Source organism: Ochlerotatus camptorhynchus, unplaced genomic scaffold (genome assembly GCF_037179485.1).
Source record: "Ochlerotatus camptorhynchus isolate MF236.1 unplaced genomic scaffold, CSIRO-AGI_Acam_v1.1 ptg000330l, whole genome shotgun sequence".
NCBI lineage: Eukaryota > Metazoa > Arthropoda > Insecta > Diptera > Culicidae > Ochlerotatus > Ochlerotatus camptorhynchus.
The window spans coordinates 1,986,535-2,130,713 of NW_027040818.1; the positions used below are offsets into that span (position 1 = coordinate 1,986,535).

At 39.1% G+C, this 144,179-nt stretch overlaps 4 protein-coding genes across 6 annotated transcripts; 1 reads left to right on the forward strand and 3 right to left on the reverse strand.

Annotated features, from left to right (window-relative positions):
* Positions 1 to 3,456: 3,456 nt before the first annotated feature.
* LOC135708567 (uncharacterized) lies at positions 3,457 to 4,128 on the reverse strand. The gene has a single exon (XM_065230668.1). It carries the CDS (start codon positions 4,054 to 4,056, stop codon positions 3,457 to 3,459), a length of 600 nt encoding a protein of 199 aa, XP_065086740.1. The 5' UTR covers positions 4,057 to 4,128.
* Positions 4,129 to 16,256: 12,128 nt separating this feature from the next.
* On the reverse strand, positions 16,257 to 62,142 carry LOC135708350 (retinoblastoma-like protein 1). Of its 2 annotated transcripts, none has more exons than XM_065230404.1 (9): positions 61,637 to 62,142; positions 36,962 to 37,101; positions 35,554 to 36,883; positions 35,308 to 35,491; positions 35,034 to 35,240; positions 34,597 to 34,733; positions 17,461 to 17,967; positions 17,229 to 17,399; positions 16,257 to 17,177 (listed from the first exon to the last, which is right to left on the reverse strand). In XM_065230404.1, the coding sequence occupies exons 1-9, from the start codon at positions 61,769 to 61,771 to the stop codon at positions 17,001 to 17,003; spliced, it is 2,988 nt and encodes a 995-aa protein (XP_065086476.1). In that variant the 5' UTR covers positions 61,772 to 62,142; the 3' UTR covers positions 16,257 to 17,000. The 2 variants fall into 2 exon arrangements, with proteins under 2 accessions (XP_065086476.1, XP_065086477.1); XM_065230405.1 differs by having other exon boundaries at positions 16,258 to 17,165; positions 61,637 to 62,141.
* A 17,595-nt stretch (positions 62,143 to 79,737) lies between these two features.
* On the forward strand, positions 79,738 to 80,745 carry B9d1. The gene has a single exon (XM_065230575.1). It carries the CDS (start codon positions 79,825 to 79,827, stop codon positions 80,614 to 80,616), a length of 792 nt encoding a protein of 263 aa, XP_065086647.1. The 5' UTR covers positions 79,738 to 79,824; the 3' UTR covers positions 80,617 to 80,745.
* Positions 80,612 to 106,086, reverse strand: Mocs1 (Molybdenum cofactor synthesis 1). Of its 2 annotated transcripts, XM_065230510.1 has the most exons (4): positions 105,846 to 106,086; positions 82,688 to 83,240; positions 82,128 to 82,562; positions 81,932 to 82,052 (listed from the first exon to the last, which is right to left on the reverse strand). In XM_065230510.1, the coding sequence occupies exons 1-4, from the start codon at positions 106,044 to 106,046 to the stop codon at positions 81,997 to 81,999; spliced, it is 1,245 nt and encodes a 414-aa protein (XP_065086582.1). In that variant the 5' UTR covers positions 106,047 to 106,086; the 3' UTR covers positions 81,932 to 81,996. The 2 variants fall into 2 exon arrangements, with proteins under 2 accessions (XP_065086581.1, XP_065086582.1); XM_065230509.1 differs by lacking the exons at positions 81,932 to 82,052; positions 82,128 to 82,562 and adding an exon at positions 80,612 to 81,416 and having other exon boundaries at positions 105,846 to 106,081.
* Positions 106,087 to 144,179: the final 38,093 nt, after the last annotated feature.

Sequence of the window (144,179 nt, forward strand, 5' to 3'; positions counted from 1 at the left end):
TTTGTTTCTTTTGCCTAAATCTGAAAACCGCGTTTTGTGTTTTTGTTGTCTTGCCCATCCGAAAATCTCTTCACAGCGTTCACGATTCAGTTTATCTGTCATAATTTTACAACATTAAAATGTAATAATATAGTGTCCGATGTACTTTGAAATATTTTAAACCGGTTTGTTATATGAAATGCATTTAAAAAAACGAATTTTCACTCCGGTAAATAAACATTGTTTAGTAGGTACGTGAAATTTGGTTGTGCATGTTTGGAACCTAATTTTGAATGGGATAGGAACTGAATTTTGAAATATAAAAATTGAATTCAATATCCTTATTGAATGTCCCCTAATTTCAATACTTTGAATTTAATGTTTGTTTATTTTAGAATAAAATGGACGAATCAATAATTTTGTAATTATGAATTAAAATATTAAGCACAAAACGATCTCGTTGTCCTACATCGATAGTGCGGTTGTGCTTGGGACACAACCCGTAATTGTTTTTCTGACATGGAGTGGGAGTTGTTCCGCCGACGACTCGACGAGACAGCTCATCGAAACTGCATTCAAATTCAAATCCCTGTTCAACAATTTCCCGGGATGATGAAGTTTTTCAAACTTTCCTGGTGTTCTCTTTTTTTTTTATTAATTACTTTATTTGTACAGGCTCAATCGAATAAACTTTACAGAGCCGAGTTATCATTTTTGTTATACATTATTGATTTCTTATATTTAAAGTTAAAGGAGCTGGACCGGATACTCGCGGTTGTCTCGAGGTTAGTGGAGATTTACAATTTATTTTGGATGGGAAAAGGGAGAGGGACGTTTGAAATGTGGTTTACGATACAAATATTTAATTAATCCTAAAACATGAACTAATTTCTATTCATCTTGAAAACAAACATAAAAAAAACCCACACGTACAAAATACAAACTAAACACAAGGTTAATCAAACTTACAATCTAAGGTTAATATTCTTAAAGTAAACATATATGAGTTTCATAAACTCCAGATCGCGTCTAGCCAAAATATCCCGAACTGGAACATTAGGTTGTCTACCTCGAGCCCGAAGGGAATCGTACAGTTCAGATCTGACTCCGCGATGCTCAGCACAAGACCAAATAATGTGATCTGCGTCCTGGTAACCTTGTCCACATTCACAGAGATTGCTGTCCTTCAGCCCAACACGGAACAAGTGAGCGTTTAACGAATAGTGATTGGACATGAGGCGAGACATCATACGAATGAAGTCTCGACCCACATCCAACCCCTTGAACCAAGAACTCTTCGACACCTTAGGGATGATCGAATATAGCCATCGTCCCAAACTCCCTTCACTCCACTTATTCTGCCAGCTGACGAGTGACTGTTGACGATAAATGAAGAAAAATTCATCGTAGGCGATAATGGTGTTCTCTGACTGCCTTGAAATTCGCAGAACGTTACTGAATTTAGCAATTTTTTCCTGAAATTCGCAGATATTTGCTAACGTCACAACTTTCCACAATTTACCCAACAGGGTCATGAAAGTCGACAGAAATTTGACTTGGGTCCAGGTCAAGACGAAAACAAGCAGGGAAATCTTTCGCGATAGCCCTAAGCACACCTGGTGGTAGTGCCCCAGGATACATGAGCGAGTGAGTGGACAACACACGAGAGTCAATAAGAATACAATTCGAGATAATTAAGTGGATAAGTGTGAATGGATTATATTATTCGAGCAGTTCACAATGATGTTTCCTGCCACTTGAACTTTACCGCGGAGCAATTTTATCAGATTTTATTGCCTCTAAGAAAATAGTCTCCACACTGCTCGGCGATATAATTCTAGATAGAGCTGGAATTAGGGCGTAACAGCTTTTGTAAACAATGACTTCTATCGACGATTTCTAGAAACTCAAGGCATGCCCACTAGACTGATGCAAAATTTTCGCTCCACAGTGTTCAAACGGTTTCAAATCGGGTCGTGATTAGTCTCCGAAAGTTTAAACTCTTTTGATAAGAAACTGACTTGGCACAAACCATTTGAAGTTTATATGGAAATTACTATGAGAAAACAAAACTTTTTGTTCATTGTCTTCTAGCCTTTTTACATATTGTACTGTTAACAAATTCTATTGCTATTCTTATGGGAATTTTTATCAACTATAACTTTGCAGAAAATCGTTTTTCAGCCAAACGTCAAATTAAATAGTTATAAATTGTTTAAGAGATTGATAATCTTACGGCACGATTAAGCAACTGTATTGTGGGCAACACTGTATTCTGCAGTGTGACATTGTAGCCATGTTTTTTGTCCTTTATTCTAAGCGCCAGAAACAGCAATGTTGCCTGCTGAACAGTTGATTGAGCATAATCATAAGACATCAGTGACTTGAATCATTAATAATTTGTGTTCCTTACATTTGATCGAAAAGTGGTCTTGAACAAAGTTGTAGCTGAGAAAACTTTCAACAAGCTCAGCTATCATTTTCTAAAGTAGAGTGAACTGGTGAATTTTGATTTTGATATGAACCGAAATTATGGTTTCTCCATAGTAATTCCCATATAAACTTCAAATTTTGGGAGGCTAATCAGGGCCCAATTTGGAACCGTTTGAGCACTGTGGAGCGGAAATTTCAAATTTTGCATCAGTCTAATGCCCACGCAAACCAACATAACCGTTCGGTAGGGGAAGTCTTCATCTACCCGATAGTGTTGTTGAGTTGCGTTGGCAAGCCTTAACTTTCTATAAATCATTGTTTACAAAAGCTGTTACGCCCTAATTCCAGCTCTATCTAGAATTAATTAGAAATGCTATTTCCGGACTGATTTGAGATTTTGGCGTAACTTTTTTTTACTAAACAATGACTTCAATTACTGATTTCTCGCGAATAAAAGCTGAATCTCGCAAACTAACAACACAATCAGGCAGGGGAGTGATTCCTCTAACAGTAAGCATAGTTTGTTTGCGAAATCGAGCATTTATTCGCGAGAAATTGGTGATTGAAGTCATCGTTTACAAAAACAGTTACGCTCAAATCAGTTTGTTTTTGTACACACACTTAGATTATTTTACCGAAATCTGTGAAATTTTACCGAAATATCAACAGCAGAACATTCGGTAAACTGTTCGGTGATTTAACACAGATTTCCTGTAATGTTTCACACATATTCGGAGAAAAATTACAGGAAATCTGTTAAAAATCACCGAACTGTTTACCGAAACTTCAGCTGTTGAGATTTCGGTAAAATAATCTTAATGTGCACATTTGTATGATTTTAGAAACTGGTCGCAAACTAGGATTTCTTAACAAATTTTGAATTCAAAGAAACACGAATACAAACCACTCACCGTAATCGAGTCGCCGTCCATATTTTTTCCTGTATTTTTTATGGCAAATAATCACTCGAAAATATGCGTATATTTATTCCAACACAATTTTTTTTAAAGACAAAACTTATCTGTCACTATCACCCACAGCCCACTAGGATTCCTTCGTCTTTCTCGGGCGTGAATTCAGCTGTAGGATGAAACACAACACCATGCGATCGCCAATCTTCCCCGAAGATCGCACCTCCCAGTAGGTACTCCCGGACCCCGGCAGAAATCGTGCCACATCGTCCTCTACCAGCTGATCCTTCAGTATGTAGCTTCCCTTTTTGAACGGACACTGTGGCTTCGGGACCATTTTGTCAAAATATCTCGTGTACATAGCATCCGATGCAGCCAACAAAGTGCACACATCCGTATTGGCAATGTTGTTCAAAAATGGACGACAGTTTGCCGCTGCGCTGAAATCGTCGCACCTTTTCACCGTCGCCGAGCCGGTCCATCCGTTCGGGAAATCCTCCTTGAAGATGACCTCCCCGTTGACGACGTAGTTGGTTGCATTGTATTGCGAAACTTTAAAGTCCGTAAAATAGATGGGCAGGTTCTTGTGGCCGGGACACTGTCCGATCCGGTTGACGACCAAGCGCTTTTTTGCGCCACCGAAGCCATCACCTTTTAAAACATCCAAAAAGTCGGCTGCCAACGTTAGATGCAGGAGTAGCCATAGCCACAGGAAGGTTAGTTGAAGCTCCATCACACTGAACTGAATACTGAATGATGGGGTTCGGCGGTATTTAAAAGGCTTGGTATTGCGTTGCGTGTGCGAAAGTGCTCTGCGGGGCTACCGCGAATAATTTGTCACAATTAGAATAGAGATACAGACTTTTTGATGCAATCGCTTCAGCTTATGTGCTACTATTAACTCCCAAAAATTAAGCAAGATACAGTAAATGGATGTGCGTATTAGTGGTATTTGGTCTTCACAAGCATTTCTTCCCAATCGTAAACGCTCAACTCCATGCTCAAGCAGTATATCATGTGACCTTGATGTACCGCAGTGATCACTACTCGCCAATCGTTTGAAACGTGAGGTGCCAAATACCTGCGGAACAATTCAGAATTGATCATGCTTCACCATCATGGCGGCACAGATTTTCACTTACCTAAACACCATGTTGTCCATTATGATATCTTCGAACCGATAAACCCCCACCCGGAAAGGGCATTCAAACACTGGAGTAATTCGTTGTTTGATGAAAATCAAAGCTGGATCTATGGCTTTCAAGAACCCACAAACATCATCGAAGGGAATGGATCTGGTGAACGGTTGACAGTGCCCCGTGGCATTGCATTGATCAACCCTAACTGCGCCACTAATGTTGCCTTCATAAGGTTTGCGAAATATGAGATTCCCACTGAGCACATAGTGAGTGGTGTTCACTTGAGCGATTCTGCAATCATGTAAGAAAATTGGAACCTGTTCGAATCCTTTACACTGGCCGAGACGATTCATAAAGAGCGTATTGCGCCGGTCGTCTCCAATTCCGGATTGGATTCCGTACAGCCGCGCGGCAGTGGTGGAACGAGCTTGCAGAGAGATCACCACTGTAAAGATAATCAGTTCCGGCTTCATGGCTGGTTGAGGATCGACTGATTGTGGTTCGGTGTTGCTGACTGAGTAATTTTTTTTGTCAGAATAGTGCACTGCCGTTCTACGCATATCTGTCCCATGTTGCTCATAAAACAGAACTTTTTTTAGTTGAATTTTCAAATGAAAACAGAAAACATGTTATTTGTTCTGGGCTAATCGTCCCATGTTGACTGTTCCACAAAGTTTTTCTTTACTGCATCTATCATTAACGAATCGATAAGAGTGCACGAAAGATTGAAACAGGATTTAGATGAACCAAAGAGCCGGTATGTGCCATTTCGGGAAATATAAGTTATATTTTATGTTTAAAAATATTAAGAGATATGGAAATTCGTATTAAAACATCAGGTCAGAGTTCTAATTTCAAACAATAATGCATTATTAGACGCTTCCACTCGCCACCATAACACTCCCCCAATAGTGTCTACGTGTTTTATGAAAGCCCCTAATTTAATCTAATAATACCTAGTATAAAGGTCAACGCCGTACGGAAGATATCCTTACTTACTGTACATGGTAACTTTTCCAAAGTATTTCTTGAAATCATCGAAGTCCTCGAGTCGCCATAAATCTATGGTCGCACTCAAAATGATTAAGTACAATCTCTTTTAGACCCTACGTTCGTATCCCAACATTATTGTCTGTATAAGCTTATCTTCAGCTAAAATTGTTAGTTGGGATGCTCATATTGTTCTACACAGAGCAATCATCATTAGTTTCTCGAGATGCTCATACTTTAAATGGCTTTATAGAAGTAGCAAACGACGATTGCATCAATGTCAACACACTTATTATTGGTATCAATTATTCAAGATGCAAACTATCCAGGAGCTTCCAAAACTTCGCGGAGGACGCAAGCACAGACGGTAAAAAAACATCATGTTCATGTAAAGTGATTTACTGTTGAATTTGCACTACTAGCCGAACATTGCAATTCGATGTGCAAATCCTTTGGAAGACATCATATCGAAGCACGATGAAATCAACAGCAAATCACTTTATTTTAGATTGTATTGCACATCGTTGTTGATGTGCTGTGCTTTGAACTCGAAATGTCAAGCATACTGTTATAAGAAACATGAAGAACAAACTCCAATTTTGTATCAGTGTATCTTTGAACCACTTTGAATTGAACGTTTTTTTTTTTGACTCTACTGTAATGACAAGTCCATAAGAGAATCAATTCAAGGAAGTAAGGTTAGCCAACAACACAAAACAAATTTTCAGAATTAATTACGCATTCGTGCGGATAACACGCGTTTCGTTAAAACGGCAAATAAAAATCAAATTACAGTCCATTGTTCTTTTCTCCGCTAACTATCTGAGGACATGTTTGGTCCATCAAGCCGGATAAAGTAGCGTGAAAAGTAGTACCGATTCTTCTTTTCGTGCGCGGATCGAAGAAAGTTGACGCGTTTCGGTCGTTCGATGTGGTTCGGGACGCTAGTAAAAAGTGATCTGGTCTGAAAAGTCAGCCAGAAAGTGATTGACCACGGTCAAATATAGAGTGAATTCGTTGGCTTTTTTGGCAATAGATATTGATTCCGGAAAGCTTTGTCTTTGGAACTGCAAAAGAAATTGCGGAAGGAATAGCAAGTGTTTGTTATGTATTTGCGCTCTGGAAAGGTAAAAAAAGTGCTTTTTTCTCCGTTCGGATCGCCGCCATATTTAACGCCTCGTGGCAAAACGCCGATTCCAAGCGTTCGTGAACAAAAAGAAGATCAAGGAAATCGGCAGATAAAAATCAAGATGGCCGAATCAGTGGAAGCACTTAGCTTGTGTTGTGAGACCACCAGAGCAAAAGTGGAAAGAATTAAAAAGGCGATCGATGTCTCTAATATGGATCATCAAAAATTCAGTGTACATGCACTAAGGTTGTATTTGAAGAATGTGGATGCAGCATATGACGAATACAATAGTTTTCAAAACCGTATCTATCTAATGGATCCGTCAAAAAAGAATGAATACGAACCGCGGTTCATTGATTTCGAAGAACTGTACGAGTTCGTACGAATCGCGTTGTGTCAATTGCTGCAGATGTACGATGATGATCAGAAAGCAGCTGATGCTGTACGTGAACAAGAAGAGAGAGAAAAGCAACTTCTCGCAATCAAAGGGCAACCGGGTGTAAGTGGTGTTCCCACAGGTGCTAGGGCCTCTCCGTCGCTCGTGTTGCAGCAGACGCCCCTTCCGACGTTCGATGGGCACTTTGAACATTGGTTCAAGTTTAGGGCCAGATTTCGTGATATCGTCGACAAGTGTGTTCACGACTCCCCAGCCACGAAGCTCCATTTTTTGGATAAAGCCTTAGTCGGTGATGCGAAGGGTGTGATAGACGAGCAGACTCTCAACGACAATAATTATGAAGGCGCATGGAAGATTTTAACCGATCATTTCGAAAATCTTCCGATTGTGATCCACGGACACGCTATGAAGTTGCTGAACTTGAAGCCGATGGTGAAAGAATCATCTCAGGAGTTGAAGATGTTGATCGACGATTGCACGAAAAGAGTTGAGTCGCTCGAATTTCACGACCTGAAAATGGATAAGATGGCGGAAGCAATAATCATCCCATTGTTGACGTCAAAGTTAGACCCGGCTACAAGAAAAGTTTGGGAGCTGTCAATTGAACATGGTAAACTTCCGGTGTATAAGGACACAATGGCCTTTCTACGGAACCATTGCCGTGCCTTGGAACGTTTGGAGCAAAAGACAAATCCATGCAAGACAAAACCGATATATTCCACTCAGAAGAGTCCATCGTCTACTACGATGAACAAGACACACACTGTAACAGTACAGAAAGCAGATGACAGCTGTCCGGTGTGTGAAGCCAAACATCAAGTTGCTGAATGTGAGGTGTTCAAGAAGCTAACTATAGATGCACGCTACAGAAAGGTGAAGCAACTAGGATTGTGCTACGGCTGTCTAAAAAGGGGTCATCGTACAGGTACGTGCAAACGCAACCAGTTCTGTTCAGTATGTTCGAGAAGGCATTACGATTTGCTTCATCAGGAGGAGAGGAAGTTTGTTGAAACTGCTACGTCAAATGCAGCTGCTGATGCTAAAGAAGGCGACCGCAATGCACCACTAACTGCAGCTGAGTGTTCCGTACAGTTCCATCAAGAATTGAAGCAAATTTTGTTGGCAACTGCCGTTGTGAAGGTGTTCGACCAAGCCGGTGAAGCACACCACTGTCGCGTTCTGCTAGACTCCGGGGCTATGGCCGATTTTATGTCCGAGAGTACGGCGGATCTCCTGGGTCTTTGCAGACGACAAGCTGACGTACCTGTTGCTGGTGTGAATGGAATGCAAACTACAGTTAAGTTTAAAGTGAATGCGAGAGCGGCATCTAGATCAACGGGATACGAGTTCACGTTGGATTATCTCGTCGTTCCGAAGGTCACCGGTGCACTACCGGCGATGAAGATTTATTCAAAGGACTGGCCAATACCGGATTCGGTAGTGTTGGCTGATCCGAGATTCCATGACCCTGGACGCATCGACATGCTTGTTGGTGCTGAAGTGTTTTTCGGACTGCTGCTATCAGGTAAGATTCTTATGTCCTCAAACTTACCTGTGTTGCAAGGAGACGCACAAGATATCAAGTGATGCTGCCATTCAGGAAGAATGTGGGAGAACTTGGTGAATCACTAAATCAAGCAATAAAGTGATTCGAATCTCTGGAACGAAGACTTGACAGATGTCCAGATCTAAAGGAGATGTATGCAAATTTCATCAATGAGTATATATCACTAGGACACGCTCGAATTCTGAGTGATGCAGAAGTTGAAAAGATGGATAAGTTATACTTTCTTCCCCACCATTGTGTATTGAAACCTGACAGCTCGACCACCAAGTTAAGAGTGGTTTTTGATCAAGGGGGGGAGGTGGCTGTCAAATACGAACAATCGTCGCCTACCTCGCATAACTGGTTCCAAACGTAAACAAGCCATAAGAGACCTACAGCGTTTGTTTACGTTTGGAACCAGTTTCATACAAGATGATCAGTAGGCTGATTTGACAGCACGTCCCTCCCCAGTTTTTGATGCTTCAGCGAAGAGTAGCACAGACCTGTCATTGAATGATGTGTTGATGATAGGACCGACAGTGCAAGACCCGATCTTTGATATTTTGCTGAGATTTCGCTTGTTCAAATACGCGTTTTCTGCAGATGTGCCAAAGATGTACCGGCAGGTGATGCTTCACGAAGCACACTGGTAATATCAGCTGATTGTATGGCGTACAAACAAAGAGGATCCATTAAAGATAATACAACTAAAAACTGTCACGTACGGTACCGCAGCTGCACCGTATTTGGCAACGCGATCAATTGTACAGCTGGCCCAAGATGAAAGAAGTGATTTCCCAGCGGCAAGCGAGGCGGTCCTCAAATCTTTTTACATCGATGACGTACTTGACGGTGCAGTTGCAGCAAGATCTTGTCACACTGATGACTCGAGGTGGATTTGAGCTCCACAAATGGTGTGCAAACGATGAAAGGCTGCTGCAGAACATTCCGGAAGAGCTACGAGAGATCAGCTGAAGTCAGATTGATTTGCGGTAAGTCAAGGGTGGCTCCTCTGAAGGAGCTCCAACGTGAAGAGAAATCGGATTCAGGAGAAGCTGAAATGACAATACCAAGACTAGAGTTTTGTGCAGCAGTACTTATGGCAGAACAGATGAAAAAAGTGCGCGAAGCCTTAACACTTAACACCGACCAGGTGGTGCTTTGGTCTGATTCGAAAGTGGTGATGTATTGGATAAAGAAAAATAAACCGTCACTTCCAGTGTTTGTGAAGAATAGAGTGACGAAGATCAGACAACTTTTTCCGAACATTGACTGGCAGTATGTGTCGACGAAATGTAATCCTGCGGACTTAGTGTCACGCGGTTTATTTCCGAACGATTTGATAAACAATGAACTGTGGTGGTTTGGCCCAAAATTTCTGCGAACGAACGAAGTGATTTTTCTTGAAGACTATAGTGGAACAATAGTGGAAGAAGAACGAAATTTGAGTCAAACCGTTACTGTAGTGGTTCCTGAAAATCGATTGTATGATGTTATCATGACGCATAGCAACTTCCGCAAGCTTCAGCACATTTTTGCGTGCATTACTCGATTTGTCACCAATTGTCGGGCAAGGCAGGTAGGCGAAGATCGTAGGATTGGAAGAATGACCAATAAGGATTACGGTGACGCAGCAGTGGCAATGGTTATCGTTGTCCAGCAAGTAGTATTCCGTGAAGAAATCGACAATATCCTGAAGGAGAAACCAATCAAGGGTAAGCTAAGGAATCTGAACCCAACATACGACAGAGATGAAAGATTGCTACGAGTTGGAAGACGCCTTCGGAATGCGAATGTTTCGAAGAATCAAAAACATCCCATGATTTTACCCGAGAAGAATCACTTTACGGACATATTGGTAGAAACTCTTCATCGAGAGCATCTCCATGTGGGTCTGTATGGTCTTTTGGCTGCCCTGCGTCAGAATTTCTGGCCAGTGAACGCAAAGAGAACAATCCATCGTATTTTGCGAAAGTGCATCGTCTGTTTCAAGGCTAAACCCATCGAGGTTCAACAATTCATGGGTGACCTACCAACTTGCCGTGTCACGGAGGCTCAACCATTTGCAAGAACCGGTGTTGACTATGCTGGACCTTTTTTCTTAAAGGTTGGCCGGGCAAAGTCTAAGATCAAGGCTTATGTATGGCCACGAAGGCCATTCACTTAGAACTGGTGACGTCATTGACCACGGAAGGATTTTTGGCAGCACTTCACCGATTTGCAGGCCGCCGCAGAAACCCGTCAGAAATGTTTTCTGATAACGGGACGAATTTTCGTGGTGCTAACCGCGAGTTGTCTGAATTGAAGGAGATACTACAGTCCCAAGTCTTCGAGGAGCGAGTTTCCAATTTCTGTCAACCGCGCGGGATATCCTGGAATTTCAATCCCCCGAAGGCGCCACATCAAGGTGGAATTTGGGAAGCGAATATCAAATGTATGAAGAACCATCTTCGTAAGGTGTTGAACGAAAGCTATCTAACCTACGAAGAGATGAACACGCTTTTGATCCAGATAGAGGCGATACTGAACTCAAGGCCTCTAGTTCAGATATCCGACGATCCAGTGGACTATGCAGCTTTAAGCCCCGGACATTTTTTGGTTGGTCGGGAATTGACGGCGATAGCAGAGCCACTGTACGAAGATCTAAAGGAAACTACGTTATCTCGATATCAACTAGTTCAAAAACGGAAGCAAAGTTTCTGGAACAGGTGGTCGTTGGAATACATTTCCAGTCTGCAGAAAAGAAGCAAATGGTATAAAAACCCCACGCTGCTGAAGAATGGGTTATTAGTGATCGTGAAAGAGGACAACATGCCTCCACAGATGTGGAAACTAGGACGCATAATCGACCTGCATCCTGGTAAGGACGGTGTCACACGCGTTGTCACGATCCGGACGGCGCAAGGCGTTTATCGCAGACCGACGACGCAGATTGCAGTACTCCCGATAGATGATGAAGTCACTCCATGAATGATGATGTTTGAGGCACCCACCCAGTGTATGCCTCACCTGGGGGAGGATGTTATAAGAAACATGAAGAACAAACTCCAATTTTGTATCAGTGTATCTTTGAACCACTTTGAATTGAACGTTTACTTTGACTCTACTGTAATGACAAGTCCATAAGAGAATCAATTCAAGGAAGTAAGGTTAGCCAACAACACAAAACAAATTTTCAGAATTAATTACGCATTCGTGCGGATAACACGCGTTTCGTTAAAACGGCAAATAAAAATCAAATTACAGTCCATTGTTCTTTTCTCCGCTAACTATCTGAGGACACATACTGATATTAACAATCTATTACTTTAAGGGGGTATTCCCAATCTTTTGCCTTTTTTTGGCCTGTTTTTCAATTAATTTTTTTTCAAGGAAAATGAATAGCAATGCGCCTAACTCTTTGGGATTCTTGTTTATTGAACATTAAATTTTACAAATAAATTTTTTTCGACATAAAAAAAAGACATTATTGACGTCACAAAATGGCGGCAAACAGACCCCTGTTCGCCGCAAACGACTGGACAGGCGAAGACTTTTCTCTGGAACGGCTTCATCTGAAACAGATTTCGTGATGAAATTAATAATCTGCATAAGATTCTCTGGAGCTTCTCCCGTTGGCTGCAAAAAATCTTGCAAATTAACAAAATGGCGGCCATATGAAAAAACAGGCGATTTTTAGCCCGCTTTTTTGCAGCTTTAAGGTGCTTCAAACAATGGTAAATGTCAATATTTTTGGCTGAAAGTGGGAGAAGCTCCAAACAATTCAATAAGGAACAAAATGCGCAAAGATTCAAGTCAATATCTCTTATAGTTTCTGAGAAAAATCTTCGCCCGATAAAAAAATGTGGTTTCGAGAAAAACGCGTTTAAAGTTTTGACTTTAGTTAAAACCATTTTGGGGGTTCTTACCATTAGTCAGCTATGCCTGGACACCGAATTCGCTGATCGGAAAACGGCTTGGGGGGATGAAAGTATATAGTCTAAAGTACAAAAAAACGTGAAAAAAAAATTTGATTTTTTGAAAAAAAAAGATCGGGAATACCCCCTTAAGTTAAAATAATTTATCCTTGGATTTAATTTTTGCTGAAAATGGGATTTGATAAATATATAGCCTTGTTCATTCTGCAAGCCTTGTTATATATTATTCAGAATATGACCATATCATATTATAACCATAGAGGTAACTCTCAGACTAGTAGCAACAATCAATTCGAAACTAACGATTTTAAATTGGCTCACTACTTGACTAGCCTATTGGTCCCAAGCAAATCGACTAACGTACCCCATTCTAGTATAAATTCCAGTACTACACTATGTTTGTTTTGATTCGCTATGAAAGTTTGACAGATAAAATGAGGAGTTAGTGGATTTTCCCGAGGGGGGTGACACATCTAAATCTCAATTCTAGATGCTCAAAAAATCTCACACTAGCGAATCAATCTTCGAAAAATCATCTTTCATTTCTCGCATCTACTTGCATCGTGCTTCATCTTTTTGCAGGAAATCTTCAAAATCGACATAAATCTTCCTTCTATCTACTCAGCGTGCGTGCAGCTAGCCACAGCAAAACACAATCTTTTCTGCATCGTAGATAGAGTCGTCCCCCTCGGATTTTCCTATGTTTCGAGGGGTGCATCGATTAGCTTGGGACCGAAGATAGTACCAGAGCTTAGCCAAAAAGTTGAGCTAGTTTCTTCTGGACCTTCTGGTCTTAAATTTACCTCCCAGACAACCAGAAGTCGTATAACAATGTGCAGACAGTATCGTAAATTGCTACAGTTTAAGTCAAAATCGCATATAGGAATGACATGCATCGCATTATGTTTAAGTGAAATCGTATAGAATGCAAATTTCCGACCTATATGCGATGATTCATTTTTTCGTCGTACTGTAAAACAAATCAAATTGGATTACATCGTATGACTTTTCAAAGTGAATTTGTTATTACAGATTAAATCCTATATGACGTTAAATCAACCCGTTTGAAATTTAATTAAAAATTTACACGTGTATGGCCTCCACTTCTATACGTATAAGCCATTTCTTTGCATTCTATACGATTTGTTTGTTTGTATATATGTTTGTACATCACGAAAACAACTTTGAATATACGTGCATTCTGGTTGTCTGGGCTCTATGCTAGTAGGTCCCGAAGAAACGTGCTCAACTTTTTGACTCAGCTCTGGTACTATCTTCGGTCCCAAGCTAGTCGATTCACCCCTCGAAACATAGGAAAATCCAATAACCCCTCATTTTATCTGTCAAAATTTCATAGCGAATCAAAACAAACATTGTGTAGTACTAGAATGTCGACTAGAATGGGGTACGTTAATCGATTTGGTTGGGACCAATAGGCTAGTCAAGTAGTGAGCCAATTTAAAATCGTTAGTTTCGTATTGATTGTTGTTACTACCTAGATCACATGTTTCCAAGTGATATTGAACAACATCGCCAGGCTTTTAGTAGAACAACGAGACATTGAGCAATATATTTGATAAGTTTGACACTGTTTTGTAATCGAATTTATCTGAGTTGCTAATACAGTATTATTCACCCATATATTCTTGTTTTCGTTCGAACCGTATTTTCCATACAAAAAAAAAAGTTTTTTGTATGGAAAATACAGTTCGAACGAAAACAAGAATATGGGTGATTGACTACAGCAAAAATTTCGTATTACTCACGCTCTAGAACGCAAATTTGTTGTTGACTTGCCATCTTCGCGAGTAATGTTTGTCATGTGCGTTTTTGACATTTGCTTCCAAAAGCAAAACTAATCAAATTCAATGGATGAAAACAGTGGTGCCAATTCAAATGGTAATCATTTTGATTGAAAGGGGTTATATAATACATATTTTTCAACGACAAATAACTTTGTTTCAAAACGCAAATAACTTGAAAATCAATGATAAATCACTTCGATTCGTAGTGCCGCATAATAGACTGAGTCAAGTGCAAGAGCATTTGGATTAGATGTGACAACTTTTTACCGTGCACAAGAGTAAAGACGCCAAACGCAACTTGGCCATCAAAGCAACACGGAAAGTAACTGTTCCTAGTGGGACTGACGTGCGTAACATTTCCTACTTCATTGGCGTTTACGAGAGCTCTGTAACTCTTTACTCCTATGGAGAAATCTCATATGTAACTGTCAGTCTATGTGTGAAACATGGCTTCATCTCCTACATAATTAAATCGAACTCTATTTCGAAAATGTTATGAATCAACACACCACTGAATTCAAAATATTAAAACTGTGTACGGTGCGAGACCGAAATCCGTTCACCTAAGAAATGAATCGAAATCCGTACATACCATATAAAACGCCTTCTTTTTGCATGAGGTGCACGGACTTAGATCCTGCACGGATTTCGGTCCCGCACGGTACTGCTGTCTGTGCAATACAAGTTAGTTGGTACAACGCTCTTAATTGGCCATAACATATTAAATAGACAATGAATCCCAAAGTGGACGTACCAAAACCGAAAATCCCACAAACCTTAAGAATGTCGCACCCCAGAGCCCCCCACGGTGCACACTCAGTGAAGACACTTAAGTTGGTTGATACAGTATACACAAATCAAATGCTCTAAATTGGCCATATGGGAATATTGAACACTATAAAGAAGCAGACCGCTATAAAGGACATTCCTACAACGCAAAACTACCACTACTAATCCATCTGAACCAGAACACAATAAGAAACCACTAACCGTATTATGCTTCCTCTAAGCGTAGAACCAATCCCTAAACCTATTCTAATCCACCTGAAATGACTAACGAATGGAGGACTTTGACTACCCAGCCATGCAATAGTCTCATTCCGTGCCTTATGGCAACTTGATGAGTCTATTGAGCTAATCTTCTGGCATCACCCAGGGGAGACTTGGTCCTGTACCCAAATGTTTAACTTATCTCCTTTCCACTCAGCTACTCGCAATTTCTTGTGATATATTGGGCGGAATATTATTATATGAGACAATTTAATGCAGACGTCTTTCCAAATTTGGCAGATCGACAGGTAATCGGTGAGTTACAACGATGGTTGCTAATCAACAACTCGACAACATCTCATCGTAAACGCCTGCTATGAGAATTTCCCATTCCAAACAATAACGAAATGACGTCATCGAACTATCGATCAACTACCCTGTTTACCACCTGGTACCTTATACAGGTATACCTCGATATAACGTAACTGTCACTTATGACTTCCATCGTCGCTTTCTCGTAAATTATCATTCAAACAAGCAAAGTAATATCACCATCGGACAGATGAGATAATTCCCCATTTATTGGTCATATTAATTTGTATGATTCAATTGTTATTAGCGAGACATAGACGATGGAAGTTAAAAGTGACAGTTTCGTTATATCGAATAATCGATGAGCAACCTCTCCGAACCCCGACGGTGCAAAACCTTATTACCGATAAAGGTGTAATTTGAGAAGGGCACAAAGCATCTGGGAGTTTGCATTGCTGTCATTTTCAACATAGGCAATCAAACTTGAAGTTCTTTTTCATTATTCACTGTTTTCACCATATTTCTAAATAATTACTCACTACACCACTGTGCGACTGTCAGAATTTCTTTCTATCTAATCGTACCACCAGTATGTCCGTATGTCGAAGCAAAGCAGTTCGAATATGATTTTCAGGAGAAGAAAAATACAACTTCAGGTTACATCTTTATTTATTTTAATATTGTTGAAAATATAGCGATACAATCTGATTATTCAATAGTGGTAATAATATATTAACTAGCATTATGTGCCTTCCAAATTAAGCCAATCACGATCAAGCAGGTAATTACAATTTTCAAATGTTTGCACCCTATCCGCATTCGATACCGAGTACTATGGGAGTTCAATTTCGCGTTTGGTGAAAAAATGTTTCAAATTGTTTTGTTTTTTTTTACGAATAGTTTATGCTTCAACGGAGAAAATGTGGGAAAAGTGTGCAGGTCCGCTCGGGAATATTTCAAATAGGTAGGTTCCAGGTATAATGGTAGACGGAATCTCAACCTTGGACACGGTGTACCGTGGTCGGGCGGGTGTGTTACAAACGAGTTTTCTTTGCACGATAATACGATTAAAATTTTTAACTAACAAACAAATTCGTCTGAGTTTAAATAAATAAATATAGCTAAAGGTTATTAAATATGAAACAACCCGATTTTGAGATCAATTAGCCTTGTAACGATTGGTTGAGTTTTTTTTTTGTTGTTGATTCGGTTCCCGCTATCGAATGCGAATTTGTGCAGCAACATGCTGCGGTATTTCTGTTGTCCAATTAATCGAACGAAATTTTAAGCTTTAAGTTTCAAATCTATTCCACTATGGGATAAAACAGTAATGAATATTTGTGTTTATATAAAATTGTGGTTAAAATGTGCAATTGGTGAAAATTAAAAACTTGAAAACGTGATTCTTCCGCACTGCTCCGTCTACTTTAAGCGCCTAAGAGTAGCTAACTTCTACTTGGCATTGCCATTGTTTTCTTGCTGCTGGCGGTCTGAGATGAGCCGGTCCCATTTTTTGGTTTTCATCGTACGCTGTTGGTACGAGTCCGGATTGCTGAGGCTACGTTTGCAGGAGTTCACCGGGGCACTGCTCACGATACGGTTGATTTCCTGTAGATCCTGAGGAGGAAACTGAAATGGTTATTTTGGGAATCCTGACTGACAGAGAAGCCGGAGGCCTACCTTTGCCGGACTGCGATCGAAATGGAACGTGCGCGCATTGGGCGACTCCTTCAGGTCATTGGTTTTGTCCATCGGAGTGACGTACAGCGAAATTCGCCCATCCACCTGTTTCGGTGACAACAGTACGCTTCGATTGGTTGCTCTCGGAATTGGAGACAGGATCAAGGAACGCTGTAGAGAGAAGCAATCGTTTGAGAGCAACCTTGGCAAAGAATATTACAGGAAAACTTACCTCATCCTCATTTCCAAACTGAATCGCTATATTTTGCATCACTTTGATGTACACCGTATTGTAGAACTGGATGATGTCGCCCCGTTCTTCGCCGCCATGCTGCACGGAAACACCGGCCATGTCACCCGGCTGCACTCGACGGGTATCTTCACCCCCTTCTCTATTGCCATGCCCATATTGCGATTGTTGTTGCTGCTGCTGCTGTTGTTGTTGATCCGCTGTTAGACGGGAAATGAATACGCTCCGGTACACGTGACTGTACGACTGCGGTAGGGTGCGGTACACCTTCATGATTTCGGCGAATTTGTGGTTTATTTTTTTTATTCTGGCAAACAGATAGATCGAACACATCACCATCTGATCTAGGTGGCGATCGCGCATCAGTTCCTTCGTACAGTTGACGATCGAGTACTCGAAGATGGTCCAGATCTGCTTGATTATGTCCGCCGACAGTAGGTTCAGGTGTGTGCACAGGTGGTTCATGCGTAGCGCCGCCGTCGAGTAGTACTGCAAAAAGGGGAAAGTGATGGAAGGACTCAGTAAATGGATAGAATTTTTTGGAAACATTTTTTGTATCATTCAAACATAGACCCGTCGTCGATGGTTTCCTAATGGAAATTGTACTTCTCAGGTAAAATCCAAGGAACTTTTGCAATAGGGAAATGGATGTAATGTCGGCCTAAATGCCCCTAATTTGGGCCCCTACATAAATTCAGCAATCGACTAAATTTTCAATAGCGACCAGAAATATCCATTAGTACCGTCCCAATGACGCGTTCATCTAGATAAAATTGATAAATAGCAGATTTTTAGCGATGGGCCCAATCTTAGATCCATAGGCCAACATTAGAGCCATTTCCCCTAGCAGGTATTTTCTAAATTCTAATTTAGGCATACCAAGAGATTTCTGATGAATATTTCAAGGGAGTTTTATGCAAAGCAAACTATGTTTGTGGGGGAGGTCGCTCATCGATTCTTCCGGTCCGCCTCCTAGTATCGTGCTATAAGGTACCAGATGGTAACCAGGGTAGTTGATCGATAGCTCGATGACGTCATTGAGTTAGCGTCTGCAATGGAAAATTCTCATAGCAGGCGTTGACGATGAGACGCTGTCGAGTTGTTGATTAGCAACCATCGTGGTAACTCACCGATTACCTGTCGATCTGCTAAATTAGGAAATACGTCTGCATTGAATTATCTCATATAATAATATTGCGCCCACTCTGGTTTAAGGTCCGTTCAGACTATCTGATTTCATGGCCTGATTTTGGCTCCCACCATTATGAAAAATCTGCTCGAATTTACTTTCGACACACTTTGTTGAACCCCCCTGTTTGCTGGTGTTCACGGTGCTTGCACATGTCGAAACAAAACTGTATCAGGAATCAAAAGTAAATACTTCCACCATGAATTACCGGAAAATTGCTCTAGCTTCAACAAGCGTATTTGCTTTTATTATTTTAAATAAAATGAGCAGCAGAAGGTGAACTTTGCTCAGGAGGAACACCGGCAGGGATCTGGTGCATCTTGTCCTTCAAGAGCTGCGATATGAAGGGAAGCCAGGATGTCGATATGAACTTTCGACAAGCTAGTGAGAAAAGTTCTTCATACATCTACATGATTCCTTGAGTTCTGAAAATTTCTGTTAAGAACTCAACTATGCATATTTTTTGAAGACCTTCGGACGTCCCTGAAGTTTTGTTTCTGTTCTCTGGTAAAATTTCTTTAAGAACAACAAACTTTCCTGAAGATCTGCAAATTTCTCGGTAGTTCTACAGATTCCTTTAGAGTTGTATGTGTTTTTCAGAAGTTCTGCAAATTTTCCTAAAAATCTACAAAGTTCCTGAATCCCTGCAGATTTAAGATCCTTAAAGATCAACAATTATCTCTGATGTTCACAAAATTTCTAATAATCTACGAACTTCTCGAAAGTTCTGTAATTTTCTCTGTAGATTTTCATGATTCAATGAATATCTGCAAATATCTCTGAACATCTACACAATTTCCTGAAGAATTAATTTCCGGATGTTTTAGGAAGTTTTACTAATTTTTCTGAAGTTGTGCAATTATCTCTAAAGATCAGCGAACTTACATAAAGTTCTGTAAATTTCTCTTAAAATCAAAGAACCACAGTAAAATTATGAAATTTATTTAAAAATTTACTATCTACTCTCTGAACTTTTCTCAAGTTCTTAAAATTGCTTACAAATTCTGTAAAGTTTTCAGAAGTACTGTATTTCTGCTCTAAAGCGAGCTGCCCTTAAGTTCAATAAATTTCCCAGTAGATCTCCGACCTTCTCGAAAGATCTGTAAATTTCTTTGTGGATTCTTGAATTTTCATAAAGTTCTGCAGATTTATCAAAAATTCTTTGAAATTCCCCAAAGCTCTACAAATTATTTGAAAATATTTGAACTTCGCTAAAATTTAATAAATTTATCTGAAGATTTACGAATTTCTGTGAAGTTGTGTAAACACTTCTAAAGATCGGCGAACTTTCCCGACGTTCTGTGAGTTTTACTGAAGTTTTGCAAATTTTTCTAACAACGTACGAACTTTCAGACGTTGTACAGACTTCTCTGAAGTTCTTCAGATCTATCTATTTCCAACTTCCATGGAGTTCTGCAAAAGCTTGTACTTTTGTACTTCGCTGCGATTTGTTTTTGGAATTGAGGTACTTTTCTGACATTTAACGAATTCTTCTGAAGATCTCACATATTTTTTTTAAGCTGTGAAGCTTTCTAAAAAAATCCTGCAAATATTTTTCAAGTTCTGTAAAGTTGTCTGGAGCTGAAAAAAAAACTTGAGGCTCAATAAATTTCTCAGTAGAGCTGCAAACTTCTCTGAAGTTTTGTAAATTCCTCGGTAGGCTCTCAGGCTACCCTTAAGAGCTGAACATTTCCCTGATGATCTTCTGAATTACCTAAAGCTCTCAAAATTTATCTTTCAGTAGATCTCCAAACTTCTGTGAAATACATTATATTTCACTGCCGATTCTTGGACTAAGTCTTGTCTGAAGTTATGCGAATTTCCCTGAAGATTTGCAAAATTTCGCTTATAGTTTTACAAATTGATCTGAAAATATTTTAGCTTGCTTGAAGCTTTGAAAATTTCTTTTATCATTTATCTGTAGATCTACGATCTCTCTTGTGAACTTTTTATGAATTTCTGCAAATTTCTTTTAATTTCTGTAAAATTTTCTCAAGTTTTGTAGTTCTGTTCTCAAGATCTACGAACTACCCTGAAACTCAACAAATTTCTCAGTAGATCTCCGAAGCTCTAAAAACAATCTTAGTAGGCTCTCAGACCTGCTGTCTGGCATGCTTCGTATTATATGAACACTGTTTTGTTGACCATGCCATGATCAAAGCCATTACGGCATCTTTCGGCCAATCACACAGGAAAATAAAAATCAGTCAAACCATACACAGGACATTATTATATAGTGAAATCGGTTTACCTTCCCTAATAAAAATACCATACCGGAACGATAACCCAAATGATTGAACTATTCCACAAATGGTTTGGATGATACCATATACATTTTATTAAGGTTGCTGCTGGATGCCATCAAAACACAAATCAAGCGTTCTTTAGCGGTTCAAATCCGTGAAATTTTAGAAAAAAAAATCAATATTTACACCTAGCTTGCGGCTATTTTGCTGGGTGAGTCGAATGAAAATTAAACGTAAACCTATTTCGTACGACAAATCAAACGTCGAATCTAATCATCCTCTCGAAAAAGTGTGAACGCATCCGAACATTGCATCCGACAACATTATCGAGCAGTCCGCTCGAATCAGACCAACAAATCAGATAGTCTAAACGTACCTTAAACATACCTTTACCGGCTCAGGTTAGCGACAATCGAAGAAAGGGAAATGCCTGGCCCAGAATCGACGTTAAACGTCGCCATGGCAATGAAGGAGAACCGATTTACACTGCTTCTGTCAGTGGGACCAACGCAATTGACCACTCAGTGACCACGGCTGACACCACCGGTTTCCCCTCCAAAATATTGGATCTACCTGTCTGGATTACATCCGCTAATAACTGTTGAGGACATTAAAAAAAAAATTCTTCTCGCTGCCTGGATTCCTGCTAACGTTGTGCTCTTCGTTCCCAAGACAGTAGATATGGCGAGGCTGACTTTTATCTCCTTCAAATTTGGCTTGCATCCATCGTTGAAAGAACTCGTTCTCGATGCTTCTACGTGGTCGGATGGGATATTGTTCCGTGAATTAATCAACTACTCAAAAATACAGTTTGCAACCAACGGCAGTCCACTGACAACTAAGGCTCTCTGATGTGGAAGGTGGAAGTGGAAACCCTAGGGTGAGCACCATTACCAATAATCATTCTTTGCGACATTCTGTGGAGAGGTGAGTATCTGTACCATTCACCAATTACTTCCACGCCTCATGGTTCCATGTTGCTGAACACGACCCGTGATGCCCGTTTTTTTTTGTAACCATCGTAGAAACGTTAGAACAAATGTGTGTATCGATGATGATTGGATCCAAGTGACTATTACCAACAATCAATACGAAACTAACGATTTAAAATTGGCTCACTACTTGACTAGCCTATTGGTCCCAAGCAAATCGACTAACGTACCCCATTCTAGTATAAATTCCAGTACTACACTATGTTTGTTTTGATTCGCTATGAAAGTTTGACAGATAAAATGAGGGGTTAGTGGATTTTCCTATGTTTCGAGGGGTGAATCGATTAGCTTGGGACCGAACATAGTACCAGAGCTGAGCCAAAAAGTTGAGCTCGTTTCTTCGGGACCTTCTGGTCTTAGAGTTACCTCTATGCTATTACTAGGTACCGTTTAGGTTCCTCCAGACAAAATCAACCTGGGCTGTTCTGAAGTTGGTCTGATAGCAAGATTCGACCAGTGATTTCTGATCCTTTACCAATAGCTAGCTCATTGTTGATTGATGGCATGGATTTCCACAATCTTTATCAGAGAAATCTCGAGCGCAACCACCTAGGACGGATTCTCGATTTGTTCTTTTGCCCTACGGATTTTCCTGTGGAAATCTCGAGATCTGTTTCATCACTCTTACCAATTGAGCTTCATCATCCGCCACTGGTCGTCTGCTTTCCATCTCTAGTAGATCACGGTGTACCGCTGCATGATATGAATGAGAGTGATGAGCTTGCGCTAGACTACAACAAGATTGATTTCGATGTGCTGCTGGATTTCCTTTCTGCCATTGACTGGGATGTTCATCTCGATGGACTAAATCACATAACATATGTGGAACTCGATCATCAAAAATCGACCCCATTTCAGTGATTTCAAGTGGTATAGAAGGACATCGATCTGTCAAATTGATTATACCAGCTGTAAAATGAGAAGGGGATCAAGGGGCTTGTCAATTCTTTTAAATAATTCTACCGTGGTTTATAATTCTATGCGTTGCTAGCACTCCTGAACTCATGTATTACTATTTCCTCACCTTGATTCACACAGCAAAACTGTGGTAAACTTAGAAGAAACATGTATGTAACATTTCCTTCTTTGGACATTATCTATTTTTTTGGAACCAATTGCATCAAACTTTGATTTCATTAGGTTTCGTAGGAGGAAAAACACGACCGCGTAAATTTTGAAGACCACAGAGAAGCAGCAAAATTTGGAACAAGAGTCAGTAGTACCATTTAAAAAATATACAGTGTTTTGAGGTGACAAAAAACGTGGTAAGGTTGAATCTTGTTCATCGAAAAGGCAAAGGAGGAGCTACACACAACCATAAAAAAAAATTTCGACCACTATGGCTAAGGTCCCAGGGTGGGACGCCCAGCTAGCTGTATCAAGGTTAAGCACTATTTACTAACGAAAATAATCGTTAATATGTATCAACTAGATATTTCGTGATGTACTCATAAGTTGACTCACTAAAAGTACAGTTAACAATATTTCAGCATACCACAGACAAAATGATAGTTTTACATCTATTCAACATAATCATCCAATCTTCGAATTGTTTGCATTAAATTACATTCAATTAACATAATTTCTGTAATGAATCCAATGCAAATTAAAAGGATCGAAGAGACGAAGAAATATTGCATCTATAAATAGGCAATATTACTGAATAACAACGCTCTTTATTGGCTTCTGACCGACATCAAAATACTAGTTATAAAATCCTTTGAAAAGCCCCCTGTTGAGCTAGTCGAAAAAAGAATGCCACACGTCAAACTCTCACACTGTTTACACAAAAACCAATTCAACTGACATGAATGCATCCGCAGGATGTAAAATGTCACTAATAAAGAACAACAACTACAACAATGTCAAACTCCGTCACAGCGGATGAACAAAAGAGACGACAAATTATCTGGGCCTCACCTCTTTACATCTCATTACGCATTATGGTGACTATTGACAATTCGCTTCTTCGGTCAATCTGTAGCTCTTCACGTTCTTTTTTTTTTTCCTTTGGTTTGTTTTTTCCGTCGATCTTATTTTCCGTGCTGAGCACCAATGCTACCGATGTGCCAGGAAGGCAGCTCCCACACCTGGACCCTACCTATTGACCCATCAACTCATGAACCGGGGACCAACGGCTTTACATCCCATCCGAAGGAAGGCGTGATCAGAGATGTTATGCCTCAGAACATCCCGGCGGCGCCGACTGGGATTGAACCCAGGCCTTCTGGGGTGAGAGGTAATCACGCTTTTTTTTCCTTGTTGGGTGTATTCATCACTGCGACCATTACTTTGATCTATTGTGATATTCCCCGTTTTTATATTGCTTTATCAGTTATGTCGTATCACTATTTTGTGAAGCGACCGACATAGACTGACCAAAAGCATTTTCCCAGCCAGGTATTACATTTCGAATGAAATGTACTACTTTACTGGGACCTGCATTCCAAATATCAAAGGGTTCTGCCAACCCCTTATCCAGAAAAATACGCCTTTTATTGAAGATTGCTGCACAAGAGCATAGCAGGTGTTCAGAGTCTTCCTTTTCTATACCACAGAATCGACACATATCCTCTTGAAGTTTTCCTATTAGCTTCAAATGATATTTACATGGACAATGTCCTGTTATCAAACCAGTATAGACACTGAGATCTTTCTTTGATAATTCAAGAATTTTGCTAGTCATTGAAATGTTCGGAATTATGAACCGTTTCGACTGCCTAGCAATGGAAGTGTTGTTCCAATTGGTCTCCACTTTAAGAGAACAAGTAGAAACTCCACAGAATGGTTCTGGTCCTATGAATTGCTGTGATGATCCTAGCCTGGCTAACGTATCGGCTTTTTCATTCCCTTCAATTCCACAGTGGCCAGGAACCCAATATAAGTTTACTTGGTTTTGACAGGCCAATTTCTGAAGTGACATTGCACATTCCCATACGAGTTTGGAATTGCATGTTGCTGATTTTAAAGCATTTAATATTATATATATATTCGAATGTTTATAATTTCTGCGCAAGCATATTACAGAGCATTCAAGAATTGCTTGAATTTCTGCTTGGAACACGGTTGGCCAGTAACCCATGGATATTGAGATATCAATCCCTGGACCAGTTACCCCTGCTCCCACACGGTTGTTCAATCTTGAACCGTCTGTATAAAAAACAGTTGAACCTGGACGGATGTTTGGTCCCCCACTTTCCCAAACATTACGATCAAATTCTGCTGCATTGTATTAACGATCGAAATTATATTTTTTCTCCATCCAGTCTTCATTTTTTAATACAAGAGAATCAATATCAAACATTTTTAAAATGCTAAGGTGCCCTGTAAGATCACCTTCAAGGAAGTTTTTTGTTCGTTGAATCCTTAAAGCGCTCCTTTCAGCTTCTAATTGGATAAATTGATGCAACGGAATCAGATAAAGTAGAGCATCTAGTGAAATACTCGGTGTGCTGTTCATTGCACCAGTTATTGAGAGAGTAGCTAGTCTTTGCAGTCTCCCCAGCTTCTTCTGAGCCGATTTTTCATTAGTTTTCGGCCACCAAACTAATGATGCGTAGGATATTCTGGGTCTTACAATCGTCAAATAAATCCAGTGAATCATTTTTGGTTTTAGGCCCCATTTCCTACCAAATGTGCATGAGCTTTCAAGCTTAATCCAACAAGTTTATTACGACAGCTGTCCTGCAAAGGAACGCTCTACGAATAGGGATGTACCTTGGTGGAATAAAACCTTAGAGAAACTTCGGAAGTAAACCCGGAAGCTATTTAACCGGGCGAAAATAACAAGACAATGGGATCAATACAGGGAAGCCCTCACATGTTATAATAAGGAAATCCGAAGATCTAAAAGGAAGGACTGGGGGCATACATGTGAAAACATTGAAAATACTCCAGTTGCTGCCAGATTGCAAAAAGTCCTTTCAAAAGATCATTCAAATGGCTTAGGAACTCTTAAAAATGAAGACGGCACTTTTACTAAGTCTGTGGAAGAAACATTAGAAACAATGATGAAAACACACTTTCCATGTTCAATTACCAACATAAATGAAGACCAAAATACACGTGCAGCGCAAACTGGCTCTGGAAAAATCAGGACGGAAGTTCAGACACCAATGAATGAATCGACTGGGTTAGAGATTGCCAGGAAAGACGCTCGTAATCTGGCCAATAAAATTTTTACAGAAAAACGAGTCGAATGGGCGATTGATTCTTTTGCTCCTTTCAAATCAACAGGTAGGGACGGAATTTTTCCAGTACTACTTCAGAAAGGAAAAGAAACTTTGACACCCATTCTAACAGGCTTGCTTAGAGCAAGCTTAAGATTAAGTTATATTCCGATAACTTGGCGTCAAGTGAAGGTTATATTTATTCCGAAGGCTAATAAAAAGGATAAAACTTCTTCTAAATCCTTCAGGCCGATCAGTTTATCATCCATTATGCTAAAAATAATGGAGAAAATAATAGATCAGCATATAAAATCAACGTACTTGATTACAATTCCTTTGAGTAAATATCAGTTTGCATATCAAGCTGGTAAATCAACAGTAACAGCTCTTCACACGCTTGTTACAAAACTAGAAAAATCTTTTGAATCAAAAGAAATGTCACTAGCAGCATTCATTGATATTGAAGGAGCATTTGATAATGCATCTTATAACTCCATGAAAAACAATATGTTGAAGCGTGGATTCGACAAAAGCATCGTTAAGTGGATTAATGAGATGCTTTCTAAAAGAGAAATCTCAGCAAATCTTGGAAGCTCATCCATAACAGTTAGAGCTGTAAAAGGGTGTCCTCAAGGAGGTGTGCTTTCACCTCTTTTATGGTCTTTAATTGTTGACGAACTTCTCAAAAACTTAGAAGCAAAGGGCTTCGAGATAATTGGCTTTGCTGATGACATAGTCATAATAGTACGAGGAAAATTTGATAATATCATTTCAAATAGAATGCAAACTGCTTTAAATTATGTTTCGTCGTGGTGCGCTAAAGAAGGGTTGAAAATAAACCCTTCTAAGACCACTATTGTACCGTTCACACGGAAAAGGAAATTTTCTATAAATAACTTAAAATTGAAAGAAACCTCTTTAGAACTTTCACGAACAGTCAAGTATCTGGGAGTCATTCTTGACAGTAAACATAACTGGAATTCACATATAGAGCAGGTTGTTAATAAGGCAATAAATGCTCTTTGGATAAGTAATCACGCTTACCATTACACCACCGGCGCCGTTTACTCTTCACTTCTATGGTATTAAAATCTCATAAGGAAACATCTCTGGATCAACAATAGAAAAGGGCCCATCAGCATTTGTAAACAAACCGTTCCAAAGCCCATTCCTCACAAATCGAAGGCCGCCCACACAAACCAACACCATCATCGTGTAGGTGGAAGTTTCCCCTATTCGATGATGGTGTTGGTTTGCGTGGGTGGCCTTCGCTTTGTGAATAAATGTCTTCGGAACGGTTTGTTTACAAATGTTGATGGGCCCTTTTCTATTGTTGATCCAGAATTGGATTGTTACAAATATACAGATTCGTTGAACTGCTGTTTCTCCTGCCTGGAAGACCACTTTGCTAAGAAAACTAAAACGAAATACTGCGCAGCGTAGACTCCGGCGATACCGTTCCCTGACAAAAAGCGTAGTTTTCACATGGCGTGTAACGAGTACATACCTTAATCTAAACTCTTCGCTCTATAAATCGTACGTTTTACGGGTGCAAACTAACTTAAGGCTATGTCTCCAGCAGCTTTCGGTGCTATGTTGATGCCTGCCAGCGTTTTTTCAATGATGTTGAATCAGCTTTTTGCTGCTCATTTATCGTCAGAATTCATCACCTCGACTGAACTTGTCTCGATTGTTTCGGATGTTCCTGCGAACTTTGTTGACATGGATAAGTTTGAAATAACGCCCGACTAGTGCCACCAAGAAAATGAAATGTACCTTGTCGCCTGGATCTGACGGCATTCCTTCTGCAGTGTATTGTCATGCCATTGGAGTTCTTGCTGAGCTGCTTTGCAGAATATGCAACAAATCTTTTGTGGAGTTGAAATTTCCTGCAATCTGGAAGGAGTCATTTATGGTTCCGGTACACAAGAAACGTGACGTTACAAGATTGTGAGTAGTATCATTCTTGAGCGCACCAAATGCTACATCTCTTGTGACGAACATGGCATTATGCCTGGACGTTTGGTTACCACGAATCTTCTAGATTTTACCACGACCTGTTTTGAGCATGGCTGCTCTCTAAGCTCAGTCGATAAAGGCGCAGTTACAAAGCAAGACCATGCTGGAGGTTGCAATGTTCGATTCCCGATCCGGTCTAGGAATTTTTCGAGTTGTCTCGACTTCCTTGTGCATAGAGTATGATTGTACTTGCCTCACAATAATACTAATGCAAAAATGGTACAGGCATCGAAGGCTCTCTATTAAACACTGTGGAAGTGCATGTAGAACACTAAGTTGAGAGCACGCAATAAGCTAATATTCGATAAGCAATAAGCTTAAAGAAGAATGTTTTGAGCAATTGGAAACTGGGCACAATCAGACGTTATCTTGACCTAAAAGCAGCGTTTGATACGATCAACCATGAAATTCTGTTGGCGAAGCTATCTTAACTTGGTGCGTCGTGGTTGTGCTCGTACTTGACTGACAGGTCTCTGCGAGTGAAACTTGATTCCAGTACTTCCCCGTATTTTACGAGTTCGTCAGGTATGCCTCAGGGTAGGAATCTTGGTCCGTTACTGTTTGTATTTTAACGACGTACTACTTGAAGATGGCTGTAGGCTTGCGTATGCCGATGACCTAAAGCTGTATTTCGTGGTGCGGACTACTGAGGATTACATTCGGCTTCAATCGCTATTGGATTTGTTCGTTGATTGGTGTCGTCGGAATAAGCTTACCGTCAGTATTCCTAAATGTATGGTTATGTCGCATTATCGTATCAAACAGCCACTCGTTTTCGACTACGCCATCAACGGTACTGTTCCAAGGTTTATTTATTTATTTGTCAGCATCAACAGACTAGATATGGTCCCAATGATGGTTTTACTTAAAATTAAAATTACAAAACATTAAAACATGATCATTGGCTGTTTCCATTTCTGGAGAAGAATGAAGAGAAACGTCTCCGAAGTGTTGGTCGTGACAGGTGAAAATCGAATACTGATGAAACTCGGTTAAATACTCGCTGCAGTCCGCCTATCGCACCGTTGATTGCATAGTTTGTCCTACGTAGTGGCATTCTCAGCATAACATTGTTACGAAGCATTCGGGGTTGGACGTTAATGTTCACTTGCTCCTAGATTGCCATGCAATAAATTCTGCCATGTAACGTGTCCGCGACAAGCAGGGCTTTTGAAGTATCTCTTCTGGTGCGAAGAGGCTCCAAGTCAATCAGCTGGCAGCGACGTTCATAGCTGGGCAAATGAAACGGGTCTCTCCCAAGGTAACATTCTCAACGCGTATCGCAGAAAGCGGCGTTGAACGGACTCGACTCTCTCAGTACCATTGTTGTAGTTCGGACTCCTAACCACAGAACAATATTCTAGAATGGAACGTACCAGGGAACAATACAGTGACTTGAGGCAATGGATGTCGTAGAAATTCTTAGCTGTTCTGAAGATAAAGCCCAATGTCCTTGACGACTTGTCGACGACGTACGAGATGTGTTGCTTTTATGTAAGTTGAGAGTCCAGGATGACACCTAGATCTTTTACATGGCTCACACGTTCAATAATGGTGTCCCGGAGAGCATAGTGAAAAATAACCGGTTCTTTCTTTCGGGTAAAAGTGATGACTGAACACTTCGCAGGATTTACTGTCATTCGGTTCAAATGCCACCCAGCTGCAAACGCTTCAAACTGACGTTGGAGGAATTGACAATCATCGATCGAGCAGATTCGTAAGTAGATTTTGAGATCGTCTGCATAAGATAGTCGTTGACCTTCGATAACTAAATTCACGTCATTGAAGTAGAGTAAGACAATCAACGGTCCCAGATGACTTCCTTGAGGTATTCCTGACGTAGCTGCGAAAATGTCGGACTGGCAGTCACCATGGGCTACCACCAACTGACGATCGGCGAGATATGAGCGAAACCATCTCAAAATATTTCCGCTAATCCCAAGTCTATCCAATTTGGCGATCGCGATGGCGTGATTTATCTTATCGAAGGCAGCAGACAAGCCAGTGTAGATGACGTCTGTTTGTGACCTTTCAACCATACTTTGCGTGATGTACGATGTCAGACACAGTAGATTCGTGGTAGTAGTTCGACCAGAGGTGAAGCCATGTTGATCTTCACTTAGATACTGCTTGCAATGGGAGAGCAGAGGCTCTATGATGATTAACTCGAATAACTTCTAAATTACGCACAACGATATAATTCCACGATAATTATCCACGTTCCGTTTACTACCCTTTTTATACACAGGGAACATATGCGTAAATTTCCAGTTCGATGGGAAAATGCCACACGATATGGACAATCGGCACAGATGTTGTAGCGGTGACAGTAAGTTAGCGAAATGCTTCTTCAGAAAGACTGAAGGGACACCATCCCACAGTGGTTCCCCTTAGAACAAAAGTTGGCCAAAACCTCAAAATTGCTGTAAATAGGCAAAAACAGTTGAAATAGATGTTTTTTAGCTGTACGAAGAAAACTTGACAATCAAGACGTCACAAAAAGGAGTATAGTAGAACAAAAACCAATGCACAATGGTCCCAAAGCCGTATTTAGGAAGACAAAAATGTTTGCGCCCAGGGTTTGCGTCAGTTTTAGGAATATGGTTTCTTAAGGAAAGTTGCTTCATATTTTTGTTCAATCTTTTTATGTTCGTAAAATTAGGGTGGTCCATAAAATTGGTGAATTAAGTATACAAAGTTTTTTTTTTATTATTTGAGATAGACCAAAGCAGTGTTCTAAACAGTTGTAGAACAATTAATTCAAAGCAACTTTGTTGAAGACACATTGTTTTTATCTCTTATGGTTCATGAGTTATGATTTTTTTAAACAAACATGTTAGGGTGGCCACTAAAATCGGTTTTCTTTGAATATATTTTCATGCGTTAATTTTTCGTAAAAACATTGTTCTGATTACATTTAGAACTTTTGATGACGCATATTTTTGCTCAAAAAACTAGGTTACTATCTTTTTTGATTAGAAAGTTAAAGGCTATTTTCTTCGAAAAAATGGCTCTTTTCAATTGGCAATATCTCAAAATGGAGCAAACCAATTTTCAAACATTTAATTTCATTGAGAACATCTTTTTTTTTCTTTATTATAGAGATTTTTAGCTATATGGCTAGTTCATCTCTTTATTGGAAACATCGTTTTTTCTTCATTTTTGGTAAAAATAAACAGCAAGAGCTTTTTCTGTTTAAAGCATTTAATTTAATTTAAAGAAGTAATATTTTTCAGCAAAAACTAGTCATAACTTTTCAAATAAACCAGATATCAACTTAAGAAAAATATGAGTCATAAAAAGTTCTTGAAGTGTCTAGCATAAAAATTTCACGAGAAATGAACGTATAAAAATATATTTAAAGAATGCCGATTGTCTAGGGGCCACCCTAACCAACTTGTTAAAAAAAAATATAACTCATGAACCATAAGAGATAGATATATGGTGCGTGTGTGTATGTGTGTGCGTGTTGGCGGGCTTAGAAAAAGGCATTGTGAAGCTTACTACAGTATACACCGCAGATTATATAACTTAGAAACGGATATTTTCCAAAGAACACTTAACTTGTTATTCCTAATTGCAACACTTTTCGCAAAAAATCGTAAAACACATAAAAGCCTATCTGAAAGCTAATTTTTCTAGCTATCTTTTGATTACTAAAAGATAGTGGGCGGATGTGTCCGTCATATGTTTTGCTTAGTCTAAATGTGAAAAAAGTATATTTTTGCAAATTTTTTATTAGAAACTGTCCCTTAAAACAGCGCAGACACTCTTTTTTACCATCCATTTGATGTGAAATAAGCCGAAGAACATTTCTTCTGAAGCAACCAAGTTGATAAACACATTATTTTTTGCTATATTTGAGCAAAACAGTAACAAGAAACATTACGATTTTTTTCAAAAATTTGTGATATCGCTACACTATAACAACCATAAAAAAAATATGTTTTCAACATAACTGCACAAATCATTCAATTTAAGATACTCTTAACATGTTAAAATGATAAAAAAATATTGAATTAAAAAAATATCAACTTTAATGTTTGAGGTTTTGGCCAGCCAGGAACCACTGTGCATCCGGGTCCAGGGTTGATAGAAGGCTTTAGTTTTAGTGCGGCAGTCGTTATCACTTCAGCGTTGACAAAAATTCCACCCAGAGCTTGACCGGAAAGTGGAACGTTGCTTGCTGCTAGAGTCACGTATTCGTTGGTTAAGCTCTCGTCAGAGAAGACACTTGCAAACTTGTTGGAGAACAAGCGGCAGACTTCCTGTGGAGTGGAAGCGACTTCGTCGTTCAATATCATGGATGATGGTAGACCGGACTCTCTGCGCGGCTCCTTCACGTACTTCCAGAAAGACTTCGGGTGCGACTTGAATTTCCTTTGAATCCTTTGCAGATAATGCAAGTAACATTGACGGCTGACTCGCTTGAACTGATAATTGAGCTTAACGTAGTGACGTTTCAGTGACATCTGTTCTTCAAAGAACCGACCAGTTCAGCGATCTACACACTCAAACAGAGACCCTGAGTTCGGTAAAAAAAAATACCGTCTTAGATCGGTAATGCTAGAAACTACAGATGTTTCGGTATTTTCTCGCTTTATTGCTGAAAACTGTAAATGAAATGACAGAATTTCGGTAATTTCATTTTAATTTACCGAAAACGGTAAACATTTTTACCGGCAGGTCTGTTAATCAGCTTCATTACTGACTTCGGTGAAATATTTTACTGAAGTTTCGGTAAACAAAGCGTTCCATTACTGAGTTCGGTAACGGTCTAGGTAAACGTCAAATCCACCATATTATTATTTTCGATCGACATTAAAAGCGTTCGTGCTTGTGAAAAATAAATAAGGTGAAATTATCGAGGCTGTTATGCAACACCAAGATGAGCGAATCGTAGATATTGTCCGTAAATAATTAATTTTCGTTATCTATATAAATACCGATTACATATGGCCGATGTTGTTGCTTGTTTTTTTCTGTCGGTCCAAGTTCCATTCCCGTTGGCCACGATCTGAACGAACAGCATTTGGAATCTTCTTCCAATGCTTCCTTGTTTTAAGTGTAGCGCCGAATCTTTCCGACAAAAACTTAAGTTTTCAGATTGTCGCCAACGGTTTTGTTCATTGGTTGTGCAATTTGCAACACTAACTTATTGATCACGACTGCAGCCAAATTTTTGCATGGGTTGCAGTGACCGCCACCTTGAAACAATATTAAAGCAAATTACAGTTGAGTCGGTGACCTTTTTAAAAAATTACAGATCTCTCGGTAATTTTCGATTTGTATATCGTCCTTACAATTACAGTTCTCCGGTAAAGTCGACTACAAATCAAGCAATGCACATCGGTAAACGTTACCGATCGTTCGGTAAATTTGACAGCTAATTTTGTTGACCCAGTTTACAGATTTTTCGGTAAGTTTCTCGATTACCGAAAACATTACCGACCGTTCAGCTGTTGACAATTCGGTAAAAAAATTACCGAAGTCGGTGATTTTTTCTAAGTGTGTAGGTGTTCTACTGGACCATAAGTTAACGTTTAACCTTCACCGCTCTGCTCTGATAACAAAGGCTAACCGTCAGTTAGGTTTTGTGTCGAAAATATCGAGGGACTTTATTGACCCACTCCGCCTGAATGCTCTCTATTGCTCACTTGTTCGACCAATCCTGGAAAATGCCTCCTTGGTCTGGTTTCCTCATTAGTTGACTTGCACCTTGAGGATCGAACTGGCGCGTTCCGCAAAATCTCCCACCGTATTCTGATCGCTGCAATCTACTGAGCTTGGACACTCTGAAACATCGACGGAAAAATCAACAGTCAGTTTTGGATGCCAAGCTATTGAATGGCGAGGTCGACAACTCGAAGCTTCTCTCACTGTTGGATATCCGAGTGCCACCGAGAACCTTACAATGTGGTACCCTTCTCCAACCACAGTATTATCAGACGGCGTTCGGTTACAACGAACCACTAACTTCTATGATGCGTACGTCGTTTACGACTAAAAGGAATTATTCCAATTTGGGGAATCATCTTCACACTTTTTGGCACGGATAAGAAACACTAGAATTGTTTAGTTTTAAGCTTGTTTTCATGTAGACAATAGCCAGATGAATAAAATCGAATAATAATAACAATATGTGAGGAAACTACAGACTTTGATCATGCAAATTTTGATTTACTCACTAGGTCACTTTAAGCAACAAATGGCGGTTGTCATGGCTGATTTTACAAGGCAAATTAGCCATGACAACGGCCATTTGTGGATTCTATCAATCTTGTCCTTAAATTCGCTAAATAACATGAATCCCATGCTGCAGTTGTGCAACTATTAGTAAATCACCCCAATTAAGTTCTTATAGAACCTTCATGAAGATATCCTGTAACTGAATGGTCAATGTGTGTAGTTTTCGATGCTATATTGCAAAACTTGTTCTACACCCTCCGTAGAAACCGTAGAAACCAAGGACAAAGTAGATAAATGCAATTCCAAACACCTACCTTCCGGAAGAAAAGATTCAATGAAGCAGCTCCGGGCCTTCGCTTCGACAGTGATCCGTTCGGAACGGGAAGCTTCAGCGGAGAAAAAAATCCAAGCGTCGTGGGGAACGGTTGGTTTACGCGGGGTGCGACCAGATCTGCAACAATCAAGGGATACCAATTATAATCGATGCGAAGTCATTATTTTGCTGTTGGGAATGAATTGCGCAACTACCCATGTACCTAATTAGATTTTATCAACATAACCTACATTGAGGGTTAGATAATCAGTATTAGTAGCAGTAGCATGACAAGCAGCCATCGGCAGACGCTCTGCCGATACGGTTTGGTTAAAAGCAATCGAAGCATGATCAGGTATTAAGTAATGAAGTTCATCTAGCAGCCAATGAACAGGATGATGCAGAGTGAGAGAGCAACTTGAGTTCCACAAAACGAACCTTTTGGTGGCTCCTTCTTTTCCTTCGGGCCTTCAGCTGCTTCTGTTGCTGTTGCGTCCTTGCCTTCGGATGTATCCGGTTTAGCCGGTTCGTCGTCGTCCATCCTGAACAGGCGCTTTTTGGCGGAATCCGGATTGGGAATTTTTCGCCCATTACCCGGACCACTGCTTCCAGAGGGCGTCGCCATCGACGTCGACGGTGTGGATTCTAGCGGTATCAGGATTGGGTTCATGAGGTCCATCATTGTACTAACTAAATTGACACCACAACTTACCTAGCATTAGCTGCCCGTTGATCTTGGTGACACTTTCGCCGGGTTTGTGCGGAGTTATGCCCGACAGATCGGTGGACGATTCCACCTCCTGTGCGGTAGGCACTTTGTAGTTGATGTTTTCCATCGCGCGCCATAAAGGCGACGAACTTGCCCAGGCTAGCGATTCGATGCACTGGTTTTCGATCTGAAACGAAAAGGTTTTCGATTATATTTGATCCACACACACAGAACAGAGTATACACTTACAATCGTAAGGTGCTTGATAATCTCTCCGGATAGGAGGTCGTTGTGGTGCAAGACCACCACCTCGATGATCCGATAGAAAATGAACGGTGCCATTTCGAACACGTTCAGAATGCAGGGAAAATTCTGCTGCAAATTGTGGGCATAGTTGACAATTTCCGCACTGCACACCAGCAGCGTTTGATTGAACATGTCCTCGCAGCACAGTTCCCGCACGAGATTGATTTGGCGCCGTCGCTGCTCCGCTCGGATAATGTTCTCCAGCAGCCGATAGTACAGCGCTTCAGTCATGTCGAATCGGACAGCTATGGCCCTATTGCTCCACTTTTGTTCCCGCATATAGCTGGAGAATTTATCTCTCATTGCACCTAGGCGCACTCTCACGATGTTGCTCGGATCCACGGCGCACGTCTTGAACAGCTCCTTGAGAGAACCCTGCGGTTCACCGGTGTAGCCGCTCAGCCTCAGGCGAAGCATGGTTACCGAGGCATTTGCGGTAGATATGGGAGTGAATTTACTGCCGTCGTTAGCGGCATTTCGGCTACGACCGTTCAGCGGAGTTTGCTGGCAGAGTTGAATTCGTTCTGGTGTTCCGGATGCGGACATGGACAGTTCTGATTTGATGGAAGCGGAGAATCCACCATCCGGAGTCTTTTGCTCAAGAGCAATTCCCTCGTCAAATTCTCCACAGCTCAATATGAACGTATTGTACAGGCTGTCCAGTGCCTTGAGATTATCCTCAAAGTTCGGCACCGTGATGAGCTCCATGAAAGTTTCGGCATTTCCCCGGAGGACGCCTGTCCGGAAAAATCCGTTGATTGCATTCTGCCAGCTTGTACTCCTCGTTGTCATTATTACAGAACTGGAATTCTCTTCCTTGAGCTCCTCGATAATGCACACCGGTTCTGGTGGGATCTCGCCTCCTGTGAGAAAATTCTCCGGCAAACCAGGGAAGCTCGGATTGACCAGATCTGTACGGCCGTCGGTGATTGCGTTGGCATATACCAGATCCAAACAGCACAGCAGCATGTTATACGAAGTAACCAAGTCTCCGTTCTGTTCCGGATACTCCGCCTTGGCACAGATGAACAGCTTCCAGCAGAACTTGAACAACCGATTCGGACTGCACGGTTGAGGTTTGGACTTCTTGCCGCGCTTCTGCTCGTCTTCGCTGGGAGCCAGGAAAATGGTGGAGAACACCTCGCGATACTTCTGATAGATCGACATCGAAACGATGAAATTGTGCTGCAGATTGCTGATGGCATTGCGGCACTCGTCCGGTTGCGAGGTCATCCCCACCCAGTTGTTGATTTTTTTAAAGAATTCATTAAGACTGCAAGCAAACAAGGATGAAGATAGATATCATAGCTAGTAGGATTAGATCAGGGGGGTGGGGGGTAGCAATACTCACTTGATCTTACTCAGCCTTAGCAGTCGCGTCATCGAGACGCAGTTGCCTTGTAGTACGGAATTGGTGTTCCCTACGGTGGGCGTAACCGTCGTTCGGCAGGTGATGTACAGTGCACAGCACTGCCAGTGCAGTGGATCACCCTGTAATTGAAAGAAGGAAAAAATCTCTTAACAAGTTTTCAAACCCTCGTACCTAGCAATTTAAAGGGATTCCAGTCGAAGGCATCAAGAGGAAGCGAATCTAGGTTTAAAGGGAAAAGGGAAATCATGCGGCGATCAGCTGTCCGTTGAATTCCATGAATAAAAAAATCATCGAGTAGGGAACCCCGCGCCAAAAGTTCGTTTAGAAAGAGGAAGACAAAACGGAATCGTGGATTATGGCGGTGAAAAAAAAAAAAGTGTAAATAGCAGTAGCATATAGACACAGTTTACTGCTGTCGGTGGCAGGTAAGGGGATCGTAAAAGTGTGTTATGTATTGTGTTGTGTAGAATGAGCCCTACACACAAAAAGGATCAGATTGCAGACATCTGTTCGGTGGGAGATTGCTTGGAAGTATACCATAACAAGGGCCGGGCCGGTGCAAAATCATCTTTGTATGAGGAGGTGCATGTGCACCACTAAGTAAGGCGACAGAAGATTCCTATTCCTAGAAATGATGATCGATAGTCACGTGCATCGCACACATGATCACTGAAACGATCATTGTTTAACAATGAAACCGTTGGAAACTGAATTTGCATTTTATCAATGTTTCAAAAATGTCTCCATTTTATTCAAGTTATCGGTCGATAACAACCTAATACTCTTTTAACGACAATGCCCTTCAACAGGTTGTTTTTAGAATTATTTACAGCTAGAAACCAAAATTGTTTTATAAACTAGTGGTGATCACGTGGGGTCTGGATCTCTATGATACGACAACCTCAGCCACGGTATAACCAATAATCAATACGAAACTAACGATTTTAAATTGGCTCACTACTTGACTAGCCTATTGGTCCCAAGCCCATTCTAGTCGAAATTCTAGTACTACACAATGTTTGTTTTGATTCTCTATGAAAGTTTGACAGATAAAATGAGGGGTTAGTGGATTTTCCTATGTTTCGAGGGGTGAATCGATTAGCTTGGGACCGAAGAGAGTACCAGAGCTGAGCCAAAAAGTTGAGCACGTTTCTTCGGGACCTCAAGCCTGTACAGAACGTTTTCGTTCTTATCAACCAACATACACTTTCCAACGCATAGGGGCATAGTGAGCATCCCGCAGTTTGGCTCTGCATGAAACAAATCAACTGGTAGTAGGTTCAATATCATTATGATATTGATCCTACCACCAGCCAATTTGTTCCGAACGGCCGGAAGTCCAAGCTGATGCACGGGATGCTCACTATGCCCCACCTGTTCACTATGCCCTTCTTACCCCTACCTGCAATGAATTTGCCAAATAACAATTCCATTCTTTAAAAAAAAAACTATTTAAAAGTATACACGCTATTTCAAAACTACCCAAATTTGGGTAGAATCCACCCAGATCGGTCAAAACTGAACCTACCCAAAAATGGGTAAACTGTGTTGGGAGTGACAAGTTGCAGTGACTTGGTCACTTTTTTTCACGTCAGTAACTAAAAAGTCTCTTTTTTTAAGACCAAGTCACTAAAGTCAAGACAGAATAAATCATGGTTTCACATGTCTAAAATCTCTTAAGGTCCGTTTAGACTATCTGATTTCTTGGTCTGACTTTGAACGCCGCTATAATGAAAAATCTGCTCGAATTTACTTTCGACACACTTTGTCGAAGCCCCCTGTTTGCTAGTGTTCACACTGCTTGCACATGTCGAAAGAACTGCCAATTTAGGCCGTTCGCAATGCTGAGTTTCAAAATTGTTTTAAACGACTTGACAATTCTATAATTTGAAACTGTCAAAAATAAAACTGCAACACGATCAGCGCAACGCACAGTTCTAAAAGATGTTTGTAATCATCAAGTTCCATAAACTTTACTGAAGTTCAGATAGTGTTTTTTTTTTTTGTGAAGCTCTTCGAAACATCTTTAAATACATACAGAAATTTGAAACAGAGTTCCATTCGTGTTTCAAACTCGCTCAGAAATAAAACAGAATAGTCGAGCAGTTGCAAATCTGGTGCAAAATAGTGCTCGAATAATGAAACTGCAACTCAGCATTGCGAGAGGTGCGTTTCTGTTCTAGTTTCAAATTGAAACAGTCCTTATAAAATACAACAGCATTGCGAACGGCCTTAGATTTCAAAACCAAAACTGTATCAGGAATCAAAAGTAAATACTTCCATCGTGAATTACCGGAAAATTGCTCTAGTTTTGGCAGACGTATTTGCTTTTATTATTTTAAATAAAATGAGGAAGAGAAGGTGAACTTTGTGGAGTAGGAAATGGTTGCTCAGGAGGAACACCGGCAAGGATCTGGCTCATCTTCTCCATCAAGAGTTGCGATATGAAGATGAAAATGGATTTCAAAACTTCGCCAGGATGTCGATACCAACTTTAGACAAGCTAGTGGGAAAAGTTCTCACTAGATATACAAGATTCCTTGAGTTCTGAAAATTTCTGTTAACAACTCAATTCTGCAAGGTCTTCAAACCTTCTGACGTCCCTGAAGTTTTGTTTCTGTTCTCCGGTAAAATTTCTTTAATGATCAACAATCTTTCCTTACAATCTGCTTATTTCTCGGTAGTTCTACAGATTTCTTTGAAGTTCTGTGTGTTCTTCAGAATTTCTGCAAATTTTCCTAAAAATCTACAAAATTCCTGAATCCCTGAAGATTTAAGATCCTTGAAGATCAACAATTATCTCAGATGTTCACAAAATTTCTAATAATCTACAAACTTCTTGCAAATATCTCTGAACATCTATCAATCAATCTGCAAATATCTCTGAACATCTATACAATTTTCTAAAGAAGTAAAAGAAATTTTTGAAGTTTTAGGAAGTATTCTGAAGTTTTTCTAATTTTTCTGAAGCTGTGCCAATATCTCTCAAGATCAGCGAACTTACCTGAAGTTCTGTAAATGTCTTTCAAAATCCAAGAACCGCAGTAAAATTCTGAAAATTTATTTAAACATCTGCTAATTTTTCAGTTGATTTACGATCTATCCTCTGAACTTTTCTGAAGATCCTAAAATTTATTTCAAATTCTGTAAAGTTTTCTGAAGTACTGTATTTCTGCTCTAAAGATCTACGAACTGCCCTGAAGTTCAATAAATTTCACAGTAAATCTCCGAACTTTTCTAAAGGTTTTTAAATTTCTTTGTGGATTCTTGATCTAAAGATCGGCGAACTTTCCCGAAGATCTGTGAGTTTTGCTGAAGTTTTGGAAATTTTTCTAAAAACGTACGAACTTTCTGACGTTCTACAGACTTCTCTTAAGGTCTACAAACTTCTTTTAAGGTCTACGGACTTCTCTGAAGTTCTTTAGATCTACACAGCTAAAAAAAAAGTAGTGTAAATTTCCGTTACTATGATGCACATAAATGGAGCGTCATATATCATACAAGTTTAGATTATAGATCGTGTAAATTTATGAGACATGTCATGTAATATCCCACATATATTGCATGCAACTGTCCACTTTTGTTTGCAACATTTCTTGCAAGTTGCTAGTTTACGTGAAAAGGAAGTTTACATGTATGAATGTTTGCATGCATGGATGCTTACATCGCCAGTAAAATTCAGAATTTTTTGGTGTGTATCTATTTCCGACTTCCATGGAGTTCTGCAAAATATTGTACTTTTGTACTTCGCTGCGATTTGTTTTTGGAATTGAGGTGCTTTCCTGACATTTAACGAATTTTTCTAAAGATCTCACATTTGTGTGAAAATGTGAAACTTTCTGTCAAATTCCTGCTAATATCTTTAAAGTTCTTTAAAATTGTCTTAAGCTCCGTAGCTCTATTCCCAAGATCTACAAATAAAAACTTGAGGCTCAATAAATTTCTCAGTAGATCTGAAAACTACTCTGTTGTTTTGTAAATTCCTCTCGGGTTACCCTGAAGATTTGAAAATTTCGTTGAAGATTACCTCAAGTTGTCAAAATTTATCTGAAAATATTTGAGCTTCTTTGAAGTTTTAAATGTCTCTCTCAAGATCTAAAAATTTTCCTGAAATCGTGTAAATATTTTTTTTTACCGCCGAACTTCCCTGAAGTTCTGCAATTTTTACTGAAGAGCCATTAACATTTCTGAGATTCTTGTGATTTTTTTCAGAAATCCTGTAATTTTTTTCAAAGTTTTGTAACTTTGTTCTGAAGATCTACGAACTTTTCTGATGTTGAATAATGTTTCGAGGATCTCCAAACTTCTGTGAAATATTTTATATTTCACTGTAGATTCTTGGACTTGCCTGTAGTTATGCAAATTTCCCTGAAGATTTTCAAAATTTCGCTTATAGTTTTACAAATTGATTTGAAATTATTTTTGCTTGCTTGAAGTTTTGAAAATTTCTTTGAACATTTATCTGAAGATCTACGACCTTTCTTGTGATGTTGTTTTTATGAATTTCTGTTAATTACTTTTAATTTGTTTGTAGTTCTGTTCTCAATATCTACGAACTACCCTGAAGCTCAACAAATTTACAGTAGATCTCCGACCCTCTCTGAAGCTCAAAAAAAAAAAATCTATGTAGGTTCTCAGACCTGCTGTCTGGCAGGCTTATTCTTATACAATACATGCTTCGTATGCTTCCTTTTGTCAGTCTCTCTTTTTCGACTGTTTCCTTTTTACGACAATTTTGATCCTCCACATACAAATCAGCGAAGAGCGAGCGTAACAAGACTCTCTGAATGAACTTGTCTTGTTCGCACACGTTGTCTTAGATGTCAGATGCTTGTCAAATCCAGTGTCCTTAAGAAACGTTTCGAGAAACTGAACGAAAAACTTCTATTGAATTACGAATGAAGTGATAATTGGGAAATTCCCTGAGTGGAACCAAAATTCCCTGAATATTCCAGGTTTTTCCAGAAAAAATAAAATTCCCTGTAAATTCCCGGTTTTCCAGATTTTTCCAGGTAGTAGACACCCTGCTAGAATTTCAGAGAACTTCATAGGTGTCAAGCGAACTTGAGAAATTTAGAAAACTTGCGAGGTATTGTGCAAATTTTTAAGAATTTCTAAGCACTTCAGAAAAGTTATATAGATTAAAAATCTATATCGTAAATTTAGATAAATTCAAGATAGTTCCAGGATGTGCTGAAAAACAAATCGAGAATTCTTAAGATGTTCCGCAAATTTCAGGGAAGTACAGAGACCTTCAGAGAATTTATGAAACTTCAGAAATATTTCAGAAACTTCAAAGAAGTCCAATGAATTTCAGGGAAGTTTAAAGGTGTTTACGGGAATTCTATTTATTTCCTAGCAGAACCGATATCTTCAATAGAACAAAGAGTTTTATGGAAGCTTCGCGAACATAGAGACAGGTCAGATAATCAAATGGCAGTACAAATAATTTCAATGAAATATTGGAAACCTTAAAGAAGTTTCGAGAAACTCAGTGAATTTCCGAAAACTTCAGCAAAACTCCCAGAGAACTCCTGGAAATTTTATGAACATCCGGAAAACGTGAGAGTATTTTAAGGGTGTTATATCATGGAGATTGCAAGAACTTAAAAAATGCGAAAATTTAGCTAAATTGATTAGAGAACATCAACGAAGAACTTTTAGCAAGCAGCGGTATCTTTAAGAAATTCCAGAGAACTAAATATATATATATATTTAGATAGTTTAATGATATTCAGCGAAGTTCCGATTACTTCAAGGACGATCAGATAACTTCAGAATAATCCCATTAACTTAAGCAAATTTGCAATGACTTACAAGTAGTTCCGTGGAATTATAGGGTATTCCAAGAATTCTATGATTGATCGTAAAATGTCAGAAGCGTCAGGGAATTATGAATATATATCAGAAAATTTGCTGGATTATTAAACAAATTTAGAAAACTTCAGGAAAGCATAGATAAGTAGTTCAGGGAAAAGCGAGTGTTAATAATGGTTATAATACTTAAGGAACATTTTTGAAACTTCAAGGCAAATTAATTGATTTCAGTAAAGTTGCGGGTTCTTAAAAAATACTTTAAAGAAATTCAGTAATCGTTTAGGCACCAGGAAAATCTAGACAATTGAAGAAGTTTTAAATTAGTGTCGATAATTCAAGGGAAGTTTTATGAAAATCTGGAGAACTTCAGTGATAATCATAGAACTATATTAATTATTTCGTTCTAATTCCATGAGTATTGCGAGAGCACAAAAATTCCATAAATTCTCGAAATCTTCGGAAACTTCTTAGAAGGACAGTGGTCTTCAGAAACAAAAAAAAAAAAGAATTATTTATTTATTAAGTTTGTTTCTTACTGAAGATTAATCAACTGTGAATCTTTAAAGTTCAAAGTGTGAATGAAAAAACGAAAATTTTTTTTTTTTTTTTTTTTTTTTAATAGTCACTTTAACGCTCTTGAAACTTCCAGGCAGGCATGTCTAAACGCAACACTACACTGCGTGCTGCCTTTTTTACACACCACCAAGTGTATTGAGTTGTACGCTCCGTACCAGCAACCGGTGAACACTCGTGTTTATTTCAGTTACCGTGGGTACGTAATTTGTGATTAGCCCCGGTCCCTTTCAAATTGTATCATTATTTATGTACGGTCCTTATATTTGAAATGACGTTTCACATTCATCTAGTGATGGCCGATTTTCTTTCGAATAATCGATTAATCGATTAACGAACCGAAAAGTAAAATATTTGTAATCGGTTATATCATGCCGATATAAGCATAAACTTCTCCAGAGGATCATCACCGATCGTTTCAAACATGTGCTGCACTCTCTTTTGTGGAAAAATGACAGCACAGCGAACAAAAAAAATCGATTAGATGTTAATCGAGTAATTAAAAAATGGGACATATCTGATTTTGGTGTGATTGTTTTGATAGAAAAGTGCGCAAAATTTCATCTCTACCGAGGGGGCAGCAGAGTATTCATTGGATGAAAGGGACCGTGAAAGAGGACACTAAAATAGAAAGTTTTTCTTCTGACAGTTTCATCTTAGTATTCTTCTTTGGTACCAGTGCTCGATAGAAAACACCAAACGCAGCGAACAAGGCACCGGTACCGGTGCCCGTGCATAATTGTTTGCACCGGTGTATGGATCTTCGGCAAGCACCAAAGCCGAGTGTTTCTGACTTTGGCAAACACCGCAGCCGAGTGTTTTCAATTCCGAAAAACACGCTTGCTGCTCGCAGGAATTTGGGGCGAACAAATTTGGGAAGACAAATGAAAGATTATTTTCTTACACAAGGTAGATCTTTAACGCGACTAGAGCTAATAGACGAGTGGTCAAAGCATTGGTCTCATAATGCCAATGTCCATGGTTCGATTCTGGTCTGTGTCCTTTTATCTTTTTTGTCAACATTATTTTCATAAGGTAAATCTATTAAATCATTTCGATTTCTTTTGGCTAAAAAGCATTACGCAATTTTATGAATCTTATGAGCTCAAAGGATCATCTACCAGGATTATTAAAAATACGCAAATCACCCACTTCGCAAGAGCGTGTTTCTGTTGCCGTCCACCCACTGGTATTTTTTGGCTTTATGTTAACTAATTGAGCTGATTGTTTTCACACGATTTGAGTATATCTAATACTGATAACTTATATCCAACAACAACAAAACAGCTACCATGGCTGATACGGAGCTAGTAAAAGGTAGAATGCGATCCTTCTTGAGCGCATTGTTTTTATTTAGGGGAAAACAGCCCAAAATGCACCTAGCGCAAATCGCTCGATGCGATTTTTCATAGCATTTTTGTTTTTAATTCATAAATTTGACAAGTCACAGTGCTAGTTTAGTACTTGAACTAGCATTTCGGCAAATTTAAGAGTGGAATAGCTATGAAAAATCAAATCGCGCGTTTGGCCCGGGGTGCATTTCGGGCTATTCTACCCTACATGAATGGTGAATAGTTCTGTTCACCCAGCTATTTGGGTGTTTACATCTGTGCTGGTGTGCTGATGCAAGTGAACTAAAGCTGTACTTATAAATAGTCAGCATAATGTAAACAGGGCGTCAGCATCTACCAGCATGAAATTTTAGGAGCCTCTGAAAGTCGTGCTAGTTAGTTGAGTTGGTTGAGCTAGTGAACCAGCATATAATATATTATTTATTATCTAATAGTGAACCAGCATATAATATATTACATATTAACATTAACCCCCCATACGTTTTTGTTGGAGATAAGTTATGATTATTAGATTGACTCTAATCACATTAAATCAATCAGCTAAATTATTTAATATAAAGCCAAGAAATACCAGTGGGTGGACGAGGGGACAGACTGGAATAAGACCACGGACATTGGCATTATGGAAGTATTGCTTTGACCACCTATCTATCAGCTTTAGTATGAATGGAAGATGCTAAAGGCGTATGAGAGCTACGATAATCTTTCAGAAGTAACCCAAAGAAAATTCCTATGAGCACCAAGCGTGTTTTCCGAAATCGAAAACACTCAGCTGCGGTGTTTCCCGAAGTCAGAAACACTCGGCTTTGGTGCTTGCCGAAGCATCCATACACGGGTGCAAATAATTATGCACGGGCACCGGTACCGTTCGCTGCGTTTGGTGTTTTCTATCGAGCACTGGTACGGAGGGTAAAACCCAATGCTCTTGGTGGTGTGTTTGTAGACAAAACTGCCACCCGTGCAAAAGGGTTCAGTGTTTTTACCATGGCTGCTTCCAGGTATTTTAAGGAAACAAAAAATTTCCTCAGGATTCCCGGTTTTCCAGATTTTTGAAGTTAGTAGACACCGTGACTTATACCGTGGGTTTGGTTATAAGCTTTCTATTGAATCTTTCGCTTTAAAGTTTCATATCGTACATAAGTGTTTATGAGATGATTATTTATTTGATGCACCTTCTTTTAGGTCATTTTTTAATTCACTATTTTTACAACTATAAGTCACTATTTGGTCACTTATTTATTCAACATGGTCACTAAAATCACTATTTCTAACAACAGTGGTCGCTACCAGACCTGAAGTTGACAAATGAACAACATCGACATGAATCCGATCAACGTTGTTCATTTGTCAACTTGTCACTCCCAACGTAGTTTACCTATTTTTGGGTAGGTTCAGTTTTGACCTATCTTGGCGGATTTTACCCAAATTTGGGTAGTTTTGAAATAGCGTGTATAGTGTTCGGACAATGCATTATCTGCGTCGATGTTTCCGGTAAATACATAAAATAGACCATTCAGGACGCATTTATTAATTACCATCAATTACCATGCCAATACTTCCGCCACATTGATTCCAATAGAAACTTGCACGCTCGATTGGCTGCCGCAAGTGACAGGTCGAATTGTCTCCCGTCATTGTCTCCCCCAGACTATGAATATAAAGATTGTACTCGAAAAAATGCAACTCGTTCTTTTGCGTATAACTTTTTATTGCATGGGTCAAAGTTTATAGAATTTTGAATAAAACTAGTTTAGAGTGTAATGTTTACATGTGCAAAATCTCGTCACAATCTGTCAAGCGGTTATTGAGATGGCTTCCAAGCAAGAAGTGCTTCGACCAAAAACTATGGGAGCGGTCATGGAAAATCCAGGCCAGTCCCACAAGTGGATCGCGAAACAGTTTGGAATCCGAGGGGGACGACTCTATCTACGATGCAGGAAATATTGTGTTTTGATGTGGCTAGCTGCGCGTATGCTGAGTAGATAGAAAGAAGATTAATCACGATTTCCTGCAAAAAGATGATGATCGATGCAAGTAGATGCGAGAAATGAAAGAAGATTTTGCGAAGATTTATTCGCTAGTGTGAGATTTTTTGAGCATCTAGAATTGAGATTTAGATGTGTCGCCCCCCTCGTTGGAATCGTCAATTCGACCGTGTGTCCGGTTTACACGTTCAATTCGCGTTCAAGTCAGTTGAATTCATGTGACTTGATCAATTGACTTGCCCTGTCTAAACACAGCTTTAAGTGGCAGCGTAAGGAAAGCGAAAACGACCGACCCCGTGAACGCAAGATAGGTGAGGGATTACTTCAAGCGCAATCTGTACCTTTCGATTCGGGACGTGGCCAAGAAGGTCTATTCTTCCGTCTGGTTCGTCCAGCAGACTATGAAGCGGGCCGGACTTTATGTCTTCAAGGTAAGGAAGGCGCCTAAACGAACCGATTAACAGAATACGGTGGCCAAATCCCGCCCCAGGAAGCTGTACTACGAGTGGTTGGTGCAGCCGAAATGCATCGTAATGGACGACGAGACGTACATTTAAGCGGACGCCAAGCAGAGGAGGGGCCTGGAGTTTTTCGTCGGCAAGTCCCGCCTGGATGTTCCGGAGAAGTTCCGAAAGAAGAATGTCGATAATTTTGCCAAGAAGTACTTAGTGTCGCAGGCGATCTGTGGGTGCGGCAAATTCAGCAAGCCGTACATAACGACCGGCACCATCAACGGCCAAATATATAAGGAAGAATGGCTCCAGAAGCGCCTGCTGTCCTTCCTCCGGTCACACGAAGGTGACACCAGACCCCCTTCACTCTTTGGAATTTATAGAGACAGATAACAGCGCAAACGGCGCCGGTGGTGTAGTGGTAAGCGTGATTACCTCTCACCCCAGCAGGCCTGGGTTCAATCCCAGTTGGCGCCGCCGGGATGTTCTGAGGCATAAAATCTCTGATCACGCCTTCCTTCGGATGGGAAGTAAAGCCGTTGGTCCCCGGTTCATGAGTTGATAGGTCGATAGGTAGGGTCCAGGTGTGGGAGCTGCCTTCCTGGCACGTCGGTAGCATTGGTGCTCAGCACGGAAAACAAGATCGACGGAAAAAACAAACCAAAGGAAAAAAAAAAAAGATAACAGCGCCAATAGGTTTGTGACGATACAACGTTGAACTGCAGCGTTGGAAGAAAACACGCACACCATCATACATGTACGAAGCCACACCACTGAGCGGAGGGTACAGCGCAAATCAAAACACGAAGCGGTGTCATCACTCATCGTCATCACTTAGCTTCGGCAGCTTCAGTTTGCGATTTAATGCATCGTCATTGAAAAATATCTTCGTTATAAAATAGAAAAGTAGGTCAATATTCCAACGTAATTTTAGAATATCTAATAGTATGCAGCGTTGGTCAAGGTAGACAACATATTTTATTACGTTTGTTTAGCAATGATTTCGATACGTTGCGTTTTTTTCATGCATACTTCTACGCTTATAAAGATTATGTTGAGCAACTGCTTCATAAATCATAAGTTCTCGATTACTTTTTCGAAGGGACGTATCTGCATTTGCATCTTACTGATACCGGTGGTGATATTGGAAACTCGTTCACTCGAAAGCAAAACATATTACAAGTCCATCATGATGTGAGCTTGGATTTGTGATTGTTTTCTCAAGCGTTTCTGATGCGTATAACCAACTAATGCTTTTAACCCTTATGTGATCGACAGGGTACCCGGGTCGAGACCAGTTTAAGATTTCAAGTTAATAAATTATGAACTTATTTTAACGACAGGAAACCAGAATTCAGTGACATCTTAGAACTCATGTAGTGACAACTTTTCGTGAAAAAAGATTTCAAATTGCAGCAAGGGGTTTCGAAAGGGGGGGTCGTGAAATTTTTTACCCTTTAATAGCTCGACAAGTGTATCCGGGTACCCACAAAATTGAACTGCTTGCTACTGCAGGGCTGGTAGTGCTCATGCGATATAATAGTAGTGACTTTAGTGACTAAAATTACGGAAATAGTGACCAAATAGTGACTAGTAAAAACTTAATAAGTAACCATTTATATGGTAACTTAGAAATTCAAATACGGCTCTTAAACTTAAAGTTAAAATCAAATTTCATAAACTCCTCTCATTTAATCGAATCTCACAACGGAATCTCCTGTGAAAAGCATTTGTAGTGATTTTAATAATTTACTTTTGCTTGCGTTATACATGATGACTAGCAAATAGTAATTCCCATTTTTTATGATCTTGAATTTGATTCTGCGTTCGAAATCTTTAAAATTTTGATACATCTAGGTAGATAACTTTGATAATTCGCTAAGAACTTTTCACAGAATTTCTTCAGAATGATCTCAAGCACTTTTTTAGAATAATTCCTCTTCTATTAAACTTCGAGGCAAATAAGCTTTTCCAAAAATAATATTGCATTCTTGAAATTCTTTGCAGAACAATCAACAAAATTCTTGGAAATAGATTATTTTCGTAGTTGGAAATGCTTAACATCAAATACCATAATTAAAGTAGATATTTTATACGATAGATGAGGAGATGAAAGTTAAGAGTTGATAATTCCGGCAGCGTGAAATTTGTATATAGAAAGTAGAAAGCGAACAAAGGAAAATTTTGAGGAAGGTACGAATCGGGTAATCATCTCCTTTATCAAGCTACCGTTAATTAGGGACGGTGAGGGGTGTTTTCCCTGCCACCACTGGCAAAAGGGAAACCTCATGAACCTCCGATGTGCAGAAACAATTCTATCGATTGTTTAACACTCAAGTCGCCATCTGACGTAAACAACTACCCGGTTCGTACCTTCCTCAAAATTGTCCTTAGCTCGCTTTCTACTTTGTATATACAATTTTTACACTGCCGTACTATAACTCCTCATCTATCGTATGAAATGTCCTCTTTAAGCCTGATATTTGACGTTAAGCATCTCCTACTATGCAAATCGTTAAATTCACGCATGAAGTAATATCAGATGATTAGTTAAAGTAGATTACTTTCGATTTTTTATTGATGCTTCAAGGAACTCTCTGAAGGCTCCTTCCATATTTTTAAATTAATTTGAATTCCGAATTGTCCATGCAATTAACCTCAGAAATTACATAAATTTATGCTTATAATAATCTTGGACTTTTCCCATGCATTCAATTTGAAATTCAATTCGTATTCTCCTTAGAATTCCCGCCGTATTTCCTCAGAATTCTCAAAACAAAAATCCAACACAGAATAACATTGAAACTCTTCTCAGATTTCCTTTAAGATAGAACCCTCATTCCATTGGAATTCTCGGAATTTATTTCGAACTCTTTAGAATTCTCTTGGAAGTATCTTCAGAAATCATCCCAGATTTCTTTTAGAACTATCCGCAGAGACACGCTTTGGAGTTCACGGGATTTTCATGGAATTTTCATTAGAGCTCTTTTAAGCAAAATTTCAGAACTAAATTTGATTCTTATTGGAAATACACCTAGAATCTTCATCCAATCATCATAGAATTCTTCTCAGAATTCTCGTTAAAATTGCACTCTCAATTAAATTGGAATTATTTCCCAAATTGTTTCGTAGCTGACTTTTGCGTCTCTAATAATTTAAACAATAATCAAAAGCGACGCTCGTGTGTTTTAAGCCAAGTTTAACTATATAGGTAATCCTGGCTTAAGATTTAAGCCGAGATGAAGAAATCGGTCCTCAGAGCACTTAATTTTACACGAGACTTTCATCGTCTGTACTTTGGTATTCTTCTCTGATATATATTGGTGTCATTCCTAGAATCCTTTAAAATTCTCTTTAAATTTACTTATTATCCTTAAAAGACTTTTGAAAATCTATCACAGACAAATACCTTTGGAAAGTTTCCAAGGTTTACAATTTATTTCCGGGAAGGAGGTATATTTTCCCCCATTTTTAATAGAAATTGAAGGCATTTCCTAAAAGTTATCCTGGTGTTTACGGTTCACTGGCACTCTGGTTAAAATTTTAAATTTTTTAACAGCTATGTATATTTTGTTAAAATTACTTTAGACTTTCTTAGTGCCAAGTACTCAATTTAAACATTACTTTACTTTAGTGACTATTTTTAGAGAAATAGTGACTTTTTGGTTTAAAAAGTGACTTTTTAGTGACTTCCTGCGCTTCGGTCAGAGAGCGTATAGGGCGTCGTTGTGCCAATTTGGTCGTGGCACATTTCGAGTATGCGAGAGTAATTGCAGTTAGCTCAAAAGTGCCTGAGAAAAATGCAAGTACTTCCGCAGATTACCCGAAGTTGCGATAGTGAAGGTATGATCACAGAAAAGCAGACATAACACTCTTAAAACGTTCATAAAAATCGTTTTTAACGGTCAATTTAAATGTTTTTTAGTTGGTAGTACTGCCATTTGTGGTGCACATAATCAATTCCCTAGCGTTTGACGTTTACACACTACAACCATCTGTTGAGTGTATTGCCCATCAAAGTATATACGACAGATGGCGGTAGGGTTTACAATTATAAATTTTCAATGTGTTGTGTATGCTTGTCTGTGAAATAACATTGAGGTACCGTTAGGATAAATTCAAAACATTGAGAAATATTACGCATCACTTTCAGAAATACTTCACTTCGCAACCGATGAACCATTCTGACGGCCATATGAGTACCCAAGTAACCATATAGTCGCAATATAGCTTGTATATTCTTACTTTGCTTGAGTATGGTTAGTTGGGGAATCTGATGAAACTGTAACTTCTTGAAACTGATCCCTTTCGTATTTCTTTCATTCTCCTTTCGCAAACGGAGCGCTCGATGGACCAGTGACTTTGGACGTGAGCCTTGTCCCAGATCACCATGGCAATTCAATAACATATGGTGGACATCAAACCGACCAAAAAAAGGCGGAATCATATTAGAACCAACCAACCAAGGACGGTCTACGGAAGGAAATTGCCGGTGAAGCACGGAATGAAATACGAAGCGTTAGAGAAAAAGTCCAAGGGATTCCAAAAGAAGCAAATAACGACGACGGAAGAGCAGAATATGGTGAGAGCTTTCCATTTATTTAAAAAAAAATAAATATCAAAATTACACTAAATACATGCCAGGGTTGAAAAGAATATTTTCGAACCTGGAAGTGTGTATGTATCACCAATATCCATTTGATAACGGTGATGCATACATGCGGGGCTTATTGTGAGTGAAAGTAACCTCGGAATGGGCGTGACTCTCCAGACATTCTGAAATGGGTTGCTGGATCTGCAATAGAGAGAGTTCTTCCATAATAACACTGCCGGCCAGTGGGGGTTAGAGGGAATACACACACACACACACACACACACACACACACACACACACACACACACACACACACACACACACACACACACACACACACACACACACACACACACACACACACACACACACACACACACACACACACACACACACACACACACACAAAGTGACTTTTTAGTGACTGGCTTCAAAATAGTGACCAAGTCACTAAATCTGAATCTTTTGGCACCAATGGATTCAGAAACTTATCTTCTTTCTGGACATCGCCAACAATGTCCATCTGGAATAGTCTGGTTCCCGGAAATCTGGATTTTCTGTATAATGTTGGACCAGTTTAAGATTTCTTCCAGGAACGGCCATTCCGGCGCAGGTTCCCGTAGAGCCTCTAGTGGCCATATAAGTGTTTGGGAAGAAACCCCTGCAATATGGGTATCAAAATTCATGAATTTCCAGCAGGAGACTGTTTATCATAATTTTGTGATCATCCGATAGATTGTCCCCGGGACGGCCATTCCGGAGTAGGTTCTAGTAGGGCCTCTAGTGGCCATAGAAGAAGCCCCTGCAATATGGGTATCAAAATTCAAGAATTTACAGCAGGAGACTGTTTATCATAATTTTGTGGTCAAACCGAGAACACCTCTGCACAGCAAAAAAATAATTTTGATATCACATCAAAGTGGATGCACTTCAATCGTGTCAAAAATATGGTGTAATATTACTTGCCAAAAAGGATAAAATTATCATTAATACAGTGCATGAACTGACATTACGCTGCTTTTGCTGCATTTTTTTTTATTTTTGTGGCCATAGAAATTACATGAGATTTTCGACATGAGTGAAGTGCATCCCCTTGTAATATTTAAATTTATTTTTTGCTGTGTGCACTTCCACGAGGAATCACTGGGATATTGGGTAATAGGGTTGGGTTTACAACAGGGTACGTTTTGGTAAACGATAAGCTGAATTGATGTCCTAACGATCATATAACACGAAGAAGCTGGTGATTGAACCCACGGTCTTCTGCGCAGTAAGCAAAAACGTTTGCCACTAGGCAGACGAGCTCCTTCTTAATAATCGAGTTGTTGTTATTACCATGTAGTCATGTTAACAAATAAAACGATTGACGAATCTTGAATGTGGATGGGCTTGAGCATGATGTTCTGCTCAGTAAGCAAAAACGGTTGCTCTAAGGCCACCGTGCCCCTCATATCACATTATAACGTTACTCAAGTTGTTATAACTACATATTCAAACCCGGCACCGACGACAACGAAAAGTTTTACAAAATACACGATAAACAAGTGATCTTACCATACATTTTTAATATGAAAGGAGCAGGGAAGACAGAGTACTTGGGTCTTCATTAAGTTCCACTTTCACGCGACGTTCAATGTTTCGATTTGCTCTTTACGCATGGTTCAGGCAATCATAACAAGCTATGACCGACGTGACGATTGTTTAAGCCCTGGTTAAACAAGATATTCAAATGAAACACCAGGAACATGTTTTGATGTGGTCGATGGGTCCTGGGTACTCAATATGATCACCAGTTATCATGTTTTTATAGTTCCTTTGATTTCATCGACATCACAGAATTCAGAAGCACTACCTTTGACATATCGAATTATAGAACCAAAATAACGCTACATCGACCCAAGGAGGCATCGACTTATCGAGGACTTATGAGAAAATGAAGGGACTGCAGAATCCACCGAATTATGGAATATCGAGTTGTGGAGATAGGAATCGGTTTGTGCAAACGCAAATTAAATGTCGGTCAAAGCAACCATGTTTCAACAGCCTGTATTTCTTGGTCTGATTTTGATCGCCGCCTTAATGAAAAATCTGCTCGATTTTACTTTCAACACACTTTGTCGGTTGTTTTCTGGTGTTCACACTGCTTTTACATATCGAAAGAACTGTCAATTTAGATTTCAAAACAAAACTGTATCAGGAATCAAAAGCAAATACTTCCACAATGAATTACCGGAAAATTTCTCTAGCTTCGGCAGGTGTATTTCAAATTAAATGAGAAGGAGAAGGTGAACTTTGTGGAGTAGGTTGGTTAGTATGGTTGCTCAGGAGGAACAAGAACTGCGATTTTATGTCGAAAAACAGATTTCAAAAATTCGATGTCGATTCCAACTTTCGACAAGCTAGTGGGAAAATTTATCTATAGATCTAAATGATTCCTTGAGTTCTGAATTTTTTTGTTAATAACTCAATTATGCATATTTCTCTAAAGACCTTAGGACGTCCCTGATTTTTTTTCTTCTGTTTTCTGGTAAAATATCTTTAAAGATCAACAAACTTTCCTGAAGATCGGCATATTTCTCGGTAGTTCTGCAGATTTCTTTACAGTTCTGTGTGTTTTTCAGAAGTTCTAAAAATTTCTCTACAAATCTACAAAGTTCCTGAATCCCTGCAGATTTAAGATCCTTGATGTCAACAATTATCACTGATGTTCACTAGATTTCTAATAATCTACGAACTTCTCGAACACTAGATTTCTAATAATCTACGAACTCTGTAGATTTTCATGATTCAATGAATATCTGCAAATATCTCTGAACATCTACACAATTTCCTAAAGTATTAAAAAATTATCTAGAAATTTTGAGCTTCCCGGAAGTTTAAGGAAGTTATTTGAAGATCTACTATTTTTCTGAAGTTGTTCAAATATCTCTAAAGATCAACGAACTTCCCTGAAGTTCTGTGTAAATTTATCTTAAAATTCAAGAACCTCAATAAAATTCGGAAAATTTATTTAAACATCTGCACATTTTTCAGTAGATTTACGATCTACCATCTGAACATTTCTGAAGTTCCTTTCCTTAAAGTTTTATGAAGTACTGTATTTCTGCCCTGAAGATCTACGAACTGCCCTGAAGTTTTCTCAGTAGATATCCGAACTTTTCTAAAAGTTCTGTAAATTTCTTTGTGGATTCTTGGACTTCCATAAAGCTCCGCCGATTTATCTGAAATTTCCCAAAGCTCTACAAATTATCTGAAAATATTTGAAACTCGCTGAAAACGAATTTCTCTGAAGTTGTGTAAATACTTCTATAGATCGGTGAACATTCTGTAAGTTTTGCTAAAGTTTTGCAAATTTTTCTAAAAATGCACGAACTTTGTGAAGTTCTGCAGACCTTAGTCTACGGACTTCTCTGAAGTTTTTCAGATCCATCCACTTCCAACTTCCATGGAGTTCTGCAAAAACTTGAACTTTCGTACTTCACTGAGATTTGGTTTTGTAATTGAAGTACTTTTCTGAAATTTTACGAATATCTCTGAAGATCAGCAAAATTTCTTGCATTTCTGCAGATTACTCTTAATATCTATTCTTTTGAAGTTCTACAAATATCTTTAAAATTCTATGAAGTTGCCTGAAGCTCCATAGTTCTATTCTATAGATACTACTACATGTCTAAGTAGATCTGCAAACTTCTCTCAAGTTTTTTTTTTTAATTCCTCTGTAGGCTCTCGGGCTTTCCTGAAGATCTGAAAATTTCCCTGAAGATCTTCTGAATTACCAAAAGTTCTTAAAATTTATCTGAAAATACATAGGGTAGAGAACTACTTCGGCCTATTTTGAGCCTAGCGAGCAGAAAACTTCAAATAAATCCTTGATTTCAGAGTTAACAAGTCAATTTACGGTTGGGACGATACTTTAGTTTATAAACTATGGGACGAAGTCAATGAGAACGTTTGCACCTATTATTTCCAAAAACAAAAGAAGCGCTCCGACCGAATCACTTTTTATCTTCATTCGATAGGCTGAAGTGAATTCATTGGCATTTCAATGCGTTAGGCCGAGTTTAGAATCCATAGGCCGAGTTTGGCGTCAAGAATCAGTGTTAGACTTTTGACAATATCTCAACGATTGGTTTCTCTTTAACAAATCTTACAGCACATACGGAAAAGTAAATAAATTTGGAAGCCATCAGTAATAATTACATTCCGTTTGGTGCTAAACTGCGCTAGATTAAGAAAGACTTAGTGCGTGTTGTGCTTAATAGGCCGGAAATGAGGTAATTAGCCCTATCTGGTTTCAAATGTTTGTATGCAATCGTATAAATATTTTTTTTAATCGCTGAACTTCCCAGAAGTCCTGCAAATTTCACTGAAGATCCATTAACATTTCTGAGATTCTAAAAATGTATCAGAAAATCTGCACACTTTCTTAAAGGTCTTACAATTTGTATGAAGATCTATGACCATTCTTGTGATTTTTTCTGAAGATTTACGAACTTTTCTGATGTTCAATAATTTTTCAGTAGATCTCGAAACTTCTGTGAAATTATTTACATTCACTGTGGATTCTTGGACTTGTCTGAAGTTTTGTGAATTTCCCTGAAGATTTGCAAAATTGTCCTTAAAGAATGATCTGAAAATATTTTAACTTGAAGTTTTGAAAATTTCTTTGAACATTAATCTGAAGATCTAAAATGTTCTGAAGTTTTGTAGTTCTGTTCTCAAGATCCTGAAGCTCTAAAAAAATCATAATAGGCTCTAAGACCTGCTGTCCGGCATGATTATTTGTATATCATACATGCTTCACTGTTTTGTTGACCATGCCATGATCAAAGCCATTACGGCATTTTTCGGCCAATCACACTGGAAAATATCAATTAAAAGATTCACAAAAAAGGCTTATAAATTTATGAAATTAAAATGTTATCGATTTTCATATATTTTTGAAAGATTTTCACATATTTTTGATGTTGTATACTGAGATACAGTTACTATTGTTATTGTGAACAATATAAATGCCTAAAATACTTAAATTTTCTTAAATAGGAATTAAATAGTACCGGAAAAAAATTAAAATTCATTTTCTGATTTGTTTACGTTTTGGACATAGGCCCATTTCAAATGTTACTGTAGAAATCAAGCGTACTTAAGCGCACTCTAAAAAATCTTCACGTTAATGCTACGTGAAAAATCACGTAGCCTCTTTAACACCTCACTTCGATAATTTGCACGTGACTCACGTCAAAGTCAAATTAAATTTTGATAAAATTTACGTGATTTTCATGTTCGTTGATGCTAAGGGAATTTCACGTAAAACGTAAGTGATAATCATGAACACTCTACAACATATACACGTCCAATCTACGTGAAAAATCACGTAGCTCATTCGAATGCTTCAACTTTCATATTTACATAATGGTAGTAAAATTGATAAACATATCATGTCATGTTCACTGGACCTGATGATGAATGTGACAACATTTTCACATCAAACTTCTATGTGCGGTAGTGTGATTGTGGTGTGCTTACGTAAAATGAGTTTACATGATTTACATGTATGAAAAAGTGAAACAATATGGCCGCATCGATTTTATTAGGGGAAGAAGTGATTCAGCATACTGCAACTGTTTGAAGGTATTTTATATTATTTAGCTTTATTTGAAATCCGTCATACACTGCTAATTAAATTTATTCCGATTTCAGAGGCTGGATTACAAATACAATTTACGGGGATTTTTCCAAAGGTCAATTTAGCCTGACTCGGCGGTAAACAGCGCAAACGGATATTGCATCTGAATCGAGATCTGAGTTGTCATGATCAACTATGTGTTGGAAAAGCGAAATGGTTTGTATTAACGTAACAATGACATACTTGACGCATTAATAAAAAATGCTAACAATGTTTAAATATTCTTTTCTTGGGAAAAATGGAAAACAGTATTTGTTAGATCCGGTAAAGATCACTTCAAAATCACGTCGACATTACGTGCAAATCCATTCCAATTTTGTGGAAACCGCGGAACGTAAACGTAAGATGAACAGTATTATCCAGTAAATATCATTTCAAAATCACGTAAACATTACGTGATAACCACTTCCAACTTAAGTGGAAATCACGTTATATTTACCTTACTGTTCACGTTGACCGCTGAATGGGAATATGTTTGGCTACCTGGTATTAACGTAAATGTTACGTGAAAAGTAGTATGGACGAAAGCTACCTATGTTTTCACGTAGATCGGACGTGCATATTTTTTGGAGTGCGGTTCAAATCCATGAAATTTTAGAAAATAACGGCACATGCGGCTTTTTTTTTTGCTGAATGAGTCAAATGAATATTAAGTACAAACCTATTTCGTTCGACAAATCAAACCTCAAATTATGATTACATAATGTCGAAAAAGTGTGAACGCATCCGGAAATTGCATCCGACAAAATTATCGATCAGTCCGCTCGAATCAGACCAAACGTCCAAACGTACCTTCACCTACACCTTCCAGAACTTCGAGCTCTGCAGTTCCAGCATTAACCGTAGCACATGAGATGAGTCACTTTAGATCAGCACGAGCCTCGCGCACGGATGGATGGGTATGGCATTTGTTTCTCGTTCGTATTTTATTTTCACGTGTCTCCTTCTCGCTTGGCAAATGTTGCTTTCGTTGCGACGGGCGACTGTTTGATGAGATTCTCGGCAGCACAGTTTTGTACTCACGTTGAGGTTGTAAGCTGAAGAAGCTAGAAGAAGACTTTCTTTCTCTTTGTCCTTATCGTGAAAGGTATTTAAGGGAAACTCTAAGCTAAGCCTGTCCTAAGAATAATAATTAACCTTTTTACTCAACGAACACCTAGAACACGACTGATCTGTTCTAAATTTCATTGCAATTAATTAAACCAAGCTTAAGATGATTACATCATGAATAATGTGGCTAGTTTTCGCCTGAGTTTATTTATCTATCGAAAGCCCGCTGGTTCCGCTCATTTAACATGTCCACAACACGCTAACCCACTACTAATGCAAACGTGTATCTTCTACTGCTTCTTCGCTACATAGTCTGCTGGGTGTGGCGATCGCACAGTTGAAATCTCGTTCCACTAATTAATAGAATCATTGTACAATATCACATACATAAGTAGTATGCACCATCATCAGATGCATACTTTATGTCACACTCTAAAGGGGGGAAGGGACAACCAATGCATAAGGTATAGGAAAAACGTGACCTTCAAATCGATCCGGCTTTTTGAATCGCTCCGACGACAACGTGATTCATCAAATGGGCGAGCTGCAATTCTTGTACTAATTTGAACAAAGGAACCTGCGAATTATGTAATGAAAAATTGCCTTTCGTCACGGATTGGATTGTGTGTTTAATTCGGTCCACAACGCCATTTTGGAGAACGCAAAACTAGGCATATCATAATTGTGTGGCGATCGCACAGATGAATTAATCTCGTTTCACTATTTAATAGAATCATTATGAAATATCGCATATCTAGGCAGCATGTACCTAATTCGAACAAACATCAAAAACAGTGCACGGAATCATCAAATTGCAATGAACTATAGTTGTGACCTTCAAACCGATCCATTTTTTTTTTAATCGGTGCGACCACCACGTGCATTGAAACAAAGGAAACGGTGAATGACGTAATAGTCACGCATTGAATTCCTAGGTCCATAACTTTCCCTTGGAGAACAAAAAAATAGGCAAATTCGCTGCTGGGTGTGGCGATCGCACAGAAGAATTAATCTCGTTTCACCATTTAATAGAGTCATTGTGAATCGGTGACTTGTCAAATGGGAGAGCTGCAATTCTTGTTCTAATTTGAACAAAGAAAACTGTGAATTATGTAATGAAAAATTGCCTTTCGTGACGCATTGGATTGTGTGTTTAATCAGGTCCATGAAGCCATTTTGGAGAACGCAAAAATAGGCATATCATACTTGTGTGGCGATCCAACAGATGAGTTAATCTCGTGTCACTATTTAATAGAATTATTATGAAACATCGCATACCTAGGTAGTATGTTTCTGATTCGAACAAACGTCCAAAACAGTGCACGGAATCATCAAATTGCAATGAACTGTAGTTGTGACCATCAAACCGATCAATTTTTTTTTGAATCGGTGCGACCACCACGTGTTTCATCAAATGGGGAAGATGCAATTTTTGTGCTGATTTGAAACAAAGGAAACGGTGAATGACGTAATAGTCACGCATTGAACTGTTAGGTCCATAACATAATTTCCCTTGGAGAACAAAAAAATAGGCAAATTCGCTGCTGGGTGTGGCGATCGCACAGGAGAATTAATCTCGTTTACCATTTAATAGAATCATTGTGAATCGGTGACTCATCAAATGAACGAGCTGCAATTCTTGTTCTAATTTGAACAAAGAAAACTGTGAATTATGTAATGAAAAATTGCCTTTCGTGACGCATTGGATTGTGTGTTTAATTAGGTCCATAATGCCATTTTGGAGAACGCAAAAATAGGCCTATCATACTTGTGTGGCGATCGCACAGATGAATTAATATCGTGTCACTATTTAATAGAATCATTATGCAATATCTAGGCAGCATGTACCTAATTCGAACAAACGTCAAAAATAGTGCACGGAATCATCAAATTGCAATAAACTGCGACCACCACGTGCTTCATCAAATGGTGGGGGGGGGGGGGGGGGAAGATGCAATTTTTGGTCTAATTTGAAAAAAAGGAAACGGTGAATGACGTAATAGTCACGCATTGAAATGCTGGGTCCATAGCATAATTTCCCTTGGAGAACGCAAAAATAGGCAAATTCGCTGCATAGTCTGCTGGGTGTGGCGATCGCACAGATGAATTAATCTCGTGTCACTATTTAATAGAATCATTGTAAAATATTACATACGTTAGTAGTATGCACCTAAGGGGTGATGCTTATATTATGCCACGTTCCAAGGGGGATGGGGCGTTGAGGAGTTTGTGACAAGCAATGCATTAGGTATAGGAAAAACGCGACGAAAGGGGGGAGGGTGTGTCAATTTTTCCTCAATTTAGCGTAAAATAATAAACGGATCGCCCCTAATTCGAACGAACGCCAAAAACACTGCACGGAATCATCAAATTGCAGTTGCAGAATTACAGTTGTGACCTTCAAAGCGATCCGACTTTCTGAATCGCTCCGACAACAACGTGCTTCATCAAATGGGGAAGATGCACTTCTTGTGCTAATTTGAACAAAGGAAACTGTGAATGACGGAATGAAAAATTGCCTACTATGTGTCAGGTTTTCATCATTGAATGAATTTTTCATGATAGATTGTATTCTATTTCACCAATAAATCAAACACTAGATTCTTTTAACAAGGCAATGTTCTTCGATCATTTCGATCGAAGTTAATTAGATATTACACAAATCCATCCATCACATCGAGTTTTCGAAATCAAACTTCAATTTCATTCCCCTGTACTTTTTTCTTTCCTTTATTTAACGTCGGTCTCTGTTCCGCAATCTACTGCCAATCACCGACGGACATCGATTGCCATCCATTGGCGGCAATCGAATGTGCAAGGAAGGCAGCTTTCCACACCTGCGTAGGATATCGCACCCATTCAAACACCATGGGCCGGGACCAACGGCTTTACTTCCCTTCCGAAGGAAGACGTGACCAGAGATTTTTATGCCTCAGAAAAATCCCACCGACCTCGGCTGGGATTGAACCCAGACCCATCGGGGTGTTATAAGAAAGCAGTCACGCTTACCACTACACCACCGGCGCCGGTCCCATTCCCCTGTACGACGACCAAAAAAAAAAAACAAACACTGATAAGGAGGAAAGCTTGTACGCTAGTGACGTAGTAAACAAAGCTAAATCCAAAAAGTGGCAACAGTACTTACATCCAAATTGTACGTCCTGCGAACTTCTTGGAACGAGTTCCAGGATTTTTCCTCCGTCGCCGCATCGATGTTCAGCTGCCCGCAGATGTCCCGATGGTCAGCCCGAAGTTTTTCACCTTCACTCATGTTCGTCATGTTTCACGCCCTTCTTCCCTTCTATACACTACTCTTCAAACACTGGCTGGAAGATAAATTTCAAAACCATTCACCACGGAACCCGTTTTTCCCGTGGCCGCACAATCCCAAGCACCAGGAATTAAATTTAAAAAACCACTCGCGCGGAACCGGTTCGCAAATCCGACCAACTCCAGGGCAGCCTGTCACGGTCGGACACTCGGAGATGCGATGAAAACCTCTACGCCGTAGGATCCGGTGCCATCAAACTTTTGACGATGAATGCGGCAGCGGGTTTGCTCACAGTAGTTTTATGCGCGATGATGCCGAACCGACCAACATATTTTATGGAGAAGAACACCAAGAACAAGCACCACGCACCTTTGACAGCTAACCGAGCGCCAGAAAAAAAACAAGAGGCGGGAAACGGTGCGGCCAAGTGAGGATTATTTAATTATTTTCAGTAGGAAAATCAGACCGGTTTATAATTCAAACGTTTATCTCACACCATTAATGATACAATTTACGGCTAGTACTTTAAATTGATAAAAAAACTAATCTATTCGTCAAACCGACTCAAATGTTACGTTATAAAACTGAGAAACTCTTCACCAACTTCACAATCGAACGCACCGTCCCGAGTGAAAAATAAAAACATCACCGCACTCACGGCCCCGTCGGATGACGGGTGTGAAACGGGTGGAAATCGACAGGGCGGGCGACATGCGAAACGTCATTCGTCCGAAAGCGATAGGCGGCGGGCTGATGGGTGCGGTAGAAAAAAGCGCGAAAATCTCTTACAATTGGCGGGAAAATCTCGGCGTCGTTCAATTTTCCGATCCAATCGGTCACTTGCACTATTGTGAGCGAAATTCCGAGTAGCACGTACCTTGTGCGGGCGAGAAACCTGCCTTACGCGTCAACAAAATGGGGCTGTGGTCTTATCAGGAAGTGAAAATTGCACGAATCGAATATTCCGAAGACGGAGAAGTGGTGGGTGGGTAGCTCGAACATATAAAATTTTCACCTGAGCGGGTGGGTGTTAGGCAGCAGGTGGGTGGGGGAGGTATGCGAATACTCCTGACGTCTCGGTGGATTGTCGTCGCTGTCAAATCGCAGGGGTGTGCTGGAGCATGAAATTTGCCCGCCTATACTACGACGGGGGGTGCTTTATTTTGGAGAAAAAAAAATGCGCTATCATCGGATGATTTGGATGATGGAAGTGAAAATATAGCCTGAAATAAATGCTTATGGGGAACGATATAAAATATTATAAGGACCAAATAAATTTCATCTAAAACATTGCGGTTGAAACGATAAATTCGAATACGCCTTTTTAATGCACCACCAACGTAGAGTGCGCCACGCGAGTTCGAGAAGAAACGTCAACCAAACAGTTTGTTTACATCAGAATAAGAATTTTCCCCAACGCAAATAACAGCATTTTTCATTCAAAATCTTGCCAATTTCCATCGGTAATTGTCTTCTTGTACGATTTTCCACAAATCTGAAATGATTTGCACCTTAACTATTCACACACAAGAAATCCGGAAGATCATAACCACTAAGGCACTTTTCTAACTATCCATTTTTCTCAACAAAAATATTCCTGAACACAGGATCTTTTCAAAAACGTTACAGAATTAAATTTTTCAACTGTAGATTAAGTTTTGCAGCATCTCAGATTAATCAATTGATCAGGAAACGTAAAAAAGTGTTCCGCTTCGTCTCAAGGCAAACAATAATTATGCTCACAACACTCTTTTTGACGTTCTCCTATTCACCACCAGAGGTTGAATCGATCGTTTAGTTTCTATTAAAAAGGCCTATAGGGCTGCAGTTGTTTCGACCGCAATGGACTGCACTGAAAAAAAACTTGACTTTTATTTAAGATTTGGATTTATTTTTAATAATGCGTTTATTTTTCCAGGCTCAATTGCTGTAGCTTTGCGGAGCCGATGTTCCTTGTTAAGATAACAAAATTACTTAAAACTAACGTTAGTAAAGCGGAAGCCGATCACTCGCGGCTATCTCGAGGTTAGGGGTAACAAATTGTAACAAATGGATGGCAGGGTAGGGATTGAGAACACCTCGGAGAACACAAGGTTTGGAGAGCAATGTGCTCTTGATCTCGAACTAAGCGACACTCTGATGAAAAAGATAAACATGGGAGTACACCGATGGGCAGCTAACAACTAACAAGATGACACTAACTACTAAATCCTCAGATCTATCTGTTTTAAAACACATACATTAAATTCAAATTGTCGAAATCTCCGCTAGCCAAGACATCTCTAACGGGTATCGTGGGTTGTTTTCCTGGGGCCCTGAGGGATGTGGATAACTCAGATCTGATCGGTGTAGGATACATGACCAAACAACATGCTCCAGACGGTTGCATTTTTGAATAAACACCAAAAGTTTGTTTTGCCGGTGTGGAAAACGGTAACTTAAATTATGACTCTGATAGCAACGACCGGTGTGGAGAGGAGTGATTAAGCCAAAATGGAAACGCTGTGCGTAAGAGCAACCGTACCAGTCGTTGCCATTTGCGGCACTATTTTACTTACGCACAGCGTTTCCATTTTGGCTTAATCACTCCTCTCCACACCGGTCGTTGCTATCAGAGTCATAATTTAAGTTACCGTTTTCCACACCGGCAAAACAATCTTTTGGCGTTTATTCAAAATAGCAACCGTCTGATGCGTTGCGGGTTGCTAAATGTATGAACTCACTACACACAAAGAAAAATCGTTGCTAAAATTAAAAAAAAAACCATTGGTAGAATTAAAAGTTTGCGTTGGTTCTTTTTGGTAGAAAGCGTTTTGCTTTCAAAATAAAAGTCAGCCAACTGTCAAGTCAAAAGTTTCGCAGCCACAACTTTTAAAAGTTAAAACTTTTAAAATGAATTGTACTACTGTCAAACGAAAAGCATGGCAGTGTTGAAATTAAAAGCGAATTCAAATCAAACTCTTGAAATGAAAGTGTTGTACAGTTGACATAATATGTGTCATTTTGAATTGAAGAATCGAATATTTTCAATTTAAAAACAAATATTTTTACTTTCAATTTTATTGAATATTAAATAAAAAATTTGTATTATTAGATATAAAGGGTCAAAACTATATCTATTATATATTTTGAACAACAATACAACAACCGTTTACGCGCGATCCACAAAAATATCTGTCTCAATTGAAAATCCTGGTCCTGAACACCATCACCTCCACTAATAAAAAATAACCATAAACGAACGATAACCCAAATCATCGAATTATTCAACAAATGGTTTGGATGATACTCAGAACACGTCGTTAAGCAAATTAACCATACAATTTTTATTAGGGTCATCCATCATATCCCGTCTGATGCGGTCTAGTCGTTCCTCTGCAACTATGAAGCTACCCGTTTCTTTATCTTCTCGATGGACCTTTTGACCAATGACTCCTCCACCGGTGGATATCCAATCCCTGTATGTGATGCGGTTCCAGCTGGGAGAGACTTTTATCGTCGTTCTTCAAGCTACGATAGTAAAATTTGATTTCCTCCAATCACATCTTTTGACCGGTGACCAGATAATCTTGGAAAAACCGAGGGAAAAACAGGTAAAAGTCTATATCGTAATCCTGAACCAAGTCAGTACCTCGTTGCAGATGGAAAGGCTGTTGATGGGGCTACGTTAGTGTCCGATACCAGCGAAACTTTCGATGATTTCCTGCCACTTGGGTTACAACGATGAATTACACGATAGGTACCGGTTCAATCCCGGTTTCATTTTTGGAATGATCTTCGCCGTGTTGGTATTGATCCCAACAGTGTCGTTGAACCGAGACAAACACTATAGGTGACCTGAAAAGCAATCGATTATTTAGTTATTTTACACTATTATCAATCTTACCTTTTATGAAGTCACCAACGGAAACAATCTTGCAACTTTCATTCTTTGTCAAATTAGTTTTTTTTTTTCATATTAACTCAAGGAGAGATACTGGAATCGAATCCCGTCAAGGTTCCTGTCAAGGATCTGGCTGAGGACGGGGGCTTCCGTTGCATTGTATTCCATCTTCTTTTTTCTGCTCACTTTGAAAACTCAAAAATTTGGGCGTGTAGATAACACTATATGCCCTGTTGGCTTTTTTTTACGATGGTTTTGGATTTGCTGCCAAGAGGTATTTTTGACAGTAAAACAATTTGGTTTTGAAAATAGGCGCTTTTAAAATTACGAGTTGATAATGAAAGAAACACTTTCAAACCATTACATTTTACATTGCTTTCATTTTGAATATTTTCATGGTTAAAACTACGAAATAAGGGAAACTTTCAATTTGAAAACGAATAATTTTTAAATACACAATTTTCGTTTTTTGTGTGTACTTCCCAACGTGCGGATTGCTATTTTCCCAGGGGGAACGACACTTCAAGATTATCCCATTTTTACCCAAAACTCTCATAAAATTTTCAACCTGCACAAAATTTAAATCCATCACATCTATTCTTTCTATTCCCAACTAATCCCTTCTGCATGTACACAAATTATCAAGCAAGCCGTGCAGCTTCTCGCAGTTTTTAGGACGACCGCAAAGCACTCTGCCATAATCGCTGTCAGTTTCAACAATCTCATTCAAATAAACGATGGACCACTCGTTCATAATCGGTCACAAGGACAATAGCATCAAGCGCATCAGGAGACGGCATGGAAGCATGGGCTTAAAACCATTGAATCCGACGGAGAAGAGCAACCAGGTGTCGGTGTATAGTAGCTTGGAAGGTGCCAAACTGCTGATCCTAGCCAAGGTTGCAAAGACTCATTTCAGCTAAAATAATGTTTTTCGGAATAATAAAACCGAAAGATGGTATGATGGCATGTTTTACTTGTAACTTACAAGAAGAGGTTACAAAGTATGCGTTGGAAACATAAAACCTGTAAATTTTGCTTTCTATGAGTCACAATCAGCGATTTGCTGATCGCTGAGTGAGTGAGTGAGTGAGTGAGTGAGTTTGTGAAAAATCGCTGATTGTGACTCTCATGAATTGAAATAAACAGGTTTAATATGTCAAACACATTCTTTGCAACCTCTTCTTGTATCCTACCAATTCAAAATTCGATCATGGCATCTAATTATTTCATAATTTAGAAAAACATTGTTTTAGCTGAAATGAGTCTTTGCAACCTTGATCCTAGCCCCGGGAAAAGCCTCCCCGGACAATGGAACCGCCTTCATCGAACAGGTGGAATAAGAATTCATTTTTTCTACTCGGCCCAAGTTGTACTCTTGGCTGGGGTTGGTCATGATATGGGGGAAGGAAGCCACCCGCTGGCTGATGGAATTTCTGTGCGTGAATTTAGCGAATCGAATTCCCGTCCAAAGAGAGCTGGAATATTAACCGGAACCTAGTGATCCATCGCCACCAGCCGTACCTTCTTACTTTACGGAGAGTATTTACTTAAACACTTGTTTTTCTTCCGCTGCACCTATATAGAAACGGGCAAGTCTGACAGCCACCAAATCTGACAATAAATCATTCAAAATTATTATTTGTTATTTAAAACAATCATGGAAAACACATTTTGTTGCTGGACATATTCTCAAAGAAAATTTAATGACCTACTAGTCTAGTCTAGTCTAGTCTAGTCTACACATACACAGCCAGTACTTACATTTTGTTGCTGGACATATTCTCAAAGAAAATTTAATGACCTACAGCTTTTTTAAGCTATCATTTTGATCAAATCAATCATTTATACATACATATGGATATGTTTTTTGATAAGAAAATTAAACAGAACGGGTCCAAATTTTGATTTTAGGAAAAGTAAGCTAAGTAGTTTCTGGTAGCATTAAAACGTCAATTTGTTTACGTTTATCACATACGACCAATTCAAAACGCACTCCAGACTTATCCTCTTCGCGTTCAGACTCGTATCCCTCTGATTTTTTTTACACCGCTCACATCCATTCCATCCCATGATCCATTCCAATTTATTTTTTTCTATCCTTGCTCTATTTTCGTCAAGACGACACACTCAAAAAAATCCCATCAATTATGTTTTCCCCGAAAATCCCAAGTAATGATTAAAGTGAAAAAATGCATCCAAGTGAGTGTCGTTCCCCCTGTATTTTCCCAACCTGAATAGCAACCACCGGTACGCAAATAGCGTTATGGTAGAGGTTGATAAATGTGCCTTATTTACTCATTGGTACGGTTGCTCTAAGTAAAATAGTGCCGCAAATGGCAACGTCTGGTACAGTTGGTGTTCTGTTGCCATCTAAGAAAAAACTTTTATCGTTACAGGGTGGTACTTGATTGCAAAAATTGAGGAACAATGGTGATCTGGTATTCCATGGATTTCTTGCATCATGGTCATATCAAAATTTACAGAGGAACTATAGAAGACTTGAAAGCAATCACGATTGGAGATTAATGAAGAAGGACCAACCTTCAGCGTCATGTACTCATAGCTCGACTCATAGTACAAACCAGGTCAGTGGCAAGGCCAGCGTTTGACAGTAAGCAGCATGTCCCGGGCTCAAATCGTTTATTTTGCTGTTCTGGGCCCGCTGTCACGGTATAACATGATGCCTACGCGCCTGCCACTGGGCTGGTACAAACTCATGAATCTTGTTTGAGGATTTCGGTCGCGCAGCTTCTCAAAGTGTTCTATTACCAAAGGATTCATTGCTTCACAACGGATAAGTAACCCACCTCAAATATTCACAAGCATTCCCAGCCATCAAGAGTACATCAACAAAGCATTATAATACACTTCACACAAAAAAACAAAAATTGTTCCAATAAAATTAATGCCATTTCAAATTAAAAGTTTCCTAAATTTCGTAACGAAAACTAGACCGGCCTTTCACCGGTTACGAGATTCTATTGTTCGGAGCGTTCTGGATTTCAATTATCGTTCTTTTGTTGAAAAATTGCGGTTTGAATGCACGTAGTTTTAAGATTATCCACCGAGTCAAGTATAATTAGATAAAAACGAGTACTAACAAGATACAAAATGGCTACAATAGAGCGGTTAAAAATAGACCAACCAGTGTGAAGGTGCACATAAATTTGGATCTAGAACAGACCACCGCTAAAGATGCCCGTAAGGCTTTGAACCATTTGGTGGATTATTTTAACTTTTGGTTAAAATTCGACAGATGGAAAGTTATCGATTAACCCTGCTATCCGAACGTGGTTACTTCTGATCGACAAGAAGTTAAATTTTGGCAACCTTGGCTAAGTTCTTCTCGAAAACTGGTCGATGGACAGCACAGGGATTTTCGAACATAGAAAATAACTCCAACACGATCAGCGCAACGCCGAGTGCGACACATCTAAATCTCGATTTTAAATGGTCGAAAAATCTCACAATAGCGAATCAATCTACGAAAAATCTTTTTTCATCTCTTGCATCTAAACCCATGTACTCGCTTCGTTCTCCATCTTTTTGCAGGAAATCTTCAAAATCACAATCAATCGTGTTTCTATCTATTAAGCGCGAGTGCATCTCACAACAGCAAAGCAAAACAATTCTTGCATCTTAGATAGAGTCGTGCCCCTCGCGCAACGCTCAGTTTTAAAAGATCCCTACTTATGTGTGCGTGTGCAAAGTTTGTTTGCTTCGGTGATTTTAGCTCGAACGGAGAAGGTTATTCTGATTCAAGAATAAGAACAAGAATGATTACAACAACGTAGTGTCAGGTAACGACTTCAAACCACGAGAAGTGGTCCCGGACAATTGACCACTTTGTCAAGCAGTTTTGACGTGACTTTCTACCAGCGATTTCACAGAACTGGACCAACTAGTTCCTATTTTTTATAAAACGCACAAATGTTGGCTACTTTTCTCTCGACTTTTCTCGAGGTTCTAGAAGATCTCAAAATAATGTTTTATTTCAAAGTTCGAGTGGTAGTAAACGTCATTTTAACTGCTCGAATAATGTGGTTAATTCTGCTGTCAAAATATACAGAGTGGGCACTAGATTGATGCAAAATTTTGAAATTTTCGCTCCACAGTGTTCAAACGGTTTCAAATCGGGTCCTGATTTGCCTCCGAAAGTTTAAACTCATTTGATAAGAAACTGACATGGCACAAACCATTTGAAGTTTATATGGAAATTACTATGGGAAAACAAAACTTTTTGTTCATTGTCTTCTAACCGTTTTTTTACATATTGTACTGTCAACAAATTCTATTGCTATTCTTATGGGAATTTTTATAATCTACAACTTTGCAGAAAATCGTTTTTCAGCCAAACGTCAAATTAAATAGTTATTAATTGTTTAAGAGATTGATAATCTTATGGAAAGATTAAGCAACTGTATTGTAGGCAACACTGTATTCTGCAGTGTGACATATCCCGACCAACCATTAGTGAAACTTCTTCATAGTTCTTTATACAAAAATAAAGATTAATGTCGGTAATTCTTTACTTTCAAGTTTCTTTGATTTCGATGAATATATTTAAAAACCTTTATTGATCGATACTTACATGTAAGATAATTTCTTTATCGGTCGCATGATAGTAATCTATAAAGATGCCATACTAAATTTCTTCTAATTTCGATGTGTCACAAGGACTATAGTTTTCTTTATAAATATTCATCTAAAAATATTTGAATACTGATACCATCGTAACGTTGAACTTTGGCAAAGAACAATAAAGATTGCCATCGATGCACATTTATACACCCCTATTCTGTATTTCGTTTCGAACGAAATTCTCATACAAAAAAATATTTTTTTGTATGAGAATTTCGTTTGAAACGAAATACGATGCACATTTATAATCTCCTTGTTATCGATTTGCATCGCTGGGTAAAGAGAGTTTGATACACACTAGATGACAGATGGCAATGTTTATATTAGTTATCGACAAATTTGGTTCTTCATCGAGAGAAGCATGATCTGCTGGAAAATTAATGGAAGACTGATCGATGACCACGATGATACAAATGTTTGCCATTATATAGTTCTTTAAGTTTACGTCGACACGCTCTCGGCCATTTCTTAAGAATCAGCGATAGCAAGCGTGTTAGAATTCTCGGCATTTTGAACCGAATGAGGGAACTTGATACTTTGGTTATGGATATGACAAATAAATTTTGAATTCATGCTTGAAACGATGTACATAAATTTCAAAACACCATATACTAGAGTTTGATTGCCAGTCGTTAAGAAGCTCATCAACAGCGGCTGTAGACCCAAGGTAAGAGATGAACTAGGCTATGGCTAAAAATCTCTTTAATAAAGAAAAAAATGTAGACCCGAGGATTAGCTATACCAACCTACAAGGAAATCAGTACACCCTAGAAGTTTCAAAAACTTTGGTTTCAAATGAAGAAATAATTTTATGTTTTATTCGTCTATGAACAATGATGGCAACGCCACCACAGGGTCCATCAAGACGATCATTTCTATAAATCATATAATTTGAGTCCTTCTTAACCTTATGGCCAGGTTTAAGGAACGTTTCAGTTATAACGGCAATATGCACGTTATGAACTCTCAAAAAGTTAAATAGCTCCTCTTCATTATCTTTAAGAGATCGAGCATTCCAATTTAAAATGTTTAATGCTTTAAAATCCATTACTGAATTTTAAAGTCATGACAATATTATTAGAAAATTTTACTCCAGTTTGAATAGCATCAAACATGGAGTTAGATTTAAGCATATCAGAAATCATGTCAATTAATGAATTTTGTAAAAATTCCATTTTAGGAGCAGTAGTCAAAATTGTCAAAATTTCCGTTAGAACGTTGGTTAGTATTTTGATTTCTACCCGCTGCAATAGCAGCATAGGTAGCTCCATTAACTCGCTGAACATTGTTAGCAGCGAGGGGAGTAGGTACAGATGAAACATTTGAAGCAGGGGTGATATTTGTACCTACGGGTACGAATGTAGAATTTGTTTCTCGCTGACCGTTGTTAACATCAGAGGAATTTGTACCTGGTCGAAAACGTGGAGTATTTCCTACCTGTCGGTTAGAACGAGATTGTAGGATCGCTTTGCAAGTCTTACATTCCCAAAAATTGGATTTGTGGTTTTCACCACAATTTGAACATTTTAATTTCTTAGGATCTTCCTTCACAGGACAGTCGTCCTTTGCGTGAGAGGAATCACCACAATTCATGCATTTAGCTGGAATGTAGCAATTTTTAGTTCCGTGACCCCATCCCTGGCACTTACGGCACTGAGTGAGGTTTTGGAAATTTCCTCCAGTCTTCCTGAAGTGTTTCCACTTCACTCGGACATGGAGCATAAGGCTAGCTTTTTCTAAGGCCTTAAGGTTGTTTAGTTCACTAGACTTGAAGTGAACTAAATAAAAATCATTAGAAATCCCGTTGCGCGAATCGTCAGGACGGGATTTCATTTTCATTTTGATTACTTGGAGTGGCACAACTCCAAGTAATTTTGCCAGTTCATCTTTGATCTGATCCAGGGATTCACCACTGGGCAGTCCTTTCATGACAACCTTGAACACACGTTCAGTTTTAGTGTCGTAAGTAAAAAAGTTGTGCTTCTTCTCAGTAAGATACTTGAGAAGACATTTAAATCCGTCCAAGGTTTCAGCCAATACACGGCATTCACCCCGACGTCCAATTTGTAGTGAAAACTTAACTTTCACGAAATTCAAAAGTTCCATGCGAAGAGCATGGAAATCGGAAGTGGTTATCACAATAGGGGGAATATTTTCCTTTTTGGCATTAAGCCGGGAAAGTTTACTAGAATTTTTCTTGGATGATGGATCATTCTCATCATCCGTGAGCAAATCAAATTGATTACTCAAATTAATTTCTTCAGAAGGGGGGTCAAGAGTTTGCCCCTTTCTTTTGCGTTTAGGCGCCATGGCGGCAGTAAATTTTTATCCAAATCGACTTCCAAGCAGATTACTATAAGAATCTGAAGGATCGAAGAGGAATTTTCCAAATCGATATCCAAGAAGGATTACCTCGGGTATAGGGTCCAAACAAGGATCGAAGAGGAATAAGAGGAGTTGAACAAGGTAGAAAAATTTTACAGGTTGAGCACTGGAAAGTGCTGTTTAAATTTGTTGTAGCTTTAGGTAGTAGTAATACTTCCTTAAGCAAAAAGCAAACAGATCCGCACGGCAAGAGAGCACGATGCGGACTACCTTTACATTAATTTATTAAATGGTGACGATCGCTATCGATTTTTCATATGAATGTCTTTGAAGATCGATACATCGAAAATTAAAGAAATTTAACGAAATGGTTGGTCGGGACGCGCCATAATCACCAATGTTGCCTGCTGAACAGTTGATTGAGCATAATCATAGCATACATCAGTGGCTTGAATCATGAATAATCTTTATTCGTTCCTTACATTTGAAAAGTGGTCTTCAGCAAAGTTGTAGCTGAGAAAATTTTCAACAAGCTCAGCTATCATTTTTTAAAGTAGAGTGAACTGGTGAATTTTGATATAGATATGAACCGAAATTATGGTTTCTTCATAGTAATTCCCATATAAACTTCTAATGGTTTGTGCCAAGTCAGTTTCTCACTAAATGAGTTTAAATTTTGGACGGCTAATCAGGGCCCAATTTGGAACCGTTTGAGCACTGTGGAGCGGAAATTTCAAATTTTGCATCAGTCTAGTGGGCACTGACCCGGGAAGCACTGGAAAAATATTCACAGATGTGTTTGGAGACCTATGAGCATCTGATGATTTTTGCAATAATTTCTGAGACACGAAGAATAGTTGATCATACTGTAGTATTGAAAAAAAAAAATATCCAAAGAAATTTTTGGAGGTATCTGATCATCTGATCATAAGAGAATCTCTGAGAGACACAATTTGAATTGTTACCTATTTAACCTGATGGTTTGAAAAAATATCCTGACGATTTATTAAAGATCTTTGATCACCTGATGGTCTTTGGAATACTGTCTGAGCCACCTGGTATCATAAGAGAATATTTGAGAGACGTGATTTTAATTATTGAACATCAGAAGATTTTCAGGATAATTGATCAACCAGAAGCATTGAAAAAATATCCAGAGAAGTTTTTGGAGATCTACGATCATCTGAATATCTTTGAAAAATTAGGAGTCATCTGGTTTCCTGAGAGAATTTATTTGTCGAGGCTGAACCATACCATAAGGCCGTTCGCAATGCTGTTGTATTTTATAAGAACTGTTTCAATTTGAAACTAGAACAGAAACGCACCTCTCGCAATGCTGAGTTGCAGTTTCATTATTCGAGCACTATTTTGCACCAGATTTGCAACTGCTCGACTATTCTGTTTTATTTCTGAGCGAGTTTGAAACACGAATGGAACTCTGTTTCAAATTTCTTTGGATGTGTTGAAGATGTTTCGAAGAGCTCCACAAATAAAAAACGGAGAACTTCATAGAGCACAGTAAAGTTTATGGAACTTGATGATTACAAACATGTTTTAGAACTGTGCGTTGCGCTGATCGTGTTGCAGTTTTATTTTTGACAGTTTCAAATTATAGAATTGACGAGTAGTTTAAAACAATTTTGAAACTCAGCTTTGTGAACGGCCTAATGAGATTTCATTTCGGCACCTCGTTGTCCCCTGGTCATCTGCCATCTATCAGAATAGAAGATAGAGTTCAATTCGTGTTTCAAACCCGCTCAGAAATAAAACAGAATAGTCGAGCAGTTGCAAATATGGTGCAATTAGTGCTCGAATAATGGAACTGCAACTAAGCATTGCGTGAGGTGTTTTTCTGTTCTAGTTTCAAATAGTTTATTATTCATTCAGTTTATCTTTCTATGTTTTTTGAAGGTGGTTTGTTCAAGAAAAATAAAAACAATACCAAGTCAAGTTGTCCCACAGCGAAAAGTAACCGCTAGTCAGTCCCAATAGGGAAAAAAAACATATGATTTCATTACATAAACTATAAAATAACGTCTCAGCTATGTTTTTAGGCTTGCTTCTATAAAATTAAGAATGCTAGACAGCATATCGCATCATTAGATTTGACGCAAAACAGATTCTGTCCCCTAGGGTATCAGTAACTTGTCCGGCTGTGGCCAATATAGTTCTTACGACCCTCAATATGACTGCCAATGATTCTGTCTTCGAATTCCTTATCACATGTGGCGCATGATGGATTTTGATTTAAAAGGGTTTTACCACTTCCGCGGAGATGTCCGGGTGTGGCCAACATGGTACTGGTTACTCACCATGGCTTTTATGGATCTTATTTTAGAATTCTCATGTAAATTGATTTATAGCAAGGTGGGTTTGGCACGTATTTGAAAATAGACAGAATATGTTCCGGCCAACCCTCCGGAACCAGCGGAACGATTCCAAAAACATTAAATACCGTTCTATGGGACCATGATATCTTTGTATTTTCCAATACTATGCTAAACTAATACAGCATCGTCATGGTGTTGTGACTGACTTGCGGTTATTTTTTTCATTGACTTTAAATGTATTCGCAAGTCAGTCCCACTCAGATTTTGGTTATAAAATATAAACTTCACGATATTGTATCCATTATTTTTTACTAACCATAGATACATTCTAGCACGTTTATTTTCAAAATTATCCCTCCAAAATAAGTGTAAAATGAGAAAACTTGTAAAATCTTTTCACGCCGATTTCTCATTTCCAGTTTTTTGACGTAGGACTACGTCTTTGATTTCTATATGTAAAAACCGAAAATGGAACATGTAGGGGAATTTACGTATTCTCGGCAACCTAAGCAGCAACCTTCTTCCTATAGCCTTTTTCTCTAAGAAACACACACATATGCAGTATTGGTTTGTTTACAATCTTTTGCTGCCAGCTGCTCTAACAATTTCAGTCGAAAGAATTGTCAAAAACTGTTTTGAAACGCTTTTACAAAGCTCCAATCTTCTCTAGTGAGAGCGAGTATTGTCGGCAACCAGTTTTTCTTCGGCAACCGTTCCATTTAAACTGCATGTAAATCTGCTGTTCTATTATCGGCAACTCGAAATCAGCTACAATTTGTAGTGCGTGTGTTTCATTTCAAGAAAACCTTGCTAGATTGCTTTTTCTCAGTGGTAAAATATAGTCAAATTGAAGCTGAAAGCATAAAGAATCGTTTGCATGCATTCAGCGAAGTGTTTTCGTAAGAAAATCCAGTGAAAATAGTGTTTCAATTTGGGTTGCCGAAAATAGTCTGGCATGCCGAAGCCGTCATTTCCCCTAACAAATTAAGAAAGATTTCGAACGTTATTAACTGAGCTGCCCCTGGTCCAATTTCAATCATTTTATCACCAATCGATCAGAAAATGGCTACGCATCGATAGCAATGCTTTCGAATGTTGATTTTTTAACAAGGAACTATTGAAAAACTGGTAAATGTCCAGCATTGTCCAAAAGCGTCGAATTACTTAACAAATCCACCAATTACCTACATGCATATGCTGCTTCCTCAGCACAGTCGTCAGAGAGTAGTAAGTAGACGAAACAAGTCGAAATGGCATTCGCCTCCGATCCTCGGGCGCGTGCGAATAGGGAGGATGGAATTGCGTAATATTTTGCACACTCATCGCCATACTCAGAACCACACGCTCCCAACGACCACACCACTGAGTGGTGGTGTTCGGTCGTTGAAATTAGTAGCAGCAGTAGCAGAGCTTTCGGCGTGTGATGTTGAAAATTGTTCTCCAATAACAACCCAACAAACAATTGCCTATTGAAGAAACGACTTCTTGACGATTTTATTCCACTTCATGCTTAATAATACTTGTACTATTTTTAATAATAACTTCTGTTCAGGCTTTGTTCACACAAATCTGGAGAATTTATTCAACCACAACATCGAAATATTTGGTGTTGAATAAGGTATGTCGAGAAGCTTTTATTCGACTTACAAAAGTTGTAACAGAGCTTATTCGATCAAATTTTTGATTATTCAGCGTTTATTAGAGCATCTGTACTTCCTTAAACAGTGATGGTATAAAGGTGTGTATAGACGCTTGATTCTCATGTGAAATAATGTTTAATTATTACATCATTATACATTTATTAAACGATTATTCAACTACGGGATAATTAATCCGAAAATAAGAACGGCACGAGCAGGGTGTTTTCCGTTAGTGATTTTGCTGTGTCATTATTTCTGTCGAATTTATTACATACATACATACATACACACATGTCGTTAAATGGGATTCGAACCATGACCTTCCGATCACCAGCCGCTTGCCTTGCCATCTGAGCTATCCTAGAATACATCATATGAGCAGCTAAATAAGCAATAAAAGCTTGAATCTGAAAACCTATCAGCACTTCCAGCCGTAGCTCTAGCTAATTCAAGGAGATGTGAGAATGATTAATTCATTAATAGTTGTTTAACATTAGACCAACGTTACCTCTCCATCTATCTAATTTCGATGGAAAGGATGCTATTATTTTCAATAGATCTATGAATTGGTTGTCGTGAGTAATACCATAGAGGTAACTCTAAGACCACTGGGTCCCGAAGAAAATCATTATTATTTTTGGCTCACTCAGTACCAGAACAACGGTCCCAAGCAGTCCCAAGCTATTTCACTCACCCCTGCTTGTTCTGCATGAATCCACACACCCCTGATGTTATCTGTCAAACTTTCATAGCGAATCAAAACAAACATAGTGTAGTAATAGAATTTCAACTAGAATAGGGTACGTTAATCGTTTGCTTGGGACCAATAGGCTACTAAAGTGGTGAGCCAATTTAAAATCGTTAGTTTCGTATTGATTGTTGGTAATACCGTAATACGATTTATGATTACGATTTAAATTAATTAGGAGTAGAACATAAATAAAAAAAAAGGGTTGAGGCTGGGATTGAACTCGCGACCTTCTACTTGGAAAGCGGAAACGGTAACCACTATGCTACCAATTTCGTTTTGTTGTTAGCCTGAATCACTGTTGTGGAATAATGAATAAATACGCCGTTTGTAAAGCATTTATAAAGCATGCAATTAAAACATGGACGCATAGTGGAATAAGAGCTATTATGCTGACTGTATTCACCTTTATTCAGCAATATTGTTAAGCAATGCAATGGAATCTAGTAATGGAGCTAGAAAACAATTATTAGACGTATAATAAAGCATGTTATTAAATCAATTGAAACAGTCGGATTAAAGCATCAATGTATGTGCAAATTACACTTATTCAGTATGTTATTAGATCAAACTTCTGGTGTTGAATCAGGAAGACAGTCATCGTTTGTATAGATTTTAATAAGTATATCAATCAAATCAGAGCAATCAGCGAAATAAAGGCGCATCATCGATCTCAATGAGGTTTTCTGAGCACATAATTTGACAACCCGTTTTATTCAGCATTGCACACTGTTATAAAGCATTTATTCAATCTATATGCTTATTTGTGACTCTGAATTGTTTTTGGGCAGTGATGTGGAATAATGAATCTAATACGTCGTTTATAAAGCATTTACAAAGCATTCAACTAAAACATGGACGCATAGTGGTATAAGAGCTATTTTGCTGAGTGTATTCACCTTTATACAGCAATATTGTAAAACAATGCAAAGAAATCTAATAATGGAGCTAGAAAACATTTATAAGACGTTTGATAAAGCATTTTATTCAATCAATTGAAAACAGTCGAATTAAAGCGACAATGTATGTGCAAATTACACTTATTCAGTTTGTTATTAGATCAACCTTCTGGTTCTGAATAAGGAAGACAGTCAACGTTTATAAAGCTTTTAATAAGTTAATTAATCATATCAGAGCAAACGGCGGAATAAAGGCGCATCTATCGATCTCAATGAGCTTTTTTCAGCACATAATTCGACATCTTGTTTTATTCAGCATTGTACACTGTTATACAGCATTTATTCAATGTGTATGCTTATTTGTGACTGTGAATTGTTTGTTGGGAACAACGAGCGAGCTGCAGAGCCCACATAAGCAACCATCAAAGGAGGAAGAAGCTGCACCGCTATGCTATGGATCGAAATCAGTAGCTCTTCGTGAGTCGCTGCGGGTCGGTCATCTATGCCAAGCGTGTCACCCTCGCTCCAAACGACATACAGCTCGACAGCCTCATCCGTGTTGAACACCCAGCTCAGCATTACTCAACCATCACTACAAAACGGTCCTTTTCAGGACCACCATAAATTTGTTAAGAGTATTATTTGGACATTTGTAAAGGTCATCAGTTCCCGCAAGCAGCTAGCTATCAAGGCTCAACCTGGTCTCTATAGAAGGTGTGGAATTGTAGGCCCGAATGTATTGGTGAGATTAATCATCGTCCGACCATTTTCCAGAACACGCTGGTAGGAAGTGTTAAAAATCCATACAGAATTGGAGGGAAGTGGGAATAATTCGCTTTGGGTGTATATTCAGTCCCCAGAAAGCCAATTAAATCAAATTTGTGAAAAATTAGCTCTCACGAGTTCAATCTCTCGAAGTCCCTCCTTTTTTACATATTCTGCACAAACGATACTTCCGCCCCGCCCCATTCATATAATTCGGAAGGAAATCCTGTGAAGGGTGAATTAAATACACTTTAATACCAAAATGCACAAAACTTAAAAATTCATAAATAACAAGAAATTCAAAATACACCTTTTAAAGTCGGGTAGATGAATCGAAAATACTCAAGTTGACAGTCCCTTGGATTTTCTTCATCGACTTTCTCTTTGAAATACATACTACAAATTTGATATAACATGGTATAACATGTTTCCTACGCGCCTGCCACTGGGCTGGGCGTTAGGTAACCACCTTCTGTCAAAGTTCATTCATGAGTTGAATCCGAAATGTCTCGTAAAATGACGTACCTTAAAAAAGCATTAGCGGAAGTGGTGCTTAAACTAACACATGGCGTTATTCATCAAAATATGTATCAACTGTAGCTCCAGTTAGGCCTTTCGGAAAAATAGTTAAAAGTAAATTCTCAGATTTTTTATATATTAAAATATTTACATAACTAAGTCTCTTATGGCTATATGGGTTACATGAGTTTATATAATGCTGGAAGAGAAACGAACTGCTCTATTTATACGACGAATATTATGAAAACCCCTTAACTGAAAGTTTGTGTATTTTTTATTATTTACCTGGCTAACTGATTGAAATATTAAATGAACAGTGAAAATGAATCAACGGTTCGCAAATCTCCTCTTATAATCGAAAATACATGCTTAGTTGTAAGAGTTGCAGCTTGCATGCAATGCGCACACTCGCTGCAATATCCAACGATGGTTGCCAACGGCGACGGATATCTCAAACGATTGCTGTGTCTGGAATTTATTACGGTACTCGAGGACAACATGAAAGAACCTTCCGGTGGCGTCGGCGGCGAAGACAGTGAAAGTTACTTCCATTTGGCCGTGACGGGCCAACTGGAATCGGCCTATTTTCCAATGGGTCCGGACAGTGGCAGTTTGTTCTGTCGGTACGATGTCGTGGCGGGTTCCGACTGGGAGCTGGTGTCCGGTATGCGTTCCGGTATAACGCAGAGTGCAAAACCGGAGGGCGACTATAGGACGGTGGTGTTCAATATGCCGCTGGAATTTACGATGAAATCGACCAACCCGCACGGCTGGCCGCAGATTGTGTTCAGCATGTATGGGAACAACTTGTGGAATGTTGAGACGAACCGAGGCTACGCAAGGATTCACTGTCCATTGAGCGGGATGAAACGCATCGTACGGGCGCCGCTTTATGTACCGAAGTTTAGCAGCATCTGGTCGGCGGCCATGAGCTGGCTTACGGGAGTCAATCCGGAGATGCGCGATCCGAAGATTTTGGCCGATGGATCCAAACATAAGGGGCTGGCTTCAGAGAGCTACGGTGAACTGGTGGTAGGTTTGCAAGCAATTTCACGAGGATGTAGCAAGATGGCGCTCGACTGGGGGCAATCCTACGACTGAACTTAGTAACTATCTGGATTTTATATCTGTGCTAAGATCGTATGATTATATAAGTAAATTCATTCAAACAGAAACTAAACCGAAATAAATGAGAAGTATCATTTGAATTAAAAGGCACATAGTCTGAAATCGGTCAAAAAGAAAGTATTCTCAGATATGGGTCGGAACAAAGTCCTCTTGGCTCGTGATAGGGTCAGTCTTGTATCGCTTGACGACGATGGGAAGTTCGTCGTGCTTAATCTCCACCTTGGGCTTATTGGCCAGCTTGTAGTAGTCGCTCTTGCCGCCTGTCTTCTCCACCAGCATGATGTTCTTGATTAAAATTTCGTGGGAAACAGATTTGCACATATCGTACACCGTCAGTGCGGCGATCGAGGCCGCGGTAAGGGCTTCCATCTCGACTCCGGTCTTTCCGTCGCATTTTACCTTGGTCAGAATGTTCACCTCGTGCGTGCAAGCATTCAGACTCGCTTCCACTTTGATGGAGGATAGTGGAATATTGTGACACAGGGGAACCAGCTCGGAGGTCTTTTTGGCCGCCACGATTCCCGCCATCTGGGCAATCGAGAGAACGTCACCCTTCTTCAGTTCGTTGCTTTCGATCAGGGAGGAGATCAGCGGACCGACGTAGATGGTGGCTTGCGCCTTGGCTTCCCGCTTGGTCGATTCCTTGTCGTCCACGTCGACCATCGTTGCCTTGCCGGTACGTTCGTCCACATGGCTCAGAGAGGAGAAGTGGCGCACTCCCAGCGGATGATGGGAGCGGCGGGTTGCCGATGAGATGAATGATGATGATGAAGCTAGAAACGAAACAACGAGATTGGTGTGGGGGTATAGTTAATATATTTGCTATTTTCTTCACAAAAAAACGCAGATGTCCCAAGCTTATTAAAGTGTTACGTTTGTAACGTTAGTAGATACCTAGGTGGGATTGGATTCTAGCACAAATCCAACAAGTGCACCAATGCCGTAGAATGTTATGTTAATTTCGCTACTTGACGTCACAGAAAGGTACTTGAATTAATAACTCATTAAAACGGTCACCTTTTCTCGGTCTTCCTATTATTGAATGCAAATGAGTTCGTCACGTGTGTGTGTGTGATTTGTTTTCATATGAGACGATGTAAGCGATTCACATGTACATGCCATTAACCGACTATCGAAACCGACACTTACTTCCCTCCGATATTCACAGAACACATTGCACATATATCCGTAACTAGAGGCATTTAATTTACAGCAATACAAGACAACCACAACCCGATCCAAGTCGATTAAAAACTAATGCATCAACGTTGTCTTTGCTTACCGGTGCTCTACCGACCTTGTTCGTGTCTTCTTTGCTCTACTCTAGGATCGTGTTACCCCCGGCCGTTCACTCTATCCCCCTATCAGTATCATGGGCCGATTCTTCATCTGCGAGAGGTTCAGCATACCTACGGACGAGCAAAACAAAATGCACCACTGGAAAATCACCCACGCACTTGAGCACAAACACATTCAACACTAACCTGCATGCTGTTTCTTCTTTCGTTTCACCGCAGCCGAAATCAAACAACGCAAATCGTCCTCGGAGCATCCGGCTCGTAGGGCATCCCTCAGGGAGACTTCCGTATTGCCAAAGAGGCACACTTTCAAATTACCATCGGCTGTGATGCGCAACCTGTTACAGGTACCGCAGAAGTGCTCCGTCATGGAAGTGATAAAACCAATTTGGCCACGGAAGCCGGGAACGCCATACGCCTTCGATGTATCATTGGGTCCATTCTCCAGCGCTTCGAACTGGGGATAGCGAGTCCGAATGGTGGCCAAAGCCTCGCGAAACGGAACCATCTGACTGGTGTCCCATCGATTTCCGGTAAATGGCATGTACTCTATGAATCGCACGTCTACGTGACGTTCTTCGGTCATCGCGACAAAGTCACACATTTCGTCATCGTTGAATCCTAACGCACTCACGCACAAACACACAGCAAAAACAACGACACAAAAACACTAGAGGTCATCATATGTTTGTCCTTTCGGCTTTTTTTTCGAGGTGGGTGGGAGTTTGGGTGATGATAATACGTACCTTTCATTAAAACGCAATTCACTTTCGGCTTGTAGCCCAGCTGGATGGCGAGATCGATTCCAGCGATGACTCGGTCCCATCCCTTACGGCGGGAGATCTGTTCGTACTTGGCCGCCTTCAGAGTGTCCAAACTGATGTTCAACGCATCGAGGCCGGCCCGCTGGAGGCCAACTAGCTGCCGGGTCAACATGAGGCCGTTCGTTGTGATGCCAACACTTTCCAACAGAGGAATGCGCTTCAATCGTTCGACGATTTCGGTTAGATCTTTTCGCACCGTGGGTTCACCACCGGTCAGTCGGATTTTCCGTACGCCTTCTTCGACGAAGAGACTGGCCAGTCGGAGCACCTCGTCCTTTGAGAGTAGGTTGTCCTTGTGCGTTAGCTGTACCCCTTCTGCGGGCATACAGTACTTGCAGCGTAGATTGCACCTTTCCGTGAGCGATATTCGCAGATAACTGTGAAATCGGCCAAACTTGTCGGTCAGGGGTGAGCTAGATGTGTTGGAGGTATCTTCGGGCTTGCTGTTGTTAGTCGTACCGCTGCTCGATGAGATCTGAAAATGGAGAAAACACAACACAACATACATGCAGTGGCTGTATAGAGATATGGTAGGATGTGGTTATCTGTTTGAGTAAGTTGCTCGGCGCGGGTCGTGTTTCATTTTTTTTTGCGTTTACCCGATACAGGGACGGTTGAAAGAGTCGGAATATCTATCTATGCACCTACTAGAGATCCATGTTACTTCCCATAAAAGCATGACAATGGGTCTGTTATGCGTTTATGGGTAGTATATGTAGGTAATAATAAAGCTTTGCCATTAAACAGGTAGTTATCACTGCGGTGTGCATAATTAATAGTTGGTCTACCTAATGAATGACTTTTTCAGAAGTTTTCCATTACACTCACTTCCTTTTTGACGCGATATTTTTCTTGTCGTCCGTAATTTCCGGATATCTTCTTTCACATATCCAATAGAAAATATTCAATAGAATTTCACATAACTTGGGAATTGCACCCCAAAATTACATGAATCTTATGTGTCAAATGAAATTTAAGTGATTTATCATTGTGATCACATGAATGTTATGTTAAATTCAGATAGATATCATTGGTTTTGTTAATGGAAAAATTTATGTCCATTCCCAATGGAAACTACATGAAAACTTTTTTTCCGTGCAGGTTAGAAATACTCAGAGGGAGAGATGGGCGGAGACCGAGGCGGAGACAATAAAATAAATTTCGACAGCATGGATAAATTATCTTGCAACCCTTGCTAGAAGCTAGCATTTCAAATGACTTTTATTTTTGATTCGATTTGCGTGCAAAATAATAATTGATTGCATCGCAATATTTTGCACATTTCTTGGTGCCATTAATTAACCAACTAAGATCAATTGATTAATAGAGTTACAATATTGTTTTTGATTCCAAAAACCTAGTTGAATTTGAGAAGCACACGAAACATAAAGGTGATTGAATTTCTGTTCAATTACTCTCAAATTTAATCTAGTAAGGATAAGAAATCCTCGGAAAATTCTAATGGGAATGTTCGATTGGCTCAGATTTTGACATATGGCTCAAAACATTATCTCCGTCCATCCTAATACAATTGTTATGGTTATTTTGCTTAACGACGTGTTCCGGGTATCATCCAAACCACTTTGGTATAGTCCTATCACCAACAAACCGACATGAATGACCACAGCACAAAAAAACAAAATTTCTAGCCAAATCACACTACTGACATCTTGCTCCGTGTTCGCGGGAAACATTTAGCTAAGCCATGAACCCGCATGATAAAGTTAGGAATTGGTCCTTGTCTGATTTATTCTGGACAAATTATTTTTATCTAGTTAAAAAAATCCTATGGTTTTGACCGGGGCGGGAGTTGACAATCGAGCTTCTCACTCTTCTTAATGTTTTCGAAGAATGCCCTTTGGAGAGTTGAGCGTGGTTTTTGACGGAGTTGACCAATGATGCCAGGAATGTAGAATTTTTTGACGTAGGACTACATCTTTGATTTCTATATGGGGGTACACTTTGTAAAAACCGAAAATGGAACATGTAACAAATTAAGAAAGATTTCGAACGTTAATAACTGAGCTGCCCCAGGTTCAATTTCAATCATTTTATCACCAATCGATCAGAAATATGGCTACGCATCGATAGCAATGCTTTCAAATGTTGAATTTTAACAAGGAACTATTGAAAAACTGGTAAATGTCCAGCATTGTCTAAAAGCGTCGAATTACTTAACAAATCCACCAATTACCTACATGCATATGCTGCTTCCCCAGCACAGTCGTCAGAGAGTAGTAAGTAGACGAAACAAGTCGAAATGGCATTCGCCTCCGATCCTCGGGCGCGTGCGAATAGGGAGGATGGAATTGCGTAATATTGTGCACGCTCATCGCCATACTCAGAACCACACGCTCCCAACGACCACACCACTGAGTGGTGGTGTTCGGTCGTTGAAATTAGTAGCAGCAATAGCAGAGCTTTCGGCGTGTGATGTTGAAAATTGTTCTCCAGTCACAACAACGAGCGAGCTGCAGAGCCCACATAAGCAACCATCAAAGGAGGAAGAAGCTGCACCGCTATGCTATGGATCGAAATCAGTAGCTCTTCGTGAGTCGCTGCGGGTCGGTCATCTATGCCAAGCGTGTCACCCTCGCTCCAAACGACATACAGCTCGACAGCCTCATCCGTATTGAACACCCAGCTCAGCATTACTAACCATCACTACAAAACGGTCCTTTTCAGGACCACCATAAATTTGTTAAGAGTATTATTTGGACATTTGTCAAGGTCATCAGTTCCCGCAAACAGCTAGCTATCAAGGCTCAACCTGGTCAATATAGAAGGTGTGCAATTGTAGGCCCGAATGTATTGGTGAGATTAATCATCGTCCGACCATTTTCCAGAACACGCTGGTAGGAAGTGTTAAAAATCCATACAGAATTGGAGGGAAGTGGGAATAATTCGCTTTTCGCATATTCAGTCCCCAGAAAGCCAATTAAATCAAACTTGTGAAAAAATTAGCTCTCACGAGTTCAATCTCTCGAAGTCCCTCTTTTTTTACATATTCTGCACAAACGATACTTCCGCCCCGCCCCATTCATATAATTCGGAAGGAAATCCTGTGAGGGGTGAATTAAATACACTTTAATACCAAAATGCACAAAACTTAAAAAATCACAAATAACAAGAAATTCAAAATACACCTTTTAAAGTCGGGTAGATGAATCGAAAATACTCAAGTTGACAGTCCCTTGGATTCTCTTCATCAACTTTCTCTTTGAAATACATACTACAAATTTGATACGCTTACAAATAAAAAACGGAAAGAGTTAAGATAATTGATTATTGATCAATTAAAAGAACTAAATGTTCACATTTGTTCCGTCCACTAGCGGTCCTACGTCAAGCTTCCGTTCGTGCCCCTAGGCACAGACCCTTCTACTTTTTAAATTTTAATTTGGATTTTATTCGGAGTTGCTATCACCGACAAACCGACATAAAACTTAACCTTAACTCTTGATCGAAAATCTATAACGGTGGATTCAAATATGCAGCGATTCCATGTGTCGAAAACATAGAAATTTGTTATCTAGATAAAAAATAATTCGCCTGGAATAGATTAGACACGAACCAACTCATACATTTTGTATGCGTGTTCGTGACTAGGATACACATTTTTCGCAAACACGGCGGCAGATGTCAGTTTTGTGCTTTGATCAGAAATTTGATGGTACTTTGTATGGTCATTCATGTCGGTTTGTTGGTGTTTCTATCGCAGTTTAGCAACTTGTACATCATTTTTGCTCAACACAATAAAAACAACCATAAACAAACGACAATATCCATCGCTTAAAACACGCAGTGCACTCAATTTTTCAACTTTCCTTTCGCAAATATAAACAATTAACAACGCCATTGACGTCAACATTGATTCCGGCATCACTGCCAGCCAGACTGATGCGATCCCTCTGTCCTTTTTATTCCACGATTGCTACTGTCAAATCGAACAAATCAGAAACAGGCTCGGATTTTACAGGAAATTAGCTCGAAATTGCTACCCGATTGTCAAGTCCCGTCCAAGGGTTTTGACAGTTCGGATCACTGCACATTTAAATCGACCGTTTACGATTTTCGGGCATAAGTCAGAATTAAGTGTCATGTCGGTTTGTCGGTGGTTCTATTATTTGGGTTATCGTTCATATATGGTTATTTTTTATTAGGGCATCTCTCCCTCTGAGTATTTCTAGAACAGGTATACCATAGAGGTAACTCTAAGACTAGAAGGTACCGAAGAAACGTGCTCAACTTTTTGGCTCAGCTATGGTACTCTCTTCGGTCCCAAGCTAATCGATGCACCCCTTGAAACATAGGAAAATCCACGAACCCCTCATTTTAGCTGTTAAACTTTCATAGCGAATCAAAACAAACATAGTGTAGTACTAGAATTTCGACTAGAATGATGTACGTTAATCGATTTGCTTGGGACCAATAGGCTAGTCAAGTAGTGAGCCAATTTAAAATCGTTAGTTTCCACCGGTTGGGTATACCTTGATATAACGTAGCTGTCACAGCGTCAATATCTCCCTAATAACAATTAAATCAATTTAATATTACCAATAAATGGGGGATTATCTCATCTGTCCGATGCAAGGGGTAATCAACTCTGCACACTGTGCCGAAACACACCACGGTACACTGCTCGGCACGCTAAGGCACAAACTGACAAGAATGACACAGAACATATTATAAAACGACATCACTGTTTTTTACAGACGATTTTCCAATAGTTGCTAAGGTTTCGCACTTTGTTAACAGTCGCTGATCTTCGCTTCAGGATGAATTGATTAAATCCATCGGACTAGACGATCGTATCCCGGATTAGAAGTCAAGCCTATAGGACTTTACTCGAAACTCTCCTGCAGCCAGTACTTCGTCTAATTCCCTGCAAGAGTTGTTAAAGTGTGGTGATAAATAGTAGCGCCGAGATCATACAGCAATAACTAGATCACCCTCAGGGTGATACATAGCGTCATACAAATCTTCCTCCTCGGATTTGCGATCTTCATAATCAGGATTCGCTCAACAATATTATGATACCCTACTGTGCAGTCTTCGACATATTAGATAGGCTTTCTTTAAAAATTGTTTTATACAATAACAGGTATACCTCAATATAAAGTTACTGTTACTTTTAACTTCCATCGTGGATATCTCACAAATAACAATTCAATTATTCAAATTGGCATGAACAAACGATGGAGGATTGTCTCATATCTACGGTGGTGTTATTGCATTGCTTGATTTAATGATTGTTAGCTAGAAATCAGCGATTTAAGTCAAATGTGACAATACATCTCAACAACCTAAACCTGATCTTTAACCCCTTTGAACTTTCCCCTTGGCATACAACAGAATCACACTAGACACCTCGAGGAAATCGATAAACTTTTTTTTTCAAAATCCTCGCTAATCTTCATGTAGCCGTCCTCCGCTTGCAGCCGATTGAACAGTTCCACCTCCACCTCGCAGTTGTTATCGTTGTTGTACTGTTTCATAGTCAACGCCACGGATGAAGAACCACATCCAGCTTTCCGGAATCCATCCGACGGAGTATAGCTAAGGAACCGGCATGCACCAGGACTACAATCGGTCTTCTTGGAACAGATTTGGTTTGGTTAGCTTATTCTGGTGAAATTTCCGTGCTGCAGCAGTGATTTATTTTTGTCACGCTTCGTTTTATTGCAAAATCACAAAAATCACAAAAGCCATTAAATCTTCAGGGTTGCCAAACTCATGGGATATTTGATTGACACGCTTCGGCACAGCGTTTCGCATAGCTTTCGGCACAGCGAAAACTGTTGATCCGCACAGATTGAGGTGAGCAGAGTTAATTCTTCCTTGGTCCGATGGCTTGTTTGAATGATCGTTTGCGAGAAATCGGCGATGGAAGTTCAAAAGTGACAGTTACGTTATATCGAGGTATACATGTATTCAGATTTCTGTGCCCATCATAAATGAGGACATAATCGAAAAAATCGCGTAGAAGGTGGCGGTAGTGTTTAAACGTCAAACGCAAGGGAATTGACTATGCGCGCCACAGGTGGTGGTACCATAGAGGTAACTCTAAGACCACTGGGTCCCGAAGAAAATCATTATTATTTTTGGCTCACTCAGTACCAGAACAACGGTCCCAAGCAGTCCCAAGCTATTTCACTCACCCCTGCATGTTCTGCATGAATCCACACACCCCTGATGTTATCTGTCAAACTTTCATAGCGAATCAAAACAAACATAGTGTAGTAATAGAACTTCAACTAGAATAGGGTACGTTAATCGTTTGCTTGGGACCAATAGGCTACTAAAGTGGTGAGCCAATTTAAAATCGTTAGTTTCGTATTGATTGTTGGTGGTACTACCACAAACGAAGTGACAGACGGAGCGGCTCGAAAACTTTGGTGACTAATCTGCTATTTCAATTTTTCAGTGTACCACATGACAACACCACTACTACTGGATTGTACCACATGGCAACACTACTACTGGATTATCCTAGCATTTTCACCAAATGTATTCGAATGTTTTGGTTCTATCTCTTTCAATCTACTCCTGAAATGCATAAAAAAAATGACAAAATGATACACTCTTTGCACACTGTCAAAGAATCATTGTACACAAAATCAACTTTGTTCAAATCAAAACAAAAAAACTAGCCCATCTGGTGGATGATGGCACAAGCTTCCAAGAAAATTCTATTACAGTGAACCACATTATTTTAATGGATTTTTCCCCAGTTAGTCGTCTGTCACTTCGTTTGTGGTACTACCAACTACGATACTTTTAAATTGACCGTTAAATGCGTTTTCGATGACCAACTTGCGACTGTTATGTCTATTTGCACAGTTGAAGAGGACATTACTACCCATAAACGCCATAACACGCCCATTATAATAGAAAATCAAGCAAAGCTGTGACTGTTATGCTTTTATGGAGAGATTAGTTCGCTATATTGTCCATTTACTATCCATGTACCTGCAATCAGAATATGCGATTTTCCCATTATATCAATTATTTATTTTTAACAGTCCAGTCTGCCAATCTCTGAAAACGGCCAATGAGATCATCCCATATTTGAGTTCAGTTTACTCAAAATCGCAAAAAGTGCAGGAACTCAGTGATGAGTAAATTTTACGCAGTCTAGGAGTAGTACCCAACCAACATTTCGAGTCAACAGCTGAATAAGCATTTTTTTAGCTGAAGAAGCTTGTTTTCGCCTGAATAAGCTCTTATTCAACATTCAATGTTTGTTGGGTACCAATTGACCACTTTGTCAAGCAGTTTTGACGTGACTTTCTACCAGCGATTTCACAAATGTTGGCGACTTTTCTCGTGGTTCTAGAAGAAAAAATCTCAAAATAATGTTTAATTTCAAAGTTCGAATGAAGTGGTTAATAGACTGAGAAAATCCAATCATTACTTTTTTCATATTCGAGATTTTTTCCTAGAAAAACAAGAGGCAAATTTACTCATCGCTGAGTTCCTGCACTTTTAGCGATTTATGAGTAAACTGATCTCATTGGCCGTGTAGGGAACATGCATTAAACAAATAATCACCCCCTTTCGTCACGTTTTTCCTACTTCGTATGCATTGCTTATCACAAATTAGTTATCCCATTCCTTCCGTAATGTACTTAAAAGATCGCCCCATATATGTTTTGTTATTTCAACAAGTTCCCGAAAATTACCCTTATGGAACATCCGGATTAGATACACAAGATTGCTGTACTAGATTCACAAGCTGACCTCGTTAAGGGAAGTATATACACAATCCACGCACTTATACCATAGAGGTAACTATAAGACCAGAAGGTCCCGAAGAAACGTGCTCAACTTTTTGGCTCAGCTCTGGTACTCTCTTCGGTCCCAAGCTAATCGATGCACCCCTCGAAACATAGGAAAATCCACGAACCCCTCATTTTATTTGTCAAACTGTCATAGCAAATCAAAACAAACATAGTGTAGTACTGGAATTTATACTAGAATGGGGTATGTTAATAGATTTGCTTGGGACCAATAGGCTAGTCAAGTAGTGAGCCAATTTAAAATCGTTAGTTTCGTATTGATTGTTTATACGTCGATTTATTAAAATTTCGAAATGAATATGATGGCCCAAGCTTTAGTTAATATGATAGAGTGTGTATCTAACTACAAGAATAACTCTTTTTTCAATTAAAAAATGCATTGCAAATTATCGGGAAAGTTCATCAAAATACTATAGTAGAATCCAAATGAAATTAATGCGTTACTAGTGGCTGGAAATAGTACTAGTACACCGATGCAAGTCAGTTTGCTGGATATACTGGATTATGTTGGGAACTCCGTGCTAGCGGATTTACAGACCTAGCATATTGTGTGCCTGGAATATACCCAAAGGGTTGGTCACTCTCACTCTGCACAGTGTGCCAAAAATACACACACCTGGACACTTTCATTGGCACCCATGATTAGAAATTTTCATGATATTTAAAGTTACTGGCAACACTGTACTAAATCGCCTGCTCTGTGCATGTCTCTGCCATGGATTCTTCACAGCCAAGAGCGTAGCCAGGTTTCGAGCTAGGGAGGGGCGAAAAAAAATTACTATGGAAAATTTGGCCGCATGCCATTTCACCGAACGCCATTTTCCCGAAAGCCTTTGAGGGGATCGGTGTCCATACAAAGGCCACCCTCTGGCCGTAGTAGTTTGATCAGTGGTCATTTACCATGTTTGATTCCATAACTTCGTTCATCAGCCAACCGACATTCATTTCCTTGATTCGATCCTCATCGTAACTGACATCGATGAATTCGCCTTCGATGATCACTCGGACCATATTCGGAGGTATAATCTTCACCGGTGTTTGTTTTCCTACCATCGACAGCGCCCCTGATTTTCGCCAAATACATCATACTTCTCTCCATTTGTCCGATCGTTGGACTATCTTACCATGTAGACATATTAAACCCCACCTCCAAGTCGGATTCCGGTTGAAACTCCCACTAGAACGCTGGCGACGCATCTTTACTCAGTCAATCGATGGCTTTCGGAGAAACTCCTCTCGGAAGCGCATCTGGAACAGTTTCCTCTGATGATGCACGCTCGCTTCGTCTACTTACCACCGTCACCTGTGGTTCACCCGAGTCCTCATCATACTCCAATCCAGTAGAAGTTATTGTCCTGTCGGAAATTGGAAGTGCCTCCCCCTGGAGAACGATTCGGTGGCTGCGGCCGTTGCTTATTAGGTTCAGTGTAGTCCTTTTCCGATAGAATTTGGGAGCAACGAACCGAGAGTCATGACAGTTAGGATCTAGGATAGGATTCCAATGCTTTCTTCAAAACAAAACATGTGAACTGTAAAATCAACCGGGTTACCAAACATACCATTAGGGCATCTTTAGCGGCGGTCCAATTGGCTGATTTGGTCTAAAATTTTGGAACAGATCCAGACCGAGTCCTTGCACCAGTGGTCTACATTTTGTTTTAGACTAGTTCTAAAATGTAAATTTTTTAAACCAGTATAATTCTTGATCTATTTTGAACTGAATTTGGATCAAGGCAAGCACTGTGCCAAACCAGTTTGACAGCTGTTCTACTCGAGGTTATGTTTTGTTTTCTTTCGGTACTGGGATTTTTTCTGCAAAACAAACCGATGTTTTCCTAGATTTTCTCCGAAACGAAGGCGGTTCCATCAAAGTGGTCATATCTAGCGATAAACAATTGACTACTGTTGACAATGGTGGAGTTCCAGCTCTATCGCACTACCGATGCTTCTGTTGCTATCGGCACCGTCATCGTCGCAAATGCAACAGCATCGCAAGGGAAGGATCAGGTAGGGAATATCCGGATTTTCTGATGGAAATTTCAACGGACACTTCTGTTCTGCAGGATTTGTTCTGTTGTTTTACCCTTCTTTTTGTGGCCCCATTTGACGCTATTTAATTCTTTTGGATTCGGTCCACCGGTTCTGGAGATTGCAAACCCATCATGCGACACATCAAATCACATGAGAATTCAAAAAATAAAATCAATGGTAATGAAATAAAGTACCCCGGATCACCTTGGCCACTTCAGGGCATATTCCGGGAACCTCCAGGGAAGTGGCCAGTTTCTGACATAGTCCACATCACCCATCACGCGACATATCAAATCACAGGTGAATTCAAAAACAAAATCAATGATAGTCAAAAATAGTGCCCAGGACCATGTTGGCTCCTTCCGGGTATGTTCCGGGTTCCTCCAGGGGAATGGCCAGTGTCTGATTTGACCCAAAACCCATCATACGACACAGCAAATCATACTTGATTTCAAAAACAAGATCAATGGAAGTCAAATATAGTGCCAATACCACTTCACCCACTTTTGGGCATTTTTCAGGAACCCCCAGGGAAGTGGCCAGTTTCTGACTTGGCCCAAAACACAACATACGGCATCATGCGAGAAAAATTTCGCAATATTTTTATTTATATATTTGTAAGAAGGGTCAGATCTCACCATAGGTTTTTTGTTAAAGCTACATATCTTACCCGGAAACGGCCATCAGAGGGCAATTTCGCGGTAAAAATGGTTGACCACGAAATCAGGGAGTGAGTTTCTTTTTACTCGGGTTTTGACGTTTGAAATAGAACGGCCAAAACTAGACCAACCGGTGCGTACGCACGCAGTTTGATCTATTTTAGCTTGATCTATTTCATTTTAGCTGTTTCAAATGTTACATAAATTTGGATCTAGATCAGACCACCGCTAAAGAAGCCCTTATACAAACAAAATAATCAGTCTGATGACCGTCTTGGCACTGTCGGCACAGCTGTGTACACTCAAAGATAAATTAAATCAAAAAAGCTTAAAAAGTATGCAGTTTCCCGCTTCACCTTATTGAGTCCGAGCCATGATTACTTCGACAGTAGTCATGCATGATTAAAATCGAAATAATCTTTCCAGTATTAAATTTTATTCTTTTTCAATACTGATATATGTATAATCAAAAAAGATTAAAATTCAATCAAAAATTATTAAAATAGAATCAAAAATGATTGAAATTTATTCAAAAAAAGATAATCTACAATCTAATCATAATCAACCATGATTAAACTGGGATTAATATCAGAAGCATATTTTTTAGATAGAGAGGTGTAGAGAGGATTAATTTTTAATCATTCGATATGATTAAGCTGAGTTTAATGTCAAATTGATTAAATTTCAAGCAAAATGGGAATAGTTCAATTTATCAGTGTAGATCAGCAGCAAAGCAAGAATTGAGGGGAATGGGCTTGTGCTGCAAATTTTCCGTCCCGGGGAGCAGCCACATGAAATTAATCTCAAATTTCCAAAAGGAAAAAAAACTTTTAGACGTATATTCAACAAATTCTGCGCAAATTTATTGCTCCCCGAGTTCGGAACCCGAAAAGTGGAAATTTGTCCGAGAATTTGACCTCGTTGCATTCCAGGATAATGCAACGATTCTGCTTGCGTTTACGTAGTCTAAAAATCAACTATTTTCCTGATTGCAAGCAATTATATCATTGAAGCCACTTACCATTTCGTAGAAGACCACTTTCCCTATGATTTGATAAGCTTTTTGATTAACAAAACGTACAGAAAAAGGCGAATTTTCAATTTCAAAAGTGAAAATTCTGATGCGAGTCGCAGTTGACAGCTGTTATTTGACGGGTGGCCGATGGCTGGTTGGATTTCACTATTGGTAGGAGCAACGATCGTGATGCTCTTACCATCAGGGTTGTGCTCTCAAGAATGAAGCTTTCTACCTACACCGACAGCATCGCCTACCTTGTTTCATCATTCGTTAAAGCACCATTCAAGTGAGAGCATTGTTGTTGCTAATCTTTAATCAATAAAGTGTTTAATTGGCTACAGTATTGCTGATTGCATCTGAAACTGGACTGTCCCAAAAATGCAAAAAGTGTGATAAAAGTACACGTTTCCGTCAAATCGTTTTGATGTCTTCTGAGCACTTATTGCTTGCATCATAAGGAATAAGTGCACCGAAGACACCAAGACGATTAGACGTAAACTTGCAGTTTTATCACACTTTTTAATAGGTGAAAACGCGCTTATTGGTCCAATTTGGTGTGAAACGCGCAATAGTTCCTCGCATATTTATTTCCACTGTTTATATATTACGGCCAGGGGTTTAAACGGTTGACGTTTTATACTACACTCGCTTCATTGTCGTGAAGTAATACAAACATAAATAGTTAAAGTCAATTATTTAGAAAAACAATTCAATAATAATTGAAGGGTTAATGCTACAATTATATTGAGAATTGGCCTGAATTTTGGTTAAGTATAATCTTGGATACATACTAAAAATGCTTTTGGAATTATTCTTAGAATTTCAATAGAACTGTAGGCAGAATTCGATTACTTGGAACTTTTTTCGGAATGGAGCAGTTCAAAATGACATTTCTACCACTCGAACTTGGCAGTGGAACAATATTTTGAAATGATTCTTGTTCTGTAGAACTTCAAGAATTTTTCGGAAAATCGCTGAAGGTGGTCTTAAAACTGCTCGACCATATGATTCACTCACTTGGAGCTCTCTTCTAAATTTTCTTGGAACTATCCTCAGAATTCTTTTCCCTTAGTTCCTCCTCAAAATCACAGCGACTCACAAAGAGCTACTGATTCCGATCAATAGCGGTGCGGCTTCTTCCTCCTTCTATAAATTCTCATGTGGGCTGTAGCTCGCTGCTTGCAGGCAGCCTTGCGTTGTGTACTAGAGAACACCATCACTCAACACGCGGTGATTGAATAAACACCGTTTGGTAAGATCAGATGGAATTCAACTTTGAAATCTGTGTTAGGGAAATCGTTTTTTGCAGGCAAACGGTGATAGTTTTTATTATCAAGGCAACAGTTACACATTCGTGCAATTTTCAATAGTGACATTTTGTGAAATGATAAAGTCTTAAATTCAACAGATGCGTAGAAATATTTCTAATCGATTGGTGAAAAAATTATTGAAATTGGTCCAGGGGTAGCTGAGTTATTAACGTTCTAAATCTTTCATAATTTTGTTACATGTTCCATTTTCGGTTTTCACAAAGTGTACCCCCATATAGAAATCATAGACGTAGTCCTACGTCAAAAAACGTTATAAGGTATACATTGAATAGGCCTAGCATATATAAATACCTCCTTTCTCGAAGTTCTAGAACAACAAATCTCATAACATTGCTGAGAGGTAAAGTTCGAGTCTGAGTGGTGAGAAACGTCATCTTAAGATGAAAGGGTACGTATTTAAGTGAAAATGTGGTCATTGCATTCTACTTGCCTACCGGAACACAGTGAACACAATGCATTGACAGAATCTCGGTTTTAAACGAAAAAACTACGTTTGAATTTAAACAAAAAATGACGTCCTCTTTTTCTTTAAACTGCTTGAATGATGTAATCCATTGTATGCGAAAGAACGGTCATCAATCAAAAGAAGGAGTAATATTCAACTATTCGTTATGCCGAACGTACTAGACCCATCTCGTGTCCATGCTTGACATCTATAGATGCTAATGATTTCTACAATCTTGTTACCCGCACTGTTTCTCGGTTCGGTTTGGGACAATATTTACAAACAAATATCGGCCACGACTTGGCTAAAACCAGTCAGTTGCCACGCCAGTCAAAGCAAAAACACTTAAAAAAGTAGCCGGTGCGAAGTTGGTATATACATTTATGTCTATGTGTAGGAACCATAAATACCAAGGCAATGTTGGGATCCAGATTGATCCGGATACCGGTATGCGTACCACAGCACGCATACATAAGTTAGGCTATTAAATTTTGATTTATTTTTTTCCACCCGGTGACTCTTTCCGACAATATTATCGATTACTTTTCCAAAGGGACGTATCTGCTTTTGTCAACAAAGATTCAAACGACAATTTGTCGAAACTCGTTCAACTTTCACGCAAACTAAGGTTTGATGCATATATTATGTCACGCTCTAAGGGGGGAGGGGGGTCTAAGATTTTGTGACAAGCAATGCATTAGGTATAGGAAAAACGTCACGATATGGGGGGAGGGGGTAATTTTTTGCTCGATTTAGCGTGACATAATTAATGCATGGGCCCTAACAGCACCATCATTGCCGATGGTGGTGTTAGTTTGCGTGGGAGTGCTAAGAGTCTCGACAAATTGACGTTTGAATCTTTGTTTACATAAGCAGATACGTTCTTTTGAAAAAGACATAGTAATCGATTAATAATGTTGTACAAATACCTACGTGCTTCTTTCTACACATGCGCATATATGGCACGGATTCAAAACATAAATATTGGATAAGTGTGATACGCAAGTCATCTTGCACGTAGACTTTTAGTTTATAGCAACGGAGTTGAAATTTGAAGATTATTTGTATAAAACTGGGTATGAAATTAAAGTTCCTTTCCTAGTGACTTCTGTAAGATATATTTAATTTATTTTAGTAAGTAATAAAATAACATTTTCTAGGCCAAGAATATATGTATTGAGAGTACCGTCTATTTGACCCATCCCAAAGTATGAGTGAGAGGAGTTTTTATTGGTACCGACTTGCAACTTGGTACGAATGCCATCAGGGAACGATGTGTCTCATCAATTATGCCACCACAAGAGCGACCACCGTTCAGACCCGCTAAGATGTGAGCATGTAGTGGAGAATTGTTTTCCAAAGTGTCAATTATGGCCTGATTCGGTGCCAACTCGGGGTCTGCTAGCTTCCACCGCTTAGCAGTGGCATTTTTCTTCTGTTTAGCAAACTGCTAATTGACTGAGGAAACATCAAATGCGCTTGTCGGAAATAGGCAGGTAAATAAAGTGACTAATTCACTGTGTACCTGCCGCAGTATTTCGCGAATGCGACGATCATCACCCCAACACATGTTTCAAAGGTGTACACGAAGTCGACTTATTTTTGACAACACTTTTGTGGGTTCGTTTGCTTGTTAATCATTTCTGTTATCAAAGTGGGTTTACTGATCTTTTTCGGATGATTCGAATTGTTTGTTGGAATAGACTGTTGATGTTAGTGTGATGATGACCTACGCTAAAACTGCAATCATTTTATCATCCTTAAAAGAAGAGTATACCCGAGCAAAGCTGGATATCAAATTGAAATCAAAATTGGCTATTATCTTGTAACTTATTTTGAATAACCTACTTGATCCCATTTTGGTTGACTTGACGGTTGACATAACAAAAGTGAGAGCAACATTTTACACTGTTGAAAACAAATCCTGCTGTCAATGAAATCATTGCGATTATTAATATTTAACTGAATACGGGCCATGCTTTTCACGCTGAAAAAATACTTCTCTAGTTAAAAAAATAATACCATAAACGAACGATAAACCAAATGCCCGAACGGCGTGTTCGCAAAATAACCATAACAAATTTATTAGCGTTGAGTACAAATCTCACCCGGACATGTCACGAATAACCTAAAAATGTGTTAAACAAAACAAATTAACAAGAATCGTTAGTTCAACCAAAGATGAATATAAATTAAATTTTCAACAAGACCTTAACAGCAAAACTTGAAGAGTTATGTTGCACTAATTAAAAAAAAAACTCTTGGCTGCTTAATGAAAGAGTATTATGATATCAGATAGGTATATGAAGCGACAATTGAAATCAACATGAGTTTTCATTATGATAGGAACTGCAAACTTCAATATCGATTTGCTTTCATTTTGTTAGCCGACTTTACTCGGGTATCGCATGCGATAATGGGTAGTATAGAAGAGATTAGACAACAGCGAGACTTCTTTTTTTTACATAATCACCAAAATAGGTGTACTCACTCAGTGGCTATAAAATTACTCGAAAAACAAATTTTCGATCTAAGGTCTGGAGGGTCAGGTGTCATATATCATTTAACTCAGCTCGATGAGATTGCAAACTGTCTCTGTGTTTGTTACTCACTTTCAGGGTTACTTCCACTCACTTGCTATAAAAAGATGTTTTTCGGAATTGTGCAATCAGTAGATGTAATAATGGTATGTTGTACTTTTAAGTAACAGGAAGAGGGTGTAAAGTATGTGTATGACTCATAAAACTTGTCAATTTCGCTTTCAGAGCGTCACAATCGGCGATCTTATGATTCGTGAGCGTTCACTCTGAGTGAGCGCTCACGAGTCGTAAAATCGCTGATTGTGACGCACTGGAAGCAATATTGACAGATTTTATGTGTCAAACATATACTTCATGACCTCTTCTTGTAACTTACAAGTACTAATGGGCATTATACGATTTCATAATTTCATAATTCCCAAAAACATCTTTTTATAGCAAGTGAGTGGAAGCAACCCTGCTCACTTTTCACATCTTTAAGTGCAACCATGCTTGGCGTACACAGTTTTGGTCACGAACTGCTCATTTGCAAATAAATTTGCACACAGTTGACGGAACATAGTTCTTTTTGAAGCAGTAGATAGAATAGAGTGTAAGCTTATTGTAGATATGTAAAAAAAGTAGATTTTAATGCTAGTAGTAAACTGTATTTGTTTTTGCGTTGTAAAAATGAGGTGAGAAATGCTCACTACACATCTCGGAATTTAAGTGTTAAATTGATTAGTGTTGATTCAAATGTTAAGCTTTACCTAATCTTCGCTTTTCTATAGTAAACTATGAGATTAGGCTTCAATTACTTTAAAGAAAAATAAATTTCAAAATCTGAGTGAAAAGTTATTACTAAATGAGCAGTTGGTGTGTACAACTGTGCATGCCAAGCATGAGTGCAACCAACCGACTCCATTTTGTTCGTATGACTCTTAAAGAACCCTATTGTATGTTATCCTGATCGGACATTTTGGTACCTTAGTCCTAAGTGTTTTCCTGGTTCTACGTCCTTTGATGAGACCTGCTTCACGATGTTAAGACAATTTACTCCGTTTGTGGGTGCTTGTCCTGTAATCCACAACTTGAACCGAATGATCTAATGCGACGCAGAGGTAGTCTTTGCATTAGATTGTTACGAAGCGGTCGAGGTGGAACATTCGGATCGATTCGCTCCTGGATGGCTTCACGAACTATAATGGATCATATCATTCGATCAGTTTATAATTACGTTTCCTACCACTCGAACTTTAACGTGGAACAATATTTTGATATTTTTTCTTCTACAACCTCGAGAAAATAGGGTCTTATTTGTAATATGCTTGAAAAATCTGGAATTTATTGTTTTATTTCCGTAAAATCGCTGGTAGAAGGTCGTCTTAAAACTGCTCGACAATATGATTAATTCTTCTGTCCCTTCTAATCCGGAGAGGTTCAAGGTTTATCCAAATATAATAAACTAACAATATGGTTCACTCTTCTATTATCCCTAAGCGACAATTTTTCCCGACACTAGCGCCACTAGTGTCACGAAACGTGATTAGTACACTGTAAATTGAGCGCTTAGCAGTTGACAGCTCAATATCAACAAGGCTATCGAAAAAAACTCACAGTTGAGTAAAATTTTACTCAGAATTGTGAAAAATTACCTGTATTACAATTTTAATCAAACTGGAGGTTATGGCAAAACTGAATATAGGGGAAATGGCTCTAATGTTGGCCTATGGATCTAAGATTGGGCCCATCGCTAAAAAATTGCTATTTATCAATTTTAACTAGATGAACGCGTTATTGGGACGGTACCAATGGATATTTTTGGTCGCTACTGAATTTATGCATGGGCCCAAATTAGGAGCATTTAGGCCGACATTACATCCATTTCCCCTAATATGTAATAAAAAAAAAAACAACATTAGTCTAAAATGAATAATATTTAACCGTAGATGTTTGTTATAAGTTCAGAGCTGGCAAAATGCTCACTACAGAAGCGTTAAAAGCCTAGCAAAAGTGAATCCTACTCCATTTAGAGTTGTTTCCATCGACCGTGTACCGCCAACATCTGTCGATTTCTCTGTTAGCTCATCATCTAAACTATCTGGATCGTTTTAAATATATTTTTGAAAACCACAATGGGTCGATCGTTTTCCACAGTTTCTGGATATTCCAGCTCATAAGAAGGCCCTTCCAGTATTTCTTTCTTCCGCATTAATGCTACGAACAGGTAAACAAGTTTCTAAAAATGGTAAATTTCAACTGAACCATGGTTCGGTTTACTATATTTTAGGGAAGTTGAGGCACTTAGCGAGCAGTCTCATTTATTGTTTGCACTCAACTTTATCGTTTTTGTTTTGACGTATGATGGAGGAATCTAGTAACTAGATCAACATGTGAAAATGATCTTTCTGCCAAATGTAAACAATGACTTTAAACTTTGATTTCTCGTGAATATCGACTGATTCTGGCAAACCGACACCAGTATCTGTGAGAAAGTTTGCTCTATCACATGATATTTAGAATGACTAGGTACAGAGGGTTTTCGGTACAGTCGAAAGAAGCTTCTAGGCGAAGTTGGGAAAGAAATTCCGGAAGAAATAGAGCTCTATGGGTTGTCGAAAACGATCAGGTCGAAATTAATTTCTGGTGGAAATCGGAAGAATATTCTAGGGAAAGTAATTGTAATTGTTCAGTGCATAGGCTGTGCCTTCCGCTAAGAAGGCTTATCTAGGGACCAACCCCCTAGTCTATACACCTACTGTCCTTCCCGTTGCACTCGTCAGCTCGTGCGATACTCTAGACACACATGGGTGGTCGTATCCGGGTCCTCCCCTGGGTAGGCTCGTGTCCGTCCAGGTTCTGGTACATTAACTTATCTATATGCATGGTAATTATACTTTTTAAACTCACCCTTTGATTATAATGTCGAAAATGCTGAAACTAAATAAAGGTTAGCGATCCATATAAGGTGTGTGCTGCGACGGAGTAGTAGAGGTTCTGATGTGAAGTATAGGTAATTCTAAAATAGGTAAATCAATTAATCATTAGTTGCTAACAGTTACTAATAAATGGGTACGATAAATCACTCATCAATGAGTATTGCCACTCCCAGCTGCAGTTGGGATCTTATCAAGCAAGCACACACCTTTTACGATTCTTATCCTACTTACGATTTCCTGCACACACGGCTTTTCCTAGATACAAGCTTCGTCCAGTATACATTGGCTGTCTCCAACCGGCATGATCCTTTCTGTCTGCTTCCTCTTGCCGGTGCAAGCTTAAATCTTCTTTTCTTGTTCGAAGTTTCTTGTTACTTTTCTCCTAATGAACTTCTGGTCGTGTTCCCATTTGTCCTCAGGCAGTTAATATTAGTACATGATAGGAAGAAAGAAAGAAATAGAACAAGTTAAGTGTGAGCCGCATGCATTGGTTACTTATTTGGGTCATGGTGTTGTCTTCCCTATTTATTTGCCTCTATTCTCATATCGCAACGTTTAACTCACCCCCTTTTCTCACACTATTATGGTCGGAAAAGAGAACCCACATTTAGAAATCTATCGCGAGCTGCGATGCAGAAGATAATAATAGCAAACTAATCTGGAACTGGACTACCCATAATCGCATATCAGTCCCATCTTTGCTTGATTTCCTATCCATATGGGACTGATATGCGATTATGGGCAGTGGACTAGAGTATTAAATACAAAACGCAAATTCAAAATAAAACTTGACAAGACATCGTCAATCCCCTTATTCTTGGGCAGGGTCTGACGATGTGAATCTGATTTTGATCAGTGAACGGGCCCCATATGGTACATTTTCTCACTATGAACCTGTCATTTCCAGCCTATCTGAACTATTTAATAAATGGAAACCATAACATGGGTTACGCTTCCCCTAAGCGGGCCCTCCGCATCCTATCTCTGTCTTATCTCAAATGCCAATGGTTTGAATGTATCAATATATACATTGGAAATGACGTTCAATCAAATAAACCCATACCCCACTCACTTGGCCAGGCTTCAGAATCGTCCAGTGGGCAGTGCGCTCTACACTCCAAGTTCCATTTCTTTCAAATTCACCCCAAATTTGATATTTTACCCCTTTGAGTGTTGATTAATCACAATGAAACATTGTGACAGAGCACGGACTTGAGGTTACTAGAGTATTAAATAATCTAGGTCCTATTTAGGATTATATCTGAAAAATCCAAATCTGGCCAACGCCCACCAAGAATATTCTAAGGAAAGTTATCACAATATTCCGGTGAAAGATTACTGGTGGGGGGAGAAGGAAGAACCTTTCAAGCGAAGTTTTCTGGCTTTCGAGGAAAGACGAAATAATTTTCCGGGAGGAATCGGAAAATAATCTACGGGGTAAAGTGGACGAAAATTCCAGGGGAGAATTAAATAAACTTCAGAAAGTTAAAAAATGAACATTCTGATGGTGCATTTTGGACATATAGAAGATAAAAGTATTTCCCGATTCCCAGGAACTACCGAGATGAGCAATCAGCTGTTTTTCTATTTCTGGCTAGCTAAAGACGGCGAGGAAATGGAAACACTAGTCGAAACAGTATCAAGCATAATACATTTTGAAAGATGAATAATTTTTTGAGCTTTTGACCAAGGCTCAACATTTTTTACAGAGGATTAATGTCCCTAATATTGGCCTAATTGTCGCTAATATTGAGCCCATAGATAAATTTCGAAGGAAAGCATTTTTTGCCAATGTGCAACTAGCAACCAAAAATATTATTTTTTATTGTCCAGATGATGCATTGTTCTAATAAAAAATAAAGAACTGGAGATTTTTATCGATGACTACTATCTAACTCAATGTTAATCTTAATTCAAATTTTCCACAATTATAATTACCTATCTTTGAATTTTTAAAACTGCGCAGAATTCTGGACTTTTATGGTACATACTCCTGTTACTTCTATTCATTTATTCTTCACAATATTGATCAGATACTTGCTGAACAACAAATTTCAATCGTTGGTATGACCACTTAAATAAAAAGTGAATTGATTTTAATTGAAAAATGCACTGATAACAATGGTTACATTTTCATTGATAAACTTTCCGCAAAATCAGCTCCACAGAGCTATAAAAACGCGCGAAATCCGAGCCAAACGCAAATTCCACGCCAGCTGTAACTTCCATAATAGTCCAACAGAAAAAATAACATTTTGTTACGGTTCGCTAATTTCATTATAGTAAATTTACGTCAACGCAACGCAAACGGATCTAATGTGGTTGTCCCTCAATGTGGTACAGAGAGAGGTGAAGCAGATCGTGAAATATTGTTGTATTAGTAAACCAAAAAATCAACGTAAACGCAAGTTTTGACGTCACTAATTGCTTGTATCGTATACCTCGGTAATCCAGCTCATTGGGTGGCCCTTACTAGTGATTACCTGAGTACTGCGAACTCAGCCGATTTTATTTTTCAAGTGAGCTAGAAAACATCTTGAAAATCTTCCGAAGTTTCAAATTGTTTTGCTGAAACAGCTCACGAAATTGTATATACATGCTGTCAAATGAACTCTTGGCTCCTCCTCCTCTGCTCCAGAAATAACGTATACATGGTGATGGGAGTGCACCTGCCCACAAAGCTCACAAGACTCGTATAAAGTTTGATTACATTTTTCTTTCAGCAATCATGTTTTCGCATTATTAAAATCAAATAAAACCACTTTTTCGAGCATCACGCTCGATGATTTACATTATCCGCCTACTAAGGTTGATGTTTCGACAGTTTCATAATTATAATTCTTAATTTGTTTTCAGTAGGTGGCAACACCTTTACTTGTGGTTCAAACAGTAACTACTTACGTGACTTCTGAGCTCTTTTGAATATTTGGCTCCCGTTTGACAGTTTGACTCGGCTCCCAGATGACAAGCATTTTGAGTTAGTTGGTGATTACTGGAATTTGCTAAAGAGGCTGAATTGGTTAAAGAGACAACATCTCATCCATTTGGTAGGTTGCCTGGTCAATTGGAATGACTTTTCCCATGACTTTAAAGCTGGGTTTAGACCAAGGGGGGAGGTGGCTGTCAAATACGAACAATCGTCGCCTACCTCGCATAACTGGTTCCAAACGTAAACAAGCCATAAGAAACCTGCAGGGTTTGTTTACGTTTGGAACCAATTTCATACAAGAATAATCAGTAGGCTGATTTGACAGCACGTCCCCCCAGGTTTAGACAGGGCAAGTCAATTGATCAAGTCAGTTGAATTCAACTGACTTGAACGCGAATTGAACGTGTAAACCATGCCATTCAACTGACTTGATCAACTCACTTGAATTGAAAAAAGTTTAACCAGGCTTAACTTTTCAAACCAATTGAATACAACTGAGTCTGAGTTGATCATTTTTTGAATTGCCTAGTCTAAACCCAGCTTAACAGATAGCAAAATTATTGTTCCAATTTGGACTTGTGGCCTCTTTTTGAATTCAGATAGAAAGAGAAATGCTTTGTATAAAATTTAGAAGTGAATTAAAGCCTTTACATCGTCCGCGTATTGAGAATTATACCTGCGGCGTGTCAAAATCATCGGCGGCGTGTCAAAATCATCGGCGACGGCGAGGTGTGAAAAAGTTCCGGCGGTGGCGGCCCACAAGTCTAATCTTCCTATCTAATGTCATACAGCAATCCCTCAAATTATGCGGTGGGTGATACAATCCACCCACCGCTGTTGCTCGACTGTCCTTCAACCAATTACGCTGATTTTGTGTAGGGGAAATGCTATGTGATTAGTGCCAAGCATAAACTAGTTAACTACAGAAAATCAGCTCAATTGGTAGATGCACACAGCCGATAAACAGCAGTGGGTGGACGGTGGTCCACCGCATGAATGCAGGGATTACTGTACGTCACATGATTAGATAAACATTGCCGTATGAGTTATGACCGACCCCAACTTGTTTAATTTTGTCAACCCGAACTCGGCTCATTTTTTATAGTTGAAATACGTGCTTGCACCAAAAGGGCTGTCCATATACACAGTGGACATGTTTTGAGCGTTTTGTTTCCAGTTTTATTTGAAAGTTTATATAAAAAATACTGTTCTATGAACATGTTAAAAATTACCAAAAGTGTCATGGGATAGATACACGTAGAACGCATGCCGAGAGACTCAGTCGTTATTCAAGCATATTTGCTGCCCTGTCCTACAAAGTTGGGAATTTGCAATTTATTGCCCCCATAAAGAATATAGATTTTATTTGAATACGAAATAAAAAGAAACGTTACGAGTTCAACATACCTGGCGCTTGTTATCAGACGATTCGCCCGACGTCATCGATGACTGACTCCTGCTGTTGCCAATGCCATTCGCACTGATAGCAGCCGACTTCCAGCCGGTGGGATTTCCTCCGACACCAGCACGCAAAAGCAGTTCTCCACACTCCGCCCAATGGTTGCACTTCCGAACGGCACCGAGTGTAGTTTGCGTTATTCGTAACATTTTGTCACGCTGATATTAAATATTTTGGTCGATTTTTCGCGATGAGATTTCACCAAAACAATAATAATTTTACTTTCTATAGCCCGGCACGACGAAACGACAAAAACATGTTTTGATATCGACGGCTGCGCTCTGCGATGATGATGATGATTGCGACGCAATTTTGAGCTACGGTGCTCTTTTGGTGAGTGGCACCTGTTGCGAAAAAAAGCATGAAAAGACGAGTGAGAGAGAAACGTCAAATGCGCGCTGAGATACTGCGAGAGCGAGAGTTTCAGTGCCAACATTTCAAAGAGGCGTAATTGCTTTTGTAAACAATGGCAGCCGTCGATTTCTCGCAAATAAAAGCCCACCTTTCCAAATTATCAATGCTAGCTGGTACAGGAAACATTTATCTACCTGCTGATGTCATTCATTTTTATGAGTGAGCTTTCATTCGCGGGATATCGACGACTAACACCATTGTTTACAAATGCAATTACGCCCCTTTTAAATGTTGGCACTGAAATGTGTTTTGGGCATTGTAAACTGAACGTACCTATCTGGCACGCTCACTTGAAAGTCCCCATTAATGAGTAACATTACACATATTTTGAAAAAAAAAAAGTGGCTAAACTAATGAATGAGTTAATTTTTACCCATTTAATGAGTAACTGTTACCTTTTATTGCTATTTAATGGTTTAATCGTTACTTATTATTGGCTAACAGATACAGTCATGGGGTGTTTACATCTGTGCGGATTTGCTAGCGCTAGTGAACTAGCTACTAGCACGAATTTCAGTTGCTCCTGAAATCTCATGCTGGTAGACGCTGATGCCCTGTTTACATTATGCTAGTGAGCTTTTTTGCTAGTAGCTAGCTTATTAGCGCTAGTGAAATAGCATAAGTGTAAACACCCCATCAACTATCACTCATTGGGCTAAAAGCGGTGAATGGCTTTCGTTAGACACTTAGAAATTTTTACACAAATCTGTAAAATTTTTCCGGAGTCTCAACAGCTGAACGTTCGGTAAACAGTTTCGCAGATTCACACAGATATCTGTGAATAATTACAGGAAAACTGTAACATTGTTTACCGAACGTTCAGCTGTTGAGATTTCGGTAAAATTTTACAGAAATCTGTAAAATAATCTTAGTGTGTAGTTGGGCTGAACTGTCAAAGCTGAAAATCGTTTAGCAACTACACAAATTGTTCATCCATGAGCCCCTGGAAAACGCACCGGCAACCGGTGGAAACCTCGGTGGAAACTAACGATTTAAAATTGGCTCACTACTTGACTATAGTCTATTGGTCCCAAGTACATTTATACGTACCCCGTATTTATAGTCGAAATTATAGTACTACACTATGTTTCTTTTGATTATGTATGAAAGTTTGACAGATAAAATAAGGGGTTTGTGGATTTTCCTATGTTTCAAGGAGTGCATCGATTAGCTTGGGACCGAAGATAGTACTAGAGCTGAGCCAAAAAGCTGAGCACGTTTCTTCGGGACTTTCTGGTCTTAGAGTTACCTACACGGTAACCGCAAAATACCCAATAATGACCTGGGTACTGCGGAGTCGACCAATTTTATTTTGCAAGCCAATGGAAAACTGCTTGAAAATTTTCTCAAGTTTAAAACTGGTTTCCTCTTTCTCAGTTGATTCCCGCCAAAAGCTCTGAGCCAGAAGTGCTCGAGCCCCCATGACTCTATCAAAGTTTGTTTACATACATTTTTCGCAAAGGATTGTTTTACTGTAATTGAAAACTCAGCTGCCTCATAAAAATTATGCTGTTTTTTATACTTTCATCACTGAGCCTGTTGGTTTTTTTTTTATCTTTGAGCTTAAAATTAAGAATGTGTTATGAAAAAGTATAGATCATTTTTTATGACGGTAGATAAGAACAGTAACTGCATTTGCTGCTTCTGAATGTTTGGCTCCCGCTTGACAGTTTACACTGGCTCCCAAGTGACAAGCACCTTGAGTGAGTCCGCAGTACTCAGATAATGACTACAAAGTAAGCATTTTCGAGAGAAACCGGGACTACCCATTAAAAGAGTAAAATTTTACCCATTTATGAGTAATTACAACTACAAAAATAAGTAGTAAGTATTCATTTTTGAGTGACAAATACTCATAAATGGGTAATATGTTTACTCATATAATGGGTAGTCCCAGTCTCCCTCGAAAATGCTGACTTTGTAGTCATTATTGGGTATTTTGCGCTTACCGTTTATGGCACTGTTAGAAATGACGTTTGACTTAATTTAGCGACAAAGAGTGAAATTCGACTGTACCATTGAATACAGTTAAGCAACTTCAAAATAGGTGAAATTCTACTCATTAATGGGGACTTTCAAGTTAGCGTGTGTTCGTTGCGATTCTGATGTACAAGTACAGCAAAATACGCATGTACTAGTATTACTATTTTATAAATATTATACCTATCTACTTAAGTATATTTAAACTCCAGTATGGGAAGGTACTGATAAATGCGTTGTCTATTCACTTGTAACGAGTGAAACAATATGCCGAGTCATTTTGATTGTGTACAGGGTTCCAATCTAGAACCAAATAAGTAAGTAAACGATATGTTGCGTATCTAATTACGCATCATTAAGTTGTGATCCGGTCAATATTTTCAAATGATAAGAAATTTCAATCACCGATGGGTATTTGTCATTCATAAATGTACTCTTAATGCTGATAGACAGCTACTTCAACCAAGGTCGCGCCAAATCAGATAGTCTTGATGAGATCTCAAAACCTATATGAATATGCGGTGTACTTTCAACCGGTTTTCTGCCAGTTCATGTAGGTAGGTATCTCCACTCACTGTGACTCCTTTGCAGCAAACAAACACCGGCACAAAGACCTTGGCAAAACAGCTGATGATCAGTTTTCTTTTGCACACACAAAAACTTGAACTACCTCAACCAACTCACGTTGCTAGGCGTCTACACGTTCGCACCACACGGGTTCTAGAGTAAAACTGAATGAATTGATATTGTGCCAGCAAATGTATATGTGGGTATACATATCTAATACATTCGCGTGCATGCGAATGTAATCATAATTTTTCAATTTGTGGATGAAAAATAATTTGAATCCAACCCAGCTTGATTCATTGATACCTACGCCTGGGCTTAGGCTGCGCGCACGTTTCGCGATTCAAAATAGTACGGCGGCTCGTTTCCAATGTAGAATAGCGCACGGCCGGTGAGGGTAACTCAGAAAGTGAATAATTTTTACTCAGTTGCACGAGATATTTGTAAAGTGGATCCTACACGATTGCTTTTTTTGTTTTAATGACGTCAATACATACTCACTCGCATACACACCTAATTTATCAACTAATGTTCGGTACTTTTTAGCTGGATTCGTTCTGTAAAATACTTGATTTTAGTTGATTTTACTTCGGTTCTCCGGTGTACTTACTGTAATTTTGAACTATAATCCGGTAAATATACGTTAAAAGGATTTTTTTTATTGATAACTTGATTCTGTACCAGGTTCTAAACCAATTGTTTTCAGCCACCATGGGCCTAATGCAAAACGACATTTTTTGTGTGGTTTACTTGTTGTCAATAACATCGGACAAACAAACAAAAATAAACGTTTTTTGAGTCAAACGATTCGTTATGTTTGTTATCATCATCATTTGGAGAAAAAACATAAATTTTGATTCATTCAGGGAAACAATTTACAGTTATTTCGGTAAAAATTAATACCGAACCAAGTACCGAACGGTTTTGTATCATTCTGTAAAAATTACAATCCAGGTCAGTAAATTTCAGTGAATTTACTGAAAGGATTTAAAATAATAAAATTACCGAATAGATTACCGAATGCTCAGCTGTTCCATATTCGGTAAAACATTACAGTATACTGTAAATAAATCTTAGTTAAATAAATCTCAGCGCTGAGTAACCTGCGTTTTTAGGAATATCTCATACAACTGAGTCACTGAAACAAATCGACATGTACCGTTTATTGGATCCATCTTATAATATAGCAATGTCAGCAGATTTATTCATTCTATGTGATGTTTGATAGATTCCATCGGATTATCTCTTAAAAACTATGACTGCGATATGGAATGTTGTATATCGTACATCGTAATTTCACATACATAGAACTTGATAAAACTTTGCTTCGAACGTGGTTAGCGATAGGTAAGATGTATATGAATATTGTCTGATATATTTCATGGTGAAAAACTGGTGATATGTAATGGGTGGGAATAGACATCTAGAAACTAATGGAAAATCATATAAGTTTGCACTATGAGAAAATTCAGTAAAATATACCTGACCCCGGCGTATTGGTTAACATTCATACCTATCACGCTAAAGTCACGAGTTCAAATCTCACCCCCGGACAAGTCACGAATGACCCAAGAGTGTTAAAGTGACTATAATAAAAAAAAAAAAAAAAAATGCTCATTCATCGTGAGCTAGTGCATCCCTCACATATAAAGAGCAATGATGGCAAATCCAAAGAGCGCAAAAGAGCTCGAGCTCAGATTGATGCTCAAGCTGGACTTTCACAAACACGCATCACGATGAGTGATGCGGGGTTCGTTCTTGGGTGAGGCATGATTTACATCGGCTCTGCTCACCAAACAACATTTTGAACTTTGGGATGGACTCGGTGAAACGGTGAGCTTCGTTATGCATTTGGAGAGAGCACGCACGGCCTTTGATTGATGCACGGTTCTTCCATTCAATATAATGATACCCAATACATTCAATGGACTATAGGACCATTCCCAGAGAACGTAACATTTTGAGAGACTGGTGTTTTCTTAACTTTGGGACCACTTTTTGGGTTACTCAAACTCAGTCACAAAACTCTTTGATCGTTTTTTCCGCTAAATGCTTTATGAGTGGATAAACGAAATTTTATTTCTGACTTAGAATGTACGAGGGAAAAACTTGTAAAAGCACTAATTACTCCGTTTATCGATTATCCCTTGGTGATGTTTTCGTATTCTCCTGTAGCCTTTTAACATTAACATTCGTAGCTCGAAAATCTTTCTGGACCAACAATTGAAATAGGCCGAGCAACCCAACGCAAGCAATGGCTTTAAATACAAAATTCTCGAGAATCAAAACACTGCAACGTATACTAAAATTGCCATTCAAAAGGAAGTTTGCTCTATCAGATGATGCCGTAAGATTGTTTGGATGTGCTTGATTTTCGAGGAATTTGTGTTTAAAGCCATTGTTTACGATTGGTTGTTTCACCTATTTCAATTGTTTAAATCAGGTTGAGTCAGAATCGGTTGCTAGATGTCGCAGTAACACAAATAAAATTATGATACGGCTCAGTTCTTCAACAAGTTAGGAGATTCGGCAGATGGCGAGTTAAAGTATAAATCTAGTGAGAAAAAAATTAAAGCAAAACACAACCTCAATTTGAAAAGAAATTTTAATCAATGTTAATTGAAACGTTATTCAATTAACGCGTGATAATTATAGGTAGTAAAATTTACATTTTGAATAATCCACGGGGTTAAAAATGTACCTTCTTTACCTAAAAATTCAGCATAGCATTAAATTTGCTATGTGCAACTTATACATGATACATTGCGTAGAAGTTTCTATCTCTGACTCTATGTATGTATTCCCGGCATAGCCCAATATCTCTTGATTCCCAACTGCGATTTTAGTTTTCAACACAAGAGATGGCTTACATGGCGTTGCTCCCGCTAGTTTACATGGCGTTGCTCCCGCTAGTTTGCGTGCGTTAAACGTCACTTAATCTATATACGTTGACGAGACAGTTGAAATGCCGAATTCGTGTTTTAGTTTACAAACACGAGAGCTATTCTGCTTTGCCTAAAATAGGGGCGTTTTCGAGAATATAGACAGTTATATGCATACGTTCCATAATGTTTTTATTTAATTTTTTGGCTGTGTACTTTTTTCTCGAATACAATACAAAATCACTCATTCATGCGCACTGGGAGAAGCCATCAAGAGCCAACTCTCTACGAATACATCACGAAGCTCTAAGTTTACTGCTTTGCGCGAGCGCATCACGAAGTTAAAATTTCTGCTCGGTAGTCAGAGTCGATGTACACCCGAGAACGAGCTCCGCATCCCTCTCAGCGATGCGGGTTGGAAAGAGCCCAGCTTGAGCATCAAGTAGAGCTCCGTGAGAGCAAAATATATCATCATCAAAATATGCTGGAGCTGAGCTTATTGATGACTCTTGATGGAGCTTTGGACAAGCCTGATTTGAAGTGCGTAAGATAGAGATAGAGATAGATAGAGATAGAGATAGATAGAGATAGATAGAGATAGAGATAGAGATAGATAGAGATAGAGATAGAGATAAAAGAGTAAGAAGCCAGTTGTCTCCTCTTCCTCTTAGGCTGTGAACCATTTGCCGAGTTAAATTTAACTCGTGGTTAAAAGCAGGCTTGCTTCCACTAACTTGCTATAAAAACATAATTTTCTGAATTTTGAAATCATTAGATGCTATATTCATATTTTGCACTTGTTAGATACAAGAAGAGGTTGAAAGGCAAGTATTTGACATATTAAACCTGTCAAATTCACTTTCATATAGTCACAATCAGCGATTTCACGACTCGCGAGCGCTCACTTTGAGTGAACGCTCACGAATCATAAAATCGCTTATTTTAACACTCTGGTACACACTTAGAAATTTTCGCCGACTTCGGTAATTTTTACCGAAATCTGAACAGCTGAACTGTTCGGTAAAATTTATGCAATTTAATTCAATTGCTTTTCAGTTACTTTGAAACTAAATCTACACTACAATGACATGGTTTGATCGTTTAAACAAGGTTGAACATGTTTTGAAATTATTTTTGTAATTCAATGGACTTTAAAATGAAGGTCAAAGTTTTACCGAACGTTCAGCTGTTCTGATTTCGGTAAAATTTACCGAACACGAAAACAAAATCTTAGTGTGTAGCGAAATTGACAGGTTTTATTAGTCAAACACTTGCCTTTCATCCTTTTCTTGTATCTAACAAGTACAAAATATCATTATAACATCGAATGATTTCAAAATTCAGAAAATCATTTTTTTATAGCAAGTGAGTGGAAGCAACCCTGGTTAAAAGTGACACTTCGAAAGTTATTTTCTATGTTCGAAAATCCCCGTGCTATCGATCGACCGGTTTTCGACCCACGGTTGTCAAAATTTAACTTCTTGTTTTTCATAAATAACCATGCTCGGATAGCAGGGTTCATCGATAACTTTCCATCTGTCAAATTTTAACCAAAAGTTAAAATAATCCACCAAATGGTTCAGAGCCTTAGAGTACCACCCTTGCAAAGGGAGGTGGAATGAGTGACGTGTGAAAAGTTTACTCCGGTACACGGAGAAAAAATAGTACGTAAAATATGAGTTCATTTTACTTAATCTTGAGTTGAGCCTCTCACTTGCACTCGTTATTGTTGTCAAAAAAGTAATGAGAGATTCGACCCAACGATAGTTCAGCCCAATAAGCAAATTGCATATTCTAAAATTTACGTGAATTAAACTTAATTTTGGGTAGAATATACTTAGGAGTAAGTTACTTTTTTTGCTGGAAACTACCATATGCGATTCACTCAAATTTGGGTTATTGGGCTGAACCCAGGAATTGAAGGAAAAGTACTTAATTTTGGGTAGTTTTTCATCTCCGTGTAGGGCAGATATAAAACGATTGCTTCGATAGGACAGCTTAATTGCAAAATAAGGAAAACATTGAAAGTAGAAAGTCACGGTCAAGGAATCAAAAATATCTCCAATTGTCAAAATGACAAGCGATCAACGAACCGAATGATAACGCTATGTCAGAAGTGGAAAGCAATAATGATATAATCTTCTTCCTTTTTTTCATGACAAGCAGCCCGTGCGATACAGCTCACTCGAGGCGGTAGAAGGAAACAAGCAAGTTGTTGGCAAGCTGCTTCACAAAGTAAAGCCGAAGATGATACACGTGTGTTAATGGGATTTTTTTTGTTATGTCTTTTCTCGATTCAGATCAAGCTATGTTCTCATCGGTGTATATTGCAACAAAGCAGGCAAGCAATATATCATTATCCTTCTACCACTCCGATCGAGCTATGTTACAGAGCGAGTTTGTCATGGTAGTCGTAGCAACCGTTTTGTCTGTATCGTTGGTTGCTTTATGTGTTTGGATTCGCTGGTAACGGTTGAATTGAAACCTAAAATTTGTCAGTTATCCCAAAATTTGTTACTATAACGTGAATTTATTGGAAGTATTGTATTAATTTGAGAAATATAAATAATAAGCATAACTTGTACAATATGGCATAAACACAAATTTTAACAATAACCTATTGTTACAACACGACAGATAAAGTAGAGGACAAATCAATCTAAGTTAACCTAAAATTGAAAAACCTATAAACAAATAAATTTACAGCTCAAAGCTAACTCAACGCAAATTACGAGTTTGCTCACCGGAATCTGAAACTGAATCCACTCCTGTAGCAACAGTTTCTCTTTCCGAGGTAACTTCTACAAGCAGACGAAAGGCGCCCCAATAGGAAATCTCTTACCCCCCTTCCTGTGTGAATTTTTCATGGCTAACTTCGAGGCAACCCTGAAGGAGTAAGGACTAATAACAAACCTTTGGTGGAGGATTTTCGACGATGTCTTCAGCGTAGTTAACGGGAAGTCCTTCCACAAATTTTAGATGCGATCAACAGAATTCACAAGGATACAAAATTCACTCACGATGTAGAAAAAGATGGAAAACTCCCATTTCACCATCTTCTTGTCATCAGGGAATCTTCATATTCTTCTTCTTTTGAGTACGAAGTTTACAGGAAACCAACAAGCATCAACCGAGTTATCCCCATATACATCCCACCATTCGTTCCAGCTAAAAATGGCCACCTTACATCACAAGATTCATCGGATGCAGACTCTTCCACTCTGCGAAACAGGAAAGATTAAGGAATTGCAGTACATCTTCGAAACAGCGTGACTCAACGGATACAAGGAGACCACAATCCAGGCCATCATCGATAAAAAGCGAAAGTTCTACCTCACTCCAGTATCTGATTAAAACAACGATTTTGCAACGAGTGTCCATTCCATTTGGTCAAGATATTATTAGCAAGCTAAGAGTTAAACAGTCAAACAATTCGGATTAGATTTAGTTTTCACTAGTAGACATAACCAGTTAAAATCATTGTTAGGATCCACTAAAGACCCAGTTAAAGTTTTAGGTAAAGCAGGTGTCTACAAAATAAGCTGTAATCATTGGGTCGTATGAATAAAAGGGTTTACTTTACTTTTCCCGTAAGAAAAGCACAGGAAAGTAAAGTAAACTCTTTTTATTCATACGGCCCATTGTAACAAAGTATAGGTAGGACAAACCAAGAGAACTTTAGCAACTAGATTTAAAGAACATAAAGGGTGATACGGTCAAAATTTGGTCAATATCAACTTGACGTATTTCTTTCAATTTTGCATTTAAAAAACCTGAACACCCCTCATTTTGAAGGTGTGTGTGTGTGTAGAATGTTGCTCCTATTTTGATTTTGGAATTCACTCTTCAGTTGTCAAAATGCCGTCCAAGCAAGAAGAGCAGCGTATCAAAATTTTGCTCGCGCATCGCGAAAATCCGAGCTACTCGCACGCAAAGTTGGCAAAATCGCTAAAAGTTGCCAAATCAACCATTACAAATGTAATTAAAGTGTTTGGGGAACGTTTGTCGACAGCCAGGAAGTCTGGATCGGGGGGAAATCGAAAACCGGAAGCCGCTGAGACGACAAAGAGAGTTGCCGGTAGTTTCAAGCGAAACCCTAACCTCTCTCTCCGAGATGCCGCAAATAAGCTGGGTGTATCGTCTACAACCGTGCATCGAGCCAAAAAAACGAGCCGGACTATCGACTTACAAGAAGGTAGTGACTCCAAATCGCGATGATAAACAAAATACGACGGCCAAAGCGCGATCCCGGAGGCTGTACACGACGATGCTGATGAAGTTTGCCTGCGTGGTAATGGACGACGAAACCTACGTCAAAGCCGACTACAAGCAGCTTCCGGGACAGGAGTTTTATACGGCAAAAGGAAGGGGAAAGGTAGCAGATGTTTTCAAGCACATGAAACTGTCAAAGTTCGCAAAGAAATATCTGGTTTGGCAAGCCATCTGTACCTGTGGCTTGAAAAGCAGCATTTTCATAGCTTCCGGGACTGTCAACCAAGAAATTTACGTGAAAGAGTGTTTGAATAAACGTCTGCTGCCTTTCCTGAAGAAACACGGTTGTTCCGTACTGTTTTGGCCGGATTTGGCATCTTGCCATTACGGTAAAAAGGCCATGGAGTGGTACGCCGCCAACAACGTGCAGGTGGTTCCCAAGGACAAGAACCCTCCCAACACGCCAGAGCTCCGCCCAATTGAGAAATACTGGGCTATTGTCAAGCGGAACCTAAAGAAGACCAAAAAAACTGCTAAGGGCGAGCAGCAGTTCAAGGCAAACTGGCTTTCTGCGGCGAAGAAGGTGGACAAGGTGGCTGTACAAAATCTGATGGCAGGGGTCAAGCGTAAGGCCCGGCAATTCGGATTTGGAAAAGCGGAAGCCTAACTGAATATTTTTCCTGAATTTTATACTAATTGAACTTGAAAAAGAAATTTAATTTGATTTTTAAATAAACGATTTCACCGATTTACACGCGTTTTCCCTTGACCAAATTTTGACCGTATCACCCTTTAGAGGTGTTGGGAGTCAGGTTGGTACGCCTGTTGGACAGTGGAGCTCAAGTTTCCATTCTGGGGACAGGGAGCGAAAACTTAATCAGGAAGTTAAAACTGAAGCTGTTCAACACCAAAACGAAGCTCTCAACGGCCGGAGGAAGCAGGTTGGAAGTCAAGGGTTACGTGAATCTTCCGATAACCTTTGATGGAGAAACCAAGATTCTTACAGCCCTAGTAGCCCTTTCCCTGAAACGGAGACTGATACTGGGAATGAACTTCTGGAGGTTATTCAGGATTGAACCCACGATCCAGAGGACTCTAGATGAAGCAGAAGTAGCGGAGGCCGAACAGACTGAGATCTCAGAAAGTGATATGCTGACATCGGAACAAGTGGAGCGCCTGGAAGATGTAAAAATGCAGTTCAAAGTATTTGTAGATGGTGTGAAACTGGAAACTACTCCGTTGATTACTCATAAAATAGAATTTGAGGAGAGTTTTAAGAATGCGGATCCAGTGAGACTGAATCCATGGTCACCGGAAGTGCAAAGGAATGTCAACGAGGAGTTAGATAAGAGGATAGCTTCCGGAGTAGTAGAAAGGTCAAATAGTGACTGGGCTATGCTGATCGTACCTGTCATGAAGAGAAGTGAAGGCGAGGATGGTCAGCAAAAGCTCAAAGTACGGATGTGCCTTGACACAAGAAAGCTGAACGAGAGGACGAGAAAGGATACATATCCGTTGCCGCATCAGGATCGGATTCTGAGAAGACTTGGTTCGTCGAAGTACCTATCAACGATTGATCAGTCCAAAGCATTCTGGCAGATTCCATTGGAGAAAGATTCGAGGAAGTACACCGCCTTCCAGGTATTTGAAGTTGATCACAGCACCGTTTCTTGCCTCTAGATTACCCAGTAGTAAGCCGACCTTGAGACACAGCTCGAGAGGTTTTCTTGCTACTCAGCGTTTTTACCGGGATACAGACAGTAGAGTTACACAAATTTGGGTTATTGGGCTGAACCTCGCAATTAATAGTACGTTCAGACTACAGAGTTATAACATGTTATAGCGCTATCTTGATGGTGGTTTCTGTGTTGCAATTATTTGACAACCGTTATAACATGTTATAACTCTTCAGTCTGAACAAGGCATAAGGGAAAAGTACTTAATTTTGGGTGGTTTTTCATCTCCGTGTACACGGTAAGAAAAAAGTACCCAAAATTGAGTTCCTTTTACTCATCACGTGGCTTCCGTGGGGCTAGGTAAAATTAAGTTAAAAAAGAAAACTCAATTTTGAGTATTCCTGATCATGAATCCACGTTGACCAAGTTGACAAAAAAAAAAAAAAAAACGGTACAAACTGGAACCGAACCATGGACGTTGAGATTACGGGGCCCGTGTGTTGACCACTCGTCTATCAACGCTTGTGACAGCAACCTCAATGAAAATTAGCTTATATTTGAGTTCATTTATTATTACTCAATAGTTGAGTAAATTTTAACCAACACCGCTTCTCTGATTCACTCAACGGCGGACCTCAAATGATAGAACCCAACGTTGAGTTTTTTTAACTTAATTTTGAGTATTTTTTTCTTACCTGTAGGGCAGATATAAAACGATTGCTTCGATAGGACAGCTTAATTGCAAAATAAGGAAAACATTGAAAGTAGAAAGTCACGGTCAAGGAATCAAAAATATCTCCAAAGGTCAAAATGACAAGCTATAAACGAACCGAATGATAACGCTATGTCAGAAGTGGAAAGCTGCTTCACAAAGTAAAGCCGAAGATGATAAACATGTGTTAATGGGATTTTTTTTTGTTATGTGCTTTCTCGATTCAGATCAAGCTATGTCCTCATCGGTGTATATTGCAACAAAGCAGGCAAGCAATATATCATTATCCTTCTACCACTCCGATCGAGCTATGTTACAGAGCGAGTTTGTCATGGTAGTTGTAGCAACCGTTTTGTCTGTATCGTTGGAACTTTATGTGTTTGGATTCGCTGGTAACGGTTGAATTGAAATCTAAAATTTGTCAATTATCCCGAAATTTGTTACTATAACGTGAATTTATTGGAAGTATTGTATTAATTTGAGAAATATAAATAATAAGCATAACTTGTACAATATGGCATAAACACAAATTGTAACAAACACCTATTGTTACAACACGACGGATAAAGTAGAGGACAAATCAATCTAAGTTAATCTAAAATTGAAAAACCTATAAACAAATAAATTTACAGCTCAAAGCTAACTCAACACAAATTACGAGTTTGCTCACCGGAATCTGAAACTGAATCCACTCCTGTAGCAACAGTTTCTTTTTCCGAGGTAACTTCTACAAGCAGACGAAAAGCGCCCCAATAGGAAATCTCTTACCCCCCTTCCTGTGTGAATTTTTCATGGCTAACTTCGAGGCAACCCTGAAGGAGTAAGGACTAATAACAAACCTTTGGTGGAGGATTGTCGACGATGTCTTCAGCGTAGTTAAACGGGAAGTCTTTCCACAAATTTTAGATGCGATCAACAGAATTCACAAGGATTCAACATTCACTCACGATGTAGAAAAAGATGGAAAACTCCCATTTCACCATCTTCTTGTCATCAGGGAATCTTCATATTCTTCTTCTTTTGAGTACGAAGTTTACAGGAAACCAACAAGCATCAACCGAGTTATCCCCTATACATCCCACCATTCGTTCCAGCAAAAAAATGGTCACCTTACATCACAAGATTCATCGGATGCAGACTCTTCCACTCTGCGAAACAGGAAAGATTAAGGAATTGCAGTACATCTTCGAAACAGCGAGACTCAACGGACACAATCCAGGTCATCATCGATAAAAAGCGAAAGTTCTACCTCACTCCAGTATTTGATTAAAACAACGATTGCAACGAGTGTCCATTCCATTTGGTCAAGATATTAGTAGCAAGCTAAGAGTTAAACAGTTAAACAATTCGGATAAGATTTAGTTTTCACTAGTAGCCATAACCAGTTAAAATCATTGTTAGGATCCACTAAAGACCCAGTTAAAGTTTTAGGTAAACAAGGTGTATATAATATAAGCTGTAATCATTGTAACAAAGTATATGTAGGACAAACCAAGAGAACTTCCGCAACTAGATTTAAAGAACATATAGCGGAGGTTAATAAGGGCAAACAGCAAGAGAAGAAAGGCCTAGCATATGATTTCAAATCAAAGGATGTAGAACTCATCTCCCCTGAGGACCACCAACTATCGACGGAGGACATTACGATTCTTTACTCAACAGGGATCAAGGAAACGGGCATACATGGTTTTTCAAGTTACTACCTAGGACACATCAACGAGTAGGCAGTGGTGTAAGTGCTTCTACAGGATATAAGATTTCAGTTTACCTAGCTCGTAAGTGAAAATGTGCCTAGGTTAAAATATATATAAACCATCGCAAGGTGGTTTCTTCAGTTGAGTATTAGTGCCAGACACTGAAGAAGTCTGCACATTGTAGACGAAATACGCGTATCTGTCAAGGATTGACAAATAAGGTAGCGTAATTAAATGGAAATTATAAATCCTTCTCTCTTTCTTTGTACAGATATTGCACTAAGACGCCCTTATTCATCAGGATATGTTCTACGATTTTCAGTAAAAAACAAATATTTAATTGAAAAAAATGCTCATAACGTAGAAAGAAAGTTCCATGGTAATTACATTTAGAGTTTGGTTAAAATGGAATAAAATTGATTGTGAGAAAATTTAAAAATTGCTTTATAAAACCTGCTTTACATGAGCTAAATTTAGCTCGACAAACAAAATTCCACCATTTTTTTTATATTACCTTGGAGGCAATTCTAAAGAAAGCATGCAAAATTAAAAAAAAAAGTTTGGGCAGTAGAGGGTTAGTTTCGTATGCCTCAACTTGAAATTTCCTGATATATATTTGAAAAATAACATCAATTAATCAATGACTAAACAACTCAAATGAAACCAAAAAATCCGAATGTGTGGTCCAAACCGACAGAATCATCCAACTTTCCTCAGAACTTGTAAAGACGAGACCACTCCGTCCGGTTGAAGCCAAAGTCCATAAAAACGCAGCATGACTTCCCAAAACAACACCTACTGCTCCTCTCGAGCCGTATCTATCTGTATAGAAGACCGAGAGATCATAATATTTGCTTAGAGATTGTTTCCCGGCATTGTTCAAACGAGCCGAACAAGCATGAAATATGGTGTTCTTAAATGAGGCTCCTCTCGATAGCGATCAATTTAATTCGAAGAATTTTGTCGAATAATAAGACCCGGCCGCCGCCGCCGCCGCCAGTCGTCGTGTGCGGCGCGGTAGAAGAATGCCAACTACCCATCGAATATTCGATCACTGGCTTGGCAGAGCCAGTAAGTACCTACCCAGCCCACGGGGCAACTGACAAAATATTTAGCCGGACGGTAAGATCGATGATAGAACGTGTTTCGGGGAATTGTTCGGGTTTTGTGCGTAGCGCTCCGTGTCCTGCCGGGACCCATAAATCGTGTCCTTAAGACATGCCGCTCTTTCCTATCGATGCACCGTCGGGTTGTTGTTTGATCAAAGTTGCACAAAGTCATTGTGATTGAGTCATTCCTGGATTGTTTGTTTTCAATGCAGAGTTAAGAAAAATGGATCATTAATTTTAATGCAATTTTGTGTTTAAAGATTTTAAAGCTGCCATCTGAATGGCTTATCCAATCTACGCATCTTGCTCGATAAGAGGCGTGTGATATCGAGTTTCTGCCGCCTCGGGGTGACCAATCGCACATTTCGGTATTCACATATGCGCATATGATTATCATCGCCGCATAGATATGCTCGCAAAGGGGCAAGCACACGCCCGCACAACAAATCGATGAGATTCGGTCGGATTTCTTCTGCCCGCCGACAAAGGGATTTTTCTCCCATGTCGAGGACAATCAAGTATCAGATTTACGACTACTATAAAGATGCCTATGGCGACAGACGCTTTCGGCTTTGATCATTTAATCAAGACATGGCTGCGGAAATAAATTATCTAATGTGTGATACTGATCTGGGAAAAATTTGATTCCATTTTTCTGAATATTTGGCTCAATTCTTCCTGGAAGATAATCCTGAGAACTCGTGGTGAATCCGGTTGGGAGCAGTTCTCAGGCGATGGCTTTTCGCTGATTAAATACTTCCATTCGTTTTTCGTTTGATTAATGATTGATGGCTTTTAGTTCTAATCATGCAAAACAAAAGACTTGTGCGCTCGAGTAAGCGACAAACCCGAACTCCACCCTTTTTCCAATGCAGGCCAACAGGGGGAGGGGGAGGGGTTCTGCTGCGACAAGACGACAACGGTAACACGGCTCATCAAATTTGTAAAACTTGCCTCGAGGCCAATGGGAAACTCTAAACCTAAACCGTTTTTGGTCTCTGAAAACGCCGCCGTCGCCACAAGAGAGATGCGTGCCTGCGTAGGTACCTACCTCTAAGCCTAACCAGCACGGAGATCGGAGATCGGGGCTAACCTTTTTATGCGTGCCGTAGCGAATCGCCGAGGCTCGCTCTCGTTCCTTCTGGTCGGATGGTCTTTCTAGTTTTTTTTACGGTTACCCTATAAAATACGCAATCTGTCACAGGCGGCGAAAGATCAAAGGGGAAATCTTGCGTAGAGCTATCGTTTTTTTTGTGCTCTAGCTGCGCGTTCCCGCCAACCAGCCGTCCCCTTTCTCTCGATCCCTCGAGGTTCGGTTTCTATTGCTTTGCCACTGCGTAGAAGCCGATTCCTTGGCGATAACCTGAAACAGATTTTTCCCCCAGCGTGAATGGGTTTCATCTTTCGTGCCGTGCGATGCGATATGAATTAAATATATGGACTGTTCTATTTGTTCGGAATTATTTTCTCGTTGGTTAGAATGATTCTAAAGCAGCCACTGGCGGGGATATAGCGGGCATACTATCCTTCCTCCTTAGTTCAATAATCTGCTTATGCTTCGTGGCTTTATACTTTATAGTAGGGTGCCAATGAAAATGGTCATCTCAAATTTCAAAAATCGAGATTTTTAATATGGATGAATTGGCTTTTACTGGCTTTAATTGGCTATTCACAATCATCTCCAAACTACTTGTATATCGATTTAAACCACCAATTGGCATCTAATACGTGATGCTTCACTAAGATGGTTCACTTATTTTTCATAAGGGAGGTCCAAAAAATCAAAATAAAAGTCATAACATTTGAACAAATATGTCTGAAATTAATTCCGACGAATTTACTATTTTTCTATCACAGCATAAAATTTATAATCTAATATCAAAAGAAACCTTGCTGATATTAATGATTTTGTTTCGAATGCTAATGGTTTCTATTTTCGTCATAAAGGGTGATACGGTCAAAATTTGGTCAATATCAACTTGACGTATTTCTTTCAATTTTGCATTTAAAAAACCTGAACACCCCTCATTTTGAAGGTGTGTGTGTGTAGAATGCTGCTCCTATTTTGATTTTGGAATTCACTCTTCAGTTGTCAAAATGCCGTCCAAGCAAGAAGAGCAGCGTATCAAAATTTTGCTCGCGCATCGCGAAAATCCGAACTACTCGCACGCAAAGTTGGCAAAATCGCTAAAAGTTGCCAAATCAACCGTTACAAATGTAATTAAAGTGTTTGGGGAACGTTTGTCGACAGCCAGGAAGTCTGGATCGGGGGGAAATCGAAAACCGAAAGCCGCTGAGACGACAAAGAGAGTTGCCGGTAGTTTCAAGCGAAACCCTAACCTCTCTCTCCGAGATGCCGCAAATAAGCTGGGTGTATCGTCTACAACCGTGCATCGAGCCAAAAAACGAACCGGACTATCGACTTACAAGAAGGTAGTGACTCCAAATCGCGATGATAAACAAAATACGACGGCCAAAGCGCGATCCCGGAGGCTGTACACGACGATGCTGACGAAGTTTGACTGCGTGGTAATGGACGACGAAACCTACGTCAAAGCCGACTACAAGCAGCTTCCGGGACAGGAGTTTTATACGGCAAAAGGAAGGGGAAAGGTAGCAGATGTTTTCAAGCACATGAAACTGTCAAAGTTCGCAAAGAAATATCTGGTTTGGCAAGCCATCTGTACCTGTGGCTTGAAAAGCAGCATTTTCATAGCTTCCGGGACTGTCAACCAAGAAATTTACGTGAAAGAGTGTTTGAATAAACGTCTGCTGCCTTTCCTGAAGAAACACGGTTGTTCCGTACTGTTTTGGCCGGATTTGGCATCTTGCCATTACGGTAAAAAGGCCATGGAGTGGTACGCCGCCAACAACGTGCAGGTGGTTCCCAAGGACAAGAACCCTCCCAACACGCCAGAGCTCCGCCCAATTGAGAAATACTGGGCTATTGTCAAGCGGAACCTAAAGAAGACCAAAAAAACTGCTAAGGGCGAGCAGCAGTTCAAGGCAAACTGGCTTTCTGCGGCGAAGAAGGTGGACAAGGTGGCTGTACAAAATCTGATGGCAGGGGTCAAGCGTAAGGCCCGGCAATTCGGATTTGGAAAAGCGGAAGCCTAACTGAATATTTTTCCTGAATTTTATACTAATTGAACTTGAAAAAGAAATTTAATTTGATTTTTAAATAAACGATTTCACCGATTTACACGCGTTTTCCCTTGACCAAATTTTGACCGTATCACCCTTTATTAAAAATGTTTAACGATAGAGATATTTATTAAACCCAACTAACAATTTTCGCAATGTAAACGCTTTACTCATTTCATTTATCAAGCTGTATTCAAATGTTATACGATATGAGGAAACCTTTACTCAAGCAAATCTGGCGATCTTAGTCAGCTACTTATGGCTGTTGTGACGGTTGGGTCAAGCTATTTTTGCATATCTATTTACGTTTCTATACAGCTGTTATCCCCTGCTGTTTAAGTTGTGTGTGAACTTGAAAGGCGCTTACCCGGTGTTATCCAATAATCACTACACAGCTTTCTCTTGACGCCAGGTTTAATATTGTTTGTGCTTTTTTGTTGTTGGAGGACTTTATCATGTTTATTTTACTGCGAATAAAATTAATCGAAATTAGTTATAAGCACACCACCAAATTATTTACACTGTACCTCGAGACGACCGCTAGAGGGACTGGAAACAGAATAATTAGAAACCAGTCCGTTGAGTCCTGTCACACAAATAACTTTCAAACTATTTATATGCAGTACTCGTACTTTCAAAGCACTTGATTGATCGTAACAATAAGGGCCTAGAAATTGTTTCAAAAGCGCGTTTTAGATCTATAAAAACAGCAACAATCGTATCTTTAAGCTCCAAGTTATTTTTCCTCTTCGCTTATACCAAATTCAACGCAGTTTCACAAGAATTACCTTACCGATATCCCGATTGTTCTGGTATTAACAAACTATTACTATTTAAACTCCAACAGCTGGCCTTTCACAACAAGTTCTAACATTTTCTCTAATGTTAGCAAAGCAAACATTCATAGCTAAATGCGACATGGTTGACGTCCAAGTTCATTTTACGTTCTATATTCATTTTTAAACAATTATCACATTTCAATACAGTTGACTTCACACTTAGAAATAACTACTTTTACACGAGACGTAATCCATATTGGACGTAAATCATGGAACGTAAACAATCATTTCATGTAAAATTAAATGTTCTCAAACCGAAAGATAAGCAACTCGACGAAGAGAACGTTTGATTGGATTGATTTTCTCGTTTATTTTAACTGATTATTATGTCAAGAGGGTCGCTTACATGCGTCGGTCTCAGGGAACCGAAATTTACACGTCTTTTTCGTAGTGTGTACACTTTGTGTTGTTGGCTGCACCTAGAGCATCTCACACAATTTTTGCAATCCATGCTCTCGTGCCCAATTTCTCCACATTTGAAGCATCTCAACACATTAATCGTGGGAACTTTCTAGCACCGATCAAACCCTACATTTACTTTTTCGTACATAACAAACATTTATACGTATCGATATCGACTTCAATCACAACAGTAAACTTGTTGTACGTGAAGCGTGAATTCAGTGCCAACATTTCAAAGGGGCGTAATTGCTTTTGTAAACAATGGCTTTAGCTATCGATTTCTCGCAAATAAAAGTCCATCCCTCCAAATTAACAATGCTTGCTGGTAAAGGAAATATTCGTCTACCTGCTGGTGTCATTAATCTTCATGAGTAAGTTTTAATTCACGAGAAAAAGACGGCTAAAGTCATTGCTTACAAATACAATTACGCCATTTTGAAATGTTGACACTGAATTTTCAAACATATTGACATTGCAATGTCCCAAGGGGTAAGTCTCTCAGTATAGTGTGCCAAAAGTAGATTCGGCACAGCTTGTGTACATCTATCTTCGGCACAATCTCATAGGCATTGGATTGTTTATTAAATGAAACGAAAGTACTGCTGGATAGCTGTCATTAAAACATACTTTAATGGAATATACTAGAGGAACTCAGAACAGCACTTTTCTTCTCGGTTCACATTTAAATTCGAAATGTAGCCTTCCGAGGGCTGTCGATTGCTATCGATACCGGTCACAAGTCTTTCAGCTACTACGCAAATGGAGTGTACTACGAACCAGAATGCAAGAGCAATTTTTAAGAATTGGATCATGCAGTTGTGGCGGTTGGATACGGAAAACTCAAAGGGAGAAGATTACTGGCTAATCAAGAACTCCTGGTCCAACTGCTGGGGCAACGATGGATATGCTTTAAGGGGAGAAATACAAGTAAATTTTTTTTATCGATTTTTTATATTTTACTTTCAAAATTTTTAAAAAATTCTACGAGCACGAGGAAGGAGTGATCTATGGCCCCGGTATCGCCGATTAACCGTAAGTTCGAGAAATGATGTTTTTACACAACCCAAAACTTTAAACGCGTTTTTCTCGAAACGGTGTTTTCCAAATTGGCGGGAAAGATAACTCAAAAAGTTCTCATCCAAATGACTTGAAACCTGGTGCATCTTAAAGGAAATAGATTTTTACTCTATGTAATATATAATTTTCAGGTCTGCCTAAAATGGAAAAAAACAGTGAAAAATCAAATTTTTTTTCAGATCCAGATTTTGGGTTTTAGAGGTTCACATAGAACAAAAATCTTTTCTGAATAAGGTCCAATTGATAAAAGTAAGTTTTGTCGATTTTTCAGGTCTCTAGAACACCCGCCAATTTCAATCCCCACCGGGGGCAACCTCCTTCCGATGTGACCCCAAGGAGCCACAGAGGTCACACACCAATGAAAAAAATCTCAAATGTAGAGGAAGATTTAAGCAATTTAATGCAAAAAAACGGTTGGCGTTGTTTCATTTGCTCACAACAAAATTCCGAAAATCGTCGAGTTTTTGACGTGTTACTTGTATTTCCCCCCCTTAATGGAGGTGAAGGGTAGCAACTGTGGCCTTACCGTTGATGCGATGGATTTACATACGAATGACAAATGAGATTTCTGTTTAAATTAGAATTAAGTAAAAGAGTAGTTTTCCCTCCCCTTGGCTAGTTTTTGCACCTTGATGCTGGTGGGCGGGCTTAATTTCATGCTTTTTAGTGGAGTGTTGGAGACGGTAGGTTTATGGTCGGCGTTGCTGGCTCATGCCGCGATAGAATGGCGTCATGGGCAAGCAATGAGGATTACTAGGCTTCCCCTCTCTGATAAACCACTGCATGAGAGAACCAAAGATCTAGTCTAGCAGCGATAGTATCACACTTGTTACTCCTTTAATTGAGGGCCGCGTCTCAGTACGCTTACGTATAGGCACTGACGTTGGGTGTGATACTGGCGGGTATTGCCGCAAATCACTCTTATTTTATTTATTTTTACGCAGATAGATTTATTTGGGTTTGCAAGGGAATTGAAATACTTCAGAAAGTGCCCATCGGTGCTCCTTCTATTTGCGTGACAAGCTTTCATTGTTGTTTTCATTGAGGTATTACTCAGGGAACAATGTTAAACACCATTTTTGTACATGGTATTGTAACTAATCTTATATGTGTTATATGTGTTTGAACTATGACTCGGGATTTCCACTGTGGTGTGCTTCTATTGTGACATACCCATATGTATTTTTGTGGTGCGACATAGTGGAAACGTGAGAGCGTAATTGGAACATTTACCCTATACAATATACAATTTAAAATTAGCTTGGAAACTTACTTCAAAGTGAAGCATTTTAGTCACTTGAAGGTGTCACCTGGGACGAACAAAGATATAATTAATATATGTCAAAGCCAGAAGTACTTGAAACACGTTAAATTTAAGTTTAAAAGCATGGGTTATGATTGTGTAGGTAGATTAGAGATTTCAGTTATTTATTAAATAAACTTCAATTAGAGAGTTCAGAAAGTTAATTAACATAAGAGATAGAACGCGGAGGGTCCGCTTAGGGAGGCGACTAGCCTTTGAAGTTGTATAATAGATCTTCCTATTTAGTGTATTTGTTAATTACAGGCAATGTTAATAGCGAAAGTCATATCTTCAACCAGACGCTTACGAACAAGTAAAGTTTTAGGAAAGATGTGTTAAATATGTTGATAGGTTTGAAATGAGAATTAGGATTGTTGTGCTTTAGGTAAGGTATGAAACCCTTTTGAGCAAATTTTCAGACATTGCGAAAATTGACAAGTCATACCATCTAACATAGTAGTAGTAGCAGTGTCGCATAATCTTATCACAATTGCTGCAAATAGTGCTGGAGGGGCCGGCAGGACTGAATACGGATCAAAACTAACATAACTACTAACACTAAAATGATCCCGGAACTAACACTTATCTATTGTACTAGTTATATATTAGTTTTATTTTCCTACTAAGTTATCTAAAGGGTGATACGGTCAAAATTTGGTCAAGGGAAAACGCGTGTAAATCGGTGAAATCGTTTATTTAAAAAATCAAATTAAATTTCTTTTTCAAGTTCAATTAGTATAAAATTCAGGAAAAATATTCAGCTAGACTTCCGCTTTTCCAAACCCGAATTGCCGGGCCTTACGCTTGACCCCTGCCATCAGATTTTGTACAGCCACCTTGTCCACCTTCTTCGCCGCAGAAAGCCAGTTTGCCTTGAACTGCTGCTCGCCCTTAGCAGTTTTTTGGTCTTCTTTAGGTTCCGCTTGACAATAGCCCAGTATTTCTCAATTGGGCGGAGCTCTGGCGTGTTGGGAGGGTTCTTGTCCTTGGGAACCACCTGCACGTTGTTGGTGGCGTACCACTCCATGGCCTTTTTACCGTAATGGCAAGATGCCAAATCCGGCCAAAACAGTACGGAACAACCGTGTTTCTTCAGGAAAGGCAGCAGACGTTTATTCAAACACTCTTTCACGTAAATTTCTTGGTTGACAGTCCCGGAAGCTATGAAAATGCTGCTTTTCAAGCCACATGTACAGATGGCTTGCCAAACCAGATATTTCTTTGCGAACTTTGACAGTTTCATGTGCTTGAAAACATCTGCTACCTTTCCCCTTCCTTTTGCCGTATAAAACTCCTGTCCCGGAAGCTGCTTGTAGTCGGCTTTGACGTAGGTTTCGTCGTCAATTACCACGCAGTCAAACTTCGTCAGCATCGTCGTGTACAGCCTCCGGGATCGCGCTTTGGCCGTCGTATTTTGTTTATCATCGCGATTTGGAGTCACTACCTTCTTGTAAGTCGATAGTCCGGCTCGTTTTTTGGCTCGATGCACGGTTGTAGACCACCCAGCTTATTTGCGGCATCTCGGAGAGAGAGGTTAGGGTTTCGCTTGAAACTACCGGCAACTCTCTTTGTCGTCTCAGCGGCTTCCGATTTTCGATTTCCCCCCGATCCAGACTTCCTGGCTGTCGACAAACGTTCCCCAAACACTTTAATTACATTTGTAACGGTTGATTTGCGTGCGAGTAGCTCGGATTTTCGCGATGCGCGAGCAAAATTTTGATACGCTGCTCTTCTTGCTTGGACGGCATTTTGACAACTGAAGAGTGAATTCCAAAATCAAAATAGGAGCAACATTCTACACACACACACCTTCAAAATGAGGGGTGTTCAGGTTTTTTAAATGCAAAATTGAAAGAAATACGTCAAGTTGATATTGACCAAATTTTGACCGTATCACCCTTTATGCTTCTTTCTAGTGTTTGGATCAAGTACAACCAATACTAATCTACCTTTATGTATGTTTTACTCCCTTTTAACCCATTATCTTTATGAATGGCGAATCATATGACGTGAGACACGGGGATTTCAATTGACTAAGGAGAAGGAAAAGAATAACTTCGAACAGGATATCAAACAAATTCAGGACCAATCCAAATGAGACCAGAAATCAACAAGGCATCGGGCGTTATATACTCGGAGAGGTATTTGATAAATAATCAAAAGGTGGTAAGTTAAAATCATAGTGCAGCCAAGGATCATGAGAGGTAATTGTCTATAATTCATTAATTAGTAGAAATCTCGAAAACTTTTTCAAGGGAGCGTATCGGCTTTTGTAGGCGGTGAGTTTGGTCGTCGATTTGGCGTAGCTGGTGGCTCGCCCACGCATGCTAGCACTATCATCAGATAGGGAAATTTTCCTCTACCTGATGGTGGTGTTGATAGGCGTGTGCGGGCTGCCGGTTGCGCCGGATTGGCGATCGGATGCATTGTTTGCAGGAGCTGGTGCTTCCCTTTGAAAAAGTAATCGAGAAACAACCATATTATCCTGTAATTAATATTACTATTTTTATATATCAATGAAATTAGTCATGACAGAGTAACAGAACGATTTTAAAAACAAATGGGGAACGACAATAGACACAAGTTGACACAATAAACAAGACAAGTGGGGGTTAATACACAAGACAAAATGACAAAATAAGTGACGACAGAAGACAAGACTGGGACAAAAATCAACCTTTAAAAAAAAAAAGAATGCGCAATTATATTATCAAAACTATTTGGATCAGCACAAAAACAACAGTGACCAAACGGGCACCATAGCCTAGGAACGTCTGTGTGTTGATTTAAAATAGAGGCTCATAGAAGCAAAATTTATCAATAAAAGGGGTCCAGTGTAGAGTTTAAGCAAGTGCTGCCACTGAATCACTACAAAAAAAAAAATGATATGATATGTGTCATCTTATACGAGATGGAATAAATAATTTTAGAGTTTTGTTACACAAAATAAAAAAAATGTAAGGTAATTAGAGATTGAGATAAAATTTTATGCTGAAGCAACGGCACCAGCACTCGGTCAATTGGTCTTCTCCCAACTAATCTCACTTGAACAATATCGAACTACTTTTCACGGCACAATTACACGGAATTTTTATTGCTACCACTCAACCTAATTAACTTAAAATTTTTAACCCGATCGAAATCTCCCGGAACTCCAATCCGATGGCAAATCCGAACGTCTTAGCTTGAGATCCTCCTTCTCTGCATAATACATCCCGGCGTCGAAAACCTCCAAGAGCTTCTTGCCCTGAATCATCACCTTCAGCAGTTCGTCTTCCAGATTGAGCAGAAATGTGTAGTGCTTCTGATTCGTTTCCGTCGGGTTGACCAGCAACGTAGGACTTGTAACGCGCACCCAGAGTACGAACCGAAGTGCAGATAGTTCTTGTCGCTGAATGCACTGAACTTCAAGCTGTAATTGCCACCCGACTGGATAATCACCGGGTAGCACATGTCCAACTAGTTGGTATCCACACCGGAGACGTAACTTTTGTCCATCAGAGCCTGCTCGACACCCTCCGACAGTTTGGCATGTTTTACTTTCTTATCTGCATTGATAATCTCCCTGATGTGATCCATGAGGTTCTTGTTGATTACGTCTACCGTCACCATGCAGGCCTTCTTAATGGTGATAACCGCGGAGTCCTCCTTGAGCACATTATGTACCCGATTGGGACGCTGATGTCCACACAGCTCTTGCCCTTGACGAAAGCTCGCCACGATTCACAGAATTAACCCTTGAAGAAGACGTCCAACATTTCGCCATCCTTGGATCCTGTCCGCGATCAAACGCTCCCAGCGAGAACTGAAATTTCCTGCAACGCAAATTGTTTCTAGAACATTATATATACCGGCCCGGTTCACGCGTACCGCTTATTAGTAAACCAGTAGTCTACAAATGACTTAAAACAGAAGCAGTAACAGAAGAAACCGGAAGCAGACTAGCAGCAGCAATAGCTGTATCCAGCGGTGCTGTATTCAGGAGCAGCACTTTCCTGCAGAGAGACAATAAATCAAAGTAGAGCAGCAACGAACTTCTTTCACTAGTCCATATCCTGGTCATCCGTGTCCTTCATCGGTTCCGTGCTAGTTGTGTCTCAAACGGCCCTTTTCATGGCCCCAGATCTTTTTTCTTTCGTGATGCACATTACCCTCGGGCCATTACTACACTGTTGGCGTTCCGATCCAGTCCACACCTGATTGCATGGTGTTCATGGCCGAACAGATCCCTTGATCGCCTCCAGCAGCTATTCAAAATTGGCCTTGTCTTTGTCGTTCTTATCCCGACGGAATATTCTACATTTTCGTGGCCGTTGCGATTGCAAACCATTCAAGCTGTCAGAAATACCGGGTTGCCAAACATACCATAATATTAGTATTTTACAAAAAAATCGCATCTTGCTCTATGACCATCACGGCCGGCACAATCGGCACTCATGCGGCACACTGAAAAAAAAAATGTTGACCCAAGATTGGTGTGTGGAGTGACTTACCCCTTACGATGTCCTAATTTTGACTTTTTAAGTATTAATTTACTCTTAAGTCTACTAGTAGTCAATTAAGACATCGGAGGAATACTGATCGCTCATGCCCACTATTGTCAATCTTGGCACCGAAGCACTATAATTTTCACCCAGTTTGCTTTCAATACCATTTTTCACATCAGTGTGCAGAGGGTATGATAAAAATTGCACTAAACAAAATCTGTATCACTGTGCTTATTTAGTATAATGGATCATATCATTTAAGCAGTTAAAAATGTCTTTTCCTATCACACGAACTTTTCCAAGAAGCAATATTATAAGGTCTTTTCTTCTAGAACATCGAGAAAAGAGTGTTTAATTTATACAAGGTCGAGAAAAATTGAAATTTATAGCTTCATTTCAAATTTCTGGTAGAAGCACCCGATTTAAACAATTTTTGATCAGCGAATCGAAATCGTCCAAATTATAATCCTATTTTAGAAGCGTTGAATCTGAAATCACCGAAAGTGAATTAGTTCTGATTTATACTGGAACAAAAATGTACTGTATATTAACTTTAAAAATAATAAATCTTGTTGATGCACATTTAATTTTGGCTCCGCAATGCAAAAGCAATTGAGCCTTAAAAAATAAATGGATTTACATAAAAAAAAAATCTAATTTGAAATGGAGTCCGCTTTTTTAAGGTAGGGTGGGTGAGCCAGTAGTGGAGGCACCGACAAACCGACATGAATGACCATAGCAAAAGCAATTCAATTTCTGACCAAAGCTACTAACATCTGGCTCCGTGTTCGCGGGTAATATTTAGCTAAGTCATGAAACCACACGCAAAAGTTATGAATTGGTTCTTGTCAGATCTATTCTGGACACATTATTTTTATCTAGATTAAAAAATCCTATGGTTTTGACAGTGTGGATCACTGCACATTTAAATCGGCCGTTTACGATTTTCGGTCATAAGTCACAATTAAGTGTCATGTCGGTTTGTCGGTGGTGGAGGTACTATGATAATTTATAAAAAAAAATAAATAAATGATATACACACAGTTCGGAAAAGTAGTGTAAATTTCTGTTCAATATGATGCACATAAATGGAGCGTCACATATCATATACGTTTAGATTATATATTATGTAAAGTTCTGACACACTTCATGGAATGTAGCAAATATTGTATACAAAAGACCATCTTTGTAAACAACATTGTTTGCAAGTTGCTCGGTTGCGTGAAACGAAATACAAGCCTACGTGAAAGAATGTTTACATCACAATTAAAATTCAGAATTTTTATCTGTGCATATTATTTTTAATCGTCCATCTACAAGGTGATCGGAGCAACTGTCACTTTAAAAAATGGTCATAACGAGGTCATAATTTTTTATCTCAGTATATAATATACTACATATACAGCCTTCATCTGAGCATACTTAAATTAAAATATCTCTCCCTTTACTTTACACAGTTAACATAAATAGTGTAAATTTCCGTTACTATGATGCACATAAATGGAGCGTCATATATCATACTAGTTTAGATCATGTAAATTTATGAGACAAGTGATGAAATATTCCATATATTGTATGAAACTGTCCATATTTGTAAGTAACATTTCTTGCAAGTTGCTAGTTTACGTGGAAAGAAAGTTTACATGCATGGATATTTGCATGCATAGATCTTTACATCACCAGTAAAATTCAGATTTTTTTCTGTGTGTGGGGTTTAACAATGCGTTTAATTTTTCATAGTTCAATGTAACAACTATTATGTTTATTGTAAGACCATCGTTTCAGTCTTCCTGCTTACCATAGGCCATTGCTCGAACTTTTCTTCGTACACGGCCCATCACCTTTTGCACGAGCACTGTTTCCTCTTGTTTGGCTGCCAAATTCCATTTCCGCTAGAGATCCATCAGGTCAATTTCAGTCCACCCTTTTTTTCAGTATGTGCTTCACAATTGAGCAGTAATCTTCAATTGGCTTTTTTTCTGTACGGGACCTAACACTACTGCGACCAGTAAATTGATCTATTGTAGTATATCCCGTGTCCTTAGTTTAGTGCATGTCGTACTTCTCCATCACTATTGAGAAATGATGAAGTATTCATTTTTTTTACAGTTGCCACTCTTGCCTTTCTCGCAAGGATCCGACTCTAATGGAAAGGTCCCGCTATTTATACCCTTCGGAGTGTTGAAACACCCTCCAAAGGCGCGCCCCTTTGTCAGTCAAAATTGGATTCCTTAGCAACAAAATTAAGGTATGACACCGATAATGACCATGCATCAGAACCCTAGTCTTAACCACTTCAAACTAGGGAACAACGAATAGAAGATTAGGAATCACATAGATGAAGACAACTAACTCATTTTGACGTAGAACTACGTCTTTGTCGACTATACTGGGGTGCAAATCAAAAAATATGTGTGGTGAAGGAGTGTTAGGTTTTGAACGCTTGTAATTTTGTCATTAATAGATCAAAATTAAAATGCAAATACGCCAATCGATAGGATATTACATTACGAACCTGTTGAAATAATTAAGAGATGAACTAGCCCCAGGCTAAAAATCTCTATAATAAAGACTAAAAAAAAAAAAAAAAAACCTGTTGAAATAAATATTTTTCCAATTTTTCTGTAATTAAACTATTGAAAATGTACAAATGAAAATTTTATCACTGATTACATGAAATAAGCCTTTTTCCCAAACCCAGTCATCATAAACGAATACCACTTGGTTGCACATCGTTCTGCTTGAATCTGAAAAGATATAAATAAGCGCTGCTCTCATGCCTCTGCTCATTACCGCTTCGGACGGCGTGGCTCTAGGTCCTGCATCAAGCAGGACTAGGTCAGCGGCTAAAGGTAGATCACGGCGTGTCCACCACAATGAGGAATGAGACTTGAAAAAACGTGCATGTAAAACCTCCTCCCGCTTAACAACCCCCTCCCCCTTAACAATAACCCGAAAAAGACATGGACTTTGAGGATCATTTTTTTTCGGGAAATAAATTTTAAGTAAACCCTAATAATGTATGAACAATTAATTTTTTACATGCAGAGCCAACATTTTCAAAAATAATATTGCTTAATAGGAGCGTGACCACACATACTATTCATTTGAGTATAAATTTCATGTGTACTTCTGAGTGGATTCTGTTTATGTGTGGTCAAATGAAAATCATGTGGAATTTCACATGGATATTTGTCAAGAAAAATGTGTAAATTGTTTTGAGTCAACCATAACCGAAACATTGAAATACTTGAAAATTTTAAGATAAAGTATAATAGTAAAAAATGCATGAAAAACATCAATTTTGTGTGGTTCTACGTCATACTGCAGTCGTGTCTAGGACACAACCCAACAATTTTTTTTCCTTGTTTCAAGATCATCCTCCGTAGACAAAGCCAAGTCTTGTCACTATCAACAAGGCATAAAAAAAAGTAACAAGGACTAAGATGCGTTCCTTGGATTACTGAAAATCCTGTTCCCCTAGTTTGAAGTAGTCAGGACTAGGAATCGGTGGTAAATCTTACATCCCGTAACGTACCACGAAAAGGTGATCTACCCACGTTACGGGGCTTCAATTGGCTTTAGTTCGGGAGTATTGGCTAGATTCATCTCCTTGGGAACCACTGTGACGCCAGTTTCGCTGTAGCACTGTATGGTGGAATTTAAGTAGTGGCAGCTTGCCAAGTCCGGTTAGAATAGGTAATCCAGGTCTCTTCCGTAGGCACTCCACCTGGTAAATTGGCTGGTTCATGGTCCCAGAAGTAACGAAAGTTTCGCTTTTCAGCCCACATTTTACATTCTTCCGGAGTACTCTTCTGGTCAACCGAGCTATAAAATTCCTGCCGAGGAATTTGATCGAAAACTGCCAGGAACGGATAGACCGCGATTTTCGTTTCGAGCGTGCAGTATCGAATCGCGACGTGCTTGCTCCGATGAAGCCATGATGTAAACAAATGAACTTATTCTGACAAAAAATGCCTACTGTGATTCTATACACCCTTAGCTTGATTCAGTGAAATTTTGAAACATTTTACTGAAAAAATGCCTTAATGGCAGCGTTTTTAATGAGTCCATATTTTTTCGTCTTCAACCTTTAGTTTCAGCAATTCAGGAGTCCTGGCGATGCGTTTAAGCCCTAGACGAATTTTATACAGATTTATAAAATCCTCCATGGCTGTTCATGGCTGCTAGAAATCGAAAACGAATGAAATTCCTAATCCCACTGTCAATACTAGCTGGAATTTGTACACACTTTAAAAGAAAAATACACGAACATATATTCATTTTATCCATTGAGAATCGATTACTCCGAATCACCTTGTGTAGCATTCAATCTTCATTTTTTCTAGAAACATATTTCATTATGATTAAACTATATACGAAAACTCGCCCTCCATTAATAGGAACACTATTCCAGTAGTTGTGATAGTTGCTGCAAACTCCTATAAAAGTGGAACGCATTGGTTTCTTATGTATTCCATTATTATAGAAACATTACCGCAACTATAGGTGCAGAGGATTCAAAATTTTAAGAAAAAAATAATGTTTTCCTTAATATGTGGGCTAATTTTAAGTTACAATCATGCAATTTTAGGAGAGTTACCTATTTTTTCCACCTTTGTTCTGGCATAAACCCCATACTGCAACTATAGTCATACCACTATTGCTGGAACCACTACGCTATGAAATCACTAAATGTAGGTTAGCGCAAAAAAAAAGGAAAAGCTAGCTCGATGAAAATGTATCACCTCCCTGCAAACAATGCCAACAACTACCCGGGCGCGGTTTGCTACTTTTGCGACTACCACATCATCTCCCAGTCTCTCCAGGGTGACCGGCGGCGGTCCCTTTTGCCGTTTGCTGTCGTTAAACAGTTGTGAATATTTTATTGTTTTATTGTCCGACTTACAAATACCCACCTTGAGGATTCCGCCGCCGCGTTTCGTAAATTAACTTTTCAATGTTCTGAAAACAGAAAAGTGAAAAATTTCTCGGATTTAAATGCTCTCCCTTCTCTGCATATTTCCCCGTCGTCCCTTTCCCGAAGCATTCATTGCATGCGCAAATGGGTCGACCTACCGACACACAGAGAGCGATCCCTTCGTATAACGACCTACCTTCGCACACAAGCTCACAGGGACCCTTGTGCATTTCGATTGCCCTTTCATCGTACCGCCGCACGTTAGCACTTGAAGAGGATCCTTTTTATTTGTTTTCGAGGATCAGGTTAGGATTATATTCAGATTTCGATCCGAGATCAAAGGACCTGGTGCCGCCCCGAGCGAGACCGGTGTATGGATTGCTTTTTCCCATTTTCGTTTATTGCACTCGTAAGGTACTACCGTACCCATAGGAATCGTTGAGAGGTCAAGTGGCCTCGCATTGGAATGGGTATCTGCGTACGTACTGCTGCGTAGACTCAAATGTATCCCACCGTGCGTCCAGGACATTCGGAGGAAGCCCAACAGGAAGGATGAGACTTCTTCGAAGGTGGTCCTAGACTGGTGACGACGGCGACCTCCCACCACGTACAGTCCCTAAATAGTCAAAGTCCCACCAGAACACAATCTCGTATCTCCATATTCGGTACAAGTCTCCGAAGACGACTTCTCTCTTTCTCGGTATCTGTCTTGGTGGTTTCCGTTTCGGAGCTATAGAACATAATTGAATGTTTCCTATCCGTTCGCCACTCATTAAAACTATGCTAAGAGCGCAGTTCTTAGAAAACGGAAGAACCCAAAATATCGGAACCGAAATTAAATATTAGGCTTTATCGGAAAGAGCGGCGCACGTTGCAGTGAAAGAGCCTCTTTCACTTCGTTGGCTTGATCCTCGTGATCGAGATCGAACCGGGGCCCTGGGGGCGGAGAGCGAACGACAACGGATGGTGCAAGGGGGGAGGAGATGAAAGGTAAATATTACTTCCCTTTCGGAAATTGTTTACCTTGAAAACCACTAAAGCCGCAAGAACTCAGGAGAAGAAAAACTGTTGAAGGATGAGGCGGCAAAAGTGCGCCCGGATTTGTTTACATCGGCGGGATCAAAGGGAGGCCGCCGCAGCACGCTTATTAGACCGATTTATGATCGGATTGTTATACCTCCGAAGAGGTTTTTTTTCCCTCTCCCTCTCGATTCTGCTGCTGCTCCGAAGAACGGAACCATGAGAGTTATAATAAAAAAAAAACCTGGTGATTCGAAATGCAACGGATCGGGACCTGTATGTAGGGCTTCAAACCGATACTGATTGATTTCATTTTTTTTTTATGCGATCACTGATACAATGTAAGCGTTATTGGAAAGTTACTGTTGGTTGGCGTTGATTACGAATCTGTTCAGCTGAAGAATCCTTTATTTTTTCGATATTTTCAGTTGGTTGCAGGAAAGGGTGCAGTAACTGAATTTTTGGGTATTTGAGGACATGGCTCAGCCTTGTATTAATACCAAAACCAATGTTCCTCAGTTTATGCGTCAGAAGAATTCAGACGCTAGTAGCTTGAATTTTAAATATTTGGAATCGTTTATGTCGAAAAACATACTGTTTTTATATATAATCTGAAATAGATTGTTTTTCTGAGTACAACGATATTTTTTTCGATCCCAAAGACATTCTTCTCGATGTTTAAATCAAGATTTAAATTTTTAATTTTTGGCACTAAATCTATTAGTTGGCAGCCTGTTCCCATACAAAGCTCCACCGAGGGGTGCTAAGTTGGTGATTTTTGATAATGTAATAGCACTTATTTAAAATTGTTCCAGTGCACGAAAATTGACTTAATTTTTGATTTCGGATTTATATTTAATGCAGATTACGAATTACCTCAATACACCTAAACAATCCAATCGCTGAAAATTAAAAAAAAATCATCCAAATCAGAAGGAAATAAATTAAGTTTAATTCAAAAACAAACATCTGAAATGGAATCCTTTATGAAGAGCTTTTAGAGGAGGATATTGCGCATTTCGCAAAGGACTCCTGCGCTAAAAATATCCATCAGATTTTTTTCCGCTCGGATTAGGAAAAATAAAAATGTACCATTTTGAATGTAATATAGCGAATCCAAACACTGAAAGCATCCAACGATAAAGACAAAACACTTGCTACTACTAACACGATAAACTATCTCTGCAACACAGCTCGATCGGAGCTGTAGAAGGATAATGATAGATTGTTTGCCTGCTTTGTTTCAATATACACGGTTGCGGACATAGCTTGATCGGAATCGAGAAAAGACACTAAGTAACAATTCAAGCTGAACAGTAAGAACAGAAGCTGATTACACTAGTTTACAGTACGTTTGAACTTTGTACGCTGACGGTCATTTTCCATGGGAAATCATGCACTGAATCCAAAAATGTAGCCAAAAAAAATTTCAGTGGAATAGTTTTCGAGGTTAAGCTAAAAAGTGAAATTTCACTGAAAAAAATGTGCTTACTAAAATACAAATACCTCCGATTGTAATAAAGCTATATTAGTTACTTTAACGTCAAATTAAAGGTGATAAAATTTGCTTTCGATTGTTTGGAAACTTTTTTTCAGTGAGATTAGTGGTACAATCACTACAAACATTTTTATTTACACTGCTTAAAAACTTATCAGAAATTAAATTTTTCTGGGAAAAATGAAAAACATAAAAAAATTAATAAACAGACTATTAATTAACAACAATACCACTAATCTCACTGTCAATTGAAAACAAAATTATCGAAAGAAACATTTATTACCTCTAATTTGGCGTTATAATAATTGATATGGTCTCATTACAACCGGAGATATTTTTATTTTAGTAATCAAAAAATTTTAAAGTCAATTTTAATTTTTTAACTGGATCTCAAAAACTATCATACTGAGATTTTTTGGCTACATTTTTGGATTCAGCGCACGATTTTACATAAGAATCATTGGTCAAAGATTCAAGTTCATTTTTACATATATTTGTAAATTAGTGTTATTGGTTGATTTAAGGTGTACAAAGCTGATTAACAGCAGGCTGAATATATAGTTGATTAGTAGTGTATGAAGCAAAGTGTATCCTCATAATTCAACCTCAATAAGTTAGCTGATCTAAAGATTGAACAAGCATTATTTTAGCTTAACACTACCCCACAATCAGCAAAGCACTACAAATATTTTGATAGCCTGATTTAGTTCTTCCAAATTCACTGCCTACCTTTCTAATCCCAAGCAGCGGCAGCGGTAGAGACAAGGTAGAGGAGCTTTTTAGGAATAGCTCCAGGTAGAAGTGGGCTGTGACGACGTCGGAAGTATTAACATTTGTATTTCTGTGTTTGACTGCTATATTGCACTGAATTTTCAGACAGAATTCCAAAAATATAACTAAATTATGGCACTAAAAAAGCTTCCTCATGACCATCGAAATAAATCGCGCACATTGTTTTAACTACACTTGAAAACGAAAAGAATGTTTTACTGTTGTTTACAATTCTGCTTTGCTGTATAATACCATAGAGGTAACTCTAAGACCAGAAGGTCCCGAAGAAACGTGCTCAACTTTTTGGCTCAGTTCTGGTACTATCTACGGCCCCAAGCTAATCGATGAACCCCTCGAAACATAGGACTTGACATACTTGACTAGCCGGTTGGTCCCAAGCAAATCGATTAACGTACCCCATTCTAGTATAAATTCCAGTACTACACTATGTTTGTTTTGATCCGCTATGAAAGTTTGACAGATAAAATGAGGGGTTCGTTGATTTTCATATGTTTCGAGGGGTGTATCGATTAGCTTGGGATCGAAGATACAAAGCAAAAAATAAGGAATATTACATGACATGTAAACCAAACCCATTTTAAAATAACATCGCTTTAAACTATGTTTTAATTTAATTTTACATTTAAAATCATGCACATAATAAAAACATGATAAAACTCATAACATTACACGTTCATTCGATTAATGTTCTCTTGCAGTGTAATATCACCATGTGATGTAAAAACTTATCGAAGAACATCGAATTTTCAATGATAAAACCTATAAATTTACATGCTCGTGTAAATTTAAATCAACAAACATTGGGAAAGCTAATATGGCGGACGGACCGATTATTCGATCAGTTTTTTCTCCGCTCGGTTTGTTTTATTTTGTGCGCTCAGTTTTGGTTATGTGGAACGATTTATCGTGCATACGCGCGTCCTCAAATAAAAAATGGATGACAGACAAAATATTGATTAAAGCGGTTTTATACAGAGAGCACTTTTAGTTCGTGCAGGAAATCAAAAATTAGGATATGGTAAAATAGAAAAACATTCAAAAATGCGCTCTTGGTTCCTTTTTACTCTTGACTGATCGTTTTGATTCAGCGGGGGAAGTGTAGGGTATGTACTGTGTCGTGAAGGCGGGTTATTCCACACACTTAGAAATACCTAATCTTACACGTGACGGAATCCATATTTGACATAAAGGATGAGACGTAAACAAACATGTCATGTAAAATTAAGTGCTCCAAGACTGAAAAGTTTTAAAGTACGTTTGATTGAGCTGAATTTCACGTCTATTATGACTCAATTTTATGTCAAAATTGACGCTCGTATATGTCAGTCTCAGAGCACCTAAATTTACATCAATTTTTCTAAGTGTGCATGTGGGTGATAATTCCGCGTACTTGACAATCAGTTCGATTTTATCGAAGACTACAAATCAAGAAGACTGGCAACTCTGTCAAAAATCAGGAGACAGTAACGGCAACGCCTCTTCTGAGCAAAAGTGGAACCCGTGTATGATGGTGTGTGTTAATTCACGAGTGCATTCACACACATAGGTTGAAATATATTGCTGTCAATTATTGGTTTTGTTATGATTGTCGTAAAAAGTGAAACGTTTCTTTCTTTGCTTTATGATGACAACGAGTAAAATTCCAGCTGATTTTTTTTTTTAACCGCGGACCAACGGCTTTACGTGCCTTCAGTGATCAGAGATGTTATGCCTAAGAATATCCTGGCGGCGCCGACTGGGATTGAACCCAGGCCTGCTGGGGTGAGAGGTAATCACACTTAGCACTACACCACCAGCACCGCTGGCCAGCTGAAATTGAACAGATGCGTAAGTAAATTTGTTTTGAAAATTAAAATTATCGCAATGATTCCATTTACAATGATGGTGGGACCTGCCTCGATCATTTATTTGCTATCTCAGAATTATCTTCGAGTTTTCCTAAGCCCTTTATTGATGCATTTATGGGCATTCATATGGTGCATTAATGCACTGATTAGTAAAAAGCATGTCTGTTCCGCACGGTTTTGGCATCTGGCCACAGTGGGGGGGTTAAGTTGTGACGCTCGCAAACTAAGCACAGTACTCGCTGACTATTTGAATGTCACTGGCCAATCCGACATTGTTGTTATCATTTTCTGGAAGGGGTCGGTCGATTCCAAGAATTGTTAAAGTATACAGAGGATCACTTTCCGGTGGTTTCATGTTCCGGATCTTTCTTCTTTTTGATCCTTGAATTTTCAGCAGCTTCCGAATGACGGTAGTTCACTCAATGGTGATGGAAGATGCCAATTCCTTATAATTTATTACTTCCAACAGGCTACATAAACAATATTTCGGTTCCTCTTTCACAAGTAAAAGTTACTTTCACTAGGTATCGATCCGAGTTTCAATCCTCTACTTGATCCACCATTACAAGTTTTTCGGTTTGGAGATGGAAAACCACCGGCTTGCTGGGATTAGGATACAAATTGCTGTGGAATTTTGTAGAGCAAAACAAAAACAACAACGAGTACCGTGTTATGCTTATTCGTTTCGGTGACATTAGGTCATACACACAGTCACTGTTTATGAGAAGTCTCACTAACACTTATGCTTCAAAGTTCCACCTTTGATTGACAGAGGCGCTGTTATCAGTGACGTTTGACATTTGTATGGGAGAAGGGAACAGTTGCCAGTCTTCTTGATTTGTAGTCTTCGATTTTATACAAATTCGTTCAAAAAGCCAAATGCGTGTAATTCTAAATGTCCTGTAGAATTACAAAGTGAGCCCATCTAAAGCCATCCATGTAAAATTCAAGTGACGTTTAATTTTACATGCATGTAAATTTCAAGTCGTTTAAATTTAAAAAAACAATTTAATTTTACATGAATATGCATGCTCTTTTTATGTGCATGGAAATTCGTGTAAAATTACAAAATAGTTTTAACTGTATAGTACCAAAGCTGGGCCAAAAAGTTGAGCTCGTTTCTTCGGGACCTTCTGGTCTTAGAGTTACCTCTATGATAATACTCTTCCGATTGCTGTCATTGAACTTGAATTTGACGTGTTTCAAGTTAATGATCATACCTTTTGCCACATATATCTAGATAGAGCTGGAATTAGGGCCTAACAGATTTTGTAAACAAAAGCTTATAATTTATATAGCTGTTAAGCTTTTGGCTGATTAAAATCACCAGATTTAGATGTTTAAAAGCTGAACAAAGGTTAACGTGGTGTACAACAATTATTCAAACTAAGGCTGAATTAAAATCGATTGATGTATGCGTATGTCTTCTTTGGTGTTACTTCATGAAACAGCTTGCTGACAATTTGGTTTTTTCCTTCTACCGGCCTGTTTTTCATGATAAAAAAGAAAGAAGATCAAACTCAAGTCCTTTTTTACACGGTTTTTTTACGCGGTGCCGGTGAGTCGCCATTTATACGGTACGTTTTTTACGATTTCTTGATAACGATACAATCAATCGACTTGATTTGAACCACATTATCAGTTTCACGCCATAGGCAAACGAATTGCATAATTTAAAAAAAAAATCACAATTGGAGAAAAATAGA

Coding starts and splice junctions, on each gene's coding strand:
- LOC135708350 (XM_065230404.1), bottom strand. CDS start 61,771: ATGACGAACATGAGTGAAGGTGAAAAACTTCGGGCTGACCATCGGGAC. Junction 17,400..17,460: donor AGTTTGGAAATGAGGATGAG/GTAAGTTTTCCT, acceptor TTCTCTCTACAG/CGTTCCTTGATCCTGTCTCC. Junction 17,178..17,228: donor TCGATCGCAGTCCGGCAAAG/GTAGGCCTCCGG, acceptor TAACCATTTCAG/TTTCCTCCTCAGGATCTACA.
- Mocs1 (XM_065230509.1), bottom strand. CDS start 106,046: ATGTTACGAATAACGCAAACTACACTCGGTGCCGTTCGGAAGTGCAAC. Junction 83,241..105,845: donor CGTCTGATAACAAGCGCCAG/GTATGTTGAACT, acceptor CTCCATTTTCAG/ATCTCATCGAGCAGCGGTAC. Junction 81,417..82,687: donor GAATTGCGTTTTAATGAAAG/GTACGTATTATC, acceptor TTTCGTTTCTAG/CTTCATCATCATCATTCATC.
- B9d1 (XM_065230575.1), top strand. CDS start 79,825: ATGAACAGTGAAAATGAATCAACGGTTCGCAAATCTCCTCTTATAATC.
- LOC135708567 (XM_065230668.1), bottom strand. CDS start 4,056: ATGGAGCTTCAACTAACCTTCCTGTGGCTATGGCTACTCCTGCATCTA.